We start from the raw sequence: 101,090 nt of genomic DNA on the forward strand, positions 1-101,090 counted from the left end.
ATAGCATATTTTACGGGATACATTTGTACTGTCGTGAAGCCGTCTCTATATTAATAATAATGCAAGGCCTATTTCATGATCATGTGAAATGTCAATTGCTATGGAAATGCTGGGATGTGTTTTTCAATGATGTTGAAGGTAATTATGATGCAACTATGACGTTGATACGATATGGATTACAATTATCATCCTCAATATTAAGGCTATACGCACTACATGCTACACATGTAGACACTCAACCATGCAAATTGGCGGGGATATTATTTAGTAGTGGGGAGAACAAGTATTTGAAACACTGCCGATTTTGCAGGTTTTCCTACTTACAAAGCATGTAGAGGTCTGTCATTTTTATCATAGGTACACTTCAACTGTGAGAGACTGAATCTAAAACAAAAATCCAGAAAATCACATTGTATGATTTTTAAGTAATTAAAATTACAGTAATTAATTTGCATTTTATTGCATGACATAAGTATTTGATACATCAGAAACGCAGCACTTAATATTTGGTACAGAAACCTTTGTTTGCAATTCCAGAGATCATACGTTTCCTGTAGTTCTTGACCAGTTTTGCACACACTGCAACAGGGATTTTGGCCCACTCCTCCATACAGATCTTCTCCAGATCCTTCAGGTTTCGAGGCTGTCGCTGGGCAATACGGACTTTCAGCTCCGTCCAAAGATTTTCTATTGGGTTCAGGTCTGGAGACTGGCTAGACCACTCCAGGACCTTGAGATGCTTCTTACATACGTTTTTCCAGCAGCAGACTATGATCGATAATGTCAAAAGCTGCACTGAAATCTAACAAGACAGCCCCCACAATCATTTTATCATCAATTTCTCTCAGCCAATCATCAGTCATTTGTGTACGTGCTGTGCATGGTTGAGTTTCCTTCCCTATAAGCAAGATGAAATTCTGTTGTCAATTTGTTTACTGTGAAATAGCATTGTATCTGGTCAAACACAATTTTTTGTTGGTAACAAGCTGATTCGTCGGCTATTTGAGCCAGTAAAGGGGGCTTTATTATTCTTGGGAAGTGGAATGACTTTAGGTTCCCTCCAGGCCTGAGGGCACACGCTCTCTAGTCGACTTAAATTCAAGATGTGGCAAATAGGAGTGGCTATATCGTCTGCTATTATCCTCTGTAATTTTTCATCCAGATTATCAGATCCCGGTGGCTTGTCATTGTTGATAGATAACAATAATTTTTTTGCCTCTTCCACACTGACTTTACGGAATTACATTTTATGAAATTCCTGTCTTTCATAATTTGGTCCGATATACTTGGATGTGTAGTGTCTGTGTTTGTTGCTGGCATGTCATCCCTAAGTTTGCTTATCTTGCCAATGAAAAAGGCATTAAAGTAGTTTGCAAAATCAGTGGGCTTTGTGATGAATGAGCCATCTGATTCAATGAATGAAGGAGCCGAGTTGGAATTTTTCCCCAAAATGTTATTTAAGGTGCCACAAAGCTTTTTACTATCGTGTTTTATATAATTTATCTTTGGTTCATAGTGTAGTTCATTTTGATTTAGTTCAGTCACATGATTTCTTAATTTGCAGTATGTTTGCCAATCAGTTGGACTGCCAGACTTAATTGCCATACCTTATGCTTCATCCCTCTCAACCATACAATTCCACATCAATCCAAGGGGATTTAACAGTTTTTACAGTCATTTTCTTAATGGGTGCGTGCTTATTAGTAACTGGAAAAAGCAGTTTCATAAATGCGTCAAGTGCAGCATCTGGTTGCTCCCCATTACACACCACAGACCAGCACGTTTTCTTTACATCATCAACATACGTATCACAAGAAATCTTATTGTATGACCTTTTATACACTATATTAGGCCCAGCCTTTGGAACTTTGGTTTTCATAGATATGGCTATTATATTGTGATCACTACATCCTATGTATTTGGTTACTGCTTTAAAGCAAATATCTGCAGCGTTAGTAAAGATGTGATCAATACATGTTGATGATTTAATTCCTGTGCTGTTTGTAACTACCCTGGTAGGTTGACTGACAACCTGATCCAACTTGAAGGCACTGTTTAGAGTTTGAAGTCATTTCCTGAGTGGGCAGCTTGATGATAGCCAGTCAATATTTAAATCACCCAGAAAATAGACTTCTCTGTTGATATCAAATACCTTATCAAGCATTTCACACATATTTTCCAGATACTGTCTGTTAGCACTTGGTGGTCTATAGCAGCTTTCCACTAGAATGGGCTTCAGGTGAGGCAGATTAACCTGTATCCATATTACTTCAACAGTATTTAACATTACATCGTCTTTAAGCTTTACAGGAATGTGGTTCTGATTATAGACCGCAACATCGACCTCTGTTGGCATTTCTGTCTTTTTGGTAGATGTTATAACCATGCAGCTACCACTGTATTATCAAAGGTACTTTCTAAGTGTGTTTCAGAGGTAGCCAGAATATGAATGTCCTGTTACAAGCAAATTATTGACTTATTGGACCTTGTTTCTTAGGCTACATATGTTCATATGAACTATTTTTAGCACTTTTCTGGGTTGCTTGATTGTTTTTAATGCTTTACTGGGAAGCCTATCAGAGGTAAACTTACTCATGTTATTTACATTGAAGCTGATAGTGCAGAGTGAGCTGCATAAAGTGGTCTTCCTACTATTGCACACCCCCTCAGTGCTAACAATGGAATTCTGATTTATAAGCTCATGATTATTGCTTACAATAGCTGTAGGACAAACAGATGAATTCGGTGCAATTAGGGGTACATAAATTAAATGACTTACATTGCGTTTGCCAATGCCCCTAAGATCATGTATATTTGATGCAGCATTATGACAACTCATTGTCACAATGGTAGGGATTAACTGAGCTGGTCTTGGATCATTTACCTGTCATTGTTTCAACGCAACCCTGAAATGTGTGGACAGAGTGACGTGATTGTTTTTACATGTGAAAATGTAATTACATGAAAATCAATATGTGTAAGTGTGTCACGATTGTCTTTGGGTGAAAGAGAGGAGGACCAAGATGCAGCATGATGATAATCCATATTTAATGGTAATACACCGAACAAAAACAACAAACCGACAAAAGGAACGAAGACGAAACAGTCCCGTAACGTGAACACTAAACACTGGAACAGGAACAATCACCCACAAGTGACTGCCTAAATATGCCTAAATATGGTTCCCAATCAGAGACAACGATAGACAGCTGCCTCTAATTGAGAACCCCCGAGGTGGCGGTTCTGGTTCGGGATGTGGACCCCGCTCCACTTCACCCTTACTTAATGTCTCTGGAGCAGGAACCTTCACCGCCGACCACGGACTAGAGGATGCCACTGGACTGATGGTCGAGTCTTGAGTGAGTGGCGCCTCTGGATTGGAGGGAGACTCTGGCGGATCCGGACTGGAGGGAGACTCTGGCGGATCCGGACTGGAGGGAGACTCTGGCGGATCCGGTCTGGAGGGAGACTCTGGCGGATCTTGGCTGACTGACTGCTCTGGCAGCTCCTGGCTGACTGGCGGCTCCTGGCTGATTGGCGGCTCTGGCGGCTCCTGGCTGACTGGCGGCTCCTGACAGACTGGCGGCTCCTGACAGACGGGCGACTCCTGACAGACGGGCGACTCCTGACAGACGGGCGGGACGGGCGACTCCTGACAGACGGGCGACTCCTGACAGACGGGCGCGACTCTGGCTGACAGACGGGCGGGCTCTGGCGGCTCAGGACAGACAGGCGACCCTGGAGGCTCAGGACAGACGGGCGACCCTGGCGGCTCAGGACAGACGGGCGACCCTGGAGGGACTCAGGACTCAGGACAGGGGGCGACCCTGGCGGCTCAGGACAGACGGGCGACCCTGGCGGCTCAGGACAGACGGGCGACCCTGGCGGCTCAGGACAGACGGGCGACTCTGGCGGCTCAGGACAGACGGGCGACTCTGGCGGCTAAGGACAGACGGGCGACTCTGGCGGCTAAGGACAGACGGGCAGACAGACGGGCGACTCTGGCGGCTCAGGACAGACGGGAGGCTCACTATAGGCCTGGTGCGTGGTGTCGGCACTGGTGGTACCGGGCTGGGGACACGCACCTCAGGGCGAGGGCGAGGAGCAGGAACAAGGAATACTGGATCCTGGAGGCGCATTAGTGGCCTGGTGTGTGGTGCCGGCACAGATGGTACCGGGCTGGAGACAAACACCTCAGGGCGAGTGCGGGGAGGAGGAACAGGATGTACTGGCTGTGAAGGCGTACTGGAGGTCTGGTGCTTGGTGTCGGCACTGGTGGTACTGGATAGACTGGACCGTGAAGACGCACTGGAGGTCTCGAGCTAATGGCCTGCCCAACCCGTCCTGGCTGGATGGTGACTCTAGCCCGGCACATGCGGGGCGCAGGCACAGGACGCACTGGGCTGTGCAGACATACGGGAGACACAGTGCGTAACACCGGCACAGAATATCCTGGCCCGAGGAGACACACTGGCTGTCTAGAGAGCAGGGCTGGCACCATCTGCCCTAGCTGGATCCTCACTCTAGCCCGGCAGATGCGGGGAGCTGGGATGTAGCGCACCGGGCTAAGCACGTGTACTGGAGATTCCACCACATAACACAGTGCCTGACCAGGACGCCCTCTCTCTCCACAGTAAGCACGGGGAGTTGGCACAGGTCTCCGCCACACTCCCCGTGTCCCCCCCCAATAAATTTTTGGGGCTGCCTCTCGGGCTTCCTATCGCGCCGCCGTGCTGACTCCATTCACCGGTATCCCTCCTCACACTGCTCCAGAGAATCCCAGGCGGGCTCCGGCACTCTCCCTGGGTCGACTGCCCACCTATCTATCTCCTCCCAAGTCGTGACATAGTTCAGATCTCGCTCCCATGTCCAGAAGTCCTGATATCGCTGCCTCTCCTGCTGCTGCCCATTACCATGCTGCTTGGTCCTTTGATGGTGGGTGATTCCGTCACGATTGTCTTCGGGTGAAAGAGAGGAGGACCAAGATGCAGCGTGATGATAATCCATATTTAATGGGAATACTTGAACACCGAACAAAAACAACAAACCGACAAAAGGAACGAAGACGAAACAGTCCCGTAACGTGAACACTAAACACTGGAACACTGGAACATGAACAATCACCCACAAAATACCCAAAGAATATATCTGCCTAAATATGGTTCCCAATCAGAGACAACGATAGACAGCTGCCTCTAATTGAGAACCAATCTAGGCAATCATAGACTTACAAAAACACCTAGATAGGAAACACCCCCATAAACATACAAAACCCCTAGACAAGAGGAAATCATATACATCACCCATGTCACACCCTGACCTAACCAAAATAACAAAGAAAACAAAGAATACTAAGGTCAGGGTGTGACAATCTGAGATTTTCCCATGTGGAGTTTGATTTTCACATGCTAACTTTCAATTCCACATGTGAACGTGAGATTTTCACATTAAAGTTTTCACGTGAAACTGCATATCACAGATTTGATTCGGCTGAAAGCAAATATTATGGATTGAGAGAGATATGTCGGAACCCTTACAAAAAAAAAAAAACTTTAAACTACAAAAACTTTAAACTCAACATGTGAAAAACAGCTATTACGAAAATGCTATTTTCACGTTTTTGTTGTTGTAAGGAAAGTTTGGACATCTCGCTATCCTCTCTCTCTCTCAATCTATAATATTAGCATTCAGCCAAATCAAATCTGTGAAATTAATTTCTCACATTTAAATGTTCTTGTCACCTCACCTTTCGGGACAATGAATTTTACTCTCCTCAAAATTGTGAATGATTTCTAATGTGTATTTCTAACATACTTTATTTCAGTCTCAACAGCATGCAAATGTGAATATGAATCATCCTTTATATAATTGATATGAATCACCCATACTACCAACAACCAAAGGGGGGTTCCAGCCAAATCTTTCGCTGGTCCACATCCTAACACATTTGGGTGGGTGGGTGTGTGTGTGTGTGGGGGGGGTGGAGTGAGTTAAGCAAGGGAAAGGGAGAGAGAGTGTTGGTTTGTGTGTGTGAGGTATTGTGGTGAGTGTGTATCTGTGAGGAAGTGTGTTAGTTCACATGAGTGGGTAAAAATGTGTGAGTAGGGGGACACATGCATTTACGTAAGGCAGTGAGAGCGAGTGAGTGTGCGCTTGTGTGCGTTTGTTTTTGTCTACATGTACGTGATGTCCATGATTGAGGCCTTGGCACCTGGCTCAGCCCTCATGACCATCTCCCTCCATGCACCACTGTGTGGCAGGCATCATCTATCATTTCAATATTTCAATATTTATGTCTCACTTTTACAAGCCGCAGAGGGTGTGTGTACCTGGGCTGTTTGGCTCTCTGTCAATTACTTCCCCTTCTTCTTATGCTGAGCCTGATTTGATTTTATATTTATTTATCATATAGTTTCCCCCCTCTACCTTGGGTAGTATAAAGACAGTCTCTACCTCGGGTAGTATAAAGACAGTTGAAAGACAGTGCTTCATAAGTACAGTATCATACTTAGTTAGGCGAGCTAACGCATGTAGATTTAGACTGAAATATATAGTATAAATAAGAATTACTTTCTGCTTTTTAATTTTTTTATTATTGATTGGTGACTCACAGCATTTGTTTTATTAATGTATTGTGGTATCCCAGGAGGTCTACCCCGGAGGATGGTAATAGAGGGGAGGTACGTAAGGCGACGTTGTCTCCCTCAGCTGGGGATACGGGAGCTGGGCACCCCGACACGGACAGCTATAAGTGGAGGAGGTATTTAGAGGAAAGTGCCAACCATCTGTGGAGGTTAAATTAAAGGAGCACGATGGCACACTGCGAGAGAGAAGGGGGAGAGACGGACACCAGTTAAGAGATAGAAGAAAGACAGAGCAAAACCGAAGTGATTTCTTTGATATGTTTATTTTCCATCTTAGTAAAGTTGTTTTTGGACTAAAGCCTCCCTGTCTCTGTGTCAATCTCTGCACGCTCAGCTTTGGGTGCCGTGGGGTCGAGTGTGCAGAGATTACCATGGAGGAGCTGGTGGCTCAGTTCATCCTCAGCCAGCAGAGCAACAGGCTCTCCAGGGGCAAGTCCTGGAGGAGCAGCACCAACAAAACCGCAGACTGGTAGCAGAGGTAGCCCAGTTGAAGGTTGGGAGGGCTCAGGAGTCTGGCCCGAATCAGTTCGTGGTTCATTTAAGGGAGGAAGATGACGTGGAGTCGTATCTGTGCACCTTCGAGAGGATGGCACAGCGGGAAGGATGGCCCAAGCCCAAGTGGGCCAGCCTGTTGGCACCCTACCTCTCTGGGAAGGCCCAGAAGGCCTACTTGGATTTGAATACTGACCAGGCAGCGAATTATGAGGGACTCAAACGGGTGATACTAAGCCATAATAATAATCTCTCACGCCGTGGTCCACGACTGGGCCTTTGACCCCACTCTGTCCCCCGTGCTCAGATGATCAACCTTTTGCGGCTGACCAAGGGTAGGCTACTGATGGAAGTACCGTCCCTTCCGATGATCAACCAGCTTGTTCTGGATAAATACCTTCGGGCCCTGCCCTACGAGATGAAGAAGACGGTGAGCATGCAGAACCCCAAGAGCCTGGAGGAGTTGCTGACAGTGGTGGAGATTCACCAGAACACCCAGGACCTGCTGAGAGGGGCCCGAGCGGAGAGAGGAGATGCAGCGAGGGGGGTGACCAACACAAAGAGAGGTGAGGAGCTGAAGGGGGCCCGGACGGATCCAGCCGAGGCTGTGAAGCAGGAGGGTGACCCAAACCGACGATGTCGGCTACTGCTGGACCCTGGTCAAAGACACTGCTATGAGTGCGGTGAGCCGGGGCACCTCGCGTGGAGCTGTCCCGACCGGGAGGAGGCCATACCCTCCACACCCCCCAGCTCTGGGATAACCCAGATGGCGAGTTGCGTCACCCCCTGTTGGGCGCACACCTAGTCGGCATTCCCACTACGCACGGTGGCAGCAAAAGGTATCGCATGGGAGCTTTTCCATTTATTTAGCTGGGTGGGTAACCTGATGGACCAGGGCACCGCGTTCATGTCTTGTATGATGATGGATGTCTTCAATCTGTTACGAATCAAACAGGTAAGGACCCGTGTGTACCATCCACAAACCGACGGGCTGGTGGAACGCTTCGTTAAGACCCTGAAACAGATACTGAAGAAGGTCATCGAGAGAGATGGGAGGAACTGGGACCTGGTGTTGCCCCACCTGATGTTTTCAGTGTGTGAGGTACCCCAAGCATCCACAGGGTTCTCCCCCTTTGAGAACCTGTATGGCCGTCGGCCCCGCGGGCTTCTGGACCTAGCCAAGGAGATCTGGGAAGAGCAGCCAACCCCCCTTCTCAGCATAGTAGAACATGTGGAGGAGATGAGGGAGAGGATGACGGTGATTTGGCAAGTGGTGAGAGAGAGCACATGGCCCAGGCGCAACGTGCCCAGGAGCGTGTTTACCTCCGGGGGGCCTAACCACGAGAGTTCCAACCCGGTGAGAAGGTCTTGGTGCTGATCCCTACCACGGAGAGTAAATTCCTGGCTACGTGGCATGGGCCCTACGACATCGTTGAGTCGGTAGGCGAGGTCAACTATAAGGTCCGCCACCCGGGGCGGAGAAAACCCTACCAGCTTTACCATGTGAATTTACTGAAGAAATGTCAGACCCACACGAGGCACTGTGCGTAACGTGGACCCGGCCATAGCAAGGCCCTCCCTTGGTCGAAGTGGCAATGGGGGAAGATCTCAGCCCAACCCAACGACAAAAGCATCAGAGAGTTGGTCCAGCGGAATACTGCCGTGTTCTCCGAGGTGTCGGGGCACACGGACCTCTTGGAACATCAGACCCATACCCTTCTGGGAGAAAAAGTGGTTTGATTATTACTACACCCATCCGCCTCAAGGGTTCTCTCCAAAAAGTAGGTGCCACATTAGATTTCAGACACAGACACTTCCAATAGCCAGTCTTTCAATAATTCAAATAGAGCAATTGTGTGGATCATCCACATAATACAACACTGGTGTTTTATGGAAATTTACAGAATATATGGCCACACTGACGTTGAGCATCCAAAAGACTGACTTAACTTCAAATTCTATTCGTCTCCACTTCACATATTTACATCCAACATCCAAAATCAAAGCTAAATCTACCACCACGCCTTCCACTGCTCAGAACAAGAAACAACACATTTTTTTGTTTTATTTTTTTCCAGAACGTCCACATCTGATGACGTTTGGCTCCGTTTGTTTATGGATTACCGTGGTCAGCCTTGACTCTGAGATCTCACTCGGGACCGGGCCAGTCAGATCTCGTCAGGCCCTGGATGACTAGATGAAACAGGCGTTGTTGGCCCATCCACTCAGGTTTGCTTTCAAAAAGACAGCACCGCATGGGGCCTCGGGGACAAGGGGAGAAAAAAAGGGGGGAAAAACACGATTTATTTTGCATGTTTACTGTTTCTACCATATCTTGGATAGCAGGATTATTTTCACAAACAATAAATCCCCTGGAGTATTACTATTAGAACTCTGGGATCCCGGGGTATTTGGCTTCCAAAACTATTGACTATAGGTGGGGCTTTGATTTGCTTCAACTGAGGCATCGATTCCCAACTCTGGTCCTCAAATACCCCCAACAGCACACAACATTTTTGTTGAAGCCCCAGTCAAACACATCTCATTCAACTTTTCAAGGGGTTGAAAATTAGTTGCCAAGTACAATCAGATGCGCTTGTCCGGCGCCACAACAGAAATGTGTCCGGTTGGGAGTAGTTTAGGACCTGAGTTGGGAACTACCACCTAAGAGAGTGATGAGTTCTAGCCAATGAGAGGGCAGATACGCATGTGAACAACAGGTCATAGAGATAAATATAGGACTCATCTTTGTATCTGTGCCATTATAGCATCTGTGACAGCATGGGCAGTGCCATTGAGGTTATCTTCATTGGCTGATTGGTCCAAACTCAGGAATCCCCACCCAGTTATCTACTTTAAAATGTTGGAATCCCTCAACGGCAATGCCCATGCTAAAAGGGGTTATATCCATGATGATTCTCTATGACAACAGGCACAACAAAGTTGCCAAAATGCAACTTGCGTCCACTTATACTGTGTCATTGCATTTGTAACCACCTAACCATTGCAAAACTTCTATTAGATAAAATAATCCTCACATGGCAAATTAATAATAATAATAATAATAATGATACAATAGTGGACTTATATAGAGTTTTTCAAGGACCCAAAGTCACTTCACAATTGTAAAACAACCAAATTTAGTCAACAAGAAATAATCAGACTAAACGAAAACATGAATAAAGATAGGGGTGGGCTGAAAGAAGAAAAAGGTGATGTATCAGTGTATGGGTAGGGGTGGGTTGGGATTTGGATACAAACACAGTTTAGGGTAAGTGGTAGGGTAAGGGTTTGTGTTAGGTGCAGCTCAGTATGGTGAAGAGAGGAGTGTCTTTGTAGTATATGGACTCGCTTAAGAGTCGACCTTGTCAAAGAGGTGGGGCTTTAGGAGGGACTGAAAGACAGTGATGGACTCGCTGTCACAGATGGCTGGAGGGAGGGAGTTCCAGAGCCTAGGAGCAACTATGGAAAATGCCCTGTCGCTGAAGCTCTGGAGCTTCGACCTGGGGATGGCAAGGTGGTCTGCTGTGGTGGAACAGAATGCGCATGTGGGTTGGTGGGGAGAAGAATGTCCTAGAGGTAAGGGGGGCAAGGTGGTGAAGGGCTTTGTAGGTCAGAAGGAGGATCTTGTAATCAATGCGTTGAGAGACAAGGAACAAGTGGAGTTCACAGAGGACAGGGGTGATGTGCTGCCAGGACTTGTGTGGTTGAGGAGTCGGGCTGCAGATATTTTGAACCATTTGGAGCTTATGGAGGGAGCTTGAGTTGATGCTGGAGAGTAGGGCATTGCAGTAGTCAAGACAGGAGGAGATGAATGCATGTACGCAGGTTTCAGTGGCAGGACAGGAGAGGGAGGACCTGACTTTAGCAATGTTGCAGAGGTGGAAGAATTAGGATTTGACAGTCTGTGTTATGTGTTGGTCAAAGGAGAGGGTGGAGTCCAGCAACACACATCTTGTTGACCAATTAAGAGAGTGATACTGTACGTGGCACATATCGCGACAAACGATTACACTAAAGTCTCATTAGCGACAAATATTTATTTATTGTGATATTAAATCATTTGGAGTCTGACTTTAAGGGATGAGACAAGAATTTGTCTTTTGACTTTCTCTCACCGACTAGGCTCCCTCTTCCTACAAAATCATTTAGCAGTGATGTGCTATAACAAAACTTCCTATGAAATCATATAAATCAGAGCCTGGGATAAAAACTAAAGCTCCATAGCTCCTATAAAAGGCCTGTAGTTTAAAGCACTGCAGTCCTAAATACCAATTTAAGTTCACTCAAAGGGTTCTAATGCGATGAAGAATAGCCTAAAGTTTCAAGTAAATGTAACATCAATGAAAAAAGTCTGTTTCAATGTGTTGTGAAAGTGGCAGGTCATTCGCTGGGAATGCAGATAGTAACATTCAAGACATCAGTCAGGAAGTTAAAGCTTGGTCCAAATGGACAATGACCCCAAGCATACTTCCAAAATTGTGGTAAAATGGCTTAAGGACAACAAAGTCAAGGTATTGGAGTAGCCATCACAAAGCCTGACTTCAGTCCTATAGAAAATTTGTGGGCAGAACTGAAAAAGAGTGTGCGAGCAAGGAGGCCTACAAACCTGACTCAGTTACACCAGCTCTGTCAAGAGGAATGGGCCAAAATTCACCCAACGTATTGTGGGAAGCTTGTGGAAGGCTACCCAAAACATTTGACCCAAGTTAAACAATTTAAAGGCAAAGCTACCAAATACTATTTGAATGTATGTAAACTTCTGACCCACTGGGAATGTGATGAAAGAAATAAAAGCTGAAATAAATCATTTTCTGTACTATTATTCTGATATTTCACATTCTTAAAATAAAATGGTGATCCTAACTGACCTAAAACAGGGATTTTATTCTAGGATTAAATGTCAGGAATTGTGAAAAACTGAGATTTAATGTATTTGGCTAAGGTGTATGTAAACTTTCGACTTCAACTGTATTTTTTTGCGGGGTGTTGTAAGGGGTGTTGTAAGGGGCTTAATACAGCTGGGGGTACTAGGGGGACTCTGGTGAAGCCTTGGGAAATAAAGACATATAGTTTAGGTGAATTGGGGCGAGGAATAATAAGAAGCAAAAAGGGCTGTAAACTGCTGTTACATGTGCAGACATGATTAAAAGTTAAGTAAACCGTACCTTTCTCGTTGTTTATGTTAAACTCTTAGACGGGGTAACACATGTCGCACATAGGTAGTCGAACGTTGAACTCTTCATTGAGGCAATGCTGAAACATTAATCCATTGGGTGCATCAGTGCCACGTTTTCATTTGTCCTGAAATAAAAATGAAAGAAACGTTAATGTGCAAATTCAGCATGCTATGGTGTGAAATAGGCTATTAGAAGTGCTGTCTTTATTACTTATAAGTGATGCCGAGTTTGGTGTGCTTATCAATGCACAAGCACCTTTTTTTTACCTTTTACCTTTACAAATTCTTATTTTCCATGACTGTTCAGGGGCAGAACGACAGATTAGTACCTTGTCAGTTTGGGGATTCGAACTTGTAACCTTTCGGTTATTAGTCCAACACTCTAACCACTAGGCTACAATAATTTCTTAATCTAAGTCATACAAGAGTCTTGATGTGCGTGAAGTATAAAATGCATTCTGTCATTACTAAATGTGTAACGTGATATTTTAACATTACTACATTTTAACACAAAAAACATTTTTATTAAAATATGTAATCAGTCTTCTTCCTCAAATGAAGGAGATAATGACGCAATCTTTGCAAGAGGGAGGTAATCTGATTTTATTGGTCCTCATCTCATGGCTCGGACATTTCATTCGCGATAAATGGAGTTCACCGTGAGTTATGCCGCGTTCATAACAACTGGCACTGGGAAAAAAGGAACTCGGAATTCCAAGTCGAAACTCAGGCATCCTTCGAGAGCTGACTTCCCGACCTGAAGATCACTGACGTCATGATTTAAACTCGTTAGCATTCCCCGGAGCAGGTCAGATATGTTATGTACCTGGCTAAAATGTGAGCCACGTTCGTATGACCGGTTATCCCAAGTTGAACTCAAGTTAGCCAAAGTTACCTCGCTAAATCCTCAAACCTTCTTCCTACGTAAAAAAACAAAACAAACAATTGTTTCGAAAGATCCATGTAAAACACGACTTTTCTCTGGGTTTTCAGTTTGCTCGGTACCAGTAAGTAGGAGCAGCGGAAGAGAGGGATGCAGAAATAAAAATAAGATGGTTGAGAAGAGGTGGACATTGGAGGATAAAATGAGCACCTTCAGCAAGAAGAAAGCAGCTACTGAACTGCTCTGTGGCCACTCCTTCAACACCACTGCCAACCACAAAATGGACAAACACTGCAAACGGTAAGAGACATTCATTTTAAATGTAATCACATTAATCTGTCATCCCTTCAACCCTAATTCACTTTCCACACTCAATTTTATTTCTTCACCTTCAATTTCCATACCTGCTTAGAGATTGACAACCATACATGATGATTATATATTGTGTCCTGTGAGTGTTTACAAATCGAATGTTTACGAACCGAACGATGTATATTTTCAAAGTAAAAATATTCTGAGTGCAGTCTATTAATTTGACAGTGGTTACAATTCCCTAGAACCGTGCCTAGCTCTATACCAAAACAATTGGTGGGGTCCCCATATTATGATAGCGCGCTGAACTTTGGGCTTTCGAGTCCAGCTCCCTGCTATTTCACTGAATGTTGAGTCAAAATACTAGAAAAGCCTGGCCTCTGGATCCCCATTCAGGCCAATGAGGGATCATTTTGACTCAACATTCAGTGAAATAGCAGGGAGCAGGTCTCGAAAGCCCCAAATTCAGCGTGCTATCAACTGTGCGGCAAAAGCCTGCTCAAGCGGCAGAGTCGATATCTCCGCTTATAAACCCTGGGTTGTTACACTACTCCCTCCTTTCAAATAGCACGTCCCCGCGCTAGCTTGTGAGTCTACGTCTTATAGGAACGCGCTCACTGGCCAAGCACATGCACTATGGTGGATGCAAGGTCCGATCTCACTTCTGACACCAATGTAATTAAACAGCAGGGAGCAGGTCTCGAACCCTCAACCTTCTAGCCCGAAGTCCAGTCCCCATCGACTGTGCCGCAAAAGCATGCACAAGCGGCAGAGTCGATATCCCCGTTTATAAACCCAGGGTCGTTACGCTAAAAAAAACATTTTCAAAATAATACTTTGATTGTGTTTATATAAAAAAATATTATTTCCAAGAACACAAATACATTTTCATTAGTTTATGTTACTACTGTCTGTCTGTTGCTGGCATGCTCAAATGTGGAACGCATAGAACAGAGGCTATTCTTGGAAAAATAATATTTTGAGCTCATCGATTCAATTTTGAGACTGATTTGGCAATGGGAAGTGTTTTCGAAACCTAAGAATCTGCTGTTTCTGATACTGTATATAAATGAAATCGAAACATCTTATCTGCACGTGACTATGTTGGAGAATTTGAAAAAGTCATTTTTTGGCGCTCAGAAAAAAATGGCCTGCTTATAACACAAATTCTGTTTGTGATATTGAAATTCTAACAAAATATGACTTATTAAGGAAAAGTTAAGGATGGAGGGAGGAATTACTTTAAAAATGTCAGAGATATTATCCCTTTCTTGTGTCAAACACATTTTTGTCTGAAAAAGTGATTTAACTGTGAACCCAGAATATCTACATTATTTTTGACTACCTATCATAAAAGTAATTTTGGAACATTAAAGTCAATGTCTTGAAGTACTCAACACAAGATTTTACCTGTTTTAAACACACATTTATTTTTCCTAACCCAAGTTATTGATACATTTTTTCCCACTTTACTCAGTCTCTCATGAGAAGAAATGATGAATGGACAAAAGATCCATAGACATTAAAACCAGTAGATGGTGATAGCGCTGATGTCATCCACGTATTCCTATGGAGAACTCCCGATTGCTGCACATCATCAGTTACTTTTGAGGATATGGGAAACCAGAGATACTTTTGAGGAGATGGCAAACTCATTAATGGCCATTTGTTGCCCGTGCGTCGTCAATGGGCTGAGCGGTACATTTAGGGCGATTCTAGGACAAGTAGAGCTCCCCGTCAAGGAGTAATATGGAGTCAATTGGGCATAAGCTCAAAAATCCAACAATAGTATGAATTTTGTGAACAAGAAGTACACCATTGCAAATCTTTTCCGAGATGTAAGATAAATAACTTGTTCTCTGCAATATTGTATAGTTTTGGAATTGTGTCATGACATACTTATGCAGGAAAATAGGCAGTTTTCTCGACTCATACCCTGACTTTGAGAAAACATTGACTTTAATGTTCCAAAATTACTTTTATGATAGGGTGATTAGTTTAGCAGCCACATGATGCAGCATGACAATGAGAACGCGATTGGTCGACAGTGTGCTGTGTGGACGGTATATATTTAATTATTCATTGCCTAATGTGATTCCCTTCTCTACTATCTCAAGTGTCATGTTGCCGAATGGGACAAAAAATAGCTAAGAATCATGGTGAAAGTGGCCGTAACTAGCAAAGGATCATGGTCGTTGTAGTCATTTTCATCCCGCGTGAGAGTCAACCCTAATGGTTGTTTAGCAACACAACCGACGCCTAAGCAACTATGGGGCAAAACAGACTGGGTTGGCAGTTGGCTTAGATTGTTGACTATGGAAAGCCATTTGGGTATTTGCGTGTCAAAAAAACCCATGTCAAATAACAGTGTTTGACGAGTCAAATAAGGTTTTAATTTGACATGTTAAATAAAAAAGTTATATTATAGAAATGTTGTGTGTGCTAAATTTCCATGTGCAAGCCAAGCGCCAACATTACGATCAGTAGCACTGTCAAAGCTGCTGTAAAAAATAAATAAAAGATTGCAAACAAGCACACTTCTCGGCCACGATATAGTTGCAATACCACGTTGGTAATAAGACATTATTTGTTTGACCGAATGGGACATCTGTGTTAACATTTGAAATAAGATCAGGATCAAAAATGTTAGCAAATACCTTTTGATGCAGATATTATTAGCAACTTTTGGGGTAGTTAGCTTTAGCTTGGTACCGAGTGAGCACCAATGCAACCAGCCTGAAAACAATGACAAGACAAAACTGCAGTCATTTTCAATATTTTTAGCAATGATTTAGGAATCCATGTGACTAAATATTAGCTAGGCAACCACTTGTTGTTGTCCTATTGAAATCGAACTTCAGTTCATTAAAATAACTAGCTAGCTAGATAACGAACTAAACAAGCTAGCCAGCTATTTAACCCTGTTGCTGCAGCTATTTAACCCAGCTATTTAACCCTGTTAACGTTATAAGCAGCTAGCTGGCTTTATCTGGCTAGTGCCGCTTGACCGGACCGGGTTGTTTGTTGTTGAATTTGCAGTTCGCCTTTTAAATAAAAGTCCCTCTGAAAGTGATGCAAATGGATACAAATAGTGGAATCATGCCATATTTAGACTAGATAATGCGAAAGAAGGTTGGAGTGTTGGAATGTGGAGCAATGAAATGGGGTATCAGTCTACTCCATACCGAAGTCCTCCTCAGTTATCAGACTCCAAAACATCCATGTTGTATTGTTTTTCCTCTGAAATAGTGTTCAACAAACACATAATAGGTTGACTGGTATAATAAATGTGGCGAATTTAACAGAGTCCCGCAATATGAGCTACAACGCAAATATTTGTGTAATCTCTTCGCAGTTGTTTTCTGTGGGTTTCCATTAGTAGATTGATATCCCATTTTATCGATCCACAATGTACAATGCAGTATTAATGTCAATACGGACAATAAGCTGACTGGGAAGTGATTTCCCACAGTCAAAGTCACGCAATAAGAGCTACACTGCTAATATTTGTTTAAACTCTTCAAAGTTGTGTTCTGTGGGTGTCACTGGGTAAATTGATACCCCATGTCATTGATCCACAATCCATAGGTAATGCTGTACAGTAGGGATGCATGATATATATGTGAACATAGCGGAATCAGATGTTATTAGCTAAAAAATGTCAACATCGGTATCAGCCCGATGTCTAGTTTAATGCCTATGTGCAAAACCGATGTCAAAGCTGACGTGCATACCTATAACGTAAGTACATGACATAATGATGCCACGGAAAATTTGGTGCTACACGTGCAACACAGCATTCCTAACTTAGCCCAATGTCTGCTGTGTGGAACGAGCAGTCCACAAGTCGAGTAGTCATTTGAAAGAGTAAACACATTTCAGGGAGACAACTGAAATGCCAAATCCATTAACACCAAGATAATGGAATTAATTTCCCTTGACAATCAACCGTTTTGTCGTGGGTGATGTTGGCTTTCGGACTGGTCGAGCGCCGGTACACACTACCAGTGCGCTATTTTTCAGATGTTGCCCTACCGGAGTTACAGTAACAGCGTCACTGCTATTAGCTTCACAACATAAATGCCATTTGGGTCTTTGCGTGTCAAAAAAGATACACATAAAAAAATACTATTATTTGGCAATAACACGATTGGCCGCGTTAAATAAGCTTTAAATTTGACACGTCAAATAACACAGTTTTATTCTAGAATGTTGTGTGTTCTGAATTTTCACGTGCAAGCCAAGCGCCACCACTACTATCAGTAGCACTGGCAAAGCTGGCAAACAAGCAAAGACTGGCCACTAACGATGTGTTTACAATATTTTGTTGGTAATAAAGCATTATTTATTTGACCGCAACTTCTGGGGTAGCTAGCTAGCACCAATACAACCAGCCTGAAAACAATAACCAGTTGAAACTGCAGTCATTTTCATTATTCTTAGCAATGATTTAGGAATCCTTGTGTGTAAGTATTAGCTAGGTAGCCACTTGTTGTTTGCCTAATGAAATTAAACTTCAATTCATTAAAATAAATTGCTAGGCAGCTACATAAATCTGTTGCCTAAAGTTACCGTTAAAAGCAGCCAGCTAGCATCATCTGGCTAGTGATGCTCGACCGGACCGGGTTATATGTTGTGAAGCTAGCCACAATAAGGATTAGGCACAATAGTGTAATTTGAGGTTTACCTTCAAAATAAAAGTACCTCTTTGAAAGTGATGCAGAAGTTTAGAATTGGTGGAATCATGCCATATTTAGACTAGATAATGTTAAACAAGGTTGGATTGTGAACCAATGAAATGGGGTATTAGTCTACTCGGTTACACCCACAGAACACAACTGTGAAGAGTTTATGCAAATACACTACCAGTCAAAAGTTTTAGAATAGTTTTAGAACACCTACTCATCCGTATTCATCGACCTGGCAAAGGTTTTCGACTCTGTCAATCACCACATTCTTATTGACAGACTCAACAGCCTTGATTTCTCAAATGATTGCCTCGCCTGGTTCACCAACTACTTCTCTGATAGAGTTCAGTGTGTCAAATCCGAGGGCATGTTGTCCGTACCTCCAGCAGTCGCTATGGGGGTGCCACAGGGTTCAATTCCGGGCTGACTCTCTTCTCTGTATACATCAATGATGTTGCTCTTGCTGCTGGTGATTCTCTGATCCACCTCTACGAAGACGACACCATTCTATATACTTCTGGCCCTTCTTTGAACACTGTGTTAACTAACCTCCAGACGAGTTTCAATGCCAAACAACTCTCCTTCCGTGGCCTTCAACTGCTCTTAAATGCAAGTAAAACTAAATGCATGCTCTTCAACCGATCACTAACCCTAGTGGTTAGAGTGTTGGACTAGTAACCGAAAGGTTGCAAGTTCTAATCCCCAAGCTGACAAGGTAAAAATCGTTTGTTCTGCCCCTGAATAAGTCAGATAACCCACTGTTCCTAGGCCGTCATTGGAAATAAGAATTTGTTCTAGTTAAATAAAGTTAAAATAAAAACTGGCTCTCATGAGGACTGCCACAGGAATGGAAGACCAAGAGTTACCTCTGCTGCAGAGGATATGATCATTAGAGCTACCAGCCTCAGAAATTGCAGCCCAAATAAATGCTTGACAGAGTTCAAGTAACAGACACATCTCAACATCAACAGATGAGACTGTGAATCAGGCCATCATGGTTGAATTGCTGCAAAGAAACCACTACTAAATGACACCAATAAGGAGAAGAAACTTGCTTGGGCCAAGAAACACAAGCAGAGCAGTGGATATTAGACCGGTGTATATTTGTCCTTTGGTCTGGAGTCCAAATTGTAGATTTTTGGTTCCAACCGCCGTGTCTTTGTGAAACGTGGTGTGGGTGAACGGATTATCACTGCATGTGTATTTCCCACTGTAAAGCATGGAGGAGGTGGTGATATGGTGCTTTGCTGTTGACACTGTCTGTGAATTATTTAGAATTCAAGGCACACTTAACCAGCATGGCTACCACAGTATTCTGCAGCGTTACGCCATCACATCTTGTTTGAGCTTAGTGGGACTATCATTTGTTTTTAACTTCTTGAAAATCCCCATCCCGGATCCGGGATCGTGACTAAAGCCTCAGGCTCATCTCAGCAAAATATGCTTTTGAACCATAGCAACACTAATTTGTTAACGATTTCTTTTGAAAATTAAAATGACAATAATGCATTTACCTTTGCCTGTTTTCACTCTCAACATAGCAAATGTGCAGCCTTTTCAAAAAAATATTAACGTTTTGTTCATTTCAAAATGAAAATCGCAAATAAAATGACAATAATGCGCCTACTCTCAAGCTTAGCCTTTTCTTAACAACACTGTCATCTCAGATTTTCAAAATATGCTTTTGAACCATAGCAATTGACTAATTTGTGTAAGAGTATGCTAAGCTAGCTTAGCATTTTGAGTAGCATTTAGCACGCAACATTTTCACAAAAATCAGATAACCAAATAAATAAAATCATTTACCTTTGAAGAGCTTCGGATGTTTTCAATGAGGAGACTCTCAGTTACATACCAAATGCGCAGTTTTTCCTGAAAGCGTCTGTGTGTAGGAGAAATCTCTCCTTTTTTCTACATCACATTTGGCTACCGAAACGAACCGAAAATTCAGTCACCTACAACGTCAAACTTTTTCCGAATTAACTCCATAATATCGACCGAAACATGGCAAACGTTGTTTGGAATCAATCCTCAAGGTGTTTTTTCACATATCTCTTCATTGATATATCGTTCGTGGAAGCCTGCATTCTTCTCTGAATTCTGTGGAAAAATACTTGCAGCTGACTTTTGCGCACCAATTTCGGCGCAGGACACCGGGCGGACACCTGGTAAATGTGGTCTCTTATGGTCAATCTTCCAATGATATGCCTACAAATACGTCACAATCCTGCAGACACCTTGGGGAAACGACAGAAAGGGCAGACTTACTCCTCTCGCATTCACAGCCATATAAGGAGACAATGGAAAACAGAGCCTCAAAAATCCTGCTCATTTCCTGGATGCCGTCTCATCTTGGTTTTGCCTGAAGCTCACGTTCTAGGGCACTCACAGAAAATATCTTTGCAGTTCTGGAAACGACAGAGTGTTTTCTTTCCAAAGGTACCAATTATATGCATAGTCGAGCATCTTTTTGTGACAAAATATTGCGCTTAAAACGGGCACGTCTTTTTATCCAAAAATGATATAGCGCCCCTAGAGTTTCAAGAGGTTAAACAGGACAATGACCCAACACACCTCAAGGCTGTGTAAGATATATTTCACCAAGAGGGAGAGCGATGAAGTGCTGCATCAGAGGACCTGGCCTCCACAATCCCCCGACCTCAACCAAATTGAGATGGTTTTGGATGAGTCGGACCATAGAGTGAAAGAAAAGCAGCCAACAAGTGCTCTGCATATGTGGGAACTCCTTCAAGACTGTTGGAAAAGCATTCCAGGTGAAGCTGGTTGAGAGAATGCCAAGAGTGTGCAAATCTGTCATCAAGGCAAAGGTTGGGATTTTGAAGAATCTCAAAAATACATATACATATACCCTGCTCAAAAAATAAAGGGAACACCGCTACCTCCGCCTTTGTGCAAGGAGGAGCACTGCCAGAGCACAGCAAAATGACCTCCAGCAGGCCACAAATGTGCATGTGTCTGCTCAAATGGTCAGAAACAGTCAGAAACAGACTCCACGAGTGCTTACAGCCCAACACCATGCAGGATGTTTGGCATTTGCCAGAGAACACCAAGATAGGCAAATTCGCCACTGGTGTCCTGTGCTCTTCACAGATGAAAGCAGGCGAGATGAGATCCTCAGACCCCTTGTGAGACCATATGCTGGTGCGGTTGGCCCTGGGTTCCTCCTAATGCAAGACAATGCTAGACCTCATGTGGCTGGAGTGTGTCAGCAGTTCCAGCAAGAGGAAGGCATTGATGCTTTGGACTGCCCGTTCCCCAGACCTGAATCCAATTGAGCACATCTGGGACATCATGTATTGCTCCATCCACCAACGCCACGTTGCACCACAGACTGTCCAGGAGTTGGCGGATGCTTTAGTCCAGGTCTGGGAGGAGATCCCTCAGGAGACTATCCGCCACCTCATCAGGAGCATGCCCAGGCGTTGTAGGGAGGTCATACAGGCACGTGGAGGCCACACACACTACTGAGCCTCATTTTGACTTGTTTTAAGGACATTACATCAAAGTTGGATCAGCCTGTAGTGTGGTTTCCACTTTAATTTTGAGTGTGACTCCAAATCCAGACCTCCATGGGTTGATAAATTTGATTTCCATTGCTAATTTGTGTGTGATTTTGTTGTCAGCACATTCAACTATGTAAAGAAAAAAGTATTTATAAGAATATTTCATTCATTCAGATCTAGGATGTGTTATTTTAGTGTTCCCTTTATTTTTTTGAGCAGTGTATTTTGATTTAACACTTTTCTTGGTTACTACATGATTCCATATGTGTCATTTCATAGTTTTGACATCTTTACTATTATAATACAATGTAGAAAATAGTGCAAATAAAGAAAAAACCTGGAATTGAGTAGGTGTGTCCAAACTTTCGACTGGTACTGTATCTATGCGAGTCAGGGTTCTCAACTCTGGCATACTTAAAAAAACAAGTACAGAAACAGACTAAATGCTGAACATGACCTCCGTGTTGTGCTGTCAAATACCCAGAATAGTGTGTGTGTGTGATTTGATCAATCAGTTTATTACAGTTCAGAATAAAAAATATATATTGTATTTTAACAGCAACAGTTCTAACCTAGACTTTTTTCAACAAACGTTCCTACAGTAAGATGTACAGTAGGCCTCATTTTTTTCATCTGTATTGTTACTTATGGTTGCACTATCAAAAACTCAACCTGTGTGATGTGATCAATGAGTTTATTCCAGTTAACATGTAAAATTATTTTATTGTATTAACAACAACAGTTACAACCTAGACAGATGTAGAGAGTGTTTTTAATGGGGGAAAAATAAATATACATATCTATTTATAAGGGTATTTCATTGTTATTTGATTTTGGCTTAAGGGCAATGAAATGTACCAGTATTTCCGTATAGTTACACATTTCCATAAGCTTGGGTCTCAGGAAAACAGAAATTCTCATTTGGGTCCCATGCTGAAAAAGTTTAAGAACCCTTATTATCAACGTGCACACAAAAATACGTTTGCACAATGAGCACTGGTCTCTCAAAACATCGTTACAGTTGTTTAGCTAGCAGGCCAATTGTAGACATATTTTACGTTACATTGACATGAAATCAGTGAAAACACCTCAAAACAAGACCTGTTATCGAGAACAATCTGAAACAAATCACTTACGATTCCCCACATGGCAGTTTCTGGTCGTTGGTAGAATCACAACAACTTTGGCCGTTCTGACAATTGTAATTTACATAGGCTTTCTAGGGCAGACCAGGGCTTTTGGCACCGCTGGGTTGCTACGGAGTAGCCGATCAGCAGAGCTTGTGACTTCACGCTCCAGACCGGACACCGGGGCCTGCAAAGACCACCGACATCAGTCAGAATACTTCACTATTGTAGTCATATTTAGTCTCTACAGCAAGAGGGCGCCAAATTATCAGGTTCTGGTTAGTTATTGTTCAACGTACAGGCCCGGTCCAAATACATTGAAAATGCAGTATTATATGTCTGATTGGTGAAAACTGACATTACAAGTTTTCCAAGAGCCAAAATATACCATTAAGTGGAGTGTGGAGCTTGCAATGCCAGGGTCGGTTCCCACTGGAGTCCTCTACACAAAAATATATGCATGCTCTACTGTTGTTCGCTTTCAATAAAAGCATCTACAAAATTATAATATAAACTAAGCATGTACTGTTCATCTTTCATGTCATACCATGGCATTCACACATAAAACAAAGAGGATGTTCCTTATTGTGGATGTAATGGCATGTTCAATAGAACAGATTCAATGAAACTAGAACACCTTTCAGCGTCATCGTAGAGGTCAGGGAAATGTTAAGGCATGAGTCAACTCTTAAATGAACATGCCGTCTTATTATATGAGATCTAATGACAAACCAAACCAGTTTTAAATCAACCATGACTGTTTAGGGTGTGTCTAGCTATTGGAGGATGGCAATGCCTAAGACAACAATAAATAATCAGAAACTTGAAATCACATTTCACATATCCAAATAGTGTTGTGTAAGGGGGTAAGTTGTACAATTCACATCTGATAAATATAAGTTATGATTTGTTATGATTGGGTCACTGCAAATCGTTAGTTGGGATGTGTGCAAAAAAATATTTATCATTGGTCAAAACACTGACACACTGACTGGGGATGTTGCTCTTCGCAAGATGACACATTTTCTCTAACTGAATACATTTCTACCTGTACATGTGTTTTGTTTACTGTGACAAGTAGCCATCCTACAAGCAGGAAGCAGTTCTATAGAAATAATTCACTTCACAGAAGTTTTATGGTGTTACGGTTTTCTATGTGCAAAGGAGAGTCGGACCAAAATGCGGCGTGTAGGCTCTGGACTGAGGGGCAGCTCGGGACTGAGGGGCAGCTCGGGACTGAGGGGCAGCTCGGGACTGAGGGGCAGCTCGGGACTGAGGGGCAGCTCGGGACTGAGGGGCAGCTCGGGACTGAGGGGCAGCTCGGGACTGAGAGGAAGCTCAGGCAGGTAGTTGGCTCTGGCAGATCCTGGCTGGCTGGCGGCTCTGGCTGCTCCATGCTGACTGGCGGCTCTGGCTGCTCCATGCTGACTGACGGCTCTGGCTGCTCCATGCAGTCTGGCGGCTTCTTGCAGACTGGCAGCTCTGGCTGCTCCATGCAGACTGGCAGCTCTGGCTGCTCCATGCAGACTGGCAGCTCTGGCTGGCGCGCTAAACAGGGGGAGACTCCGGCAGCGCTGTAGACGAGGAAGGCTCTGGCAGCGCTAAACAGGCGGGAGACTCCGGCAGTGCAGGAGAGGAGGAAGGCTCTGGCAGCGCTAGACAGGCGGGAGAGTCCGGCAGCGCTGGACAGGCGAAGCGCACTGAAGGCCAGGTGCGTGGTGCTGGCACTGGTGGTACTGGGCCGAGGACACGCACAGGAAGCCTGGTGCGGGGAGTTGCCACTGGAGGGCTGGTGTGTGGAGGTGGCACAGGATGGGCTGGACCGTGAAGGCGTACTGGAGATCTTGAGAGCAGGGCTGGCACAGGACGTGCAAGGCTAGGGAGGTGCACAGGAGGCCTGGTGCGTGAGGCTGGCACAATCTTCACCAGCCGACTAGCACGCACCTCAGGACGAGTATGGAGCGCTGACCCAGGTGCCATTAAATCCCGACACGCTCCGTTGGGCGAATTCCATGCTTAAAGCACCAACACAGCAACTCCCTCATTTCTCTCTCCTCCAATTTCGCCATTAACTGCTTCACAGTCTCTGCTTCGCTCACCTCCAACACCGGCTCTGGTTCTGGTCTTCTCCTTGGTTCCTCACGATAAACAGGGGGAGTTGGCTAAGGTCTGACTCCTGACTCTGCCACACTCTCCCTGAGCCCCTCCCCAAGAAATTTTTGTGGCTGACTCTCGGGCTTCCATCCGCGTCGCCGTGTTGCCTCCTCATACCGGCGCCTCTCCGCTTTCTTCGCCTCCAGTTCTTTGGGGTGGCGATATTCTCCAGGCTGGTCCCAAGGTCCTTCTCCGAACAATTTGTCCTCCCATGTCCATTCCTCACTTTGTTGCTCCTGCTGTTGCTGTTGCCTGTTACCACGCCGCTTGGTCCCGTCCCACTCCATTCTCCTATAACCCTTTTCGCACTGCTCCAGCGAATCCCAGGCGGGCTCCGGCACTCTCCCTGGGTCGACCGCCCACCTGTCTATTTCCTCCCAAGTCATGTACTCCAAACTTTGTTGCTCCTGCTGCCGCTGCCTGTCACCACTCCGCTTGGTCCTGTTGTGGTGGGTGATTCTGTTACGGTTTTCTATAGGCGAAGGAGAGTCGGACCAAAATGTGGCGTGTAGATTGCGATCCATGTTTAAGAAACAAAAGTAAACACGAATCAATTACAAAAACAACAAAACGTAACGAAACAGCCTATACTGGTGTAAATTAACACAGAACAGGGACAAAAGGACATAAGGACAATAAGGACAATCACCCACGAAACACTCAAAGAATATGGCTGCCTAAATATGGTTCCCAATCAGAGACAACGATAAACACCTGCCTCTGATTGAGAACCACTTCAGACAGCCATAGATTCACCTAGAACACCCCACTAAGCTTTCATCCCAATACATGTGAAAAAAACCAATACAAAAACACCCTGGCCTGACCAAATAAATGAAGAAAACACAAAATACTTAGACCAGGGCGTGACAAACGGGTCCTGGATGGAGGTCCTGGGTGGCAGGAAGCTTGGCCCTAGTGATGTACTGGGCTGTATGCACTACACTCTGTAGTGATGCAACCAGTCAGGATGCTCTCGATGGTGCAGCTGTAGAACTTTTTGAGGATCTGTAGACCCATGGGGGAATATTTTTTGCCATGCCCTCTTCATGACTGTCTTGGTGTGTTTGGACAATGATAGTTTGTTGGTGATGTGGACACCAAGGAAATTGAAGCGCTCAACCTGTTCCACTACAGCCCCGTCTATGAGAATGGGGGCGTGCTCGGTCCTCCTTTTCCTGTCGTCCACAGTCATCTCCTTTTTCTTGATCACGCTGAGGGAGAGGTTGTTATCCTGGCACCACATGACCAGGTCTCTGACCTTTTCCCACATAGGCCGTCTCATCGTTGTCGTCAGCAAACTTAATGATGGTGTTGGAGTCGTGCCTGGCTATGCAGTCATGAGTGAACAGGGAGTACAGGAGGGGACTGAGCACACACCCCTGAGGGGCTCACGTGTTGAGGATCATTATGGCAGATGTTAGTACTTTTACCACCTGGGGCCCGCCCATCAGCAAGATCCAGTTGCAGAGGGAGATGTTTAGTTCCAGGGTCCTATGGTATTGAACGCTGAGTTGTAGTCAATGAATAGTATTCTCACATAGGTGTTCCTTTTGTCCAGGTGGGAAAGGGCAGTGTGGAGTGCAAAAGAGATTGTATCATCTGTGGATCTGTTGGGGTGGTATGCAAATTGGAGTGGGTTTAGGGTTTCTGGGATAATGGTGTTGATGTGAGCCATGATCAGCCATTCAAAGCACGTCATGGCTACATACATGAGTGCTATGGGTCGGTAGTCATTTAGGAAGGTTACGTTAGTGTTCTTGGGCACAGGGACTATAGTGGTCTGCTTGAAACATGTTGGTATTAGACTCAGTCAGGGACAGTTTGAAAATGTCAGTGACGACACTTGCCAGGTGGTCAGCTCATGCTCGGAGTACACGTCCTGGTAATCCGTCTGGCCCGGCAGCCTTGTGATTGTTGACCTGTTTAAAGGTCTTACTCACATCGACTACGGAGAGTGTGATCACACAGTCGTCCGGAACAGCTGATGCTAACATGCATGCTTCAGTGTTGCTTGCCTTGAAGCGATCATAGAAGTAATTTAGCTTGTCTATTAGGCTCATGTCACTTGGCAGCTCACGGCTGCTTGAGCAGTGCTTCCCTTTTTATGCGAGTAAATTACGTAAAAAAATAGGTAAACTTGGATTCATGTGATGATATGTTGTGTGGTTCTCCCAATGCAACTCGGGAGAGCATGTAGTTTATTAGGCTACAAATTAAACAAGTAATGATGAACTTCACAGTGTGTTGAAAGTGCACAGTGATGAGCATGATTCTCCTTTCAATAAATATCGATGGTCTTATTCTGGTGACATGATGACTGATGCTGCCGTTGGAACTCGAAGCCAGCTTCACTGCATTTTTTTCATTGTCCCCCTCTAATCAGGGACTGATTTAGGGACACCAGGTGTGTGCACTTAATTATCAGGTAGAACAGAAAACCAGCAGGCTCTGTACCTCGTAGAGTAAAAGTTGAATACCCCTGATGTAGGCTATACCCACAAAGTATCTGCTAGCTGTTAGCTAGAGCACACGTGCCAATACCAGAGTGGGCACTTTCGGGGGGGGGGCATATGCACATCCTCTCCCTTCAAAATAAGAGTTCACCCTTTAACGTATTACTATTAACCTGCTATCTAATAATTAACATGTTATTAACTAATATACTGTAACATTAATGTTAGGCTTGATACATGCTATTAATGTTAGTAAGGGTCTGTGTCTCTGTGCTTACCGTGTATGTGTGTGTGTGTGTGGGGGGGGGGGGGGCTGCCCGAGATGCAGCAGTGTGTATGAAGACTCTCCGGTGTCAGTGTCCGAGGGGTTGGCTGAGAGAGTTTTTAAGGTGACTGTGGAGAGGGCCAGAGCGGGGAGCAACCCTTATACTGCATGCATACAGCCATGGAGCTATCGAGAACACTCCCTGTGGTACAGCCATCACTGGTAAGACGGGGAGAAAGAAGGGTTGAGGGAGGAGATGTGTGTAGGTGGTGAGGAGGCAGAAAATGTCGTACCCTCTGTCCTGAAGAGGCTAAAGTGTGCGAGGGCGCTAACCTGCTACTCTCCCTCTACTCCCTCTGAGGAAGAACATCCTGAAAAACATTACCTTCCTCTCCTTTTTGTGTGTTGTGTATGTGTGTGTGTCCAGTTGTTTTAGTCTACTCATAAAAGTGTTTGTCTTTCAAGAAATTCCACAAATTAACTTTTAACAAGGCACACCTACCTCATGAATCTGGTTGAGAGAATGCCAAGAGTGTGCAAAGCTGTCATCATGGCAAAGGGTGGAAACTTTGAATAATCTCAAGTATTAAGTATATTTTTATTTGTTTAACCCTTTTTTTGGTTACTACATGATTCCATATGTGTTATTTCATAGTTTTGATGTCTTCACTATTATTCTACAATGTAAAACATTGTAAAAATATAGAAAAACCCTTGAATGAGAAGGTGTCTCCAAACTTTTGACCGGTACTGAATGTGTATGTATGTACAGTATATGTCTATATACAGTGCATTCAGGAAAGTATTCAGACCCCTTGACTTTTTCCACATTTCGTGTCGTTACAGCCTTCTTCTAAAATGTATTTAATATTTTTTTCCCCTCATCAATCTACACACAATACTCCATAATGACAAAGCAAAAACAGGTTTTTAGAATTTTTTGCTAATTTATAAAAAATATAAACCTGAAATATCACATTTACACAAGTATTCAGACCCTTTACTCAGTACTTTGTTAAAGCACCTTTGGCAGCGATTACAGCCTTGAGTGTTCTTGGGTATGGTGCTACAAGCTTGGCACACCTGTATTTGGGGAGTTTCTTCCATTCTTTTCTGAGTGCCCAGTTCACAGTTGTTTTAAACACGGAAATAGTGACGGCGTCAGCATCACTGGCTACTGACCTATTAAAAATTAGTGTGTTCTCAAACATGTCATGAAACTGTCTTATATGGGACACCGACTGAAGGGATGACGACTAACGTTACCACCAGAAATAAATGCTGATAGGTACTGTATCTGTATTGGTTTTGAAAGACAATGCAATATTTGCACATTGTTGTATTAGCAGAACACTAAGGATAGTTGACTCTACATGGAACCGTTACACTTGAAAGGTATCAAAACACTTTGTTTGGAATGTCTACATAAATTCAGGAATTTGCACTTTTTTCTCTTATTACTTTGTAGGCTTCTGCTGGACCCTTGGTTTGAGGCAAACTCTGTCATATCCAGGATGAAGTGTCATGCACTCCACCCCTCCTGCCACCCGACTGCACCTGTACGTACATGAAGACAGAACCTCACCCAGAGACTTGGGAATGTCGGTATGTGGTTAGACAGCCAAATCCGTAGAATATACCATGGAAATAGAATTGAATGCCATGCTATTTCTGGGACAGCTGAAGTTGTACCGAAGATTTGTATGCTCCTTGTTCTATCTTTTCGTTTCCTCTACACAGAACTTATTTGTATTTTTGCTTGGTAAAGTGGCATACTGTCTTTATAAGCACATCAATATTACGGCAGAAAATATCTTGTCTTTACATGAAATTACAAAACTTCAAGTTTGCAAGCTACTTTTGTAGCAAGGTGTTGTGGAACAAGTGTCTCTTGAAACACATTGCAGACACTGGTAAAACGTGTATACTTGAAATGCATACATTCAACAGCTGATGATACCAAAATGAACAAATGGCGGGAAATCACACATTACATGCCTTCACAGTATGAATAAGCCTAGTATGTTGATATTCATTGCTTACTACATATGTTTTTACTAAACATTACGTTCTAAATAATATGTAGTACGATACGTACACAGAAGTATGTACTTTTAGTAAGTAATAGGCAGACATCTATTGGACACGGACCAAGCCTCGGGATTTGATGAATGTGAAATGTCATATGAATATAAATATCTTCTTTCCCAGCACTGTCTCTAAGTAGGTTGGTATACAATATGAGTCTTAAATCTGGTCACACCCTAAAAAGTCACACCCTCGAAGATAAACCTACTCTCTAAAACTTGTGTTGTGTTTGCACATAGCAAGTACAATGGAAATGCACACACATTACATCCATATAAGCAGTCCTTATTAGTCAAGAAGGCTCTGATAGTAACAATGAGACATGTTGAGTCAGGCATCACTCTCAGGGATGTACAGGTTCACAAGTGATTCTCACATGTTGAAAGAAACTCGCCCAAATTGCATATCTGAATAATTTAGGTAACACTTTGAATGTTAAAGGTGCCATAACAACCTAATATTTAAAAATAATTCAAAAGATACCATAATAATTTATTTGTTCATTACAGTATTTAGTAGCAGTATTGTTGCTGCTGTTGCTGACTGGATTAGTCCTGTGCACCACAAGACTGTATTAGACTGCTGAGCTAAAGCCAAGGCATAAGCTTCTGGCTCAATGGGTGTTAGGTCGGGTATCTGTAAAGTACTTCCTGACCACCGCTGATGTAAAAAGGGCTTATAAAATAAATGTGATTGATTTGATTGGAGCTAATACATGTCTTCAGGTATCAGGCAAGGTTACTGAACACATTACAATGTCATCAATTGCTCTGACCTGAGTTCAAATAGTATTGAGCCTGTCTGGAGTAGAGTGCCAGAAATTTGCGGTTTGCTCTTTTGGGAGTATTAAAATGGTGTTTGTGCCAGGCAAGCTCAATCATCAACCACAGCTCATTAGAGTATTTGAAATATACTATTTATCCAGGTCTGGTTCCAACCCCTTCTGCCATTGAGTCCTTGAGCAAGGCACATAAACCCCTGAACTGCTACCTGGGTACTGCTCGGAGGCTTACCTGATGCTCCCAGACTGTTGCGTGAATAGTATGTCAGAGGGTTGAGTACTGTGACAGGTGGAATACACATTTTCATTGTATTGATAAACAAGGCAACATTAAACATGTCCTCCAACTAATAAATGTAAGTTATTGTGTGTGACCACATTTTATCCAATATATTGACCAGATACTAAAGTGGCCGCTCTAACAATGAAAATAAATGTGTTCAAAATAGAAGGCAGTTAGCCTGGGTACCAGTCCAGGGCTTGACATTCGGGTAATTTCAATTGTGAGTGATTTCATGTTTCATTTGCATAATAAAATTGTGATTTTTACAGTGATTATAAATACAGGATAATTGTGTGAATTTTACAGAGAGTATAGACCTAATGTTTATGAATTAAAATGGCCAACGTGCTTCCCGTGGTTACTTTCTTGTATTGTCATGCCAGATACTCAAGGTTGTGACCCGGTCTGTGTACATCTTAGACAATGGTTTTCTGATGTAAAACGGAAACGTCAGAACGTGAAAAAGGCACTTTTTTCTTTCCTTTTCAATCTTTGATTTTATTTCTTACATAAAAGACATTGGTTGTTGTTATTTCGTTTTTTGCAGATGAACAAAAAAAACGAGATGCCGAGATGCAGCAGTGTGTATAAAGACTCTCCGGTGTCAGTGTCCGAGGGGTTGGCTGAGAGAGTTTTTAAGGTGACTGTGGAGAGGGCCAGAGCGGGGAGCAACCCTTATACTCCATGCATACAGCCATGGAGCTATCGAGAACACTCTGTGGTACAGCCATCACTGGTAAGACGGGGAGAAAGAAGGGATGAGGGAGGAGATGTGTGTCGGTGGTGAGGAGGCAGAAAATGTCGTACCCTCTGTCCTGAAGAGGCTAAAGTGTGCGAGGGCGCTAACCTGCTACTCTCCCTCTACTCCCTCTGAGGAAGAACATCCTGGAAAACATTACCTTCCTCTCCTTTTTGTGTGTTGTGTGTCCAGTTGTTTTAGTCTACTCATAAAAGTGCGTTTGTCTTTCAAGAAATTCCACAAATTAACTTTTAACAAGGCACACCTACCTCATGAAGCTGGTTGAGAGAATACCAAGAGTGTGCAAAGCTGTCATCAAGGCAAAGGGTGGAAACTTTGAATAATCTCAAGTATTAAGTATATTTTGATTTGTTTAACACTTTTCTGGGATTACTATGTGATTCCATATGTGTTATTTCATAGTTTTGATGTCTTCACTATTATTATACAATGTAAAACATTGTAAAAATACAGAAAAACCCTTGAATGAGTAGGTGTCTCCAAACTTTTGACTGGTACTGAATGTGTATGTATGTACAGTATATGTCTATATACAGTGCATTTGGAATGTATTGAGAACCCTTGACTTTTTCTACATTTTGTTACGTTACAGCATTATTCTAAATTGATGAAATAGTTTTTTTTCCCTCATCAATCTACACACAATACCCCATAATGACAAAGCAAAAACATGGTTTTAGACATTTCAGCAAAAAAATGATATCACATTGTAACGGTTCTCGTCTGGTGAAGGAGAAGCGGACCAAAATGCAGCGTGGTATTTTTGAGACATGTTTAATGACAAAGTAAAAACACAAACAATACAAAAACAACAAATGGAACCCTATACAGCCTATCTGTGACAACAAACACAGAGACAGGAACAATCACCCATGAAATACTCATAAAGAATATGGCTGCCTAAATATGGTTCCCAATCAGAGACAACGATAAACACCTGCCTCTGATTTAGAACCACTCCAGACAGCCATAGACCTTGCTAGATAACCCCACTAAGCCACACACCCAGCAACCCACAAAACCCCAAGACAAAACACACCACAATAAACCCATGTCACACCCTGGCCTGACCAAATAAATGAAGACAAACACAATATATTACGACCAGGGCGTGACAGAACCCCCCCCTAAGGTGCGGACTCCCGGACGCACATCAAAACAATAGTAGAGGGTCCGGGTGGGCGTCTGTCCATGGTGGCGGCTCCGGCGCGGGACGTGGACCCCACTCTATTAATGTCTTAATCCCTCCTCCTCACGTCCTATGATAGTCCACCCTCGCTGCCGACCATGGCCTAGTAGTCCTCACCCAGAACCCCACTGAACTGAGGGGCAGCTCGGGACTGAGGGGCAGCTCGGGACTGAGGAGTAGCTCGGGACTGAGGAGTAGCTCGGGACTGAGGGGTAGCTCGGGACTTAGGGGTAGCTTGGGACTGAGGGAAAGCTCGGGATTGAGGGAAAACCCGGGACTGAGGGGAAGCTTGGCACTGAGGGGAAGCTTGGCACTGAGGGGAAGCTCAGCACTGAGAGGAAGCCTAGCACTGAGAGGAAGCCTAGCACTGAGAGGAAGCCTAGCACTGAGAGGAAGCCTAGCACTGAGAGGAAGCCTAGCACTGAGAGGAAGCCTAGCACTGAGAGGAAGCTCAGCACTGAGAGGAAGCTCAGTCAGGTAGTTGGATCCGGCAGATCCTGGCTGGCTGGCGGTTCTGGCAGATCCTGGCTGACTGGCGGATCTGGAAGAGTCTGGACTGGCGGATCTGAAGAGTCTGGTTGACTGGATCTGGAAGAGTCTGGTTGACTGGCGGATCTGGAAGAGTCTGGTTGACTGGCAGATCTGGAAGAGTCTGGTTGACTGGCAGATCTGGAAGAGTCTGGCTGACTGGCGGATCTGGAAGAGTCTGGCTCTGTTAGGTTGGATGGGGTGCGTTGCTGCACAGGTTTTTTAAGGTATCTCCAGAGATGTTCTATCGGGTTCAAGTCCGGGCTCTGGCTGGGTGACTCAAAGACATTCAGAGACTTGTCCCGAAGCCACTCCTGCTTTGTCTTAGCTGTGTCCTTAGGTGAACTTTTGCCCCAGTCTGAGGTCCTGTTTGCTCTGGAGCAGGTTTTCATCAAGGATCTCTCTATAAGTTCCTGTTGAACACATCCTGTTGAACGTGGAACAAGGGAGAGCACGGTTTGTTGTTTTGAGAAGTTTGTAGTTTTGAAAGTGTATTGGAAAGTTTCCTGTGGACCAAGGCCGTGTCTGAGGAGCTATTTGGCGTAGCAACTAGCCTAGCTGCTTAATAGCTGCCTATCAAGCTAGCAGGGTTCATTGAGGACTTGAATGTAGCCCGCGACGTGGTTAGCCATTGTGGCTGGGACCGCGGATTGTCCCGGGTTTGTGGCTGTCTAGATCCCTTCTGTTAGTTGTGTTCAATCTTCCCTGTGACCTGCCCTGTCTGGGACTTCAAGGAGTAACAGCGTAACCTACTTTGTTAGGTACGATGACAAAGACCAAAGCCGGGGGCGCCCGTTGAGGACTTTGGTGTCGCTCTATCACAGGTGAAGGATCTTTTAAACAAAAAAAAGAGTCCAGGACCTGAAGAACAGTTTGCAGTTCTCCCAGTGTGTGAATCCATGATAACAATGACGGGTAAATCTCGAGGGACAATCAAGGCGGAACAACATGGTTGTGGACGGATTTGCCGAATCCCCACATGAGACCTGGACGAAGTCTGAGGAACGTATATCTTCCTCAACAGGGACTATCCTGAAGTTGTGCGCCAGAAGAGGAAAGACCTTATCCCAGCCATGAAAGCTGTCAGAGCGTGTGGGGACATTGCTTACATCTGCTATGACAGGCTCATTGTCCACCCTCCCTCCCAGAAGTCTGGAAGGGATGAGAGAGCAAGTCTGTGGGTTTGTAGCTTCAACCCCGCAGCACACACACACCAATTGATTCATGGACTGCTGAATGTTTTTTTCTCTCTTGCTTTGTTTGCTCTTTTCCATATAATGTCTATCTCTGATAAGCTACCCAGGAAAGGGCCGGAAATTGCCCATATAAATATATGTAACCTTATAAATAAGTTTCATGAAATCAATAACTTGCTCATATCAGATAACATTAATATATTCACCATTTCTGAGACTCACTTAGGTTATTAATTTGATGATACAGCAGTAGCAATACAAGGATATAACATCTATAGAAGAGACAGAAACGCATATGGGGGAGGTGATGCTGTATATATTCAGAGCCATATCCCTGTAATGCTTAGAGAAGATCTTATGTCAAGTGTTATTGAAGTGTTATGGTTGCAGGTTTACTTGGCACATCTAAAGCTAACAGTCAGTATCTAAATAATATGTGTGAAATGCTTGATATTGTATGTGATGTAAACAGAGAGGTCTACTTTCTTGGGGACCTGAATATTGACTGGTTTTCATCAAGCTGTGTCACGCCCTGACCTTAGTTATCTTTGTTTTCTTTATATTTTGGTTATGTCAGGGTGTGACTAGGGTGGGTATGCTCATTTTTGTATTGTCTAGGGTTTTTGTATGTCTATGGTGGCCTGATATGGTTCCCAATCAGAGGCAGCTGTTTATCGTTGTCTCTGATTGGGATCATATTTAGGTAGCCATTTCCCCTTTTGTTTTTGTGTGTTCTTGTTCTGTGTTTAGTTGCCTGTCTGCACTACTCATATTAGCTTCACAGTTCGTTTTGTTATTTTGTTTGTTTGTTCAGTGTTCCTTCTTATAATAAAGAAGAATGTACACTTACCACGCTGCGCCTTGATTTTCTTCGTATAACGAACGTGACAGAAGAACCCACCATAAATGGACCAAGCAGCGTGTTCAGGAACAATGGACTAGGGAAGAGATTCTGTATGAGGACCCTGGACGCAGGAGGGGGAGTATCGCCGTCCGAAGGAAGAAATAGAGGCAGCGAAAGTGGAACGGCGATATTACGAGGAGGAATACAAACGAGGCAAGCATGAGAGGCAGCCCAATATTTTTTGGGAGGAGGCACACGAGGAGATTGGCTGAGTCAGGTTGGAGACCTGAGCCAACACCTCGTGCTTACAGTGGTTAGGGTGTGACTGGTCAGGCACCGTGTTATTTAGTGATGCGCACGGTGTCTCCAGTTCGTATTCATAGCCCGGTGCGCTCTATTCCAGCTCCTCGCATTTGCCGGACTAGAATGGGCATCCAGCCAGGACGGATGGTGCCGGCTCAGTGCTCCTGTTCTCCTGTACACCTACTTGGACCAGGATATCTTGCGCCGGCTCTGTGTACTGTGTCTCCAGTGCGTCTGCACAGCCCAGTACGTCAAGTGCACGTCCAGAGTCCAGCACGTCCTGTACCTCCTCCCCGCACTCGCCCTGAGGTGCGTGTCTCCAGCCCAGTACCACCAGTGCCGGCATCAGGCCTCCAATGCGCCTCCAGAGTCCAGTACGGCCTGTGCGTCCTCCTCACACTCGCCCTGAGGTGCGTGTCTCCAGCCCGGTAACACCAGTGCTGGCACCAGGTATCCAGTGCGCCTCCGGAGTCCTCCAGCGACAGTACCCAGTCCAGAGCTTCCGGCGACAGTACCCAGTCCAGAGCTTCCCGCGACAGTACCCAGTCCAGAGCTTCCCGCGACAGTACCCAGTCCAGAGCTTCCGGCGACAGTACCCAGTCCAGAGCTTCCGCCGACAGTACCCAGTCCAGAGCTTCCAGCGACAGTTCCCAGTCCGGAACCTCCAGCAACGTTTCACTGTCTGGGAACCTCCAACGACGTTTCACAGTCCAGAACCTCCAACAACGGACCACAGTCCGGAACCTCCAACGACGTTTCACAGTCCAGAACCTCCAGCAACGATCCCCAGTCCGGAGCCTCCAGCGACGGTCCCCAGTCTGTAGCCTCCAGCGACGGTCCCCAGTCCGGGGTCTCCAGCGACGGTCCCCAGCCCGGGATCCCCAGCCTGGGGTCTCCAGCGACGGTCCCCAGCTCGGGATCTCCAGCGACGGTCCCCAGCCTGGGGTCTCCAGCGACGGTCCCCAGTCCGGGGTCTCCGTCGATGATCCGCAGTCCAGAGCCTCCGGCGATGATCAACGGTCTGGTTCTACAAAGGCGGAGGGATCAGTGTAAAGAGAGTGGACTGCATCCAGAACCGGAGCCGCCACCGAGGGTAGGAGTCCACACCTTTGGGGGGGATACTGTCATGCCCTGACCTTAGTTATCTTTGTTGTCTTTATATTTTGGTGAGGTCAGGGTGTGACTAGGGTGGGTATGCTAGTTTTTGCATTGTCTAGGGTTTTTGTATGTCTAGGGGTTTTGTAGGTCTAGGTAATATGTATGTCTATGGTGGCCTGATATGGTTCCCATCAGAGGCAGCTGTTTATCATTGTCTCTGATTGGGGATCATATTTAGGTAGCCATTTTCCCTGTTGTGTTCGTGGGTTCTTGTTCTATATTTAGTTGCCTGTCTGCACTTCTCATATTAGCTTCACGATTCGTTTTGTTATTTTGTTTGTTTGTTCAGTGTTCGTTCTTATAATAAAGAAGAACGTATGCTTACCACGCTGCACCTTGGTTTCCTTCGTATAACGAACGTGACAAGCTGTCTGCTCAAGAGGAAGCTTCTCACTGTAACCAGTTCCAGTTCAGGTTATTAATCAACCTATCAGGGTGTTTACAAACAATATAGGGACAAGATTATCCACATGTATGGATCACACTTTTACTAATACTGTAGAACTTTGTCCTAAAGTTGTATCTGTACCCAATGGATGCAGTGTTCACAATATTGTGGCCATATCCAGGAAGACCCAAGTTCCAAAAGCTGGCCTAAAATACTGTACAAGAGATCATAGAAAAGATTTTGCTATGACTCTTATGTGGATGATGTTAAAAATATTTATTGGTCTGATGTGATTAATAAGGAGCGTCCAGACGCTGCACTTGATGAATTTATGAAATTGCTTCTTCCAATTATTGATAAACATGCACCTGTTAGGAAACTGACTGTTAGAACTGTTAAGGCTCAATGGATTGATGATTAATTGAAAAACTGTATGGTTGAAAGAGATGGAGAAAAAGGAGTGGCTAATAAGTCTGGCTGACTTACTGCAAATTGAGAAATGATGTAACTACTTATGTAACTCAACAAAATAAAGAGGAAACCGTATGATGGAGCCAAGATCAATGGTATGAAGAATGGTGGGAAAAAACTTTGGTGAACGTTAAATGAAATTATGGGCAGAAAGACACATTCAGCTCCATCTTTCATCGAATCAGATGACTTATTCATCACAAAACCATTTGTTGTTGCCAATTATTTTAATGATTTATAATTTGGCAAGTGGGCATACTTAGGCAGAAAATGCCAACAACAAACAGTGAGCCATCATATTCATGCATAAAAAGACAAATAAAAAAAGATGAACATTGCAAGTTTGAATTTTGTAAAGTCTGTGTGGGAGAGGTGGAAAAATGATTGTAAACGATCAATAATGACAAACCTCCTGACATTGACAACTTAGATGGAAAGCTACTGAGGATTGTAGCTGACTCCTATAGCCACTCCTATCTGTCATATATTTAATCTGAGCCTAGAGGAAAATACTTGTCCTCAAACCTGGATGGAAGCCAAAGTAATTCCGCTACCCAACAGTGGAAAAACGGTCTCTACTGGTTATTTACTGGTTATACGCTTGCTGCCAGCTCTTAGCAAATTGCAGAAAGAAATGTGTTTGACCAAATACAATGCTATTTCTCTGTAAACTAATTAACAACAGACTTTCAGCATGCTTATAGAGAAGGGAACTCAACATGTACTGCACTGGCACAAATTACTTATGATTGGTTGAGAGAACTTGATAATAATAAGATTGTGGGAGCTTACCTGTCACCCTAGACCCACTTCAATTTGCATACCGCCCCAATAGGTCCAGAGACGATGCAAGCGCCATCACACTGCACACTGCCCTATCCCATCTTGACAAGAGGAATACCTACGTAAGAATGCTGTTCATTGACTACAGCTCAGGATTCAACACCACAGTACCCTCCAAGCTCATCATTAAGCTTGAGGACCTGGGTCTCAACTCCACTTCACTGATTCTCAAAACTGGGGCCCCTCAAGGGTGTGTGCTCGGGCCCCCTCCTGTATTCCCTGTTCACCCATGCTCAAGTGAACAGCAAACCTGGTTTAAAAAAACAGATAACGCAACACCTCACAGCACAATGCCTCTCCCCTATTTGTACTAGATAGTTTGTGTATGTATTGGTATTGATATGTAGGCTACATGTGCCTTTTTACATTTAATTTTTAATAATGTAGTTCTGTCCTTGAGCTGTTCTTGTCTATTCATATTCTATATTATGTCATGTTTCATGTTTGTGTTGACCCCAGGAAAAGTAGCTGCTGCTTTTGCAACAGCTAAGGGGGATCCTAATTAAATACCAAAATACTTTGCTCTGTTCATCTTTCCCTCGATCCTGACTAGTCTCTCAGTCCCTGCCGCTGAAAATATCCCCACAGCATGATGCTGCCACCACCATGCTTCACCGTAGGGATGGTGCCAGGTTTCCTCCAGACGTGACGCTTGGCATTCAGGCCAAAGAGTTCAATCTTGGTTACGTCAGACCAGATAATCTTGTATCCCATGGTCTGAGAGTCCTTTAGGTGTCTTTTGGCAAACTCCAAGTGGGCTGTCATGTGCCTTTTACTGAGGAGTGGCTTCTGTCTGACTACTCTACCATGAAGGCCTGATTGGTGGAGCACTGCAGAGATGGTTGTCCTTCTGGAAGGTTCTCCCATCTCCACAGAGGAACTCTGGAGCTCTGTCAGAGTGACCATGGGGTTCTTGGTCACCTCTCTGATCAAGGTCCTTCTCCAATCAAGTTGTAGAAACATCTCAAGGATGATCAATTTCGAGTCTCATAGCAACGGGTCTGAATACTTAAAAACATTTTTCGCTTTGTCATTATGGGGTATTGTGTGTTGATTGATGAAGATTTTTTTATTAAATCCATTTTAGAATTTGGCTGAAACGTAACAAAATGTGGAAAAAGTCAAGGGGACTGACTACTTTCCTAATGCACTGTATGTGCAACATGTAAAGTGTTGGTACCAATTTTAAAACTTCTTCAGGATTAGTGGGTCCCCCACTGGACTGTTGAGCTAACGTAGGCTAATGTGATTAGCGTGAGGATGTAAGAAACAGGAAAATTCTGCAGAACATAGACATAACTGATATTGTTAAGCTAACTGAATTGTCCAATTTACAGTAGCTATTACAGTGAAATAATACAATGCTATTGTTTGATGAGAGTGCACAGTTATGAACTTGAAAATGTATTAATAAACCAATTAGGCACATTTGGGCAGTCTTGATACAACATTTTGAACAGAAATACAATGGTTCATTGGATCAGTCTAAAACTTTGCACATACACTGCTGCCATCTAATGACCAAAATCTAAATTGCGCCTGGGCTGGAATAATACAGTATGGCCTTTCTCTTGCATTTCAAAGATGATGGTACAAAAAAATACAATTTTATAAAATGTAAAAAAATCCTTTGACTTCTCTTTTACCAGATCTAATGTGTTATATTCTCCAACATTAATTTCACATTTCCACAAACTTCAAAGTGTTTCCTTTCAAATGGTATCAATAATATGCATATCCTTGATTTTATGCCTGAGCTACAGGCAGTTAGATTTGGGTATGTCATTTTAGGTGAACATTTAAAAAAGGGTTCAGTCCTTAAGAGGTTTCATGAGCTGAAATAAAAGGTCCCAGAAATGTTCCATACACACAAAAGCTTATTTCTCTCAGATGTTGTGCACAAATGTTTTTACTTCCCTTTTAGTGAGCATTTCTCCTTTGCCAAGATAATCCATCCACCTGACAGGTGTGGCATATCAAGAAGCTGATTAAACAGCATGATAATTATCACAGGTGCACCTTGTGCTGTGGAAAATTAAAGACCACTCTAAAATATGCAGTGTTGTCACACAACACAATGCCACAGATGTCTCAAGTTTTGAGGAAGCGTGCAATTGGCATGCTGACTGCAAGAATATCCACCAGAACTGTTGCCAGAGAATGTAATGTTAATTTCTTTGCCCTAAGCTACCTCCAACATCGTTTTAGAGTTTGCATTCTCACCAGACATGTCACCCATTGAGCATGTTTGGGATGCTCTGGATCGTCGTGTATGACAGCGTCTTCCAGTTCTGTCAATATCCAGCTACTTCACACTGCTATTGAATATGAGTGTGACAACATTCCACAGGCCACAAGCAACAGCCTGATCAACTCTGAAGGAGATGTATTGCGCTGCATGAGGCAAATGGTGGTCACACCAGATACTGACTGGTTTTCTGATCCACACCGCTACCTTTTTTTAAGGTATCTGTGGCCAACAGATTCATATCTGTATTCACAGTCATGTGAAATCCATAGAATAGGGCCTATTGATTTTATTTCAATGAACTGATTTCCTTATATGAACTGTGTAACTCAGTAAAATATTTGAAATTGTTGCATGTTGCGTTTATATTTCTGTACAGTGTATATTATTCTTATTAACACAAGTTCAACTCACTATAAAACTAGAAACCTGGAAATCCAAGATGATTTCCTCCGTTGTTGGGTTCACCATGTGGGGTCATTGTGACCCTCAATCATAGTTAGCAGCTGATTACAAAGTACCTTGACATCTCTTTTGTTAGAGATTCATAAACAGAATCTAACTTTAAAAGAAACAGCTATGTAATGTTAATTAAAATATATTGGAATTAGCAGGTATGTGAGTGTAGGACTGTTAAATAAAAAAGTCTGAGTGATCACTTTAGGCCACTGACTAAATCAAATGAATGGCTCAAAGGTTAAGTGAATTAAGTGTAATTAAGCAAGTTTTGGGCTATAGAAAATCTTGAAAAATGTTTGTCACCTGACCAGTTTTCAGTACAAGAAGGTCATTAACTGGGGAAAAAACAATTGTAATTATACTCTCAAAGAGATTCACCTACCCATCTTTTGTCCCTCCCCTTTTCACATTATCTTTTGACCCTCCCACAAGTTTTCTTCAGAACACCTAACCAGTCTTGGGAAAAACAAAAACAATATTATCCATATACTGTATATTATTATATGACATAGCAGTGACCCCACCACTTTAGTTAACAGCTGGAAAATGAGGCTGGAGAAATGTAACCACTCTTAAATTCATGGATGCAAGGAATGACCATCAATGAGGTAAAATGATGAGAACCAAGGCAGTCTTCAAAATATTGAAATGCTTTTATTGTCGTATAGTTTCATGTTCAATGGAACAAATTAAAAAACATATTTGAACACCTTTCATCATTATAGCATTCGTCAGGCAGAGATACAAGTAACCACTGTGATTATTATTATTTGACCCTGCTGTCATCTATGAACATGTGAACATCTTAGCCATGTTCTGTTATAATCTCCACCCGGCACCTAGGTTCTGGCCTTTCTAGGGAGTTTTTTCTCGTCACCGTGCTGCTACATATGCATCACTTGCTGTTTGGGATTTTAGGCTGTGCTTCTGTACAGCACTTTTTTATTTATTTATTTTTTATTTCACCTTTATTTAACCAGGTAGGCTAGTTGTGACATCAGCTAATGTAAGAAGGGATTTATGAATACATTTGACTTGATTTAAATAAAAATTCAATATTCTGATATGTAATATTATAACAAACCAAACCAGTGTTCAATCAACCATGATTATAAAGGGTTTGGCAAGTCACAGAATTAGTCATCTGTGAACAGCAACACCGGAGACAACAGTAAATGATCAGAAACGTGAAATTACAGTTCACATATCCAAAGTAGTGCTAAGAGTAAGTGTAAGAGTAGGTTGTACAATTCACATCTGATAAATATAAATTGTTGCTTTGGTGTCAACATTCAGTGTAAGTAATCAATGTTAAATAATTTTAGTATCTGAGAAAAGGGCCTTACAAATATATTATTCCTATTAATACAATTAATTAAGTCCAACTCTGCATTAAACTAGAAATTTCATCCATTGTTGAACTCACCATGTGGGGTCATTATGACCCTCAGTCATATTTAGCAGCTGATTACAAAGACCCTTGATATCTCTTTTGTTAGAGATTCATAAACTTAATTTACTGATTAAAGAAACAGCTAGGTTATGTTAATAATATATATACGAAATAGCAGGTGTGTGAGTGTAGGACTGTAGGACTAATTATAACCTTAGGCCACTGACTAAATAAAAGAATGTTTCTGACTATAGAAATTGTAGATTTTTAAAAATTGTTGCCTGACCAGTTTTCAATACAATAAGGTCAGTAAGTGTGGAAAACTAAATTGTTATTATACTCGCAAACCGATTCACCTGCCCATATTTTGTTCCTCCCTTTTTCATATTATCTTTTGTCCCTCCCAATTTATTTTGTCAGAACACCTAACCAGTTTTCTTTCACCTGACCAGTTTTCAATACCACGTCAGTATCTTGGGAAAAAACAAAAACAGTATTATCCACAAGACCTTTCACATGCATTCACCCGCCCATCCATTGTCCCTCCCTTTTTTCATAATCTTTATCTTTTATTTTTGCCTCCCAAAATATTTACGTCACTTGAAAGGTGAAGAATTTGTGGCATCAAAACAGCCCTAGAGGAATATAAATAGAAACTAGAAATACATTGGCATGACAGTATACAAATGAACAGTTCAATTGTAAGATTGAAATGGCAAACACAACTACAAGGATAATAACATTTTAGAGTGGATAGAAGCTAGATATTGTGATTATTTATTGTCATTGACCAATTCCTTCCTCAATTGATATTTGGAGAAATTACGGAAATAAGGAGACTGGCAGTAAAGTGTTTTCTGTAGGTAAGTAATGACCTTTACTGTATAATGTAATCTATACATGGAAAAGCTTAGATTTTTTAACATATTTTCTTTGCACACAGTAAAAAAATGTAATAGAAAATATAACACAAGGTAGGTACACATGTCACATGAGGAAGAGAAACCCAAAATGGGCTTATAAGAAAGGATACAAGTCCAAAATGGATAATGTAAATAAAAAAACGTTGAAACTATGAAGATTATGGTTATTATGTATGTGTTATATATGAAAACCCATCCACTTTGTTGAACTACAACTATTACTGTCACAGAATATATATAGGATTCAGAATTTCTGGCAGACCGCTTGGAAACTTGAAATTACTTTTCCTCTTTTATGAAGTAACGGTTACATGATTTAAGTGATCAGTATAATGGATGGATGTGGATTCCTTTCAAAATAATAAACTAAGCTTACATATGTGTGAGAGGATATTAAGCATAATTATTTATCCTCCTGTCTTCTTTATACGAATACAATAACATGTAGCCAAGTCCTGTGTTGTCATAATGAATGACACAAACATGTCTCCCATCTAAATATACCACCTTTCCTTTTGAAGAATACAGACATTGGATTTATGAGCTTTATGATAGCCAAGTTTAAATACAAATGTTTCTTAAGCAGTAAAAGGCTGATTTCCCTTGACAAAATGCAACCCTAATGTAGATTTTAATGTATTTTTTAATGTATTATGTGTTATATTTGGAAAAACACAACACTTTTGATGAACTGCACCTATTACTGTCACAAAATTAGTTTTCTTCTTTTATGAAGTAACATGATTGACGTGCAACAGTAAAAGGTAGATTTCTCATAGAAAAAATACAACACAAATTTAGATTTTACGATAAAATTTCACTAGGATGTATAAATTCATTTTTACAGCAGCCTACTATACAAAAAAGTATAGAAAACGTTTTGAGATCTTTATACCTCTTGATCTGCCACACCTAAATGAGTTAAAGTGCACACGTTCCCTAACCAAGTTACACATTAAGTTTAACTTGAATGGAGTCCACCATTGCACATTAATAGTGGTTCATATGAACAGTCAATAAAATTGATATTTTTCTTTCTGTTCAGAAAACAACTGCATCACCTGGGTTCAAAATGAAGGCACAGAAAGTGACAGCTACTTTCACCATGGGTATGTAGTAAACTGAATTTCATTCTGTAGTCATGTTTCCAACTGTTTTACTAAATGCTAACTTCATGTCAACTAGTGTATTAATCCAAAATATAAATATAAATGATCAAAAAGGCAGGATGGTGACATAAAATGTAATTATACTAATGAGCAATGATGTAATTTTTTTTTGCACATGATGTTACAATGCATATAATCTTTTTCAAAATATGCTTATATTTTGAAATTTAGGGTGGGAAATTTTAAATGTTGCTTAATCTACTAACAGATGTCACTCCTTGATTAAATACATACACATTTAAAGGGAAAATTACTAAATTGTAAGTGTTAAACATAATTACACAGCTATATATTTCTTCAATTTTTTAACACACTAAAAAATAAAACCCAAGTGTGTTCATCTCAGTAAGGTATTATACAGTGCCTTCAGAAAGTATTCACACCCTTTCAGTTTTTACACGTTGTTGAATTCCAGCCTGAATTTAGAATGGATTAAATTTAGATGTGTATGTCACTGGCCTACACTCATTTCCCGATAATGTCAAAGTGGAGTCATGTTTTTAAATTTTTAAAACAAGTTAATAAAAATTAAAAGCTGAAATGTCTTGAGTTCATAAGTATTCAACCCCTTTCGCTATGGCAAGCTTAAATACGTTCAAGAGTAAAAATGTAATTTACAAGTCACATAATAAGTTGCAAGGACTCACTCTGTGTGCAATAATAGTGTTTAACATGATTTGAGTGACTAACTCATCTCTGTAACCCACACATACAATTATCTTTAAGTTCTCGAGCAGTGAATTTCAAACACAGATTCAACCACAAAGGCCAGGAATGTCTTCCAATGCCTCACAAAAAAGCAGACATTGAATATCCCTTTGAGCATGGTGAAGTTATTAATTCAACTTTAGAAGGTGTATCAATACACCCAGTCACTACAAAGACACAGGCATCCTGCCTAATTAAGTTACCAGAGAGGAAGGAAAACTCTCAGCGATTTCACCATCAGGCCAATGGTAACTTTGAAACAGTTTAATGGCTGTAATAGGAGAAAACTGAGGATGGATCAACAACATTGCATTTAATCAACAATACTAACCGAATTGACAGAGTGAAAAGACAGAAACCTATACAGAATATGCAATTCACTTTTTGTCCTGAATATGTTTGCCGCAAATCCAATACAACACATTACTGAGTACCACTCCATATTTTCAAGCATAGTGGTAGATGCATCATGTTATGGGTATGCTTATAATCATTAAGGACTGGGGAGATTTTAAGGATAAAAAAGAAATGGAATGGTGCTAAGCGCATGTGAAATCCTAGAGGAGGATCCTAGAGAGGTCTGCTTTCCACCAGACAATGGGAGATGAATTCTCACCTTTCAGCAGGACAATAACCTAAAAAGGAAGGCCACATTGTTATGCACTTGAGTGAAGACCCAAAAGCGGTTTAACAGAAACAGAGTTCTTTAATGAGAAAACAGGAATGGCATAGATCCTCTTCCGACCTTGACAATGGCACAATAGACTACCCGCAGAGAGGGCGACAAATGAAACATAAAGTCCCTCTGATGAATAGCAAGAGAGTCCCCTTCTTAGCAGCAGAGGAGAATAGCTGGGTAGCGGCGACAGGCTGCAGGTCGCTCTGGGTCGGTGCGGGTCACAGAGGAACGGTGGTACCTGATCACACGTAGCATCAGATGAACTGGACACAGTGCAAACGAAAGACAGTTAGAAGTGTACAGGATGCACCTGCCAGGCAGACTCCGACAGGATAGGACAAGGAGGAAGCAAACGAGACGATAGCTTGCTTCTGGCATGAGAAACACAAACGAGAATCTGACACCGAAAGTAGCAGGAACAGAGAGAGAAATAGAGACCTAATCAGAGGGAAAAAAGGGAACAGGTGGGGAAAGGGTGAACGAGGTAGTTAGGGGAGATGAGGAACAGCTGGAGAAGGAGAGAAAGAGAAGGTAACCTAATAAGACCAGCAGAGAGAGACAGAGTGAAGAGAAAGGACAGGAACAGACATAATAAGACATGACACACATTTACACTGGAGTTGATAAACAAGAAGACAGTGTGAATGTTCCAGGTTTGACTTGAATCTACTTGAAAATCTATGTACGTGGTTGTCTAGCAATGATCAACAAATAATTTGACAGAGCTTGAAGAATTTTGAAAAGAATAATGAGCAAATGTTGCACAATCCAGGTGTGGAAAGCACTTAGACTGACAAGTGTTTTTACAAAGTATTGACTCGGGTGTGAACGCTTATGTATATGAGATATTTCTGTATTTTATTTTCAATACATTTGCAAAAATGTTCTTAACATGTTTTCACTTTGTCATTATGGCTTATTGTGTGTAGATGTGTAGATTTATTCTTTTTTAAATACATTTTGAATTCAGGCTGTAAAAACAAAATGTGGAATAAGTCAAGGGGTATGAACACTTTCTTAAAGCATTGAAGGTAATATTCTTAACAATCATTTACTCATTATTTTTTTAAACATTTTTACATAATTATTTATTTTCTGAAAAAAATAAGGACTGTGACTAAAAATTATAATTATTTATTTTATGTGAAAATAAGCAGAATATTTAAAAACTGCATCATCCAGATGAAGAGTAATCTTGGAAATATTGATATTGTGTGCAATAAACAATTTAACCCTTCATCTCACAAACCACAGTGTTCTTATGTTGGATTATCCATGGAGTTTCTTCCACAACCGCATTTTCCACAACTGCATCTCCGACAACTGCAGATCTTATTAAGACAACAACAACTGTAGCTCCAACGACAACTGTAGCTCCAACGACAATTGCAGCTCCAACGACAACTGCAGCTCCAATGACAACTACAACTGCAGTACCTAGTACAACAACCACAACTGCAGTTCCTAATACAACTGTAGCTCCTATGACCACTACAACAGGAGAATATACAACGACAACTGTAGTTTCTACAGCAACAGATAAACCTCCTACTACTACTACAACTACAGACCCTACTACAACTTTAGTTCCTATGGACACTACAAAAGTAACACCTACAATGACCACTGTAACTCCCACGCTACCTGCAGCTCCTACGACAACCAGTGCAGCTCTAACTACAAAAACTGCTGCTCCAACGACCACTACAACTCCAGAACCTATTACGACAACCAGTGCAGCTCCTACTACAACAACTGCTGTTCTCACGACAACAACGACTGCAGCACCATCTACAACAACTACAACTTCAGCTCCTACGACAACCATAACAACAGCACCTACTACAACTCCTGCAGTTCCTACAACTGTAGCTACCACGTCCACTCCACCTGCTGTATTTACTACAACAACCACAACTACAGCTCCTGAAACAACAACTGTAGCTCCTACGTCAACCACAGCAGCTGCCTCTACGACAACCATAGAAGCTCTAACTACAACAACTGCTGCTCCAACGATCACTACAACTCCAGAACCTATTACGACAACCACTGCAGCTCCTGCTATAACATCTACAACTTCCACTCCTACGACAACCACAACAACAGCACCTACAATAATTGCAGCTCCCACGACAACTGCACAAACCATTGCAGCATCTACCAACAACATAGAAGCTGCCCATGCAGCAACTGCAGCTCCTACAACAGCTTTAGCATCTACGACAACCATAGAAGCTGCCCATACGACAGCCACTGCAGCCCTAACGACAACAACTGCTGCTCCTACGACCACTACAACTCCAGAACCTACTACGACAACCGGTGCAGCTCCTACTACAACAACTACTACTTCAGCTCCTACGACAACCACAACAACAGCAACTACAACAACTATAGCTCCTACAACAGCTTTAGCATCTACGACAACCACTGCAGCCCTAACTACAACAACTGCTGCTCCTACGAGCACTACAACTCCAGAACCTACTACGACAACCAGTGCAGCTCCTACTACAACAACTGCTGTTCTTACAACCACTGCGACTGCAGCACCTTCTACAACATCTCCAACTTCCGCTCCTACGACACCCACAACAACAGCACCTACAATAACTGCAGTTCCAACGACAACTGCAGCTCCTACAACAGCTTTAGCATCTACGACAACCATAGAAGCCCTAACGACAACAACAGCTGCTCCTACGACCACTACAACTCCAGAACCTACTACAACAACTGCTGTTCTAACTACCACAACGACTGCAGCACCTTCTACAACAACTACAACTTCTGCTCTTACGACAACAACAACAGCAACACCTACAACAACTGTAGCTCCCACGACAACTGCAGCTCCTACAACAACTTTAGCATCTACTTCAACCACAGAAGCTGCCCATAGGGCAGCCACTGCAGCCCTAACTACAACACCTGCTGCTCCAACGACCACTACAACTCCAGAACCTATTACGACAACCACTGCAGCTCCTGCTACAACAACTACTACTTCAGCTCCTACGACAACCACAACAACAGCACCTACAACAACTATAGCTCCTACAACAGCTTTAGCATCTACGACAACCACTGCAGCCCTAACGACAACAACTGCTGCTCCTACGACCACTACAACTCCAGAACCTACTACGACAACCAGTGCTGCTCCTACTACAACTGCTGTTCTTACAACCACTGCGACTGCAGCACCTTCTACAACAACTACAACTTCTGCTCTTACGACAACCACAACAGCAACACCTACAACAACTGCACAACTGCCTACACAACAACTTTAGCATCTACTTCAACCACAGAAGCTGCCCCTACGACAGCCACTGCAGCCCTAACGACAACAACTGCTGCTCCTACGACCACTACAACTCCAGAACCTACTACGACAACCAGTGCTGCTCCTACTACAACTGCTGTTCTTGACAACCACTGCGACTGCAGCACCTTCTACAACAACTACAACTTCATTGCCTACGACAACCACAACAGCATCACCTACAACAACTGCAGCTCCTACAACAACTTTAGCATCTACTTCAACCACAGAAGCTGCCCATTCGACAGCCACTGCAGCCCTAACTACAACAACTGCTGCTCCAACGACCACTACAACTCCAGAACCTATTACGACAACCACTGCAGCTCCTGCTATAACATCTACAACTTCCGCTCCTACGACAACCACAACAACAGCACCTGCAATTACTGCAGCTCCCACGACAACTGCAGCTCCCACAACAGCTTTAGCATCTACGACAACCATAGAAGCCCTAACGACAACAACTGCTGCTCCTACGACCACTACAACTCCAGAACCTACTACGACAACCAGTGCAGCTCCTACTACAACAACTGCTGTTCTAACTACCACAACGACTGCAGCACCTTCTACAACAACTACAACTTCTGCTCTTACGACAACAACAACAGCAATACCTACAACAACTGTAGCTCCCACGACAACTGCAGCTCCTACAACAACTTTAGAATCTACTTCAACCACAGAAGCTGCCCATTCGACAGCCACTGCAGCCCTAACTACAACAACTGCTGCTCCAACGACCACTACAACTCCAGAACCTATTACCACAACGACTGCAGCACCTTCTACACCAACTACAACTTCAGCGCCTACAACAACCACAACAGCAACACCTACAACAGCTGTAGCTCCCACGACAACTGCAGCTCCTACAACAACTTTAGCATCTACTTCAACCACAGAAGCTGCCCATACGACAGCCACTGCAGCCCTAACTACAACAACTGCTGCTCCAACGACCACTACAACTCCAGAACCTATTACGACAACCACTGCAGCTCCTGCTATAACATCTACAACTTCCGCTCCTACGACAACCACAACAACAGCACCTACAATTACTGCAGCTCCCACGACAACTGCAGCTCCCACAACAGCTTTAGCATCTACGACAACCATAGAAGCCCTAACGACAACAACTGCTGCTCCTACGACCACTACGACCACTACAACTCCAGAACCTACTACGACAACCAGTGCAGCTCCTACTACAACAACTGCTGTTCTAACTACCACAACGACTGCAGCACCTTCTACAACAACTACAACTTCTGCTCTTACGACAACAACAACAGCAACACCTACAACAACTGTAGCTCCCACGACAACTGCAGCTCCTACAACAGCTTTAGCATCTACGACAACCATAGAAGCTGCCCATACTACAGCCACTGCAGCCCTAACGACAACAACTGCTGCTCCTACGACCACTACAACTCCAGAACCTATTACCACAACGACTGCAGCACCTTCTACAACAACTACAACTTCAGCTCCTACACAACCACAACAACAGCACCTACAACAACTGTAGCTCCCACGACAACTGCAGCTCCTACAACAGCTTTAGCATCTACTTGCAGCCCTGACACAACAACTGCTGCCCTACGACCACTACAACTCCAGAACCTACACGACAACCAGTGCAGCTCCTACTACAACAACTGCTGTTCTAACGACCACCACTGCAGCACCTTCTACAACATCTCCAACTTCAGCTCCTACGACAACCACAACAACAGCACCTACAATTACTGCAGTTCCACGACAACTGCAGCTCCCACAACAGCTTTAGCATCTAAGACAACCATAGAAGCCCTAACGACAACAACTGCTGCTCCTACGACCACTACAACTCCAGAACCTACTACAACAACTGCTGAACCTACTACGACAACTACAACTGCAGCACCTACTACAACAACTGCAACTGTGCTCTACAACACCCACAACAACAGCACCTCCAACAACTGCAGCTCCCACACACAACTCCTACAACAGCTTTAGCATCTACGACAACCACAACTGCAATAGCCCTAACAAACAACTGCTGCTCCTACGACCACTACAACTCCAGAACCTATTACGACAACCACTGCAGCTCCTGCTACAACAACTACAACTTCAGCTCCAACAACAACCACAACAACAGCACCTCCAACAACTGCCCATAGCTCCTACAACAGCTTTACATCTACGACCACTGCAGCCCTAACTACAACAACTGCTGCTCCTACGACCACTACAACTCCAGAACCTATTACCACAACCAGTGCTGCTCCTACTACAACAACTGCTGTTCTACAACCACTGCGACTGCAGCACCTTCTACAACAACTACAACTTCAGTGCCTACGACAACCACAACAGCATCACCTACAACAACTGCAGCTCCTACAACAACTTTAGCATCTACTTCAACCACAGAAGCTGCCCATTCGACAGCCACTGCAGCCCTAACTACAACAACTGCTGCTCCAACGACCACTACAACTCCAGAACCTATTACGACAACCACTGCAGCTCCTGCTATAACATCTACAACTTCCGCTCCTACGACAACCACAACAACAGCACCTACAATTACTGCAGCTCCCACAACAGCTTTAGCATCTACGACAACCATAGAAGCCCTAACGACAACAACAGCTGCTCCTACGACCACTACAACTCCAGAACCTACTACAACAACTGCTGTTCTAACTACCACAGTGACTGCAGCACCTTCTACAACAACTACAACTTTAGCTCCTACGACAACCACAACAACAGCACCTCCAACAACTGTAGCTCCCACGACAACTGCAGCTCCTACAACAGCTTTAGCATCTACGACAACCACTGCAGCCCTAACAACAACTGCTGCTCCTACAACCACTACAGCTCCAGAACCTATTACGACAACCACTGCAGCTCCTGCTACAACAACTACAACAACTACAACTTCAGCTCCGACAACAACCACAACAACAGCACCTCCGACAACTGCTGCTCCTACGACCACTGTAACTCCACAACCTACTACGACAACCAGTGCAGCTCCTACTACAACAACTGCTGTTCTAACTACCACAACGACTGCAGCACCTTCTACAACAACTACAACTTCTGCTCTTACGACACCCACAACAACAGCACCTACAATAACTGCAGCTCCCACGACAACTGCAGCTCCTACAACAGCTTTAGCATCTACGACAACCACAGAAGCTGCAGCCCAGCTGCAGCAACACAACAACTGCAGCTCCTACGACCACTACAGCTCCAGAACCTACTACGACAACCACTGCAGCTCCTGCTACAACAACTACAACTTCAGCTCCTACGACAACCACAACAGCAGCACCTCCAACAACTGTAGCTCCCACGACAACTGCAGCTCCTACAACAGCTTTAGCATCTACGACAACCACTGCAGCCCTAACAACAACAACTGCTGCTCCTACGACCACTACAGCTCCAGAACCTATTACGGCAACCACTGCAGCTCCTGCTACAACAACTACAACTTCAGCTCCGACAACAACCACAACAACAGCACCTACAACAACTGCTGCTCCTACGACCACTGTAACTCCACAACCTACTACAACAACCAGTGCAGCCCCTACTACAACAACTGCTGTTCTAACGACCACAGTGACTGCAGCACCTTCTACAATAACGACAACTTCAGCTCCTACGACAACCACAACAACAGCACCTCCAACAACTGTAGCTCCCACGACAACTGCAGCTCTTACAACAGCTTTAGCATCTACGACAACCACTGCAGCCCTGACAACAACAACTGCTGTTCCTACGACCACTACAACTCCAGAACCTATTACGACAACCACTGCAACTCCTACTACAACATCTGCTGTTCTAACGACCACAGTGACTGCAGCACCTTCTACAACAACGACAACTTCAGCTCCTACGACAACCACAAAAATAGCACCTACTACAAAACCTGCAGTTCCTACAACTGTAGCTCCCACGACCACTCCACCTGCTGTACTTACTACAACAATCACAACTACAGCTCCTGATACAACAACTGTAACTTCTACGTCAACCACAGCAGCTGCATCTACGACAACCACATCAGCTCTAACTACAACAATTGCTGCTCCAACGACCACTACAACTCTAGAACCTATTACAACAACCACTGCAGCTCCTGCTACAACAATTACAACTTCAGCTCCTACGACAACCACAGCAACAGCACCTCCAACAACTGTAGCTCCCATGACAACTGCTGCTCCTACAACAGCTTTAGCATCTACGACAACCACTGCAGCCCTAACAACAACAACTGCTGCTCCTACGACCAGTACAGCTCCAGAACCTATTACGGCAACCACTGCAGCTCCTGCTACAACAACTACAACTTCAGCTCCAACAACAACCACAACAACAGCACCTCCAACAACTGCTGCTCCTACGACCACTGTAACTCCACAACCTACTACGACAACCAGTGCAGCTCCTACTACAACAACTGCTGTTCTAACGACCACAGTGACTGCAGCACCTTCTACAATAACGACAACTTCAGCTCCTATGACAACCACAACAACAGCACCTACAACAACTGTAGCTGCCACGACAACTGCAGCTCCTACAACAGCTTTAGCATCTACGGCAACCAATGCAGCCCTAACAACAACAACTGCTGCTCCTACGACCACTACAGCTCCAGAACCTATTACAACAACCACTTCAGCTCCTGCTACAACAACTACAACTTCAGCTCATACGACAACCACAACAACAGCACCTACAACAACTGTAGCTGCCACGACAACTGCAGCTCCTACAACAGCTTTAGCATCTACGACAACCACTGCAACTCCTACAACAACATCTGCTGTTCTAACGACCACAGTGACTGCAGCACCTTCTACAACAATGACAACTTCAGCTCCTACGACAACCACAACAACAGCACCTACAACAACTGTAGCTGCAACGACAACTGCAGCTCCTACAACAACTTTAGCATCTACGACAACCACTGCAACTCCTACTACAACATCTGCTGTTCAAACGACCACAGTGACTGCAGCACCTTCTACAACAACGACAATTTCAGCTCCTACGACAACCACAACAATAGCACCTACTACAAAACCTGCAGTTCCTACAACTGTAGCTCCCACGACCACTCCACCTGCTTTACTTACTACAACAATCACAACTACAGCTCCTGATACAACAACTGTAACTTCTACGTCAACCACAGCTGCTGCATCTACGACAACCACAGCAGCTCTAACTACAACAATTGCTGCTCCATCGACCACTACAACTCCAGAACCTATTACAACAACCACTGCAGCTCCTGCTACAACAACTACAACTTTAGCTCCTACGACAACCACAACAACAGCACCTCCAACAACTGTAGCTCCCACGACAACTGCAGCTCCTACAACAGCTTTAGCATCTACGACAACCATAGAAGCTGCCCATACTACAGCAGCTGCAGCCCTAACGACAACAACTGCTGCTCCTACGACCACTACAACTCCAGAACCTACTACGACAACCACTGCAGCTCCTGCTACAACAACTACAACTTTAGCTCCTACGACAACCACAACAACAGCACCTCCAACAACTGTAGCTCCCACGACAACTGCAGCTCCTACAACAGCTTTAGCATCTACGACAACCACTGCAGCCCTAACAACAACTGCTGCTCCTACAACCACTACAGCTCCAGAACCTATTACGGCAACCACTGCAGCTCCTGCTACAACAACTACAACTTCAGCTCCGACAACAACCACAACAACAGCACCTACAACAACTGCTGCTCCTACGACCACTGTAACTCCACAACCTACTACAACAACCAGTGCAGCCCCTACTACAACAACTGCTGTTCTAACGACCACAGTGACTGCAGCACCTTCTACAATAACGACAACTTCAGCTCCTACGACAACCACAACAACAGCACCTCCAACAACTGTAGCTCCCACGACAACTGCAGCTCTTACAACAGCTTTAGCATCTACGACAACCACTGCAGCCCTGACAACAACAACTGCTGTTCCTACGACCACTACAACTCCAGAACCTATTACGACAACCACTGCAACTCCTACTACAACATCTGCTGTTCTAACGACCACAGTGACTGCAGCACCTTCTACAACAACGACAACTTCAGCTCCTACGACAACCACAAAAATAGCACCTACTACAAAACCTGCAGTTCCTACAACTGTAGCTCCCACGACCACTCCACCTGCTGTACTTACTACAACAATCACAACTACAGCTCCTGATACAACAACTGTAACTTCTACGTCAACCACAGCAGCTGCATCTACGACAACCACATCAGCTCTAACTACAACAATTGCTGCTCCAACGACCACTACAACTCTAGAACCTATTACAACAACCACTGCAGCTCCTGCTACAACAATTACAACTTCAGCTCCTACGACAACCACAGCAACAGCACCTCCAACAACTGTAGCTCCCATGACAACTGCTGCTCCTACAACAGCTTTAGCATCTACGACAACCACTGCAGCCCTAACAACAACAACTGCTGCTCCTACGACCAGTACAGCTCCAGAACCTATTACGGCAACCACTGCAGCTCCTGCTACAACAACTACAACTTCAGCTCCAACAACAACCACAACAACAGCACCTCCAACAACTGCTGCTCCTACGACCACTGTAACTCCACAACCTACTACGACAACCAGTGCAGCTCCTACTACAACAACTGCTGTTCTAACAACCACAGTGACTGCAGCACCTTCTACAATAACGACAACTTCAGCTCCTATGACAACCACAACAACAGCACCTACAACAACTGTAGCTGCCACGACAACTGCAGCTCCTACAACAGCTTTAGCATCTACGGCAACCAATGCAGCCCTAACAACAACAACTGCTGCTCCTACGACCACTACAGCTCCAGAACCTATTACAACAACCACTTCAGCTCCTGCTACAACAACTACAACTTCAGCTCATACGACAACCACAACAACAGCACCTACAACAACTGTAGCTGCCACGACAACTGCAGCTCCTACAACAGCTTTAGCATCTACGACAACCACTGCAACTCCTACAACAACATCTGCTGTTCTAACGACCACAGTGACTGCAGCACCTTCTACAACAATGACAACTTCAGCTCCTACGACAACCACAACAACAGCACCTACAACAACTGTAGCTGCAACGACAACTGCAGCTCCTACAACAGCTTTAGCATCTACGACAACCACTGCAACTCCTACTACAACATCTGCTGTTCAAACGACCACAGTGACTGCAGCACCTTCTACAACAACGACAATTTCAGCTCCTACGACAACCACAACAATAGCACCTACTACAAAACCTGCAGTTCCTACAACTGTAGCTCCCACGACCACTCCACCTGCTTTACTTACTACAACAATCACAACTACAGCTCCTGATACAACAACTGTAACTTCTACGTCAACCACAGCTGCTGCATCTACGACAACCACAGCAGCTCTAACTACAACAATTGCTGCTCCATCGACCACTACAACTCCAGAACCTATTACAACAACCACTGCAGCTCCTGCTACAACAACTACAACTTTAGCTCCTACGACAACCACAACAACAGCACCTCCAACAACTGTAGCTCCCACGACAACTGCAGCTCCTACAACAGCTTTAGCATCTACGACAACCATAGAAGCTGCCCATACTACAGCAGCTGCAGCCCTAACGACAACAACTGCTGCTCCTACGACCACTACAACTCCAGAACCTACTACGACAACCACTGCAGCTCCTGCTACAACAACTACAACTTTAGCTCCTATGACAACCACAACAACAGCACCTCCAACAACTGTAGCTCCCACGACAACTGCAGCTCCTACAACAGCTTTAGCATCTACGACAACCACTGCAGCCCTAACAACAACTGCTGCTCCTACAACCACTACAGCTCCAGAACCTATTACGGCAACCACTGCAGCTCCTGCTACAACAACTACAACTTCAGCTCCGACAACAACCACAACAACAGCACCTACAACAACTGCTGCTCCTACGACCACTGTAACTCCACAACCTACTACGACAACCAGTGCAGCCCCTACTACAACAACTGCTGTTCTAACGACCACAGTGACTGCAGCACCTTCTACAATAACGACAACTTCAGCTCCTACGACAACCACAACAACAGCACCTCCAACAACTGTAGCTCCCACGACAACTGCAGCTCTTACAACAGCTTTAGCATCTACGACAACCACTGCAGCCCTGACAACAACAACTGCTGTTCCTACGACCACTACAACTCCAGAACCTATTACGACAACCACTGCAACTCCTAATACAACATCTGCTGTTCTAACGACCACAGTGACTGCAGCACCTTCTACAACAACGACAACTTCAGCTCCTACGACAACCACAAAAATAGCACCTACTACAAAACCTGCAGTTCCTACAACTGTAGCTCCCACGACCACTCCACCTGCTGTACTTACTACAACAATCACAACTACAGCTCCTGATACAACAACTGTAACTTCTACGTCAACCACAGCAGCTGCATCTACGACAACCACATCAGCTCTAACTACAACAATTGCTGCTCCAACGACCACTACAACTCTAGAACCTATTACAACAACCACTGCAGCTCCTGCTACAACAACTACAACTTCAGCTCCTACGACAACCACAACAACAGCACCTCCAACAACTGTAGCTCCCATGACAACTGCTGCTCCTACAACAGCTTTAGCATCTACGACAACCACTGCAGCCCTAACAACAACAACTGCTGCTCCTACGACCAGTACAGCTCCAGAACCTATTACGGCAACCACTGCAGCTCCTGCTACAACAACTACAACTTCAGCTCCGACAACAACCACAACAACAGCACCTCCAACAACTGCTGCTCCTACGACCACTGTAACTCCACAACCTACTACGACAACCAGTGCAGCTCCTACTACAACAACTGCTGTTCTAACGACCACAGTGACTGCAGCACCTTCTACAATAACGACAACTTCAGCTCCTATGACAACCACAACAACAGCACCTACAACAACTGTAGCTGCCACGACAACTGCAGCTCCTACAACAGCTTTAGCATCTACGGCAACCAATGCAGCCCTAACAACAACAACTGCTGCTCCTACGACCACTACAGCTCCAGAACCTATTACAACAACCACTTCAGCTCCTGCTACAACAACTACAACTTCAGCTCATACGACAACCACAACAACAGCACCTACAACAACTGTAGCTGCCACGACAACTGCAGCTCCTACAACAGCTTTAGCATCTACGACAACCACTGCAACTCCTACAACAACATCTGCTGTTCTAACGACCACAGTGACTGCAGCACCTTCTACAACAATGACAACTTCAGCTCCTACGACAACCACAACAACAGCACCTACAACAACTGTAGCTGCAACGACAACTGCAGCTCCTACAACAGCTATAGCATCTACGACAACCAATGCAGCCCTAACAACAACAACTGCTGCTCCTACGACAACTACAGCTCCAGAACTTACTACGACAACCACTGCAGCTCCTGCTACAACAACTACAACTTCAGCTCCTACGACAACCACAACAACAGCACCTCCAACAGCTGTAGCTCCCACGACAACTGCAGCTCTTACAACAGCTTTAGCATCTACGACAACCACTGCAGCCCTGACAACAACAACTGCTGTTCCTACGACCACTACAGCTCCAGAACCTATTACGACAACCACTGCAGCTCATGCTACAACAACTACAACTTCAGCTCCTACGACAACCACAACAACAGCACCTCCAACAGCTGTAGCTCCCACGACAACTGCAGCTCTTACAAAAGCTTTAGCATCTACGACAACCACTGCAGCCTTGACAAAAACAACTGCTGTTCCTACGACCACTACAGCTCCAGAACCTATTATGACAACCACTGCAACTCCTACTACAACATCTGCTGTTCTAACGACCACGGTGACTGCAGCACCTTCTACAAAAATGACAACTTCAACTCCTACGACAACCACAACAACAGCACCTCCAACAACTGTAGCTCCCACGACAACTGCAGCTCTTACAACAGCTTTAGCATCTAAGACAAGCACTGCAGCCCTAACAACAACAACTGCTGCTCCTACGACCACTACAGCTCCAGAACCTATTACGGCAACCACTGCAGCTCCTGCTACAACAACTACAACTTCAGCTCCGACAACAACCACAACAACAGCACATCCGACAACTGCTGCTCCTTCGACCACTGTAACTCCACAACCTACTACGACAACCAGTGCAGCTCCTACTACAACAACTGCTGTTCTAACGACCACAGTGACTGCAGCACCTTCTACAATAACGACAACTTCAGCTCCTACGACAACCACAACAACAGCACCTCCAACAGCTGTAGCTGCCACGACAACTGCAGCTCCTACAACAGCTATAGCATCTACGACAACCAATGCAGCCCTAACAACAACAACTGCTGCTCCTACGACCACTACAGCTCCAGAACTTACTACGACAACCACTGCAGCTCCTGCTACAACAACTACAACTTCAGCTCCGACAACAACCACAACAACAGCACCTCCAACAGCTGTAGCTCCCACAACAACTGCAGCTCTTACAACGGCTTTAGCATCTACGACAACCACTGCAGCCCTGACAACAACAACTGCTGTTCCTACGACCACTACAGCTCCAGAACCTATTACGACAACCACTGCAACTCCTACAACAACATCTGCTGTTCTAACGACCACAGTGACTGCAGCACCTTCTACAACAATGACAACTTCAGCTCCTACTACAACCACAACAATAGCACCTACTACAAAACCTGCAGTTCCTACAACTGTAGCTCCCATGACCACTCCACCTGCTGTACTTACTACAACAATCACAACTACAGCTCCTGATACAACAACTGTAACTTCTACGTCAACCACAGCTGCTGCATCTACGACAACCACAGCAGCTCTAACTACAACAATTGCTGCTCCAACGACCACTACAACTCTAGAACCTATTACAACAACCACTGCAGCTCCTGCTACAACAACTACAACTTCAGCTCCTACGACAACCACAACAACAGCACCTCCAACAACTGTAGCTCCCACGACAACTGCAGCTCTTACAACAGCTTTAGCATCTACGACAACCACTGCAGCCCTAACAACAACAACTGCTGCTCCTACGACCACTACAGCTCCAGAACCTATTACGGCAACCACTGCAGCTCCTGCTACAACAACTACAACTTCAGCTCCGACAACAACCACAACAACAGCACCTCCGACAACTGCTGCTCCTACGACCACTGTAACTCCACAACCTACTACGACAACCAGTGCAGCTCCTACTACAACAACTGCTGTTCTAACGACCACAGTGACTGCAGCACCTTCTACAATAACGACAACTTCAGCTCCTACGACAACCACAACAACAGCACCTCCAACAGCTGTAGCTGCCACGACAACTGCAGCTCCTACAACAGCTATAGCATCTACGACAACCAATGCAGCCCTAACAACAACAACTGCTGCTCCTACGACCACTACAGCTCCAGAACTTACTACGACAACCACTGCAGCTCCTGCTACAACAACTACAACCTCAGCTCCTACGACAACCACAACAACAGCACCTCCAACAGCTGTAGCTCCGATGACAACTGCAGCTCTTACAACAGCTTTAGCATCTACGACAACCACTGCAGCCCTGACAACAACAACTGCTGTTCCTACGACCACTACAGCTCCAGAACCTATTACGACAACCACTGCAGCTCCTGCTACAACAACTACAACTTCAGCTCCTACGACAACCACAACAACAGCACCTCCAACAGCTGTAGCTCCCACGACAACTGCAGCTCTTACAACAGCTTTAGCATCTACGACAACCACTGCAGCCTTGACAAAAACAACTGCTGTTCCTACGACCACTACAGCTCCAGAACCTATTACGACAACCACTGCAACTCCTACTACCACATCTGCTGTTCTAACAACCACAGTGACTGCAGCACCTTCTACAACAACGACAACTTCAGCTCCTACGACAACCACAACAATAGCACCTACTACAAAACCTGCAGTTCCTACAACTGTAGCTCCCACGACCAATCCACCTGCTGTACTTACTACAACAATCACAACTACAGCTCCTGATACAACAACTGTAACTTCTACGTCAACCACAGCTGCTGCATCTACGACAACCACAGCAGCTCTAACTACAACAATTGCTGCTCCAACGACCACTACAACTCTAGAACCTATTACAACAACCACTGCAGCTCCTGCTACAACAACCACAACTTTAGCTCCTACGACAACCACAACAACAGCACCTCCAACAACTGTAGCTCCCACGACAACTGCAGCTCCTACAACAGCTTTAGCATCTACGACAACCACTGCAGCCCTAACAACAACTGCTGCTCCTACAACCACTACAGCTCCAGAACCTATTACGGCAACCACTGCAGCTCCTGCTACAACAACTACAACTTCAGCTCCGACAACAACCACAACAACAGCACCTACAACAACTGCTGCTCCTACGACCACTGTAACTCCACAACCTACTAAAACAACCAGTGCAGCTCCTACTACAACAACTGCTGTTCTAACGACCACAGTGACTGCAGCACCTTCTACAATAACGACAACTTCAGCTCCTACGACAACCACAACAACAGCACCTCCAACAGCTGTAGCTGCCACGACAACTGCAGCTCCTACAACAGCTATAGCATCTACGACAACCAATGCAGCCCTAACAACAACAACTGCTGCTCCTACGACCACTACAGCTCCAGAACTTACTACGACAACCACTGCAGCTCCTGCTACAACAACTACAACTTCAGCTCCGACAACAACCACAACAACAGCACCTCCAACAGCTGTAGCTCCCACAACAACTGCAGCTCTTACAACGGCTTTAGCATCTACGACAACCACTGCAGCCCTGACAACAACAACTGCTGTTCCTACGACCACTACAGCTCCAGAACCTATTACGACATCCACTGCAACTCCTACAACAACATCTGCTGTTCTAACGACCACAGTGACTGCAGCACCTTCTACAACAATGACAACTTCAGCTCCTACTACAACCGCAACAATAGCACCTACTACAAAACCTGCAGTTCCTACAACTGTAGCTCCCATGACCACTCCACCTGCTGTACTTACTACAACAATCACAACTACAGCTCCTGATACAACAACTGTAACTTCTACGTCAACCACAGCTGCTGCATCTACGACAACCACAGCAGCTCTAACTACAACAATTGCTGCTCCAACGACCACTACAACTCTAGAACCTATTACAACAACCACTGCAGCTCCTGCTACAACAACTACAACTTCAGCTCCGACAACAACCACAACAACAGCACCTCCAACAGCTGTAGCTCCCACAACAACTGCAGCTCTTACAACGGCTTTAGCATCTACGACAACCACTGCAGCCCTGACAACAACAACTGCTGTTCCTACGACCACTACAGCTCCAGAACCTATTACGACATCCACTGCAACTCCTACAACAACATCTGCTGTTCTAACGACCACAGTGACTGCAGCACCTTCTACAACAATGACAACTTCAGCTCCTACTACAACCGCAACAATAGCACCTACTACAAAACCTGCAGTTCCTACAACTGTAGCTCCCATGACCACTCCACCTGCTGTACTTACTACAACAATCACAACTACAGCTCCTGATACAACAACTGTAACTTCTACGTCAACCACAGCTGCTGCATCTACGACAACCACAGCAGCTCTAACTACAACAATTGCTGCTCCAACGACCACTACAACTCTAGAACCTATTACAACAACCACTGCAGCTCCTGCTACAACAACTACAACTTCAGCTCCTACGACAACCACAACAACAGCACCTCCAACAACTGTAGCTCCCACGACAACTGCAGCTCTTACAACAGCTTTAGCATCTACGACAACCACTGCAGCCCTAACAACAACAACTGCTGCTCCTACGACCACTACAGCTCCAGAACCTATTACGGCAACCACTGCAGCTCCTGCTACAACAACTACAACTTCAGCTCCGACAACAACCACAACAACAGCACCTCCGACAACTGCTGCTCCTACGACCACTGTAACTCCACAACCTACTACGACAACCAGTGCAGCTCCTACTACAACAACTGCTGTTCTAACGACCACAGTGACTGCAGCACCTTCTACAATAACGACAACTTCAGCTCCTACGACAACCACAACAACAGCACCTACAACAACTGTAGCTGCCACGACAACTGCAGCTCCTACAACAGCTATAGCATCTACGACAACCAATGCAGCCCTGACAACAACAACTGCTGTTCCTACGACCACTACAGCTCCAGAACCTACTACGACAACCACTGCAGCTCCTGCTACAACAACTACAACTTCAGCTCCTACGACAACCACAACAACAGCACCTCCAACAGCTGTAGCTCCCACGACAACTGCAGCTCTTACAACAGCTTTAGCATCTACGACAACCACTGCAGCCCTAACAACAACAGCTGCTGCTCCTACGACTACTACAGCTCCAGAACCTATTACGGCAACCACTGCAGCTCCTGCTACAACAACTACAACTTCAGCTCCGACAACAACCACAACAACAGCACCTACAACAACTGCTGCTCCTACGACCACTGTAACTCCACAACCTACTAAAAAAACCAGTGCAGCTCCTACTACAACAACTGCTGTTCTAACGACCACAGTGACTGCAGCACCTTCTACAATAACGACAACTTCAGCTCCTACGACAACCACAACAACAGCACATCCAACAGCTGTAGCTCCCACGACAACTGCAGCTCTTACAACAGCTTTAGCATCTACGACAACCACTGCAGCCCTGACAACAACAACTGCTGTTCCTACGACCACTACAGCTCCAGAACCTATTACGACAACCACTGCAACTCCTACTACAACATCTGCTGTTCTAACGACCACAGTGACTGCAGCACCTTCTACAACAACGACAACTTCAGCTCCTACGACAACCACAACAATAGCACCTACTACAAAACCTGCAGTTCCTACAACTGTAGCTCCCACGACCAATCCACCTGCTGTACTTACTACAACAATCACAACTACAGCTCCTGATACAACAACTGTAACTTCTACGTCAACCACAGCAGCTGCATCTACGACAACCACAGCAGCTCTAACTACAACAATTGCTGCTCCAACGACCACTACAACTCTAGAAACTATTACAACAACCACTGCAGCTCCTGCTACAACAATTACAACTTCAGCTCCTACGACAACCACAGCAACAGAACCTCCAACAACTGTAGCTCCCATGACAACTGCTGCTCCTACAACAGCTTTAGCATCTACGACAACCACTGCAGCCCTAACAACAACAACTGCTGCTCCTACGACCAGTACAGCTCCAGAACCTATTACGGCAACCACAGCAGCTCCTGCTACAACAACTACAACTTCAGCTCCTACGACAACCACAACAACAGCACCTCCAACAACTGTAGCTCCCACGACAACTGCTGCTCCTACAACAGCTTTAGCATCTACGACAACCACTGCAGCCCTAACAACAACAACTGCTTCTCCTACGACCACTACAGCTCCAGAACCTATTACGGCAACCACTGCAGCTCCTGCTACAACAACTACAACTTCAGCTCCGACAACAACCACAACAACAGCACCTCCGACAACTGCTGCTCCTACGACCACTGTAACTCCACAACCTACTACTTCAACCAGTGCAGCTCCTACTACAACAACTGCTGTTCTAATGACCACAGTGACTGCAGCACCTTCTACAATAACGACAACTTCAGCTCCTACGACAACCACAACAACAGCACCTACAACAACTGTAGCTGCCACGACAACTGCAGCTCCTACAACAGCTTTAGCATCTACGGCAACCAATGCAGCCCTAACAACAACAACTGCTGCTCCTACGACCACTACAGCTCCAGAAACTATTACAACAACCACTTCAGCTCCTGCTACAACAACTACAACTCCAGCTCATACGACAACCACAACAACAGCACCTCCAACAGCTGTAGCTCCCACAACAACTGCAGCTCTTACAACAGCTTTAGCATCTACGACAACCACTGCAGCCCTAACAACAACAACTGCTGCTCCTACGACCACTACAGCTCCAGAACCTATTACTGCAACCACTGCAGCTCCTGCTACAACAACTACAACTTCAGCTCCTACGACAACCACAACAACAGCACCTACAACAACTGTAGCTGCAATGACAACTGCAGCTCCTACAACAGCTATAGCATCTACAACAACCAATGCAGCCCTAACAACAACAACTGCTGCTCCTACGACCACTACAGCTCTAGAACCTATTACGACAAACACTGCAGTTCCTGCTACAACAACTACAACTTCAGCTCCTACGACAACCACAACAACAGCACCTCCAACAGCTGTAGCTCCCACGACAACTGCAGCTCCTACAACAGCTTTAGCATCTACGACAACCACTGCAGCCCTAACAACAACAACTGCTGTTCCTACGACCACTACAGCTCCAGAACCTATTACGACAACCACTGCAGCTCCTGCTACAACAACTACAACTTCTGCTCCTACAAGAACCACAACAACAGCACCTCCAACAACTGTAGCTCCCACGACAACTGCTGCTACATACAACAGCTTTAGCATCTACGACAACCACTGCAGCCCTAACAACAACAACTGCTTCTCCTACGACCACTACAGCTCCAGAACCTATTACGGCAACCACTGCAGCTCCTGCTACAACAACTACAACTTCAGCTCCGACAACAACCACAACAACAGCACCTCCAACAACTGCTACTCCTACGACCACTGTAACTCCACAACCTACTACTTCAACCACTGCAGCTCCTACTACAACAACTGCTGTTCTAATGACCACAGTGACTGCAGCACCTTCTACAATAACGACAACTTCAGCTCCTACGACAACCACAACAACAGCACCTACAACAACTGTAGCTGCCACGACAACTGCAGCTCCTGCAACAGCTTTAGCATCTACGGCAACCAATGCAGCCCTAACAACAACAACTGCTGCTCCTACGACCACTACAGCTCCAGAACCTATTACGGCAACCACTGCAGCTCCTGCTACAACAACTACAACTTCAGCTCCGACAACAACCACAACAACAGCACCTCCAACAACTGCTACTCCTACGACCACTGTAACTCCACAACCTACTACTTCAACCACTGCAGCTCCTACTACAACAACTGCTGTTCTAATGACCACAGTGACTGCAGCACCTTCTACAATAACGACAACTTCAGCTCCTACGACAACCACAACAACAGCACCTACAACAACTGTAGCTGCCACGACAACTGCAGCTCCTGCAACAGCTTTAGCATCTACGGCAACCAATGCAGCCCTAACAACAACAACTGCTGCTCCTACGACCACTACAGCTCCAGAACCTATTACAACAACCACTTCAGCTCCTGCTACAACAACTACAACTCCAGCTCATACGACAACCACAACAACAGCACCTCCAACAGCTGTAGCTCCCACAACAACTGCAGCTCTTACAACAGCTTTAGCATCTACGACAACCACTGCAGCCCTAACAACAACAACTGCTGCTCCTACGACCACTACAGCTCCAGAACCTATTACTGCAACCACTGCAGCTCCTGCTACAACAACTACAACTTCAGCTCCTACGACAACCACAACAACAGCACCTACAACAACTGTAGCTGCCATGACAACTGCAGCTCCTACAACAGCTATAGCATCTACAACAACCAATGCAGCCCTAACAACAACAACTGCTGCTCCTACGACCACTACAGCTCTAGAACCTATTACGACAAACACTGCAGTTCCTGCTACAACAACTACAACTTCAGCTCCTACGACAACCACAACAACAGCACCTCCAACAGCTGTAGCTCCCACGACAACTGCAGCTCCTACAACAGCTTTAGCATCTACGACAACCACTGAAGCCCTGACAACAACAACTGCTGTTCCTACAACCACTACAGCTCCAGAACCTATTACGACAACCACTGCAACTCCTACTACAACTACAACTTCAGCTCCTACGACAACCACAACAACAGCACCTACAACAACTGTAGCTGCCATGACAACTGCAGCTCCTACAACAGCTATAGCATCTACAACAACCAATGCAGCCCTAACAACAACAACTGCTGCTCCTACGACCACTACAGCTCCAGAACCTCTTACGACAAACACTGCAGTTCCTGCTACAACAACTACAACTTCAGCTCCTACGACAACCACAACAACAGCACCTCCAACAGCTGTAGCTCCCACGACAACTGCAGCTCCTACAACAGCTTTAGCATCTACGACAACCACTGCAGCCCTGACAACAACAACTGCTGTTCCTACGACCACTACAGCTCCAGAACCTATTACGACAACCACTGCAACTCCTACTACAACAACTACAACTTCAGCTCCTACGACAACCACAACAACAGCACCTACAACAACTGTAGCTGCCATGAAAACTGCAGCTCCTACAACAGCTATAGCATCTACAACAACCAATGCAGCCCTAACAACAACAACTGCTGCTCCTACGACCACTACAGCTCCAGAACCTATTACGACAAACACTGCAGTTCCTGCTACAACAACTACAACTTCAGCTCCTACGACAACCACAACAACAGCACCTCCAACAGCTGTAGCTCCCACGACAACTGCAGCTCCTACAACAGCTTTAGCATCTACGACAACCACTGAAGCCCTGACAACAACAACTGCTGTTCCTACAACCACTACAGCTCCAGAACCTATTACGACAACCACTGCAACTCCTACTACAACTACAACTTCAGCTCCTACGACAACCACAACAACAGCACCTCCAACAGCTGTAGCTCCCACGACAACTGCAGCTCTTACAAAAGCTTTAGCATCTACGACAACCACTGCAGCCTTGACAAAAACAACTGCTGTTCCTACGACCACTACAGCTCCAGAACCTATTATGACAACCACTGCAACTCCTACTACAACTACAACTTCAGCTCCTACGACAACCACAACAACAGCACCTACAACAACTGTAGCTGCCATGACAACTGCAGCTCCTACAACAGCTATAGCATCTACAACAACCAATGCAGCCCTAACAACAACAACTGCTGCTCCTACGACCACTACAGCTCTAGAACCTATTACGACAAACACTGCAGTTCCTGCTACAACAACTACAACTTCAGCTCCTACGACAACCACAACAACAGCACCTCCAACAGCTGTAGCTCCCACGACAACTGCAGCTCCTACAACAGCTTTAGCATCTACGACAACCACTGAAGCCCTGACAACAACAACTGCTGTTCCTACAACCACTACAGCTCCAGAACCTATTACGACAACCACTGCAACTCCTACTACAACTACAACTTCAGCTCCTACGACAACCACAACAACAGCACCTACAACAACTGTAGCTGCCATGACAACTGCAGCTCCTACAACAGCTATAGCATCTACAACAACCAATGCAGCCCTAACAACAACAACTGCTGCTCCTACGACCACTACAGCTCCAGAACCTCTTACGACAAACACTGCAGTTCCTGCTACAACAACTACAACTTCAGCTCCTACGACAACCACAACAACAGCACCTCCAACAGCTGTAGCTCCCACGACAACTGCAGCTCCTACAACAGCTTTAGCATCTACGACAACCACTGCAGCCCTGACAACAACAACTGCTGTTCCTACGACCACTACAGCTCCAGAACCTATTACGACAACCACTGCAACTCCTACTACAACAACTACAACTTCAGCTCCTACGACAACCACAACAACAGCACCTACAACAACTGTAGCTGCCATGAAAACTGCAGCTCCTACAACAGCTATAGCATCTACAACAACCAATGCAGCCCTAACAACAACAACTGCTGCTCCTACGACCACTACAGCTCCAGAACCTATTACGACAAACACTGCAGTTCCTGCTACAACAACTACAACTTCAGCTCCTACGACAACCACAACAACAGCACCTCCAACAGCTGTAGCTCCCACGACAACTGCAGCTCCTACAACAGCTTTAGCATCTACGACAACCACTGAAGCCCTGACAACAACAACTGCTGTTCCTACAACCACTACAGCTCCAGAACCTATTACGACAACCACTGCAACTCCTACTACAACTACAACTTCAGCTCCTACGACAACCACAACAACAGCACCTACAACAACTGTAGCTGCCATGACAACTGCAGCTCCTACAACAGCTATAGCATCTACAACAACCAATGCAGCCCTAACAACAACAACTGCTGCTCCTACGACCACTACAGCTCCAGAACCTATTACGACAAACACTGCAGTTCCTGCTACAACAACTACAACTTCAGCTCCGACAACAACCACAACAACAGCACCTCCAACAACTGCTGCTCCTACGACCACTGTAACTCCACAATCTACTACGACAACCAGTGCAGCTCCTACTACAACAACTGCTGTTCTAACGACCACAGTGACTGCAGCACCTTCTACAATAACGACAACTTCAGCTCCTACGACAACCACAACAACAGCACCTACAACAACTGTAGCTGCCACGACAACTGCAGCTCCTACAACAGCTTTAGCATCTACGACAACCACTGCAGCCCTGACAACAACAACTGCTGTTCCTACGACCACTACAGCTCCAGAACCTATTACGACAACCACTGCAACTCCTACTACAACAACTACAACTTCAGCTCCTACGACAACCACAACAACAGCACCTACAACAACTGTAGCTGCCATGAAAACTGCAGCTCCTACAACAGCTATAGCATCTACAACAACCAATGCAGCCCTAACAACAACAACTGCTGCTCCTACAACCACTACAGCTCCAGAACCTATTACGACAAACACTGCAGTTCCTGCTACAACAACTACAACTTCAGCTCCGACAACAACCACAACAACAGCACCTCCAACAACTGCTGCTCCTACGACCACTGTAACTCCACAATCTACTACGACAACCAGTGCAGCTCCTACTACAACAACTGCTGTTCTAACGACCACAGTGACTGCAGCACCTTCTACAATAACGACAACTTCAGCTCCTACGACAACCACAACAACAGCACCTACAACAACTGTAGCTGCCACGACAACTGCAGCTCCTACAACAGCTATAGCATCTACGACAACCACTGCAGCCCTGACAACAACAACTGCTGTTCCTACGACCACTACAGCTCCAGAACCTATTACGACAACCACTGCAACTCCTACTACAACAACTACAACTTCAGCTCCTACGACAACCACAACAACAGCACCTACAACAACTGTAGCTGCCATGACAACTGCAGCTCCTACAACAGCTATAGCATCTACAACAACCAATGCAGCCCTAACAACAACAACTGCTGCTCCTACGACCACTACAGCTCCAGAACCTATTACGACAACCACTGCAGTTCCTGCTACAACAACTACAACTTCAGCTCCTACGACAACCACAACAACAGCACCTACAACAACTGTAGCTGCCACGACAACTGCAGCTCCTACTACAACATCTGCTGTTCTAACGACCACAGTGACTACAGCACCTTCTACAACAACGACAACTTCAGCTCCTACGACAACCACAACAATAGCACCTACTACAAAACCTGCAGTTCCTACAACTGTATCTCCCACGACCACTCCACCTGCTGTACTTACTACAACAATCACAACTACAGCTCCTGATACAACAACTGTAACTTCTACGTCAACCACAGCAGCTGCATCTACGACAACCACAGCAGCTCTAACTACAACAATTGCTGCTCCAACGACCACTATAACTCTAGAACCTATTACAACAACCACTGCAGCTCCTGCTACAGCAATTATAACTTCAGCTCCTACGACAACCACAACAACAGCACCTCCAAAAACTGTAGCTCCCACGACAACTGCAGCTCCTACAACAGCTTTAGCATCTACGACAACCACTGCAGCCCTAACAACAAAAACTGCTGCTCCTACGACCACTTCAGCTCCAGAACCTATTACGACAACCACTGCAGCTCCTGCTACAACAACTACAACAACTACAACTTCAGCTCCGACAACAACCACAACAACAGCACCTCCAACAACTGCTGCTCCTACGACCACTGTAACTACACAACCTACTACGACAACCAGTGCAGCTCCAACAACAACAACTGCTGTTCTAACGACCACAGTGACTGCAGCACATTCTACAATAATGACAACTTCAGCTCCTACGACAACCACAACAGCTACAACAACTGCAGCTCCTACAACAACTTTATCATTCACTTCAACCACAGCAGCTGCCTCTACGACAACCACTGCAGCTCTAACTACAACAACTGCTGCTCAAACGACCACTACAACTCCAGAACCTATTACGACAACCACTGCAGCTCCTGCTACAACAACTACATCTTCAGCTCCTACGACAACCACAACAGCTACAACAACTGTAGCTCCCACGACAACTGCAGCTCCTACAACAACTTTATCATCTACTTCAACCACAGCAGCTGCCTCTACGACAACCACTGCAGCTCTAACTTCAACAACTGCTGCTCAAACGACCACTACAACTCCAGAACCTATTACGACAACCACTGCAGCTCCTGCTACAACAACTACATCTTCAGCTCCTACGACAACCACAACAGCTACACCTACAACAACTGCTGCTCCTACGACCACTGCAACTCCAGAACCTATTGCGATAACCAGTGCAGCTCCTACGACAACAACTGCTGTTCTCACGACCACAGTGACTGCAGCACCTTCTACAACAACTACAACTTCAGCTCCTACGACAACCACAACAGCTACAACAACTGCAGCTCCTACAACAACTTTATCATTCACTTCAACCACAGCAGCTGCCTCTACGACAACCACTGCAGCTCTAACTACAACAACTGCTGCTCAAACGACCACTACAACTCCAGAACCTATTACGACAACCACTGCAGCTCCTGCTACAACAACTACATCTTCAGCTCCTACAACAACCACAACAGATACACCTACAACAACTGTAGCTCCCACGACAACTGCAGCTCCTACAACAACTTTATCATCTACTTCAACCACAGCAGCTGCCTCTACGACAACCACTGCAGCTCTAACTACAACAACTGCTGCTCAAACGACCACTACAACTCCAGAACCTATTACGACAACCACTGCAGCTCCTGCTACAACAACTACATCTTCAGCTCCTACGACAACCACAACAGCTACAACAACTGTAGCTCCCACGACAACTGCAGCTCCTACAACAACTTTATCATCTACTTCAACCACAGCAGCTGCCTCTACGACAACCACTGCAGCTCTAACTACAACAACTGCTGCTCAAACGACCACTACAACTCCAGAACCTATTACGACAACCACTACAGCTCCTGCTACAACTACAACTTCAGCTTCTACGACAACCACAACAACAGCAACTACAACAACTGTAGCTCCTACAACAACTTTAGCGTTCACTTCAACCACAGCAGCTGCCTCTTCGACAGCCACTGCAGCTCTAACTACAACAACTGCTGCTCCTACGACCACTGCAACTCCAGAACCTATTGCGATAACCAGTGCAGCTCTTACGACAACAACTGCTGTTCTCACGACCACAGTGACTGCAGCACCTTCTACAACAACTACAACTTCAGCTCCTACGACAACCACAACAGCTACACCTACAACAACTGTAGCTCCCACGACAACTGCAGCTCCTACAACAACTTTATCATCTACTTCAACCACAGCAGATGCCTCTACAACGAACACTGCAGTTCTAACTACAACAACTGCTGCTCAAACGACCACTACAACTCCAGAACCTATTGCGACAACCACTACAGCTCCTGCTACAACTACAACTACAGCTCCTACGACAACCACAACAACAGCAACTACAACAACTTTAGCTCCTACAACAACTTTATCATCTACTTCAACCACAGCAGCTGCCTCTATGACAACAACTGCTGCTCAAACGACCACTACAACTCCAGAACCTATTACGACAACCACTGCAGCTCCTGCTACAACAACTACATCTTCAACTCCTACGACAACCACAACAGCTACACCTACAACAACTGCTGCTCCTACGACCACTGCAACTCCAGAACCTATTGCGATAACCAGTGCAGCTCCTACGACAACAACTGCTGTTTTCACGACCACAGTGACTGCAGCACCTTCTACAACAACTACAACTTCAGCTCCTACGACAACCACAACAGCTACACCTACAACAACTGTAGCTCCCACGACAACTGCAGCTCCTACAACAACTTTATCATCTACTTCAACCACAGCAGCTGCCTCTACAACAACCACTGCAGCTCTAACTACAACAACTGCTGCTCAAACGACCACTACAACTCCAGAACCTATTACGACAACCACTACAGCTCCTGCTACAACTACAACTTCAGCTCCTACAACAACCACAACAGCAGCAACTACAACAACTGTAGCTCCTACAACAACTTTAGCATCCACTTCAACCACAGCAGCTGCCTCTTCGACAGCCACTGCAGCTCTAACTACAACAACTGCTGCTCCTACGACCACTGCAACTCCAGAACCTATTACGACAAGCAGTGCAGCTCCTACGACAACAGCTGCTGTTCTAACGACCGAAGTGACTGCAGCACCTTCTACAACAACTACAATTTCAGCTTCTACGACAATCACAACAGTTTCACCTACAACAACTGTAGCTCCCACGACAACTGCAGCTCCTACAACAACTTTATCATCTACTTCAACCACAGCAGCTGCCTCTTCGACAGCCACTGCAGCTCTAACTACCACAACTGCTGCTCCTACGACCACTGCAACTCCAGAACCTATTGCGATAACCAGTGCAGCTCTTACGACAACAGCTGCTGTTCTAACGACCACAGTGACTGCAGCACCTTCTACAACAACTACAACTTCAGCTCGTACCACAACCACAACAGCTACACCTACAACAACTGTAGATCCTACGACCACTGCAACTCCAGAACCTATTACGACAAGCAGTGCAGCTCCTACGACAACAGCTGCTGTTCTAAAAACCACAGTGACTGCAGCACCTTCTACAACAACTACAACTTCAGCTCCTACGACGACCACAACAGCTACACCTACAACAACTGCAGCTCCTACAACAACTTTATCATCTACTTCAACCACAGCAGCTGCCTCTACGACAACTTCTGCAGCTCTAACTACAACAACTGCTGCTCAAACGACCACTACAACTCCAGAACCTATTACGACAACCACTACAGCTCCTGCTACAACTACAACTTCAGCTCCTACGACAACCACAACAACAGCACCTACAACAACTGTAGCTGCCACGACAACTGCAGCTCCTGCAACAGCTTTAGCATCTACGGCAACCAATGCAGCCCTAACAACAACAACTGCTGCTCCTACGACCACTACAGCTCCAGAACCTATTACGGCAACCACTGCAGCTCCTGCTACAACAACTACAACTTCAGCTCCGACAACAACCACAACAACAGCACCTCCAACAACTGCTACTCCTACGACCACTGTAACTCCACAACCTACTACTTCAACCACTGCAGCTCCTACTACAACAACTGCTGTTCTAATGACCACAGTGACTGCAGCACCTTCTACAATAACGACAACTTCAGCTCCTACGACAACCACAACAACAGCACCTACAACAACTGTAGCTGCCACGACAACTGCAGCTCCTGCAACAGCTTTAGCATCTACGGCAACCAATGCAGCCCTAACAACAACAACTGCTGCTCCTACGACCACTACAGCTCCAGAACCTATTACAACAACCACTTCAGCTCCTGCTACAACAACTACAACTCCAGCTCATACGACAACCACAACAACAGCACCTCCAACAGCTGTAGCTCCCACAACAACTGCAGCTCTTACAACAGCTTTAGCATCTACGACAACCACTGCAGCCCTAACAACAACAACTGCTGCTCCTACGACCACTACAGCTCCAGAACCTATTACTGCAACCACTGCAGCTCCTGCTACAACAACTACAACTTCAGCTCCTACGACAACCACAACAACAGCACCTACAACAACTGTAGCTGCCATGACAACTGCAGCTCCTACAACAGCTATAGCATCTACAACAACCAATGCAGCCCTAACAACAACAACTGCTGCTCCTACGACCACTACAGCTCTAGAACCTATTACGACAAACACTGCAGTTCCTGCTACAACAACTACAACTTCAGCTCCTACGACAACCACAACAACAGCACCTCCAACAGCTGTAGCTCCCACGACAACTGCAGCTCCTACAACAGCTTTAGCATCTACGACAACCACTGAAGCCCTGACAACAACAACTGCTGTTCCTACAACCACTACAGCTCCAGAACCTATTACGACAACCACTGCAACTCCTACTACAACTACAACTTCAGCTCCTACGACAACCACAACAACAGCACCTACAACAACTGTAGCTGCCATGACAACTGCAGCTCCTACAACAGCTATAGCATCTACAACAACCAATGCAGCCCTAACAACAACAACTGCTGCTCCTACGACCACTACAGCTCCAGAACCTCTTACGACAAACACTGCAGTTCCTGCTACAACAACTACAACTTCAGCTCCTACGACAACCACAACAACAGCACCTCCAACAGCTGTAGCTCCCACGACAACTGCAGCTCCTACAACAGCTTTAGCATCTACGACAACCACTGCAGCCCTGACAACAACAACTGCTGTTCCTACGACCACTACAGCTCCAGAACCTATTACGACAACCACTGCAACTCCTACTACAACAACTACAACTTCAGCTCCTACGACAACCACAACAACAGCACCTACAACAACTGTAGCTGCCATGAAAACTGCAGCTCCTACAACAGCTATAGCATCTACAACAACCAATGCAGCCCTAACAACAACAACTGCTGCTCCTACGACCACTACAGCTCCAGAACCTATTACGACAAACACTGCAGTTCCTGCTACAACAACTACAACTTCAGCTCCTACGACAACCACAACAACAGCACCTCCAACAGCTGTAGCTCCCACGACAACTGCAGCTCCTACAACAGCTTTAGCATCTACGACAACCACTGAAGCCCTGACAACAACAACTGCTGTTCCTACAACCACTACAGCTCCAGAACCTATTACGACAACCACTGCAACTCCTACTACAACTACAACTTCAGCTCCTACGACAACCACAACAACAGCACCTACAACAACTGTAGCTGCCATGACAACTGCAGCTCCTACAACAGCTATAGCATCTACAACAACCAATGCAGCCCTAACAACAACAACTGCTGCTCCTACGACCACTACAGCTCCAGAACCTATTACGACAAACACTGCAGTTCCTGCTACAACAACTACAACTTCAGCTCCGACAACAACCACAACAACAGCACCTCCAACAACTGCTGCTCCTACGACCACTGTAACTCCACAATCTACTACGACAACCAGTGCAGCTCCTACTACAACAACTGCTGTTCTAACGACCACAGTGACTGCAGCACCTTCTACAATAACGACAACTTCAGCTCCTACGACAACCACAACAACAGCACCTACAACAACTGTAGCTGCCACGACAACTGCAGCTCCTACAACAGCTTTAGCATCTACGACAACCACTGCAGCCCTGACAACAACAACTGCTGTTCCTACGACCACTACAGCTCCAGAACCTATTACGACAACCACTGCAACTCCTACTACAACAACTACAACTTCAGCTCCTACGACAACCACAACAACAGCACCTACAACAACTGTAGCTGCCATGAAAACTGCAGCTCCTACAACAGCTATAGCATCTACAACAACCAATGCAGCCCTAACAACAACAACTGCTGCTCCTACAACCACTACAGCTCCAGAACCTATTACGACAAACACTGCAGTTCCTGCTACAACAACTACAACTTCAGCTCCGACAACAACCACAACAACAGCACCTCCAACAACTGCTGCTCCTACGACCACTGTAACTCCACAATCTACTACGACAACCAGTGCAGCTCCTACTACAACAACTGCTGTTCTAACGACCACAGTGACTGCAGCACCTTCTACAATAACGACAACTTCAGCTCCTACGACAACCACAACAACAGCACCTACAACAACTGTAGCTGCCACGACAACTGCAGCTCCTACAACAGCTATAGCATCTACGACAACCACTGCAGCCCTGACAACAACAACTGCTGTTCCTACGACCACTACAGCTCCAGAACCTATTACGACAACCACTGCAACTCCTACTACAACAACTACAACTTCAGCTCCTACGACAACCACAACAACAGCACCTACAACAACTGTAGCTGCCATGACAACTGCAGCTCCTACAACAGCTATAGCATCTACAACAACCAATGCAGCCCTAACAACAACAACTGCTGCTCCTACGACCACTACAGCTCCAGAACCTATTACGACAACCACTGCAGTTCCTGCTACAACAACTACAACTTCAGCTCCTACGACAACCACAACAACAGCACCTACAACAACTGTAGCTGCCACGACAACTGCAGCTCCTACTACAACATCTGCTGTTCTAACGACCACAGTGACTACAGCACCTTCTACAACAACGACAACTTCAGCTCCTACGACAACCACAACAATAGCACCTACTACAAAACCTGCAGTTCCTACAACTGTATCTCCCACGACCACTCCACCTGCTGTACTTACTACAACAATCACAACTACAGCTCCTGATACAACAACTGTAACTTCTACGTCAACCACAGCAGCTGCATCTACGACAACCACAGCAGCTCTAACTACAACAATTGCTGCTCCAACGACCACTATAACTCTAGAACCTATTACAACAACCACTGCAGCTCCTGCTACAGCAATTATAACTTCAGCTCCTACGACAACCACAACAACAGCACCTCCAAAAACTGTAGCTCCCACGACAACTGCAGCTCCTACAACAGCTTTAGCATCTACGACAACCACTGCAGCCCTAACAACAAAAACTGCTGCTCCTACGACCACTTCAGCTCCAGAACCTATTACGACAACCACTGCAGCTCCTGCTACAACAACTACAACAACTACAACTTCAGCTCCGACAACAACCACAACAACAGCACCTCCAACAACTGCTGCTCCTACGACCACTGTAACTACACAACCTACTACGACAACCAGTGCAGCTCCAACAACAACAACTGCTGTTCTAACGACCACAGTGACTGCAGCACATTCTACAATAATGACAACTTCAGCTCCTACGACAACCACAACAGCTACAACAACTGCAGCTCCTACAACAACTTTATCATTCACTTCAACCACAGCAGCTGCCTCTACGACAACCACTGCAGCTCTAACTACAACAACTGCTGCTCAAACGACCACTACAACTCCAGAACCTATTACGACAACCACTGCAGCTCCTGCTACAACAACTACATCTTCAGCTCCTACGACAACCACAACAGCTACAACAACTGTAGCTCCCACGACAACTGCAGCTCCTACAACAACTTTATCATCTACTTCAACCACAGCAGCTGCCTCTACGACAACCACTGCAGCTCTAACTACAACAACTGCTGCTCAAACGACCACTACAACTCCAGAACCTATTACGACAACCACTGCAGCTCCTGCTACAACAACTACATCTTCAGCTCCTACGACAACCACAACAGCTACACCTACAACAACTGCTGCTCCTACGACCACTGCAACTCCAGAACCTATTGCGACAACCAGTGCAGCTCCTACGACAACAACTGCTGTTCTCACGACCACAGTGACTGCAGCACCTTCTACAACAACTACAACTTCAGCTCCTACGACAACCACAACAGCTACAACAACTGCAGCTCCTACAACAACTTTATCATTCACTTCAACCACAGCAGCTGCCTCTACGACAACCACTGCAGCTCTAACTACAACAACTGCTGCTCAAACGACCACTACAACTCCAGAACCTATTACGACAACCACTGCAGCTCCTGCTACAACAACTACATCTTCAGCTCCTACAACAACCACAACAGATACACCTACAACAACTTGTAGCTCCCACGACAACTGCAGCTCCTACAACAACTTTATCATCTACTTCAACCACAGCAGCTGCCTCTACGACAACCACTGCAGCTCTAACTACAACAACTGCTGCTCAAACGACCACTACAACTCCAGAACCTATTACGACAACCACTGCAGCTCCTGCTACAACAACTACATCTTCAGCTCCTACGACAACCACAACAGCTACAACAACTGTAGCTCCCACGACAACTGCAGCTCCTACAACAACTTTATCATCTACTTCAACCACAGCAGCTGCCTCTACGACAACCACTGCAGCTCTAACTACAACAACTGCTGCTCAAACGACCACTACAACTCCAGAACCTATTACGACAACCACTACAGCTCCTGCTACAACTACAACTTCAGCTCCTACGACAACCACAACAACAGCAACTACAACAACTGTAGCTCCTACAACAACTTTAGCGTTCACTTCAACCACAGCAGCTGCCTCTTCGACAGCCACTGCAGCTCTAACTACAACAACTGCTGCTCCTACGACCACTGCAACTCCAGAACCTATTGCGATAACCAGTGCAGCTCTTACGACAACAACTGCTGTTCTCACGACCACAGTGACTGCAGCACCTTCTACAACAACTACAACTTCAGCTCCTACGACAACCACAACAGCTACACCTACAACAACTGTAGCTCCCACGACAACTGCAGCTCCTACAACAACTTTATCATCTACTTCAACCACAGCAGATGCCTCTACAACAACACTGCAGTTCTAACTACAACAACTGCTGCTCAAACGACCACTACAACTCCAGAACCTATTACGACAACCACTGCAGCTCCTGCTACAACAACAACTTCAGCTCCTACGACAACCACAACAACAGCAACTACAACAACTTTAGCTCCTACAACAACTTTATCATCTACTTCAACCACAGCAGCTGCCTCTATGACAACAACTGCTGCTCAAACGACCACTACAACTCCAGAACCTATTACGACAACCACTACAGCTCCTGCTACAACTACAACTTCAGCTCCTACAACAACCACAACAGCAGCAACTACAACAACTGTAGCTCCTACAACAACTTTAGCATCCACTTCAACCACAGCAGCTGCCTCTTCGACAACCACTGCAGCTCTAACTACAACAACTGCTGCTCCTACGACCACTGCAACTCCAGAACCTATTACGACAACCAGCTCCTACGACAACAGCTGCTGTTCTAACACCACTGACTGCAGCACCTTCTACAACAACTACAATTTCAGCTTCTACCACAACACAACAGTTTCACCTACAACAACTGTAGCTCCCACGACAACTGCAGCTCCTACAACAACTTTATCATCTACTTCAACCACAGCAGCTGCCTCTTCGACAGCCACTGCAGCTCTAACTACCACAACTGCTGCTCCTACGACCACTGCAACTCCAGAACCTATTGCGATAACCAGTGCAGCTCTTACGACAACAGCTGCTGTTCTACACGACCACAGTGACTGCAGCACCTTCTACAACAACTACAACTTCAGCTCCTACTGCTACACCTACAACAACTGTAGCTCCTACGACCACTGCAACTCCAGAACCTATTAGCTCCTACGACAACAGCTGCTGTTCTAAAACCACAGTGACTGCAGCACCTTCTACAACAACTACAACTTCAGCTCCTACGACACCACAACAGCTACACCTACAACAACTGCAGCTCCTACAACAACTTTATCATCTACTTCAACCACAGCAGCTGCCTCTACGACAACCACTGCAGCTCTAACTACAACAACTGCTGCTCAAACGACCACTACAACTCCAGAACCTATTACGACAACCACTACAGCTCCTGCTACAACTACAACTTCAGCTCCTACGACAACCACAACAACAGCAACTACAACAACTGTAGCTCCTACAACAACTTTAGCGTTCACTTCAACCACAGCAGCTGCCTCTTCGACAGCCACTGCAGCTCTAACTACAACAACTGCTGCTCCTACGACCACTGCAACTCCAGAACCTATTGCGATAACCAGTGCAGCTCTTACGACAACAACTGCTGTTCTCACGACCACAGTGACTGCAGCACCTTCTACAACAACTACAACTTCAGCTCCTACGACAACCACAACAGCTACACCTACAACAACTGTAGCTCCCACGACAACTGCAGCTCCTACAACAACTTTATCATCTACTTCAACCACAGCAGCTGCCTCTACAACAACCACTGCAGCTCTAACTACAACAACTGCTGCTCAAACGACCACTACAACTCCAGAACCTATTACGACAACCACTACAGCTCCTGCTACAACTACAACTTCAGCTCCTACAACAACCACAACAGCAGCAACTACAACAACTGTAGCTCCTACAACAACTTTAGCATCCACTTCAACCACAGCAGCTGCCTCTTCGACAGCCACTGCAGCTCTAACTACAACAACTGCTGCTCCTACGACCACTGCAACTCCAGAACCTATTACGACAAGCAGTGCAGCTCTACTACGACAACAACTGCTGTTCTAACGACCGAAGTGACTGCAGCACCTTCTACAACAACTACAATTTCAGCTTCTACGACAATCACAACAGCTACACTACAACAACTGTAGCTCCCATGACAACTGCAGCTCCTACAACAACTTTATCATCTACTTCAACCACAGCAGCTGCCTCTACAACAACCACTGCAGCTCTAACTACAACAACTGCTGCTCCTACGACCACTGCAACTCCAGAACCTATTGCGATAACCAGTGCAGCTCTTACGACAACAACTGCTGTTCTCAGACCACAGTGACTGCAGCACCTTCTACAACAACTACAACTTCAGCTCGTACCACAACCACAACAGCTACACCTACAACAACTGTAGCTCCTACGACCACTGCAACTCCAGAACCTATTACGACAAGCAGTGCAGCTCCTACACAACAGCTGCTGTTCAACGACCACACAGCTGACTGCAGCACCTTCTACAACAACTACAACTTCAGCTCCTACGACAACCACAACAACAGCAACTACAACAACTGTAGCTCCTACAACAACTTTAGCGTTCACTTCAACCACAGCAGCTGCCTCTTCGACAGCCACTGCAGCTCTAACTACAACAACTGCTGCTCCTACGACCACTGCAACTCCAGAACCTATTGCGATAACCAGTGCAGCTCTTACGACAACAACTGCTGTTCTCACGACCACAGTGACTGCAGCACCTTCTACAACAACTACAACTTCAGCTCCTACGACAACCACAACAGCTACACCTACAACAACTGTAGCTCCCACGACAACTGCAGCTCCTACAACAACTTTATCATCTACTTCAACCACAGCAGCTGCCTCTACAACAACCACTGCAGCTCTAACTACAACAACTGCTGCTCAAACGACCACTACAACTCCAGAACCTATTACGACAACCACTACAGCTCCTGCTACAACTACAACTTCAGCTCCTACAACAACCACAACAGCAGCAACTACAACAACTGTAGCTCCTACAACAACTTTAGCATCCACTTCAACCACAGCAGCTGCCTCTTCGACAGCCACTGCAGCTCTAACTACAACAACTGCTGCTCCTACGACCACTGCAACTCCAGAACCTATTACGACAAGCAGTGCAGCTCCTACGACAACAGCTGCTGTTCTACGACCACAGTGACTGCAGCACCTTCTACAACAACTACAATTTCAGCTTCTACGACAATCACAACAGCTTCACCTACAACAACTATAGCTCCCATGACAACTGCAGCTCCTACAACAACTTTATCATCTACTTCAACCACAGCAGCTGCCTCTACAACAACCACTGCAGCTCTAACTACAACAACTGCTGCTCCTACGACCACTGCAACTCCAGAACCTATTGCGATAACCAGTGCAGCTCTTACAACAACAACTGCTGTTCTCACGACCACAGTGACTGCAGCACCTTCTACAACAACTACAACTTCAGCTCGTACCACAACCACAACAGCTACACCTACAACAACTGTAGCTCCCACGACAACTGCAGCTCCTACAACAACTTTATCATCTACTTCAACCACAGCAGCTGCCTCTACAACAACCACTGCAGCTCTAACTACAACAACTGCTGCTCAAACGACCACTACAACTCCAGAACCTATTACGACAACCACTACAGCTCCTGCTACAACTACAACTTCAGCTCCTACAACAACCACAACAGCAGCAACTACAACAACTGTAGCTCCTACAACAACTTTAGCGTCCACTTCAACCACAGCAGCTGCCTCTTCGACAGCCACTGCAGCTCTAACTACAACAACTGCTGCTCCTACGACCACTGCAACTCCAGAACCTATTACGACAAGCAGTGCAGCTCCTACGACAACAGCTGCTGTTCTAACGACCACAGTGACTGCAGCACCTTCTACAACAACTACAACTTCAGCTCCTACGACGACCACAACAGCTACACCTACAACAACTGCAGCTCCTACAACAACTTTATCATCTACTTCAACCACAGCAGCTGCCTCTACGACAACCACTGCAGCTCTAACTACAACAACTGCTGCTCCTACGACCACTGCAACCCCAGAACCTATTACGACAAGCAGTGCAGCTCCTACGACAACAGCTGCTGTTCTAACGACCACAGTGACTGCAGCACCTTCTACAACAACTACAATTTCAGCTTCTACCACAATCACAACAGCTTCACCTACAACAACTGTAGCTCCCATACAACTGCAGCTCCTACAACAACTTTATCATCTACTTCAACCACAGCAGCTGCCTCTACGACAAGCAGTGCAGCTCTAACTACAACAACTGCTGCTCAAACGACCACTACAACTCCAGAACCTATTACGACAACCACTGCAGCTCCTGCTACAACAACTACAACTTCAGCTCCTACGACAACCACAACAGTGACACCTACAACAACTGTAGCTCCCAGCTCTCCTACAACAACTTTATCATCTACTTCAACCACAGCAGCTGCCTCTTCGACAGCCACTGCAGCTCTAACTACAACAACTGCTGCTCAAACGACCACTGCAACTCCAGAACCTATTACAACAACCACTACAGCTCCTGCTACAACTACAACTTCAGCTCCTACGACAACCACAACAACAGCAACTACAACAACTGTAGCTCCTACACAACTTTAGCGTCCACTTCAACCACAGCAGCTGCCTCTTCACAGCCACTGCAGCTCTAACTACAACAACTGCTGCTCCTACGACCACTGCAACTCCAGAACCTATTACGACAACCAGTGCAGCTCCTACGACAACAACTGCTGTTCTAACGACCACAGTGACTGCAGCACCTTCTACAACAACTACAACTTCAGCTCCTACGACAACCACAACAACAGCTACACAACTACAACAACTGCAGCTCCTACAACAACTTTATCATCTACTTCAACCACAGCAGCTGCCTCTACAACAACCACTGCAGCTCTAACTACAACAACTGCTGCTCAAACGACCACTACAACTCCAGAACCTATTACGACAACCACTGCAGCTCCTGCTACAACTACAACTTCAGCTCCTACAACAACCACAACAGCAGCAACTACAACAACTGTAGCTCCTACAACAACTTTAGCATCCACTTCAACCACAGCAGCTGACTCTTCGACAGCCACTGCAGCTCTAACTACAACAACTGCTGTTCTCTACAGTGACCACTGCAACTCCAGAAACCACAACAGCTACAACAACTGTAGCTCCCACGACAACTGCAGCTCCTACAACAACTTTATCATCTACTTCAACCACAGCAGCTTCTAACAACCACTGCAGCTCTAACTACAACAACTGCTGCTACAACAAACTCCAGAACCTATTACGACAACCACTCAGCTCCTGCGACAATCACTACAACTTCAGCTCCACAACAACCACAACAGCAGCAACTACAACAACTGCAGCTCCTACAACAACTTTATCATCTACTTCAACCACAGCAGCTGCCTCTTCAACAACCACTGCAGCTCTAACTACAACAACTGCTGCTCCTACGACCACTGCAACTCCAGAACCTATTACGACAACCAGTGCAGCTCCTACGACAACAGCTGCTGTTCTAACGACCGAAGTGACTGCAGCACCTTCTACAACAACTACAACTTCAGCTCCTACGACAACCACAACAGCTTCACCTACAACAACTATAGCTCCCATGACAACTGCAGCTCCTACAACAACTTTATCATCTACTTCAACCACAGCAGCTGCCTCTACAACAACCACTGCAGCTCTAACTACAACAACTGCTGCTCAAACGACCACTACAACTCCAGAACCTATTACGACAACCACTACAGCTCCTGCTACAACTACAACTTCAGCTCCTACAACAACCACAACAGCAGCAACTACAACAACTGTAGCTCCTACAACAACTTTAGCGTCCACTTCAACCACAGCAGCTGCCTCTTCGACAGCCACTGCAGCTCTAACTACAACAACTGCTGCTCCTACGACCACTGCAACTCCAGAACCTATTACGACAAGCAGTGCAGCTCCTACGACAACAGCTGCTGTTCTAACGACCACAGTGACTGCAGCACCTTCTACAACAACTACAACTTCAGCTCCTACGACGACCACAACAGCTACACCTACAACAACTGCAGCTCCTACAACAACTTTATCATCTACTTCAACCACAGCAGCTGCCTCTACGACAACTTCTGCAGCTCTAACTACAACAACTGCTGCTCCTACGACCACTGCAACCCCAGAACCTATTACGACAAGCAGTGCAGCTCCTACGACAACAGCTGCTGTTCTAACGACCGAAGTGACTGCAGCACCTTCTACAACAACTACAATTTCAGCTTCTACGACAATCACAACAGCTTCACCTACAACAACTGTAGCTCCCATGACAACTGCAGCTCCTACAACAACTTTATCATCTACTTCAACCACAGCAGCTGCCTCTACGACAACTTCTGCAGCTCTAACTACAACAACTGCTGCTCAAACGACCACTACAACTCCAGAACCTATTACGACAACCACTGCAGCTCCTGCTACAACAACTACAACTTTACCTCCTACGACAACCACAACAGTGACACCTACAACAACTGTAGCTCCCACGACAACTGCAGCTCCTACAACAACTTTAGCGTCCACTTCAACCACAGCAGCTGCCTCTTCGACAGCCACTGCAGCTCTAACTACAACAACTGCTGCTCAAACGACCACTACAACTCCAGAACCTATTACAACAACCACTGCAGCTCCTGCTACAACTACAACTTCAGCTCCTACGACAACCACAACAACAGCAACGACAACAACTGTAGCTCCTACACCAACTTTAGCGTCCACTTCAACCACAGCAGCTGCCTCTTCAACAGCCACTGCAGCTCTAACTACAACAACTGCTGCTCCTACGACCACTGCAATTCCAGAACCTATTACGACAACCAGTGCAGCTCCTACGACAACAACTGCTGTTCTAACGACCACAGTGACTGCAGCACCTTCTACAACAACTACAACTTCAGCTCCTACGACAACCACAACAACAGCAACTACAACAACTGCAGGTCCTACAACAACTTTATCATCTGCTTCAACCACAGCAGCTGCCTCTACAACAACCACTGCAGCTCTAACTACAACAACTGCTGCTCAAACGACCACTACAAATCCAGAACCTATTACGACAACCACTGCAGCTCCTGCTACAACAACTACAACTTCACCTCCTACGACAACCACAACAGTGACACCTACAACAACTGTAGCTCCCACGACAACTGCAGCTCCTACAACAACTTTAGCGTCCACTTCAACCACAGCAGCTCCCTCTTCGACAGCCACTGCAGCTCTAACAACAACTGCTGTTCTCATACAACTCCAGAACCTGTTCTCACCACAGTGACTGCAGCACCTTCTACAACAACTACAACTTCAGCTCCTACGACAACCACAACAGCTACACCTACAACAACTGTAGCTCCCACGACAACTGCAGCTCCTACAACAACTTTATCATCTACTTCAACCACAGCAGCTGCCTCTACAACAACCACTGCAGCTCTAACTACAACAACTGCTGCTCAAACGACCACTACAACTCCAGAACCTATTACGACAACCACTACAGCTCCTGCTACAACTACAACTTCAGCTCCTACAACAACCACAACAGCAGCAACTACAACAACTGTAGCTCCTACAACAACTTTAGCATCCACTTCAACCACAGCAGCTGCCTCTTCGACAGCCACTGCAGCTCTAACTACAACAACTGCTGCTCCTACGACCACTGCAACTCCAGAACCTATTACGACAAGCAGTGCAGCTCCTACGACAACAGCTGCTGTTCTAACGACCGAAGTGACTGCAGCACCTTCTACAACAACTACAATTTCAGCTTCTACGACAATCACAACAGCTTCACCTACAACAACTGTAGCTCCCACGACAACTGCAGCTCCTACAACAACTTTATCATCTACTTCAACCACAGCAGCTGCCTCTACAACAACCACTGCAACTACAACAACTGCTGCTCAAACGACCACTACAACTCCAGAACCTACAAACCACTACAGCTCCTGCTGCTCCTACGACAACCACAACAGCAGCAACTACAACAACTGTAGCTCCTACAACAACTTTAGCGTCCACTTCAACCACAGCAGCTGCCTCTTCGACAGCCACTGCAGCTCTAACTACAACAACTGCTGCTCCTACAACTCCAGAACCTATTACGACAAGCAGTGCAGCTCCTACGACAACAGCTGCTGTTCTAACGACCACAGTGACTGCAGCACCTTCTACAACAACTACAACTTCAGCTCCTACGACGACCACAACAGCTACACCTACAACAACTGCAGCTCCTACAACAACTTTATCATCTACTTCAACCACAGCAGCTGCCTCTACGACAACCACTGCAGCTCTAACTACAACAACTGCTGCTCAAACGAACACTACAACTCCAGAACCTATTACGACAACCACTGCAGCTCCTGCTACAACAACTACAGCTTCAGCTCCTACGACAACCACAACAGCTACACCTACAACAACTGTAGCTCCCATGCCAACTGCAGGTCCTACAACAACTTTATCATCTGCTTCAACCACAGCAGCTGCCTCTACAACAACCACTGCAGCTCTAACTACAACAACTGCTGCTCAAACGACCACTACAAATCCAGAACCTATTACGACAACCACTGCAGCTCCTGCTACAACAACTACAACTTCACCTCCTACGACAACCACAACAGTGACACCTACAACAACTGTAGCTCCCACGACAACTGCAGCTCCTACAACAACTTTAGCGTCCACTTCAACCACAGCAGCTCCCTCTTCGACAGCCACTGCAGCTCTAACTACAACAACTGCTGCTCCTACAACCACTGCAACTCCAGAACCTATTACGACAACCACTGCAGCTCCTGCTACAACTACAACTTCAGCTCCTACGACAACCAGAACAACAGCAACTGAGACAACTGTAGCTCCCACGACAACTGCAGCTCCTACAACAGCTTTAGCATCTACAACAACCACTGCAGCCCTAACTACAACAACTGCTGCTCCTACGACCACTGCAACTCCAGAACCTATTATGACAACCAGTGCAACTCCTACTACAACAACTGCTGTTATTACGACCACAGTGACTGCAGCACCTTCTACAACAACTACAACTTCAGCTCCTATGACAACCACAACATCAGCCCCTACTACAACACCTGCAGTTCCTACAACTGTTGCTCCGATGATCACTCCACCTGCTGTTATTACTGCAACAATCACAACTACAGGTCCTGATACAACAACTGTAGCTTCTACTTCAACCACAGCAGCTGCCTCTACGACATCAACTGCAGCTCCTCAGACTGCAGAACCTACCACGACAACCAGTGCAGCACCTTCTACAACTACAACAGCTCTTTCTTCAACAACTGTAAATCCTTTGACAACAATAGTTGGTCCTACGACCACAATTATATCAATTAATTCTGCAGGTCTTACAACCACAACCACAACTGGTAGTTCTCATCCTCCAACAAGCACTACAACTGCATCACCTACAAGTACAAGCACAATTGTACTTCCAACATCGACAACCAGAACTTCAACTTATATCTCAACTTCTATGACATCAACAACTAGGTATGCAAGATAATTTAGTGTAATTATTTCATACAATTCAAAGAACATATACTGTGTATATCCTTGTATATCCATGCTTGTGTCATTATATTAATATTATTTAGCATATAATAACCCACCAAAAATAATATTAACTTTTGAACCGTTCAAGCTTGAGAGACCGAACCAACTTTCATATGTTCAGGCTATCTATCCTATCCTATCCATCAATCAATCTTTCCATCGACTTTCTTTTTCCAATTATAACCAGTCACTACCATTATCACTGCAGTGACTACCAATCCTGTAACTTATTTTACAACCATGATTACTTTAAGACAAGCTAGCAAGTACACACATTTTCTTTAGGAAATGTCATTTTCCATGTATTATTATTTTCTCTTAGATTCGGCACAGTGGGAGTTTTTGTTAAACTGATATTCAAGGTCAAAACACCAGTCCCCACTGAGGATGATGTCCTTGGTGCCGTCAAGAAGCAATTGTCTCCTCAATTCACGACCACTCAAACCACCTTCCAGAATGCAACTTATATCAGTGAGTTCAACAAATTAGGCTTCATGAAGACATTTCTTTCCACTCTATAAAATAATCTCGTAATAAGTAAACATTCAACTGCTCCTGCTATCTACATACTTCTTGAATGTTTTTTAATGTTGTTGAAACTCCTAAATTGTAGCACTTCATTTGATCTGTTGCTATAGTGACCATTTTTTTGTGTGCTCACAGAACTTACAGATACTTCATTTACCATCGACCTTGGTTTCAAAATAACCAATGTAACGCAGGATTCTCAAAGTAATAGACTCACACTCAACAATGAGACCGAAACCCAGATACAGGATTCAATTAACAGACTAGTAAGATACTGTACTTCTACACATAAGATACATCCATGGTCATGTTCAGGTCATGATAGTATTTGACAACTTGATGTTTTGTCCCCTTTTAGCTCCATAAGGTTCTCAGTGAACCAGACGGCAAACAGTTTCAATTTCCCAACGCCAACTTCATGTAAGTACAACGTTATAACCTTGAACCAACCCGTCTTTCTCAACTGCACTCTTTAGAATTTCTGCAGATTTCATTTAGCTGCTGCTTGTGCAGCTAAACAGGATGAAAGGAACATGTTTAACTCTCACACAAAACCCATTTTTACGTCCACAGTGATGATGGCACTGAGATCACAGCAAACGTGACGTATGTATACAAAGAGGAAGATGTCAACCACCCTAGTGGTTTTCTCCAGGAAGTCTTAAAAGTCTCAGGTATGCTGCTTTTGTTACCATACGGTTGTCATTTCTACGTTTATTTATGACAGTGAGTTATCAAACACCATGTAACGTGTATAATACTCAATCTCGAAAACACGTATATATCAATGTTATATGACATATTACAAGTTTATAATCCCTCTAAAATGTATTTTCATTTCTTTTCTAGGTCTCCTGACCACCACTGTTGCCCCAACAACAACTACCAACACCACACCACTTCCTACCCTTTTGACTTCAGTGACATCAACAACTAGGTAAGCAAGATAATTTATTATAATGTTTTCATACAATTCAATTAACACTTTTTCAATCAAGGAACCTTTGCAGCAATGAACCATGTATATCCATGCTTGTGTCGTTAACTACTGATGTTTTAATTAAAAGCATCCAAAATGTCAACCTTTCTTTAGAAAAGCTCTTTGAGTGCATCAGTCGGTCAAAAGGCGCAATATAAATCCAATCCATTATAATTAATGTGCTTGCTGAAGGCAAGACCACGAGATTTCTTACATACTTTTTCTAATTATTTTAACATTTTCTAAACGTTCTAAACTAAAACAATTTAAATGAGTATAAATTAGCATATAATAACCCACCAAAAATAATATTAACTTTTGAACCGTTCAAGCTTGAGAGACCGAACCAACTTTCATATGTTCAGGCTATCCTTTCCTATCCTATCCTATCCATCAATCAATCTTTCCATCGACTTTCTTTTTCCAATTATAACCAGTCACTACCATTACCACTGCAGTGACTACCAATCCTGTAACTTATTTTACAACCATGATTACTTTAAGACAAGCTAGCAAGTACACACATTTTCTTTAGGAAATGTCATTTTCCATGTATTATTATTTTCTCTTAGATTCGGCACAGTGGGAGTTTTTGTTAAACTGATATTCAAGGTCAAAACACCAGTCCCCACTGAGGATGATGTCCTTGGTGCCGTCAAGAAGCAATTGTCTCCTCAATTCACGACCACTCAAACCACCTTCCAGAATGCAACTTATATCAGTGAGTTCAACAAATTAGGCTTCATGAAGACATTTCTTTCCACTCTATAAAATAATAAGTAAACATTCAACTGCTCCTGCTATCTACATACTTCTTGAATGTTTTTTAATGTTGTTGAAACTCCTAAATTGTAGCACTTCATTTGATCTGTTGCTATAGTGACCATTTTTTTGTGTGCTCACAGAACTTACAGATACTTCATTTACCATCGACCTTGGTTTCAAAATAACCAATGTAACGCAGGATTCTCAAAGTAATAGACTCACACTCAACAATGAGACCGAAACCCAGATACAGGATTCAATTAACAGACTAGTAAGATACTGTACTTCTACACATAAGATACATCCATGGTCATGTTCAGGTCATGATAGTATTTGACAACTTGATGTTTTGTCCCCTTTTAGCTCCATAAGGTTCTCAGTGAACCAGACGGCAAACAGTTTCAATTTCCCAACGCCAACTTCATGTAAGTACAACGTTATAACCTTGAACCAACCCGTCTTTCTCAACTGCACTCTTTAGAATTTCTGCAGATTTCATTTAGCTGCTGCTTGTGCAGCTAAACAGGATGAAAGGAACATGTTTAACTCTCACACAAAACCCATTTTTACGTCCACAGTGATGATGGCACTGAGATCACAGCAAACGTGACGTATGTATACAAAGAGGAAGATGTCAACCACCCTAGTGGTTTTCTCCAGGAAGTCTTAAAAGTCTCAGGTATGCTGCTTTTGTTACCATACGGTTGTCATTTCTACGTTTATTTATGACAGTGAGTTATCAAACACCATGTAACGTGTATAATACTCAATCTCGAAAACACGTATATATCAATGTTATATGACATATTACAAGTTTATAATCCCTCTAAAATGTATTTTCATTTCTTTTCTAGGTCTCCTGACCACCACTGTTGCCCCAACAACAACTACCAACACCACACCACTTCCTACCCTTTTGACTTCAGTGACATCAACAACTAGGTAAGCAAGATAATTTATTATAATGTTTTCATACAATTCAATTAACACTTTTTCAATCAAGGAACCTTTGCAGCAATGAACCATGTATATCCATGCTTGTGTCGTTAACTACTGATGTTTTAATTAAAAGCATCCAAAATGTCAACCTTTCTTTAGAAAAGCTCTTTGAGTGCATCAGTCGGTCAAAAGGCGCAATATAAATCCAATCCATTATAATTAATGTGCTTGCTGAAGGCAAGACCACGAGATTTCTTACATACTTTTTCTAATTATTTTAACATTTTCTAAACGTTCTAAACTAAAACAATTTAAATGAGTATAAATTAGCATATAATAACCCACCAAAAATAATATTAACTTTTGAACCGTTCAAGCTTGAGAGACCGAACCAACTTTCATATGTTCAGGCTATCCTTTCCTATCCTATCCTATCCATCAATCAATCTTTCCATCGACTTTCTTTTTCCAATTATAACCAGTCACTACCATTACCACTGCAGTGACTACCAATCCTGTAACTTATTTTACAACCATGATTACTTTAAGACAAGCTAGCAAGTACACACATTTTCTTTAGGAAATGTCATTTTCCATGTATTATTATTTTCTCTTAGATTCGGCACAGTGGGAGTTTTTGTTAAACTGATATTCAAGGTCAAAACACCAGTCCCCACTGAGGATGATGTCCTTGGTGCCGTCAAGAAGCAATTGTCTCCTCAATTCACGACCACTCAAACCACCTTCCAGAATGCAACTTATATCAGTGAGTTCAACAAATTAGGCTTCATGAAGACATTTCTTTCCACTCTCTTAATAAGTAAACATTCAACTGCTCCTGCTATCTACATACTTCTTGAATGTTTTTTAATGTTGTTGAAACTCCTAAATTGTAGCACTTCATTTGATGTGTTGCTATAGTGACCATTTTTTTGTGTGCTCACAGAACTTACAGATACTTCATTTACCATCGACCTTGGTTTCAAAATAACCAATGTAACGCAGGATTCTCAAAGTAATAGACTCACACTCAACAATGAGACCGAAACCCAGATACAGGATTCAATTAACAGACTAGTAAGATACTGTACTTCTACACATAAGATACATCCATGGTCATGTTCAGGTCATGATAGTATTTGACAACTTGATGTTTTGTCCCCTTTTAGCTCCATAAGGTTCTCAGTGAACCAGACGGCAAACAGTTTCAATTTCCCAACGCCAACTTCATGTAAGTACAACGTTATAACCTTGAACCAACCCGTCTTTCTCAACTGCACTCTTTAGAATTTCTGCAGATTTCATTTAGCTGCTGCTTGTGCAGCTAAACAGGATGAAAGGAACATGTTTAACTCTCACACAAAACCCATTTTTACGTCCACAGTGATGATGGCACTGAGATCACAGCAAACGTGACGTATGTATACAAAGAGGAAGATGTCAACCACCCTAGTGGTTTTCTCCAGGAAGTCTTAAAAGTCTCAGGTATGCTGCTTTTGTTACCATACGGTTGTCATTTCTACGTTTATTTATGACAGTGAGTTATCAAACACCATGTAACGTGTATAATACTCAATCTCGAAAACACGTATATATCAATGTTATATGACATATTACAAGTTTATAATCCCTCTAAAATGTATTTTCATTTCTTTTCTAGGTCTCCTGACCACCACTGTTGCCCCAACAACAACTACCAACACCACACCACTTCCTACCCTTTTGACTTCAGTGACATCAACAACTAGGTAAGCAAGATAATTTATTATAATGTTTTCATACAATTCAATTAACACTTTTTCAATCAAGGAACCTTTGCAGCAATGAACCATGTATATCCATGCTTGTGTCGTTAACTACTGATGTTTTAATTAAAAGCATCCAAAATGTCAACCTTTCTTTAGAAAAGCTCTTTGAGTGCATCAGTCGGTCAAAAGGCGCAATATAAATCCAATCCATTATAATTAATGTGCTTGCTGAAGGCAAGACCACGAGATTTCTTACATACTTTTTCTAATTATTTTAACATTTTCTAAACGTTCTAAACTAAAACAATTTAAATGAGTATAAATTAGCATATAATAACCCACCAAAAATAATATTAACTTTTGAACCGTTCAAGCTTGAGAGACCGAACCAGCTTTCATATGTTCAGGCTATCCTTTCCTATCCTATCCTATCCATCAATCAATCTTTCCATCGACTTTCTTTTTCCAATTATAACCAGTCACTACCATTACCACTGCAGTGACTACCAATCCTGTAACTTATTTTACAACCATGATTACTTTAAGACAAGCTAGCAAGTACACACATTTTCTTTAGGAAATGTCATTTTCCATGTATTATTATTTTCTCTTAGATTCGGCACAGTGGGAGTTTTTGTTAAACTGATATTCAAGGTCAAAACACCAGTCCCCACTGAGGATGATGTCCTTGGTGCCGTCAAGAAGCAATTGTCTCCTCAATTCACGACCACTCAAACCACCTTCCAGAATGCAACTTATATCAGTGAGTTCAACAAATTAGGCTTCATGAAGACATTTCTTTCCACTCTATAAAATAATCTCGTAATAAGTAAACATTCAACTGCCCCTGCTATCTACATACTTCTTGAATGTTTTTTAATGTTGTTGAAACTCCTAAATTGTAGCACTTCATTTGATGTGTTGCTATAGTGACCATTTTTTTGTGTACTCACAGAACTTACAGATACTTCATTTACCATCGACCTTGGTTTCAAAATAACCAATGTAACGCAGGATTCTCAAAGTAATAGACTCACACTCAACAATGAGACCGAAACCCAGATACAGGATTCAATTAACAGACTAGTAAGATACTGTACTTCTACACATAAGATACATCCATGGTCATGTTCAGGTCATGATAGTATTTGACAACTTGATGTTTTGTCCCCTTTTAGCTCCATAAGGTTCTCAGTGAACCAGACGGCAAACAGTTTCAATTTCCCAACGCCAACTTCATGTAAGTACAACGTTATAACCTTGAACCAACCCGTCTTTCTCAACTGCACTCTTTAGAATTTCTGCAGATTTCATTTAGCTGCTGCTTGTGCAGCTAAACAGGATGAAAGGAACATGTTTAACTCTCACACAAAACCCATTTTTACGTCCACAGTGATGATGGCACTGAGATCACAGCAAACGTGACGTATGTATACAAAGAGGAAGATGTCAACCACCCTAGTGGTTTTCTCCAGGAAGTCTTAAAAGTCTCAGGTATGCTGCTTTTGTTACCATACGGTTGTCATGTCTACGTTTATTTATGACAGTGAGTTATCAAACACCATGTAACGTGTATAATACTCAATCTCGAAAACACGTATATATCAATGTTATATGACATATTACAAGTTTATAATCCCTCTAAAATGTATTTTCATTTCTTTTCTAGGTCTCCTGACCACCACTGTTGCCCCAACAACAACTACCAACACCACACCACTTCCTACCCTTTTGACTTCAGTGACATCAACAACTAGGTAAGCAAGATAATTTATTATAATGTTTTCATACAATTCAATTAACACTTTTTCAATCAAGGAACCTTTGCAGCAATGAACCATGTATATCCATGCTTGTGTCGTTAACTACTGATGTTTTAATTAAAAGCATCCAAAATGTCAACCTTTCTTTAGAAAAGCTCTTTGAGTGCATCAGTCGGTCAAAAGGCGCAATATAAATCCAATCCATTATAATTAATGTGCTTGCTGAAGGCAAGACCACGAGATTTCTTACATACTTTTTCTAATTATTTTAACATTTTCTAAACGTTCTAAACTAAAACAATTTAAATGAGTATAAATTAGCATATAATAACCCACCAAAAATAATATTAACTTTTGAACCGTTCAAGCTTGAGAGACCGAACCAGCTTTCATATGTTCAGGCTATCCTTTCCTATCCTATCCTATCCATCAATCAATCTTTCCATCGACTTTCTTTTTCCAATTATAACCAGTCACTACCATTACCACTGCAGTGACTACCAATCCTGTAACTTATTTTACAACCATGATTACTTTAAGACAAGCTAGCAAGTACACACATTTTCTTTAGGAAATGTCATTTTCCATGTATTATTATTTTCTCTTAGATTCGGCACAGTGGGAGTTTTTGTTAAACTGATATTCAAGGTCAAAACACCAGTCCCCACTGAGGATGATGTCCTTGGTGCCGTCAAGAAGCAATTGTCTCCTCAATTCACGACCACTCAAACCACCTTCCAGAATGCAACTTATATCAGTGAGTTCAACAAATTAGGCTTCATGAAGACATTTCTTTCCACTCTATAAAATAATAAGTAAACATTCAACTGCTCCTGCTATCTACATACTTCTTGAATGTTTTTTAATGTTGTTGAAACTCCTAAATTGTAGCACTTCATTTGATCTGTTGCTATAGTGACCATTTTTTTGTGTACTCACAGAACTTACAGATACTTCATTTACCATCGACCTTGGTTTCAAAATAACCAATGTAACGCAGGATTCTCAAAGTAATAGACTCACACTCAACAATGAGACCGAAACCCAGATACAGGATTCAATTAACAGACTAGTAAGATACTGTACTTCTACACATAAGATACATCCATGGTCATGTTCAGGTCATGATAGTATTTGACAACTTGATGTTTTGTCCCCTTTTAGCTCCATAAGGTTCTCAGTGAACCAGACGGCAAACAGTTTCAATTTCCCAACGCCAACTTCATGTAAGTACAACGTTATAACCTTGAACCAACCCGTCTTTCTCAACTGCACTCTTTAGAATTTCTGCAGATTTCATTTAGCTGCTGCTTGTGCAGCTAAACAGGATGAAAGGAACATGTTTAACTCTCACACAAAACCCATTTTTACGTCCACAGTGATGATGGCACTGAGATCACAGCAAACGTGACGTATGTATACAAAGAGGAAGATGTCAACCACCCTAGTGGTTTTCTCAGGAAGTCTTAAAAGTCTCAGGTATGCTGCTTTTGTTACCATACGGTTGTCATGTCTACGTTTATTTATGACAGTGAGTTATCAAACACCATGTAACGTGTATAATACTCAATCTCGAAAACACGTATATATCAATGTTATATGACATATTACAAGTTTATAATCCCTCTAAAATGTATTTTCATTTCTTTTCTAGGTCTCCTGACCACCACTGTTGCCCCAACAACAACTACCAACACCACACCACTTCCTACCCTTTTGACTTCAGTGACATCAACAACTAGGTAAGCAAGATAATTTATTATAATGTTTTCATACAATTCAATTAACACTTTTTCAATCAAGGAACCTTTGCAGCAATGAACCATGTATATCCATGCTTGTGTCGTTAACTACTGATGTTTTAATTAAAAGCATCCAAAATGTCAACCTTTCTTTAGAAAAGCTCTTTGAGTGCATCAGTCGGTCAAAAGGCGCAATATAAATCCAATCCATTATAATTAATGTGCTTGCTGAAGGCAAGACCACGAGATTTCTTACATACTTTTTCTAATTATTTTAACATTTTCTAAACGTTCTAAACTAAAACAATTTAAATGAGTATAAATTAGCATATAATAACCCACCAAAAATAATATTAACTTTTGAACCGTTCAAGCTTGAGAGACCGAACCAACTTTCATATGTTCAGGCTATCCTTTCCTATCCTATCCTATCCATCAATCAATCTTTCCATCGACTTTCTTTTTCCAATTATAACCAGTCACTACCATTACCACTGCAGTGACTACCAATCCTGTAACTTATTTTACAACCATGATTACTTTAAGACAAGCTAGCAAGTACACATTTTCTTTAGGAAATGTCATTTTCCATGTATTATTATTTTCTCTTAGATTCGGCACAGTGGGAGTTTTTGTTAAACTGATATTCAAGGTCAAAACACCAGTCCCCACTGAGGATGATGTCCTTGGTGCCGTCAAGAAGCAATTGTCTCCTCAATTCACGACCACTCAAACCACCTTCCAGAATGCAACTTATATCAGTGAGTTCAACAAATTAGGCTTCATGAAGACATTTCTTTCCACTCTATAAAATAATCTCTTAATAAGTAAACATTCAACTGCCCCTGCTATCTACATACTTCTTGAATGTTTTTTAATGTTGTTGAAACTCCTAAATTGTAGCACTTCATTTGATCTGTTGCTATAGTGACCATTTTTTGTGTGCTCACAGAACTTACAGATACTTCATTTACCATCGACCTTGGTTTCAAAATAACCAATGTAACGCAGGATTCTCAAAGTAATAGACTCACACTCAACAATGAGACCGAAACCCAGATACAGGATTCAATTAACAGACTAGTAAGATACTGTACATCTACACATAAGATACATCCATGGTCATGTTCAGGTCATGATAGTATTTGACAACTTGATGTTTTGTCCCCTTTTAGCTCCATAAGGTTCTCAGTGAACCAGACGGCAAACAGTTTAAATTTCCCAACGCCAACTTCATGTAAGTACAACGTTATAACCTTGAACCAACCCGTCTTTCTCAACTGCACTCTTTAGAATTTCTGCAGATTTCATTTAGCTGCTGCTTGTGCAGCTAAACAGGATGAAAGGAACATGTTTAACTCTCACACAAAACCCATTTTTACGTCCACAGTGATGATGGCACTGAGATCACAGCAAACGTGACGTATGTATACAAAGAGGAAGATGTCAACCACTCTAGTGGTTTTCTCCAGGAAGTCTTAAAAGTCTCAGGTATGCTGCTTTTGTTACCATACGGTTGTCATGTCTACGTTTATTTATGACAGTGAGTTATCAAACACCATGTAACGTGTATAATACTCAATCTCGAAAACACGTATATATCAATGTTATATGACATATTACAAGTTTATAATCCCTCTAAAATGTATTTTCATTTCTTTTCTAGGTCTCCTGACCACCACTGTTGCCCCAACAACAACTACCAACACCACACCACTTCCTACCCTTTTGACTTCAGTGACATCAACAACTAGGTAAGCAAGATAATTTATTATAATGTTTTCATACAATTCAATTAACACTTTTTCAATCAAGGAACCTTTGCAGCAATGAACCATGTATATCCATGCTTGTGTCGTTAACTACTGATGTTTTAATTAAAAGCATCCAAAATGTCAACCTTTCTTTAGAAAAGCTCTTTGAGTGCATCAGTCGGTCAAAAGGCGCAATATAAATCCAATCCATTATAATTAATGTGCTTGCTGAAGGCAAGACCACGAGATTTCTTACATACTTTTTCTAATTATTTTAACATTTTCTAAACGTTCTAAACTAAAACAATTTAAATGAGTATAAATCAGCATATAATAACCCACCAAAAATAATATTAACTTTTGAACCGTTCAAGCTTGAGAGACCGAACCAACTTTCATATGTTCAGGCTATCCTTTCCTATCCTATCCTATCCATCAATCAATCTTTCCATCGACTTTCTTTTTCCAATTATAACCAGTCACTACCATTACCACTGCAGTGACTACCAATCCTGTAACTTATTTTACAACCATGATTACTTTAAGACAAGCTAGCAAGTACACACATTTTCTTTAGGAAATGTCATTTTCCATGTATTATTATTTTCTCTTAGATTCGGCACAGTGGGAGTTTTTGTTAAACTGATATTCAAGGTCAAAACACCAGTCCCCACTGAGGATGATGTCCTTGGTGCCGTCAAGAAGCAATTGTCTCCTCAATTCACGACCACTCAAACCACCTTCCAGAATGCAACTTATATCAGTGAGTTCAACAAATTAGGCTTCATGAAGACATTTCTTTCCACTCTATAAAATAATCTCGTAATAAGTAAACATTCAACTGCCCCTGCTATCTACATACTTCTTGAATGTTTTTTAATGTTGTTGAAACTCCTAAATTGT

General features: G+C 44.2%; 4 protein-coding genes and 5 long non-coding RNA genes across 9 annotated transcripts; all 9 read left to right on the forward strand.

The window, feature by feature from the left end:
• Positions 1-57,578: 57,578 nt before the first annotated feature.
• On the forward strand, positions 57,579-61,690 carry LOC135529918 (integumentary mucin C.1-like; the record flags this gene model as incomplete). The annotated part of the gene is made up of 3 exons (XM_064958323.1): positions 57,579-58,070; positions 59,659-59,675; positions 61,393-61,690. Coding segments are annotated over 3 exons (807 nt in total), but the record flags the coding sequence as incomplete, so codon positions are not given.
• A 1,009-nt stretch (positions 61,691-62,699) lies between these two features.
• LOC135529919 (mucin-2-like) lies at positions 62,700-67,903 on the forward strand. The gene is made up of 4 exons (XM_064958324.1): positions 62,700-62,773; positions 63,007-63,230; positions 64,258-64,880; positions 67,805-67,903. Exons 1-4 carry the CDS (start codon positions 62,700-62,702, stop codon positions 67,901-67,903), a joined length of 1,020 nt encoding a protein of 339 aa, XP_064814396.1.
• A 1,010-nt stretch (positions 67,904-68,913) lies between these two features.
• LOC135529920 (exocyst complex component 5-like) lies at positions 68,914-69,649 on the forward strand (the record flags this gene model as incomplete). Its single annotated transcript, XM_064958325.1, has 2 exons — positions 68,914-69,450; positions 69,551-69,649. Coding segments are annotated over 2 exons (636 nt in total), but the record flags the coding sequence as incomplete, so codon positions are not given.
• Positions 69,650-70,287: 638 nt separating this feature from the next.
• On the forward strand, positions 70,288-88,372 carry LOC135529921 (mucin-5AC-like; the record flags this gene model as incomplete). The annotated part of the gene is made up of 17 exons (XM_064958326.1): positions 70,288-71,109; positions 71,528-71,541; positions 71,628-71,791; positions 72,413-73,097; positions 73,995-74,115; positions 74,253-74,928; positions 78,407-78,434; positions 78,693-79,638; positions 80,299-80,496; positions 81,006-81,232; positions 81,680-81,810; positions 82,531-82,657; positions 82,815-82,945; positions 83,368-83,710; positions 86,360-86,775; positions 87,625-87,641; positions 88,064-88,372. Coding segments are annotated over 17 exons (5,355 nt in total), but the record flags the coding sequence as incomplete, so codon positions are not given.
• Positions 88,373-89,266: 894 nt separating this feature from the next.
• On the forward strand, positions 89,267-90,757 carry LOC135529922 (uncharacterized). The gene is made up of 3 exons (XR_010453765.1): positions 89,267-89,906; positions 90,292-90,440; positions 90,633-90,757. It is a non-coding gene; the product is annotated as an uncharacterized LOC135529922 (long non-coding RNA).
• Positions 90,758-90,884: 127 nt separating this feature from the next.
• LOC135529923 (uncharacterized) lies at positions 90,885-91,682 on the forward strand. The gene is made up of 3 exons (XR_010453766.1): positions 90,885-90,917; positions 91,071-91,171; positions 91,347-91,682. It is a non-coding gene; the product is annotated as an uncharacterized LOC135529923 (long non-coding RNA).
• Positions 91,683-92,633: 951 nt separating this feature from the next.
• On the forward strand, positions 92,634-93,431 carry LOC135529924 (uncharacterized). The gene is made up of 3 exons (XR_010453767.1): positions 92,634-92,666; positions 92,820-92,920; positions 93,096-93,431. It is a non-coding gene; the product is annotated as an uncharacterized LOC135529924 (long non-coding RNA).
• Positions 93,432-94,378: 947 nt separating this feature from the next.
• Positions 94,379-95,176, forward strand: LOC135529925 (uncharacterized). Its single transcript, XR_010453768.1, has 3 exons — positions 94,379-94,411; positions 94,565-94,665; positions 94,841-95,176. It is a non-coding gene; the product is annotated as an uncharacterized LOC135529925 (long non-coding RNA).
• A 959-nt stretch (positions 95,177-96,135) lies between these two features.
• LOC135529926 (uncharacterized) lies at positions 96,136-96,933 on the forward strand. The gene is made up of 3 exons (XR_010453769.1): positions 96,136-96,168; positions 96,322-96,422; positions 96,598-96,933. It is a non-coding gene; the product is annotated as an uncharacterized LOC135529926 (long non-coding RNA).
• The last annotated feature ends 4,157 nt before the right edge of the window (positions 96,934-101,090 follow it).

This window comes from Oncorhynchus masou, unplaced genomic scaffold (genome assembly GCF_036934945.1).
Source record: "Oncorhynchus masou masou isolate Uvic2021 unplaced genomic scaffold, UVic_Omas_1.1 unplaced_scaffold_1210, whole genome shotgun sequence".
Taxonomy (NCBI): domain Eukaryota; kingdom Metazoa; phylum Chordata; class Actinopteri; order Salmoniformes; family Salmonidae; genus Oncorhynchus; species Oncorhynchus masou.

Bases quoted from the DNA above. Each gene is read 5' to 3' on its own strand.
- LOC135529919 (XM_064958324.1), top strand. From the start codon at position 62,700: ATGACCACTCCACCTGCTGTACTTACTACAACAATCACAACTACAGCT. The intron at 62,774-63,006 runs GTCAACCACAGC...CAACCACTGCAG, and splicing joins ACAACAACTGTAACTTCTAC to CCCTGACAACAACAACTGCT. The intron at 63,231-64,257 runs GTACTTACTACA...AAACCAGTGCAG, and splicing joins CCATGACCACTCCACCTGCT to CTCCTACTACAACAACTGCT.